Source organism: Amia ocellicauda, chromosome 2 (genome assembly GCF_036373705.1).
Source record: "Amia ocellicauda isolate fAmiCal2 chromosome 2, fAmiCal2.hap1, whole genome shotgun sequence".
NCBI classification, from domain to species: domain Eukaryota; kingdom Metazoa; phylum Chordata; class Actinopteri; order Amiiformes; family Amiidae; genus Amia; species Amia ocellicauda.
The window spans coordinates 45,965,028-46,109,206 of record NC_089851.1 but is presented as its reverse complement, the minus strand read 5'-3'; the positions used below and the strand labels follow the sequence as shown (position 1 = coordinate 46,109,206).

The 144,179-nt window shown below is 41.0% G+C and overlaps 1 protein-coding gene across 10 annotated transcripts; it reads left to right on the top strand.

Moving 5' to 3' along the window:
- The first annotated feature begins 25,032 nt into the window (after positions 1–25,032).
- Positions 25,033–142,039, top strand: nebl (nebulette). Of its 10 annotated transcripts, none has more exons than XM_066724537.1 (31): positions 95,011–95,319; positions 95,426–95,497; positions 101,679–101,783; positions 104,942–105,052; positions 105,784–105,894; positions 106,442–106,552; positions 106,958–107,068; positions 108,678–108,782; positions 111,082–111,192; positions 112,514–112,615; positions 113,408–113,512; positions 114,519–114,632; positions 119,152–119,256; positions 120,439–120,543; positions 120,840–120,947; positions 121,172–121,282; positions 122,432–122,542; positions 122,653–122,763; positions 125,896–126,006; positions 126,457–126,555; positions 127,328–127,432; positions 127,773–127,877; positions 129,357–129,449; positions 132,397–132,489; positions 133,163–133,255; positions 133,778–133,882; positions 134,573–134,744; positions 135,977–136,069; positions 136,594–136,728; positions 138,913–139,031; positions 139,945–142,039. In XM_066724537.1, exons 1-31 carry the CDS (start codon positions 95,254–95,256, stop codon positions 140,119–140,121), a joined length of 3,375 nt encoding a protein of 1,124 aa, XP_066580634.1. In that variant the 5' UTR covers positions 95,011–95,253; the 3' UTR covers positions 140,122–142,039. The 10 variants fall into 10 exon arrangements, with proteins under 10 accessions (XP_066580698.1, XP_066580665.1, XP_066580693.1 ...); XM_066724528.1 differs by having other exon boundaries at positions 139,942–142,039; XM_066724553.1 differs by lacking the exons at positions 135,977–136,069; positions 136,594–136,728 and having other exon boundaries at positions 95,010–95,319.
- Positions 142,040–144,179: the final 2,140 nt, after the last annotated feature.

Genomic DNA, 144,179 nt, shown 5'->3' with positions numbered 1-144,179 from the left:
GAGATTTGATGTCTCAACAGAGAAATACTTACTGGTACAGAGCAAGTCTCAGGTAGTAAACTTCAACAGTGGAGCCCTTGTGTTTTCAGGTTGAATGGTGTCTTCCAGAAACAATGGATAATGTAAAAAAAATAAAAACAAACATAAAAAAAACTGTTAGAATGACTTTGAAACCAGCATTTTCAATCCAAACATGAATTATTCAGTTTGTTCTCAGAGCAGACTAAATAAGTATTTAATAAACAGTTATTTGGAAATCAACCGTCACATCACATCACAGCTACATTCATATTTGTCTTCTATTTTTTTTTTCAATTCAATAAAGAATAAAGCAATCCCCTTTAATATATACCTGAATATGTTTGAGTAGTGCCCACTTGCTTCCCTACAGTCAGACTGAGCCCTCATACAGAGAACCTGAAACATTGCTATATAGAGGCTCTCTGGCCTCCAATTAAACCAATTACGATCAACCAATGAAACTTCACTGCAGGAGATGAAAGGATATTTATTTACCTTGATTAATACTCTGTCTGACGTACAGGCCATCAGAAAATCCTAAGTAAATAAATTAATATAACATGCTAGGGGTAGAACTATATTTATATCTGCATGGTTTTCTCCACCTGACTAATTTGTGTTTGAGGAGAGAACATGTCAATTTCCTCGGTGATATGAAGTTATTAACATCAAGGACTGAATCTGTTTTAAACATGTTCGTCAATGTCACGATTAAATGATGCACACTTATCTGGATATTAATTAAGGGAACTATCTTTTTTTTATGGTTTGCTTTCATCAGCCTGGGTGCATCAAATGTCAAATCAGTTGAGTCAGTAATAGTTTTCATTTGAAAGTTTATTACCTCTAACAAGTGTTTATCCTCCTTGTACAGAGTAAAATACGAAACTTGAAAGTCACAGACCCGTTTCTCGTTTCAAATTGTGCTAATGTTTTTAAAGACTGCATCCAAAATGCTGTTTACAATCCAGGGCTTGAAATGCCAGTGGTCACACCAGAGATAGAACAGCTCACTCGCATCTGTAGGCTGTACTGTTCTCACCCCCCCATCATAGATTTTCAAACATCTCATTGACTCCATTCCCTCATGAGTACTATTGACATTAATTTAGGCAGTGATAGTTGTGTGCACCTCCTAATGTTTGAGGTGGGCGAGAGTCAATGGTCCAAAAATATGGGAGCTGACAGCGTGTTTTCCTGTAGCACTAATGACACGCTCCTGCAGTCTGAATGTCATGCGCCTCTGGCAGTAATGGCACATATTAACGCATGTTGCTCTTCTTTTCACATCGCCTAATTAGACAGGGGAGGTACAGCCGGTAAGGACTGGTCTGCTAAGGAGACTGTGATGCTTCCCTTTCCCAGTACTCTCAACAGCCTACATTATGCCACTCAAAACTGACCTACCTTTTAATGTAATAAGTGGCTGAAAGCACTTTTTAAGTTGCTGCAAACACAACATCCTTGACATGCAGCTCCAGGACAGCCGGCCTGTCAATCTACTTTCACATCACTGTTCTTCCTTCGCTTCTGAACTTTCTGTTTTTCCTGTTTGTGTTATTTTTTTCCTAAACTGATGTATGAGAACTTATTATGGTAGACATTATGGGATACTTAGACCTCCCTGGAGGATTTCTCCTAAACCATCCACCTGAAAGTGTACCGCAGTGGCTCAAACTAATTGTAACCAGATGATGTTAGTTAGGCCCAATTTGGATAAAATAATAAAATGATTTCTGCAAAATGGTTCCGAAAACATTCTTGACAAATTAAGCTTAAGCAGCTAAGACAAGGTGGCCTTTTATAGATCACAGTGCTCTTGATATGACATGACCTACTGTAGTGTAGAAGACACCATGACATGGCTGAAACAGATATATTTGGCTACACAATACAACAGATACACTCTTAATAGATTCAATAGAGGAAAGTTCAGCAGCAGTCACATGGTAAACCATGGCAATACCGTTGCCACCACATTCGTTTTCCTAAGAACAGAACTGATGGTTTCCTTTAATTGTTGTTTCGCTTCAGATGTGCCCACAATGCTCTCTGACATCCCTGATGCCATGATGGAGATGCACAGTTCTAGTAAATGGGGTACAGGTGAAAAGCAATATACTGATCAAGAGAAAGAGAGAAAACCCAACAAAAAGGACAATGTCTTTTGAGTGTTTCCATAGACTTGTTTCACAATACATACAACCTGTCAGCACTGCACACTGAGGCCACTCAGTGTTCACCTCAGGTAAACTGTAGATTGTAAAAAGTATTGGGGGCACACAAACCACTGTCCTCATAGAATTACATCAGTTACTTTGTTCTTAACACTCCAAAGACAACAACCCATTATGAAAGTGTGCATGATTTCCACAAATAGACTACAGGTGATTCTACCTCAGGCCTAGTATGCTGACTGCTTTTTAGCATTATACCATCCAAAATGATTGATTTATAAACGACTACAAATTCAAATAATACCATGAGCAAAGACGAAAACGCTACACAGACACTGACACACACACACAGACACTGACACACATAGACACTGACACACATAGACACTCACAGACACACACTGACACACACACTGACAGACACAGACACTGACACACACACAGACACTGACAGACACAAACACTGACACACACAGACAGACACAGACACACACTGACACACACAGACACTGACTCACACAGCCACATACTGACACACACAGACACACACAGACACACACAGACACTGACTCACACAGCCACATACTGACACACACTGACACACACAGACACACACAGACACACACAGACACTGACTCACACAGCCACATACTGACACACACTGACAGACACAGACACACACTGACACACACAGACACTGACTCACACAGCCACATACTGACACACACAGACACACACAGACACACACAGACACTGACTCACACAGCCACATACTGACACACACTGACACACACAGACACACACAGACACTGACTCACACAGCCACATACTGACACACACTGACAGACACAGACACACACTGACACACACAGACACTGACTCACACAGCCACATACTGACACACACTGACAGACACAGACACACACTGACACACACAGACACTGACAGAGACACACTAACACACACAGACACTGACAAACACTTACACATAGACCATTGGCAAGTATTAAGTGGGTATATTGTGGGCCGAAAATGAGACTGCCCCCAAGTTATGACCTGCCCTTGTCCCCTATGACATGCCTTTGTTCTCTACAACAATTTTGTGACTGACAGACTACAGTGCCTCTCCGCCTGGGTGGCCTGTCAGGTGTTTTATCAGTCTGCTTGTGACAACATGAAGAGTCCTGTCCTCCTGCAGGGTTACTGTTATTATTATTATTATTATTATTATTATTATTATTATTATTATTATTATAATATTCACTTACTCCCACAGATTATGCATCAGACATCTGTACAGTGATTCTGCCTCATGAAACATAGGTTGCTTAAGCTCTTCTACCCCATATCATCCAATATGATTTATTTATATATTTGAACATTAAACAAATGCCATTTGCAAAGCAGAAGCAGACACACCTTCTCACAATGGTGCTCAGACAAATACCTTCGGTAGCTACATAACTGACAAACACTACTGCCACTAACCTACTCTAAGCTTCAATAATTACAATAATATTAAACAGCACATACTAATATATTAATGAATGTATTATAAGAAGTGCTGTCACATGAAGACAACGTTACTTCAGATACTTTAAATTCTACTTCAGTAAACTGAAATTGTAAACATAATGTATATCACCTTCAATTTTTTTAAAAACATTTTTTTTACATTTTTACATTAAGTACACGTTTGCCCCCTTCAGGCAAATTAAGCGCAAAGCAGTTCATGAATATGTAAATGAGCGTGACGTACAGCTCTCTCGCGGTTTGTGCAGGAAGTGCTTTACACGCGCGAGAACAGTACCCGAGACGTCGCCGAAGGCCATGGCTGTCACGTGACAACGGGTGCCAATGAAACTGCGGCTGCGCCTCGCACCTCGCGACGCTCGACGTCACGCAGGCTGTTGTACAGCTCGTGTCAGAGGTTTCTGCACGTCACGGATGGAGCTAGCAAGACGTGAGTATAAGGGTTTTATGAAGTTAGGATTACAACAGATGTGCAGTACTGAACACAACAATATAGAGAGTAACAGCTTTCCGCATTGAAATTAACCCCATTGCTAACCATTAAACGTCCATCAGCAACTTACTTTACCTTGAAACTGACAATAGACTGACCAGTTAATTTGCACTTTTATAATGTGGTAATTTAAGGATGTTTACAATGATCTCAGTAGGATTTGCACTTGAAATGTGGGGTTTACTTGAGGAAATGGGCGCGTTTTCACATTTTTCGTCATTTTGACATCATTTGCTCGCTTATTTGGGATTGAGCCTGTCCTTCTCTGGGGCCTGACTCTGCTGGGTTTCGGGCCTAACACAGGCATCATCACTTTACCGGTTAAAAACACTGCATGGAAACTCCCCCAATGTCATTGTTTCTTATTTTATCTTGAAGCACATGGTGTCAATCCTAAAGGTAGCACATACCTGCATTTTTAAAGTGCATATGTTGAGTAACTTATTCAGTGTATTTCTATTTGGTACAAAACCGGGAAAGAATGACTATACTACTCTATTTTGAAGGTGTTCATCTTTGTCTCAACCCATTGGTGGCGCTACAGGCTTTTAACGCTGCAATTTATGTCTCAAAACAACAACCAGGGTTGCCAGATTCTCCCTAGTGGTGAGCCAATTTCCCCCCATTTGCACAATACCCTTATTAGAGAGTATTTGCATATACAGTATTGCTATACTAATATGGGCCTTAAATGCCCATTAATTCATATTAACTTGATAAAATACTGAAAATTGTAACAAAAAAAGGGTATCTTACCGATTAATGCTTCTGTCCCAGGAAATGTAACAGTAGGCAATTCAGCAACTGTGGAGAGGATGTGGCTCCTGACTAGGTGCACTTGAGAAGATATGCATTCAAGCAAAAAAAAAAATGTTGTTAGATTACTGAGTAGGACCAATATTTCCTCACACATTACCCCAGTACTAGACTCTCTGCAATGGTTGCCGGTAAATTTGAGAATTGATTTTAAAATTGTACTAATCACATACAAAGCATTGCATGATCTGGCGCCTTCCTACACTGCTGAGATGCCAACTCCCTATAAGACTACAAGACCACTCGGATCCTCAGACCAGGAATTTTTAGCAGTTCCAAAGTCTAGGTTGAAATCTAAGGGATCGTGCTTTTGCTGTAAAGGCCCCAGACTTTGGAACAGCCTACCTTTTGACGTTAGATCCTCCAAGTCTGTCCTTGTTTTTAAATAACATCTCAAAACATAATTTTTTTACACTTGCATTTCCAAATGTATGTAACAGTTATTAACAACAGTTATTAACTTATTTTTTAAGATGTTTTATTTTTTGTATCTTCTGCATTTGTCTACCTTTTTTATTGATTGTGCAGCACTTTCTTTATACTTGATAAGTGCTATATAAATATATATAAGTGCTATATTACAACTTGTAAAAGTAGTAGGCCTCTCAACAAAAAACGAACTTCCTAGAGTACAGTCTTAATATTTAAACTGCCAAAACCTCTTATATGTTAGTGATATATATATAGAGATTTCTTCTTAAAGATACTGTGTAGATGTTTGCAATGTTTGCTTATTTCTTCCTCATGCTTTGTCAGTCTGGTTGCCTAAAACAACCCCCCCCAAACCCCCTAGACTGACTGGCTTAATGCCTTCTTCACTTCTCCCATTATTTCCTGGAGCTCGGGGCAGACGCTGACTGAGCCACTCAACCCGTCTGCACTTCAGCGGTTAAGGGAGATGGGCTTCTGTTTCCTGATGGGGCTTGTGGATCCCTCTGGCGGAAAAGTGCTATATAAGTGCAAGGAATTATTATTATTATTATTATTATTATTATTATTATTATTATTATTATTATTATTATTATTATTATTATAATAGTAGTAGTAGTAGTAGTGGTAGTATTTTGTTATTTTTTTCTTTTTCATCTTGCTGTAATTATCTTCATCTTTGTTATTACTTTTGAACTGCCCTTGAGGGACATATGTCATTCAGAGACACTGGAGAGCATGTACAGCCAACATTAAACACACGCACAAAGACATCCAGGCGTACGTGATTGTGGTTGCTGCCCTTGAGAGGTTTTTCTTGTGTTCAGTATGACATGATAAATGGGTTTACAGAGCAGGTTGCTTTGAGAGTTTGACTGCAGTTAAGCTTTGCTGAGGTGGCTGTACCCTCTGGTGGCTGAAAAGCAGTACTAGATGTAATGGATGATCTTCTCATCCGGCCAAAAACATTTTCTGTCCCAAACTGGCACCACTCCAGCACTTCACAGAACCCCCCCCCCCCCATGTACCCACCCCCTACTGGGTAAACAGTCCCACACTCATGCCAGATTTGCAGGACTGGGAGGCAGGCAGCATATTAAAAACACAAGTGTGCAACTGCTGCCCCACTTGGGAGGTCTTCGCATTCATTATGACAGATATAGAGCCCTTGTTGCAGGAGTCGGCGACCCCACCGCCGCTGGCGCTCTGGAAAAGAATGTGCCTACAAAAGCGAAACGGAAAGGCCTCTTCAGTTTCGGTGACTGGACACATGCGGAGGATGGTGAAGAAGAGGAAGAGAAAAAGCTCCATCAAAAGTACTCTCTGATCTATAAAGGATGGAGGTAGATATCATTGTTCATGTACAGTATGGCATGATTTGGTCCATGAGGGAGAGAGTTATACTTTAAAATATGCAATTTTCAAGGATCCACATTGAGTGCCCACGCAAACTATTCCTCCCTCCTTTTCTGTGATTCTTTTGGTTTTCTTTAGTCTTTATCTCACATCAGTTTATGATGAGTCCCAGGCTCGACCCACCTGCTAGAGCAGAGCTGTCAGTTTGTGTCTTGGATCACCTGTGCTCCACCACGCTCCATGCTCCATGATGCAGAAGCAGGTTGGTCCTTAAATAATTTATATACCTTTTATTTCAGACATGAATTAATATTTTGCTCATCATATTTTAAAATTACGAAATTAAGTCAGTTTTATTATTTTCATTAACAATATGTAATTTCTTACCGGGTGGACAAAGCTCTGTTAGACCCAACCTGTTCACAATGCAGCAGCCTTCATCCTACATAGGATGGCAAAGGGAAGAGGATGAGGTAAGTGCAGTGTTGGTTTTAGGGTTATATGTAATGCTAGGATAAGATCTAAATGTCCCTTCTAAAAACTAAAAGCAGCAATGCAATTCCTTTTTTGGGGCTGCCATCATTTGTAATACAAGAAAGCTATCGTAGGCGGGTAAAAAATAAAATCTATTATTAATACCTACAACTATAGTTACAACTGTAACTACAACGATAATAAAAATAATAATAATAATGTTGCCCAGATGTCTGGGAAACAGCATCTTTGCCATATTTAGTTTAAATGTGAAGGCACTTCTCTTGTGCGAACATGTTCTATTCTGTAGCACAGTTAAGAAAGCCTACATAAGAAAGAAGGGTCTATCGAAATGAGGCCTGGCCAACCCCCGTCCTCTTGGGCCACAGTCCCTGCAGGCCTCTCCACCACATGAAAGGGGCACAATTGCTCCACTTACACAAATAATTAGTTAAATTGGGTAATTAGCAACTCAGCTGAAATTCCAATCAGAAGACCTATTGCCCTGCTGCTGACCGCGGCTGGCTGACCCCACTCTGACTGTTTGCTATGTGGGGGAGGCTCTCTGGTGGGGGGTTGTAATGGGGAATGGAGCAGAGATATTGTAAAGCAGAGATAAGCTTGTCCCGTTACTTTTGGTAATGTGGTGCTAATGTGCACGGAATGAGGCAGTTTGAGTGCTGTGCTACAGTGGGCATCCAAGGTAAGTCTGTGAGGCCTTGAAGTGTAGGAGTACATTTATACAGAATTAAAGAATTCACGTTGCAGTTTCTGCTGAAATGTTACTGTACAGAAAGGCTCGCTAAAGCAGACAAGTTGTGTGCTTTGTTAAGGGAGAACTCATAATGGCACACAGAGTACTGAGAGAAGGGGGGGCACTTGTGGGAGGAAACTGTAACTCCATTGGGTCCCACTCAAGGTCTTTTCACTTCACATTCTTCAGAAACAAAGCTTGGCCTTTCACTGGCTTCAATGTACATTTGGCTTCCTATCCCTGCTCTGAAGATGTTTCTTCCAGTGCATCGTTTCCAGTCTCTATCTTCACACAAGATTGAAAATATGTTGCTATTTTAATTGATTGAGACCGGGATCATATTTCTGGAGGATTCAATCAGCAAAGTTGTCTTCGGTCCTTCATGGTCAAAACAGCACAGTTCAGCTGTTTTAGGAATGGAACTTGTCAAAACAGCACTTTTAACTCTTGTAATTATTTGGTTTTCAAGAGATTTTGAACCTATAGATTTGTATTTGAGTAAAACTGACTCATTCAAATGCATTATGTCAGTCTGACACAGTATTACAGATCATCAGCAGTCTTTACAGAAAAAAACTCTGCTTAGAACTTGGGTTGAGCCCTGAAGCCCAGACTACACTGATTCCAATCTGCTCTATGCCATAGCTGACTGCGAGATGGGAGAGTACAATGCTCTGGGCACTGCCAGGGTTGGGTGGGGTTGAGTGAGCTAGCGTTTCCTCAGCTGGACAAACAACAGCGATCCCTGTTATTCTATATCTGGGACCTGAGAGTCTGCAGGGCTCCCAGTGAGAGCAGAGCAGTGTTTGAAGGCTCTGAACGATATTCAAGTCAGGGGTCAGTTCTTCATAAAGCCCAAACCGACCAAGACTGATAAAGGTACGTATCCTGTACCCTCTGTGATAAACACAAAACGTTTTTGGAGTCTTTCAGGACTTCAGTGGGTGACAGAAAACCAACATCAAAGTGGAGGCTTTGAAGGGCTTGTCTTTGTACTTCTGTTTTAGTTTTTTTTCTTTCAGTGGAACCCACAAAATTACAAGTAAACAGACTGATGGGATAAGCTGGGGAGGAGCCCTGGCCCAGGTCTTCCCCAGGTCACTTGTACTAACATGACCTTTGTCTTCATGCGGTGTGATCATCCATCACAGACAGACATTCGTTCATTATGACCATGGTTCCTAGTTTTCTGTGATAAAAACATCATAATTCTCTGATAAAAAAAATGAAAATCCGTGTTATTTTGCAATTAAAATATAACTTTAAAATGAAGTATTCCTAACTAGTATATACACTAACACTAATATATTGAGTGAAAACAAACATTTACCACTGTAATCAAGGTCAGAGCCCCTAGAGAACATGTCTAATTTAAAAGAAAGAAAATAGAAAATGGCTAAATCATTTTAATATTTCAGCAAATCAGCAAGTAGTATCCACTATTGTCCGTTACAAAAGTGACATGTTTTATGTACATACAGAAATCGAAGTGAAAATGGCATTTGGAGTTTATCCTTACTCTAGCTGTCATCGTTATCATTTTGGTTGTTATTGAAGTAGGGTTGCAGCTCTCCAGCCACATTTTCATTTAGACAGACATTCAGCACAGAAAGGGACTCCCAAGTTTATTAGTTTATTAAAGTATATTTGGGCACTGATCACAAGAGGACAGTGTTGCATACTGGGCAGAAATTACACTAAGTGGTAAACTAAACATTCAAAATACATTTATCAGTTTAGTTCATAGATTTATTTTAAAAACACACAAAAAACGAATTTTGTCAAACTGAAAACCTGGTGTTTTTCTTCAGAAAACAGATTTCTAGGAACCTTGATTATAACGGTCAAGGCTGATGACAAGTAAGCATTAAAAGAAAATCCATGATGTGACATCTAGTGAGAATCTAATTCCTCAATGTTGTTACCAGTCAAACATGAAGTGGGTCATTCTGTGCTCAAGACTGTGCTTGAAAAAGCCCCCATTCCCTCTCCCATCCCCACCACCTTCTCTTTTAATGACACCTGATGCCACCAGGTACCAGAACACAAAGACAACTCTGACAGCTCATCAATTAGGCTCCAATGACAGCCAGGCCATGACTGGGACAGCTGGCGTTTCCTTGCAGTCTCCCCTCATCTTTGTTCAGACAGTTCCTGACAAGCCAGAGGTTATGCAAACACAGGTTGATGTAGAGACTGCACTGAAAGGATGCTTCCTTACAAGCACTGAAACGCTTTCTTTCTTTCTCTTTTCTTCTTTGACTTTTCCACTGTATTGATTACAGCTTAGGACTGGTTCATCGTTATTAGAAAAAGGTTGAAGAGAGGTACGATAGTTGCAATTGCAGTTATGTACGAATGTATTGACCAATCGGGAAGATGTTCCTTCAAACAAAGTCAACAACTTCTTTAAATCCTTCACCTTCATACCAGGGCATGCCATTATTCAATATATTACAGTCCAGTATTTCCTGCATATCTGGCTTGAGTGTGGAAACTGACACACATGCCTGTCACACTACGTGTTATTTGTTGTATGCTGTTTGAAGTTTAGTTGGAGTTCTGCTGATCTGTGTTTGTGTCATTCCTTAGTAAGATCAGTTTCAGATTATGCCTACTTTAATTTTTTTATTTTATTTCTTGGCAGATGCCCTTAGCCAGGGCTTGGTCTGGCAGTATAAGATTTAATTTATTTGTTCAGTTTGGTCACTGTAACGTACATCTACACTCACCTAAAGGATTATTAGGAACACCTGTTCAATTTCTCATTAATGCAATTATCTAATCAACCAATCACATGGCAGTTGCTTCAATGTGTTTAGGGGTGTGGTCCTGGTCAAGACAATCTCCTGAACTCCAAACTGAATGTCTGAATGGGAAAGAAAGGTGATTTAAGCAATTTTGAGCGTGGCATGGTTGTTGGTGCCAGACGGGCCGGTCTGAGTATTTCACAATCTACTCAGTTACTGGGATTCTTACACACAACCATTTCTAGGGTTTACAAAGAATGGTGTGAAAAGGGAAAAACATCCAGTATGCGGCAGTCCTGTGGGCGAAAATGCCTTGTTGATGCTAGAGGTCAGAGAAGAATTGGCCGACTGATTCAAGCTCATAGAAGAGCAACTTTGACTGAAATAACCACTCATTACAACCGAGGTATGCAGCAAAGCATTTGTGAAGCCACAACACGTACAACCTTGAGGCGGATGGGCTACAACAGCAGAAGACCCCACCGGGTACCACTCATCTCCACTACAAATAGGAAAAAGAGGCTACAATTTGCACAAGCTCACCAAAATTGGACAGTTGAAGACTGGAAAAATGTTGCCTGGTCTGATGAGTCTCGATTTCTGTTGAGACATTCAGATGGTAGAGTCAGAATTTGGCGTAAACAGAATGAGAACATGGATCCATCATGCCTTGTTACCACTGTGCAGGCTGGTGGTGGTGGTGTAATGGTGTGGGGGATGTTTTCTTGGCACACTTTAGGCCCCTTAGTGCCAATTGGGCATTGTTTAAATGCCACGGTATCCCTGAGCATTGTTTCTGACCATGTCCATCCCTTTATGACCACCATGTACCCATCCCCTGATGGCTACTTCCAGCAGGATAATGCACCATGTCACAAAGGTCGAATCATTTCAAATTGGTTTCTTGAACATGACAATGAGTTCACTGTACTAAACTGGCCCCCACAGTCACCAGATCTCAACCCAATAGAGCATCTTTGGGATGTGGTGGAACGGGAGCTTTGTGCCCTGGATGTGCATCCCACAAATCTCCATCAACTGCAAGATGCTATCCTATCAATATGGGCCAACATTTCTAAAGAATGCTTTCAGCACCTTGTTGAATCAATACCACGTAGAATTAAGGCAGTTCTGAAGGCGAAAGGGGGTCAAACACAGTATTAGTATGGTGTTCCTAATAATCCTTTAGGTGAGTGTATAATATATAAATATATATTTATATTCATCATGTTAGTTACAAATGTGCATATTCAATACAACAATAAATGGAAATCACTTATTTTATTATTTAAATGAGTTTGGCAGATGTTTCCACTTTGGAACTTGGTGTGATGTAACTGTGATGCTGTTAGAATTGGTTCTTTGTTTGTAGTCTTTCCCTGTGGTCATGTTATTTCAGAGAGAGGATTTTTGGTATTGATTTCCTTGCTGTAATCATGAGTCTACATGCAGGACTGAGTTTCAAATGAGGAGGGAATAAATGTTTAAATTAAGAATAGGACAATGGGACTTCAAAAAGGTTAAGAACTGGAAGTCGAAAGCCAATGCATTGTAGGTTTTATCAGCAGATTTCACAGCCACGGGGAACTCCATGTGTGTTTCTGAAGACCTTCTCATGAAAAGTTTATTTCTAGAGACCATCATGGACTGATCATGGACTCAGACTCACTGTGAGGCACATGACTGTGTTCCCTATTTTAATTGTTTGTTTTTGTGTCATCCTCACTCACCCATTCCCCTGCTTGCCACCAGAGGTCGTCATCTCCCGAGTTTTAAACCATTCTCTTCATTCCGTTTGCATCTATCACTCCAGTTATATTCCACAGAACCATGTGCACATGCTAGCTTCTATCTTCAACACTATTGGCCTCGCACCTCACATCCCTGTCTTCTGCTTCACCCAGGTCTCTATTTAAACCCCTGCATCTCCACAAATCAATGCTCAGTTTTGTTCTTCCTCGTGTAGTCAATTCTAAGTATTCCAGATATCTTTTGTTGCTCCTTGTTCTAGACTCTTGTTTGTTTCCTCGACCACCGCCTCTCGGATTTTCCCTAAGGACTTGTTTGCTCAATCGCCTGACTCATCACCTGCCCTTTGACTACTCTCTTGCCTGTCTCTTCGGATCCTGTTTGCCTGCCCTAGACCCTCACCTGTCTCGACACTTCTCCTTCTCTCTGCGCCTGGGTTCTCCAGTCTGGTGTACCGGTCACCTGTGACAGTTTTAGACTTTATATATATATATGATTAATGTTTTATATATATCAATATATTTGAGCAATTGTCATATATTAATGGGACTGAGGAGAAGTGGGGCCACCTATTGTAAGACTGATTGGACTGTTTATTTTTATTTTATTCTGTGGTATACATTGGTTATACTTTTATATATTGTATTATATTGTATATTTTTCTTGGATACACAGAGTTAATGGAGTGATTTCTTATTTCTAATTGTTTTTATTATTTGTGTTATATTTTGATGTGTTTTATAATCTTTGGTTTTCATTTTTCATCTTGGTCCAAACTGTGAAAAGGGGAGGACCCCCTCCACCTCTTTGTAGAATTGCATTGTTTAAAGTAATTTGTGGTAAACTGATTTTAACCTTAATTTACATAGTGTCAAAAACTGATATGTAAAATATAATTAAAACTAATTTGAATTGCAGACGCCCTTAACTCAGCAGTTATCAATGATGTGCTTGAGGTTCACAATTATCAGCTCCAATTCACATCTATGCCTATCCATAGTTATCAGTGCTGCCACAGTAACAAATATGATAACATTCAATTAATAAACAAATTCACACTTCTGCAAACCTGGTAGTTAAAACAAATGTTCAATGTGTTAATTTTCAAAGGCATCCCAAATAAAATCAAGTGTCCAAAGAAATAAAAGAGCAATATCTTTGCAGGAAACAAGTTGACAGTCTTCTGATTCCTGCACTTTTACAGCATTAGTGATGGACAGATTTATTTTACTGAATCTATTGGTTGTGGTTATGATTCAGTTCATTCCATAGATTTGTTTGAACAGGAAACCACAGTGTAAAATCCTGAAGTGTGTACATAAGCACACAATTACATTACACACAACGTTACAGTTTCAAAACAATATATGGTATTCCATCTGTATCATATCAAAGTGTATCCATATTAATTTCAGTCAAATATACTACCATTGTTGCTACAGATAGTAGTAGGAGTAGTATTGGGTGTAAGATTAGTATTATTAACTGTTGTGTAGGGTGGAGATGGAATATTCAGAACATATTTTATTTAGATTGTTTCATTCATTCAACTTTTTGAGAGGGGACAGGTTTCGTTAGGGAAACATCACACAATATTTTAAAGAGGGGGTGGTGAAATTGAGCATTAAATCATTTGCGGTCAAACTAGCGAGTCATTCATTTTGAGCCAAGCAACAAATACACAATGCATGATTGTAAATGTGTTTATTTTGATATATAAAGAGATATACAGACACGAAACCGATAGAGAGCTATTAAAAGTTGTGCGTCTCTGCTTGCTAAGGAGCTATGAACCAGTAACGTGCAATTAAAATTGATGAATTAAGCGGGTTTAAATCCAGGCCCACAGCAGGGGCTCCAAAAGATAAATGGATCAGTAGAGATAATAGCAGGGAGGTTAGTGTCCGTGCTACTATGTAAGACTACATTGTGCCATATAATACCAAGTTTTTATCATGGTACACTACACTTTACCATATTTCTTACCATGGTAAACTATGCATTACCACGTTTACTATACTACACCATACTACCCACTGTATTTTTACCATAGTACACCATACTAGAATTGACTCTTGTTGGGGACAAAAGTGTCACACTTTCATATTTGTCCCATGGTCCCATATGATATTCCTTTTTGCCTTCTACCACGCTTGGTCTTTTCCTAATAAAGGGGTTATGTACAAACAGCTTAATTACTCTTGGGACTATTTCCATTGTATATTTAATAATAATTGTAATTATTACATATACTGATAGAAACTCACATACTATCAGGAACATGAGCACACCTGTTATTATACTACAAGTGATGCACATTAATCCTAACCTAAACAATATTATAACTACTTAAATTACAAACTGATCACTGATATTAACCTCCATACTGCCATGACAATGATACATATCCACACATATATCATGCAAGAAGTACTTGACTCCTGACACTCGACTCTAACTACCATAGATAAGAAACATAAGAAACATAAGAAAGTTTACAAACGAGAGGAGGCCATTTGCCCCACCGTGCTTGTTTGGTGTCCATTAACAACTAAGTGATCCAAGGATCCTATCTAGTCTGATTTTAAATGTTCCCAAATTTTCAGCATCTACCACATCGCTGGGGAGTTTGTTCCAGATTGTGACAACTCTCTGTGTGAAGCCAGATGTGCTTCTCATTACACACATGGGATAATTAAAACCAATTCAAAGCAATTTAACCTCATTACAGTGCACACCAATGGCTGAACGGGGTATAGTGAGAAATGTTTGTAAATAAAAATTTGTACAGCAGAGGGAGCCACAGTTGCAGGAAAAGGTAACTTTTCAAAGTAATGCTGAATATGGGATTTTATCTTAGTTTAGGATTCAAAAGCAGTGTCGAGGTTACCTTCATGAACTTTACAACTCTCTAGTAAATTATGTAAATAATTTAGTTTAATAATGAATAATTATGTTTTTGTAATTTCACTTTTGTTCTTTTGCATTCCCCAGTGCCGATGTGCAACGTAGAACAAATGTGTATATATACAGGTTAGGCAATTTATTTCTGACACAGAAATAAACCTGTAAAAGTATGTATAGTGAATAGTGAAACACACCTGTTATAGTGTGATACGTGATATTGTGCATCATGTATCCATTGGACCGTTGGAAGTGTGCAAAGTTTGTGTTGAAAATTAGACCCGTTATTGTGTGTTGTGTACAGTGTATTGCATTGATGTAGACCGGTTATAGTGTGACACATGCTTGTTCTTTACTTTAATCCTCTAAAATTATGCTTATCTTTGTTCAGTTTTGTTCTAATATATATATATATAAAAAAAGTGTCATATATAAATGGCCCTCCCAGATACAAATATCTTGATGTGTACAAGTAACTATGACAGTAGTGAACAGTGTGTAGAGGTCAGATTAGGTGTTGGGGAAACCCAGGGAAGATAAATCTTTAGTAGCTTTTCATCTCTTTTTCGCTGTAAACTACAATAATTGAACTTATTTCTTTAATATGCATTGTTCTAACATTAACACAACAGTGTCCACTGCAGGTGTAGTTTTAAACACATTTTAGTATACCTCTGTACAAGTGGGTAATATAGCACTGAACTGTGTCCTGTTTTGCTTATGACTGCTTTTACTCTTGTCTGTATGAGATAAACTAAAGAAAACAATATACAGTGTACTAGTTTACAGCATTGTTTCAAAGTTCATAACAAAGTTTATTACCACTTCATACAGGGCAAGCTCACTATTAAACAGAACATTTTATCCTCTAGTAACTATAGTTGTAATAAAGTATTAATTGTCCAATGTGGAAACTCAATCTCATGGAGTGTAATTAGTTTAATTCATGGTTATGAGGAGTTTGACTCAAAAGGACATTCATCTTGTTGTTACTGATTACCAGTGCAGAGACCACAGTCTTCTTTCAATGGTGGAGCTAAGGATACAGAAAAGACTCTAGTAGTCTGACTTCCCCGCATTCCTGGTTGTGTGGCGTTCTCCCAAGGGGCGCACGAGTTCACCTACTGCAGCAGCTGGCTGGTGTGCCAGCCCACTGATACACGACTCCCTCTGAGTAAAGTGGAGCTCTGATACACTGGGAAGGGATACTCAGGCCTGAGGGGAAAAGGTAGAGTCTTGTACCAGGAGCTGAGCGAGGTGCAGCATTGTCATGTACAGATGTGCATGGTGCCCTCAGTCATTATTTAGCAGCATCAGAGAGCCTGCCTCTGACAACCTGCTGAATGGGTCAAAGATTGTGTTACTGAGTACAAGGCAGTTGTGAACCGTGGTGTCAACTTCCCAGAGCCACTGAGGTACAATGGGGTATAACCAGGGAATGCTCGGTGGGATGAGGGTAAGAGGGAGATATGCAATTAATCTAAAATGGTTTCAATGTGTCCTGGGATCGGGGAGCCAGGTGGCAGTCAAACACTTCGTTTATTAGGCGGGAAAATGGTGAATATGTTTGCCACGTAAAACCAGACTACATCAACAGCACCCACCACCACCACTGGGTAAGGGGATGGTTTGTACAGAATTCAGAAGAAGAAAAAATAAAAAGAGGACATAATTTTCCAAGACAGGAGGAGTGGAAGTAACAAATGGAGCCCACTACCAAATGAAATCGTCTCAGATTTATTATGTGCCGGCAGGCAAAGGCATCCATTCATGTGACACTAAAGTTTCATCAAGGACAGTGATGAAACGGATGCAGCGATTGACTCGTTCAGGCCTGCGTAGTTTGGAAACACACAGAGAATGGCGATGGAATAAATCTCTCGCCTGTTGTTGCTGATCCATTAATCGGAAAGATGTAACTGCACAGGAATGGCAGCACATGGTAGCCTTCGGTGTCCAACAGCGGTGAACAAAATTACACGCATCATCCTTTCTTAACAGCAAAGATACATAGATGGGCTTTATGGACACTGTACCTCACAGCTTGCCAGACACACTGGTACCAATGTATCCCCCTTGCATACCTTTGGCTGATTATGATTGAAGTCTCCAGAACCTGCACATGATTACCGTGGTGACCAAGGATTGATGTATAATTTGATGCTTACACGTTAGATTAATATTGTTGTCATCTTACTTCAAAGTCCATGTAGGTGAGGTGCAGACACATACACATAAACACACATAAGTACTATCTATATTTATTCTTGCTCTTGAAACAACATTTTAACTGTATCTGGACTATTTCTAACTACAACGCTTTTAACTCCGCTGTCCCGTCACTATGGCCACATTTCCTGCTATCAGTTCTCTTTACCATTATGAGGACAAAATAGTAAATTGTATTTCCTTGCTGTTACTGTGCGTCTTCCTAGGAATGTGAATGCTTTGTGACAACTGTCAGTCATCTTGGGTTAGGAATTCTGATCATAAATATATATGATTAGTATTCGATGGGAGCCCATACTGCACAATGCTGGAGTTGTAAGCCCCTTCATTTGTTACCAGACTGAAAAGGGTTTTAATTTTTGGGATAACTTTTTTTAGCTTTTTCACCTGGAAATGATGGAGAAAAGGAGGACGTGGTTATCTGGGGGTGGTCAAGAGCCTTTGCCACATTCTAGGGCAGTTCTAGAACAATCCTTTCCGTTGTGCATTTTGTTTCTTTAAGTGTGTGTTGCACTCAGCTCTCCCGAATCCTCTCAGGATGCCATTCACCACGTAACTGTGAGTCTGGCTCCCCATGTGTGAATGTAGCTATTTGAAAGTACAGTGTTCAGTCTCGGCTTGAAAATAGGCAATTTCAATTTCAAATCTCCCCACTTTAAAAGGAGCCATAAATAGACATTTGAGAGACCTATACAATGATGGAAAGTTGCAGCTCAAAAACAATTAGGAAAATGTCCCAAAATGACTAAGTGGCATTCAACTTTGCAGACTGGTTTAGAAATATTGTTTGAGAATAATGCTTCAGACTCAGCAAGCACAGGAAACCTTTAGAGAAGAAAAACTGGAAGGCTTTGTATCTCAGCATTACATGAACTCAAATGTTTTAAATCCGTAAAGCAGAACTAAAGGGTTTTATAGAGACGTGCTGGTCTTGTCAGTCACCTGAATTAACCCCACAGAAAAGCAGCATTGCAGGGGATTGTGAAGAGAGATGCTTTCAGCACAACACTGGCAGGCACCGTTAACAAGCCACCAGGAAATCTGCATGTGATGGAACTGAATAAACAGAATTATTTTTGTTAAATTTTCACCCTCCCAAATAAAAATACAGTACTGTGCAAAAGTTTTAGGCAGGTGTGAAAAAATGCTGTAAAGTAAGAATGCTTTCAAAAATTGACATGTTAATAGGTCATATTTATCAATTAACTAAATGCAAAGTGAGTGAACAGAAGAAAAATCTACATCAAATCAATATTTGGTGTGACCACCCTTTGCCTTCAAAACAGCATCAATTCTTCTAGGTACACTTGCACACAGTTTTTGAAGTAACTCGGCAGGTAGGTTGGCCCAAACATCTTGGAGAACTAACCACAGTTCTTCTGTGGATTTAGGCAGCCTCAGTTGCTTCCCTCGATTCATGTAATCCCAGACAGACTCGATGTTGAGATCAGGGCTCTGTGTGCGCCATACCATAATTTCCAGAACTCCTTGTTCTTCATGATAGTTCTGAAGATAGTTCTTAATGACTTTCACCGTTTGTTTGGGGTCATTGTCGTGCTGCAGAATAAATTTGGGGCCAATCAGATGCCTCCCTGATGGTATTGCATGATGGATAAGGATCTGCCTGTACTTCTCAGCATTGAGGAGAGCATTCATTCTGACCAAACCCCCAACTCCATTTGCAGAAATGCAGCCCCAAACTTGCAAGGAACCTCCACCATGCTTCACTGTTGCTTGCAGACACTCATTCGTGTACCACTCTCCAGCCCTTCAGCGAACAAACTGCCTTCTGCTACAGCCAGATATGTAAAATTTTGACTCATCAGTCCAGAGCACCTGCTACCATTTTTCTGCTCCCCAGTTCCTGTGTTTCATGCATAGTTGAGTCACTTGGCCTTGTTGCCACGTCGGAGATATGGCTTTTTGGCCACAAGTCTTCCATGAAGGCCACTTCTGACCAGACTTCTCCGAACAGTAGATGGGTGTACCAGGGTCCCACTGTTTTCTGCCAATTCTGAGCTGATGGCACTGCTGGACATCTTCCGATTGCGAAGGGAGGTAAGCATGATGTGTCTTTCATCTGCTGCAGTAAGTTTCCTTGGCTGACTACTGCATCCATGGTCCTCAACGTTGCCCGTTTCTTTGTGCTTCTTCAAAAGAGCTTGGCCAGCACATCTGGAAACCCCTGTCTGCCTTGAAATGTCTGCCTAGGAGAGACCTTGCTGATGCAGTATAACCACCTTGTGTCTTGTTGCTGTGCTCAGTCTTGCCATGGTGTATGACTTTTGACAGTAAACTGTCTTCAGCAACCTCACCTTGTTAGCTGAGTTTGACTGTTCCTCAGCCAGTTTTATTCCTCCTACACAGCTGTTTCTGTTTCAGTTAATGATTGTGTTTCAACCTACATATTGAATTGATGATCATTAGCACCTGTTTAATATAATTGTTTAATCATACACCTGACTATATGCCTACAAAATCCCTGACTTTGTACACTTACCTGGAAGAATTGATGCTGTTTTGGATGATGGATTTGATGTAGATTTTTCTTCTGTTCACTCACTTTGCATTGAGTTAATTGATAAATATAATCTATTAACATGTCTATTTTTGAAGACATTATTACTTTACTTTTACCTGCCTAAAACTTTTGCACAGTACTGTACATTCAACAGGCTATCTTTGGGTAAAATTGCATTTCAGACTTTTCTTATTAAAATGTGTTCAGATTTCGGTTGAAAAAAGCATTTATGGCACATTTTAGGAAGTGTGTGACTCTGCACCTTACAAAATACTTTGGAGTGGGTCTGCCATCTTTTGGTCTTCACAATATCAGGCTGTAGCATGTCAGTGTGGTTAAGGTCAGATGGGTTAATCAATTTGACTGCCTGTTGCTCTTTCTCCTTTCTCCTTTCCTTCACTCCACATTCAGTTTCCAGAGGAGCATGAAGAAATGGGACAATATTGTATTTTAACTGCATCTCCTAATCGTGCACCAACAAACCATCCCCCTCCTTCACATTCTGTGTCATGTGGGGAGATGAAAGACTTCAACATTATTTTGTGTGTCCATAACATCTATTCTTATCCTCATCCTTTGCCCTTTCGACCATGTGTTCTGTGTGGTTTAATGCCCACCCACTGCTTTTTATACTTCTTCTTGAGAATACGAAACCTTGTCTCCCATCATAAAGTCTTTTTGATTAATTATTTGTATGGTTACCTTTGACTTGGACAGACCTGAACTCAAATTGTATTCAGCAGTAAATTGAATGCTACTAAGGAGAGATGTAGACCAGCACATTCAGAGAGTCTTCCTTTAGCTGTTTTTGTCTTACTGCTAAGATGGTAAATTTCTAAATGATTATTAATTTCTTAGTTTTTGTCAAGCAACCAGTTCTGTATCTGGTCCACACTCCATTAAGTGCAACATTGTCTTGTAATTTTCATCAACGCATACCCTTGCCTTGTGAAGGGTAACTATGGACACCTGATAATTACATTTTCTCTCCTTCTTGGGAGCCATGGTAACTGCCCCAACAGACCCAAACTGAAAAACAGTTTCATAGCAGGTAACATGCCAGTACAGCACTCCCACTCTTGTTTTTGTTCTTGTAAAATATGTGTTTATTCTTCCTGTCTTTGTGGGTTACAGTCAGATTAACAGCTGACCCTCATATTTTGAACACCACTGTATATAAGATGGCAGTCAAAATTGTGGCCACACCTTCATTACATACTTGAACCTAATGCAATACAGCATGCCAAACTTCTGTGTCAGTCAGCTTGTGATTACACCCCCCCGCCCCAGAAATAACCGAAAACGGGACAGAATACCATAACATACAAGTTGTCCAAGTTCTTTGTGTGTAACAATTTTAAAAAGTCAGTTAAATTCAGAATTTCTAGACATATCTCAGTATTGTTGGCTAATGAGCTACCAAAACCTGCCGATAAAGTGTTCCACTAATGCACAGTATCTCCACCCCATTACTCTCAGTGGTGTGTGGGCACCACTCTCAGCAGCCTGCGGCACACAGGACAACACATGTGCAAAACGACATGTTGTGGTAGTTGTCTGCCCTGTCTCCTCCAGCCTCTAAGGACAGTGGATGCAAATGCAGCAACACAGCCTGAAATGCAGGGTGTTGTCTTTTTTATTTTTCAGGAAATATTAAACACCTATAACCTAAACATCTGAGTCATCAACTTTCAATTCCAAGAAACAGCTTGGAGTTCCGCAGTATCTGTGACTGCGCCTCATCCCCTCCACATAGTGATACAGGGTGATGAGGAGGAAATGTATATTCTACTAATGGGGAGGAATCTGGCAGCCTGCCCCATTTTATCCAGTAACTTTCCACTGAGAAAAATAGTTCCCAAAGTAATCTGAATAATATATCTGTATCATTTGTATGACTATTGTATCATTATTCTTTCTTATAGTTGATCTGGACATTGCCAGAAAAAGTCAGAACGTTACTGAACAGTCCCTATATCATTGAAGCTAACAGGAAGTTTGGAGGCAGAGTGACAGAGTGCGTGTATTGATTTATTTCAATTTGTTTAATTCTATTGAATGCACAGTTTGGGCATTTCACCATTCACCCCTTGATCTGGAAGCTGATTGGCTGTTGGCACACACCTGTTTTCTAATCTACTACTGTACCTGAGGTAACTAGGCAAGTCAGCAGGTAATAGATTGTAGCAGCAAGCATGTACTGGATGGAGGTTAGTCTCTGTGTAAGGACACCATGACTGCCAAGGCTTATTGAAATATGTACAGCTACTATAGTATCAGTTTTGTGTGTCTGAGCAATTGTCTGAGCAAAAGCCTCATAAAATAGGCCAACTGTACAAACGTCTCTCTCAGCACCTGTAGTTCAGGACTGCACCGGGAACAATTGAGTAAAATATCTATTCGAAGTTATGAATAAAACATATGCCAAGCGATACAAAGTACTTCATTCAGCCTGCAACCTTCCTGTATTTTAATAATTGAGGTTTTAAAAGGGCTATTAAAAATAACAACCGTTTGTAAGAGTTTTTTTTCACATTAATATTTCACTTCATACTTTCAAATTCCGCTGTGTGAACTGCTAGTTTTGGTAGCGGTAGTGATATAAGAGCCAATGAAAGCACTCTGCATTGATGGGAAATGTTTACCCAGAAATGTAAGACACTGAAGTAACTGACTGTGACAATCAGTCCTTAACTTTGAGATGGATATAACTGATAATCTAGGGACAGGAATTTGATAGGAAGGTAAAGTAGACCTGGATTTCATTACAGTAAACAAATTGAAATGCATGTCACCATACTGGCACCATGAAAAGAAAGCAGGCCAAAACAATACTAAACAAATAACTAGTTAATACAATAATGTGAAGGAGTAAGTGATTTGTTGCTTTGATTGTTATCCCATAGATTATCTATTGGTTGCTGTCTGATTCAGTCAGGCTTCTCCACAGATCTCTTTAGCAGAACAATGCGAGGGTATTGAGTTTACCCCATGGCTTACTTATTAGATCTACAATCAAAGACAACAATGGAAGAGAAGGCAGAGACCAATCGGAGTAGCAAAAGGTCATGAGTGAGTCACGAAGCTGCTGGCTGACAAACAGCATGGACGTGCATCATGGGTAATTGTGTTTGTACGGAGCAGTTGCTATTCAGCTACTTCACAGAAATGAATATTTTGGAATGACGCATGGCAGCAATAAAACATTAATGCCATTTGCGGGCAGATCAGAGATTTGTTTTGGTGACAAGAAATCACCTATGTAACAGATATGGATAGATAATTATGAGAACCAGTTTTATTATGAATCACTAGACTCTCACAAAAAGTAATCTATGATCGGATTTGATAAGTGTTCAGGTTTATGCTCTAATCTGACTGCAGGTAAAGATGTGGCTGAGTAGAATGTATTTAAAAACCATAAGGCTATATTCAAACATTGAAGGCAGGGGCAGACTGGGATCAAAAAACGGCCCTGGATTTTTACCCAGGGGGGCAACAGCTGGTGAAGTCTGGGTCCCAATAAAGTGCGGTCCGGGAGGGGGGGTTGGCCTTGTGTGGTACGGGTGTCTACACGGGGTGACCGTCCCTTCTGGCATTTGCCAGAATTGCCCAATGGCCAGACCGATTGAAGGACTGCCGACACATTACAAGTGTTTATAATCCCTGGGATAAACAAAAGAAACCAGGGTTTTAAAATCAATGTTCACTTATTCAACTAACTAGCGTCGAAAACTTTTGTGTCATGCTGAATCAACCACATTGCTGGGGAGTTTGTTCCAGATTGTGTCGACGCTCTGTGTGAAGAAGTGTCTCCTGTTTTCCATCTTGAATGCCTTGAAGCCCAATTTCCATTTGTGTCCCCGTGTGCGTGTGTCCCTGCTAATCTGGAAAAGCTCCTCTGGTTTGATGTGGTTGATGCCCTTCATGATTTTGAAGACTTTAATCAAGTCCCCACGTAGTCTCCTCTGTTCCAGGGTGAAAAGGTTCAGTTCCTCAGTCTCTCAGTAGGACATTCCCTTCAGACCTGGAATAAGTCTGGATGCTCTCCTCTGAACTGCCTCTAGAGCAGCGATATCTTTCTTGAAGTGTGGAGCCCAGAACTGTCCACAGTATCCAGATGAGCTCTACCTAGTGCATTGTACAGTCTGAACATCACTGCCCTTGTTCTCAATTCTACACTTTTGACAATATACCCTAACATTGTGTTTGCCTTTTTTATTGCTTCCCCACATTGTTTGGATGGAGAAAGTGAGGAGTCCACATAAACTCCTAGGTCTTTCTCATGCATTACTTCATCTAGTTCTACTCCTCCCATAGTGTAATTATAGTGGACATTTTTGTTACCTGAATGTATGTCTTGCCATAGTTTCCTGGAATAAGTGTAATGCCAGAATAAGGGCAAAACAGGGTACAAATCACACAGGCTACTTTATATTTATATCCTTTTTAAATGTTATCACAAAAATTGGCAGGATAATATTTATGGATTATTTTAAAGGATAGCTCTTTTTTGTATTAATATTCTTTTACTTTCCTAGGAGTAGGAAAAAACATCATTTTAACTATTGCTGTTTCAAGCGGATCCAAGGAGGGTACTGCGCCTGGATGTAGTTGGAATGCAAACTCCCTGGCACTCCAAAAACCGATACCCATCCCGAGTAGTGCAGTAACAACCCATATGCATACCGTCAAACCACTTGTCAAAGAATAAGGCTGTAATCGCGCACCACACACCCCCATCCGTCCGGACAGCGCGGCCTGCTCCGTGCGCGCCCCCGGGCCTGCGGGTCGCGCGCGCCCGGGCCAGGTGATGGCGGGGGCGCGGCGCGGGGGCGCGGATGGGACGCAGCGCGCAGTGGATGCGGATCGCCGGTCGCACACACGCACGCAGCTCCTCGGGCTTGTTCAAGGCATCCCTGCGTCTATGCCTGCACTGACGGGCAGCACTGCAACTGCGGGACCCACCGGGAAAACTGCGGGGCTGTACCCTGGGACGTGCGTGATCCTCGTGCAGCTGGTCAGCCAAACCGCCCAGCATGAACCCCCCGTGCGCGCGCTGCGGGAAGATCGTGTACCCCACCGAGAAAGTCAACTGCCTGGACAAGGTAACCCGGAGCGGGACTTTGTATTGCATTGTTATTATTATTGTGCGTGCGGTTTTGTTTGCTGCACTGTTGTAGAAATGTCACAACTTCTTTAGGCAGAGGTGACGGTCGTGCATGCATGCGTGTAGTGTAGGACTGAGCGGGTCTGACACTTCTTGCACACTCGCAGTTTCACCTGTTCGTAGCATATTGCACCGCAAACAGCTCTGTCATGTGCGTGCTTATATTGTAAACACTGCCTGCACTGAGATAACAAAAAAAAAAACGCTTTCTATCTTAAACATGGCCTTTCCCTTGTTACAAATGTACCTCTATGCAGCGCCTTGCGAAAGAAACAACGCAAAACAAACCTATTACCTTACACAGTGCGCGGTGTCAAATTTGACTGAGTTTGCTGTGACCGTGATGGTGGTGCATTGTACGACTGTGCTCGGCAGTCCTCATTTGCTTACGATTGTGATGTTTCCCTGCTTGCAAAACGGCGTCTTTCACACCTGGCCGCCTGACAGCAAAGACGTCAAGCAGGTTCTCTGACTTTGCGTGCCCGGGTGATGCGCCTAACAACAGCAGTCACGTAGCCAGGTTGTGCTCTGCGCTCCAGTGCGCGTTGGCATGCACCTCCACAGCCCCTCATTAAGTCTTATGTAATAAAGGGGTTTGCATTATTAATGTTTTAAAGGAGCTGTGGCATGCACTTCGATATTAGACAGAAAGCCAGGGCAAGAAACGGTCCCTGCGTCTCAGCATTGACAAGCAAGCAAAAGAAGGTGCCAGACAAGTAAATATTTAACCAGATAGGAAAAGCACCTGAATATTAAAGACTGGATCTGGAGATTGAATATTTTGAGGCTCGGTTTCAGGGATGGGCATCTCCAGTCCCCAGGGTGTCCTCTGGGATGCAGTCCACCCCAGATCTTAATTACTTAATTGAACAAGTTGCTAATTGAAAGATACATAGAGAAGTTGTAGGATCTGCCTCTGTTCCCCATTTTACAGTGCTCTGGGCGATACCAGACTTTTTTTTTTAACCATCTGCTTTCCTGTTCTTTTGCAAGTGCAGCCGCATCCTGGCTCCTCGGCTCGGCTCCCGGCTTACCGCTCAGGCAGTTGCACAGAGAGATCAAACCCACACAATCAATTAACAAGTTTTCATTTAGTGGAGAAACCCTCCCACAGAATCCTACCAGGCTGCACTTCTGTGGGCTCCTATTTCCCGAATGGAAGCCCTGATTGAAACATCTGATGGGGGACGCAGCCTCCCTCAGCCCACACAGAGCTCAAACTGCCAGTTAAACAGGAGTCTTGCAGAGCCTTTGCCCCAGCCTGCAGTATTCAGATGCTCTGGTACAACAAGACGCTTTCAGACCCACAATTACACAGTAATGTCTAGCTAAGTGGCTCTTAAGTCCGATCCCAGCAACTCATTGTGTAGTAACGGGGGCCTTGACCAACGTGAGGCTTTTGTGAGCTGGTGGTGCAGTTGCCCAGCAAGTCTGCCTGGCTCTGCTCAGGTAAAAACAACACAAAACCAAGTGCATACAGTTTTGCAAGAGGAGGCAAAGGCCTGTGGACCTGTGAGTCTAGAATTGGGGATGCAGGGGGCATCCAATATAAGAACCTGGTTTGTCACAGAAGAACAACTCAATACAATCAGTCAATATCAAGTACTGTGAGTTGCAGCGAGGCAGGGCCTTAGTTACGTACTGGGAAGAGTATGATTTCTGCAATTGATTGAAGGGAATTTCAGTGCACCACAAGGACAAGGATGTCTTACTTAATGTAGCAATTCTTAGTCCCCAGAGGTGCATTAGATGCTGATTCACTGCCGATAGACACAGACATGCAGCCATGTCAGCAGCAGGGTTTCTCTTTAAAAGACAAGGGACAGAAATGCTGGTCACTGTGCACATACCTCTGGGCCTCTGGGGACATTCAAGCTGGATGTGAGGGGATCTGTGTCTGTTAGGAAGACAGGAGAGTTGCAAACACAGTCAAGCTGTTTGCATCAAATTAATGAGGAAACAATTCCCAGGAGGCAGAACAAGTTTTCATTGTTTTGTTTAAGGTAATAGAGACTACTGTGTATCTTTTTTGTGCTCCATTCATTTTTCTTTTTCTGAACAACAGTATATTTAAAGTATTGTTCTGTTTTGGGTTTACATTATTGTGTTTTGTGTTCAGTTATTATAATAATTTTGTAATGCATGCCGTTTTTTCATAATCTATGCAGGAAGGGGGTAGTTTTTTCCTCATTGGTTTAATGATGTCTTGTAAAAATGGAAAACGGCAACATCAAAATACTGTTCATATTTGAATGTTTATTTTTTTCATATCAATCTGGAACTGTGTTCACTTTTCATGGTGGAGTTGTCATGGCAATGCTCATAAAATCAATAAAACAATAAATGAATAAAGCTCCAATTCTGTTTCTGAGGATTCCTTCTGCAGGAGGCAAATTCTGCAAATAATAGATGTACTGTGATCTGGAATGCATGTAAGGTCTTTGCAAAGTATTAAAATGTACAGTCACTTGCAGGTCAATTGAGCTGACACAGTTGCTCAAGTGAAAAACACATGGACTTAGCTTCCACAAATCCATCCCTGTTCTCGCATCACAGTCCTCCAGTGCAACAATTTAACAGCGGCAAAACACTCAATTACTGACGCTCAGGAGAACAAAGGTTATAAAATATCAAGCATAAACAATGCCAAATGTGTCTAATGCTGGTTTAGCGGGCAGAGAATGGCCTTGTGTTAAGTTTTCTCAGATCCCTTGCCGAACGTATTCCGTGATTCAGTTTTGCTGGAGAGTTTTCAGGCTCCGGATGCTGGATCTGGCTGGTGCTCAGTCGTGTCGTTCAACAGTGTTCATGCTTGGCTGAGTGCCGAAGTGTCACTGCTATACAGGAAAACACAAATACAATGATACAATGATGCACTCAGCCGGGGTGAAGGAGAGACCAGAACAAGGAAGAAGCCAGTGAGAATAAATGTGATTAGGTAATGGTATGCACTGAGCATAACTGGGGTGGGGTGGGGTCATACAATACAGATACTTTTCTTGACAAAATAAAATAAAAATACTTTGTTTTTAATGGGAACAGTTCTTTCTGAAGATTGACTGATAATTATTGAAAATGCTGTGATTGTTCAGCAATGTCATGTGTTTTATCCAATCAGGGAAGCTGTTTGATTGAGGAAAGTAGCTCATTCTGTTCCCTTCGTCTCTTCCTACAGTACTGGCACAAAGGATGTTTTCACTGTGAGGTGTGCAAAATGACCCTAAACATGAAGAATTACAAAGGATATGAGAAGAAGCCCTATTGCAATGCGTAAGTATTTAATTTTTCCCCCCTAAAAAATTAATGTCTGGCTCTTGAGCTGCTGAGATATCGAGGCCGTGCTGTTGAAGTGTCTTTGTCATGTGCGCAGAAACTGCTAAACAGAAAGTTGTTCCTCCCCGCCTTGTTGTTCCTGATTAACTTATTAGTAGTGATACTGGAGGTTACGCTGTGAGTATTGTGGGATTAGAAAAGGTGTGTTGTGGAGAGAGGTCTGAAGGTCAGGGCATCTGTGTTGAAATCTACCATCTTATTTGGTGCTGTCAGGAAGTACTGCCAAGGTCATGCACAGAATAGGACTCTGGACAAACCTATCAGAACTGCTTACAGACTCTGTCTCTGTTTAATGATAACTAATCCCTCTCAACGGCCTAGAGGGAGTGGACTTCAACCAGGGCGCTGTGGGCCCCTGGGGCTTCTCCACAGCAGTCCAGGTAGTTCCCTGAAACTTTTCCCTTTTCACAGGATCAGTGACTTTGACAGAGTAATAATCTCAAACAGTGACCATTTTTCTTTTGAATTATAATGGTTATATATTTAACTTTACTATCATGTTCAGACTGACAATTTATACAAGGGGAGCCCCCAGCCAGGAAAGCTTGGAGATCCCTGTCCTATGGCAGCTCTTGTGAATGACTTTACTACTTTACTTTCTGCATTTGCCTGCTATGTAAGCTTGGAGAGGGATTGTGCTCAGAGGGGCGGGGGTGGGGGGCTGTGATTACGCAGCTTTACTGACTGAATGACCTGAAGCCAATTATAAAGGTTCGAGTCCTGCACAAGCCTGAGCAGCTCATAGGCCACAGATTATCCCAGTCTCTGTGACCTGGAGCTAACTGGGAACTGCAAGACTGTACCGGGGGCAGACAGGGGCAGGTTAGCCCTCTTGCAGATGCTGCTTATGGGTTGAATGGAGCCAGTGGAGTGAAGTAGATTGTTCAAAGGATATGGAAACAGTGTCTGCTCTGCCCTTGAGCCTTAAACCCCGGCCCCGGTGGTTCTGCGGGGCCAATGCCGATCTTAAATGATATTAAAAAATATTAAAAGGATTTGTCTGATGTGGCCCCTTCCGTGCATTTGTGTTTCTTCCTCAACAATGATTGAATGTGTTTTGTTTTAACTCTCATATATTAAATGCACCCGATTGCTTATGGAAAGTATCCCAATCTTAATGCACCCAGAAATGTATTGTTAAATGTGTCTCTGTATAACTGAGGACAGTATTTTACACCAAATTGCATTCCTGTTACATTTGGCTAAATCTGCATCGTTCTTCTGTTCTACACCCAAATTCTGGACTGGAGCCAAGTGGCACAGGTGCTGATAGTGTGAAGCAACAGCATCGCATGAGGTTTTATGAAACATTAAAACGTGCTTCCTGAGTGGAATATTTATGTTCAAAATGTCTTTCTGTGGAGCTCTGGTATTTGGCATTTGCTCAAGTCTTTATGAGCAATGCATAAGAACCTTGCAAATAATGTACCTCTGAGAAGAACGTGTATCTGGGTTTAGATAATGCTGCTTTTTGGTAGTTTTCCAGTTTTCCTTGTGATATTATTGGGCATTCTGTGCAATTACTGTTCATCTCCGTGAGCAGCAGTTACTCTTCAGGATCTGAAAACTGCATAATTATACCACAATTGTCCCTGTATATAAAAGGAATCTGTAACAAGTGGAATCAGAGTCACTATATTCACATGCACATGATGGGCAGAAATTAAGAAACGGCGCTTGTGCTCAGTCGTACAGTAAAATGGGTTCCTATGTGTATCCGAAGCCAGGCACATTACTAGTATTCATGGAATTCCTAAGACATGCTTTTTAGAAAACCCAGTTGGCTCCTGCAATGCAGATGAGTAAAGGCCAATTTTTTTTTTTGAGAGGCAGCTTTTTCAGGTCATCGAAGTCATTAACAGTTGCAATCACAGTTCAGTTGACATGCTAATGTTCTAGAGACTACAGAGAGCACTCTGTTACAGGCCAATATTTATGTAATCTGTTGCAGTAATCCAAATAAGTGACAACATTTAGTTTGCTAGGTTAGTTCGGGAATTGTTTGCATTTTGCATCTCCTGCATGGAAGAAATAAAAACATGAATTCAACTAACTGCTGCGTCTAACAGGGATCCCATTTAATTTAATCTTATACCATGCTCCTTTACAGAGTATTCTCACACTAAAGTATTTCATTCACTACATGAGCAGCACAAACTATAATTCTAACTATCAATTATGAATATCCAATAAGAGACAAACTAATTGCATTTTTTCCCCCTCAATATCCTTATATAGAGCTTTCGTTCAGGTGATCTCAAGAGAGATTTTACAGTATAACAATGAAAAGTTTTTGAAAAATGTGCTGACCATGAAGGCATGAATGCAGAAGTTGCACTGTTACAAAGAACTCTCTATCCGGCTTGATTAATTATTACATATGATAAAGTCAAGGTCATTCCTCTAGTCTTGCAAGAAACCTAAGGTTCATACATTTGGGCCTCTTCTCTGAGATTTACATCTTTGGCATTTAACAAGCACTAATGTAAAGCCTCGACTCTCCATTAGCAAGTCATTATTACACCCTGCGCCTCACGCGTCTCTGTTGTTAATTTAGAGGAATCTTAACAACCCGTGAGGGACCAAAACAATTCCCTTTTAGGATCTGATGCCTGATACTGAAACAAGGTAATGCATTTTCTGTAGCCTTCTATTATTAGTGATTTCCTGTACAATTACACTATTAACAGCCTTGTGTACCATACCCTATAGTTCCATTAAAGCACTCAGGGTAGGATGTGAAATTCATTAGGACAGCTTTGTCAGTTTACATGGAGAAATATAAAGAGACGATCTTGGTCACTGTGTAGCTTTGGTCGGCGACTACTCCACTGTTATATATGAAGGCTCCTTTTCTATAATGGGTGTGTGCTTCCAAACATGATGCTTTAGTCTTGTACTCTAGCTTTATTAAAGCATCAGAGCATTGCTGAAAGAGTCAACCAGTGGCTCGCATAGCATTTGTGGAGTGTGGTCATCTCTTTAACTCTGCTACCTCATTTTACAGTGAAAGTTTGAAAAGCAAACTGGCCATCAGTTCTATTTGTGAGATCTGAGGAAATGTGGGGGGGTCTGTGTTTTGTTATTCTTTTGTTTTTTTGGAATTGAAAGCGATCTGCTGTGTTCCCCTTTGTCAGTTCTCTGTTAAGTGAATTTTTGTCAGGTTCCCTCCACTTGTTTTCAATGGATATTTTGTGAATATTGCATGCAGGACTGTCTTCTGTTTTACATTGCGATCTCTCATGTTTTCTAAGATAACCCATTGGGCAGTTCACTCAGAGAGGAGAGTGCTGGAGTGGGTCTAGTGTCCTCAGCCCTGAACAACAATCATGTTTTTTTATCATCCTGGACGGCATTTAAAAGCTGTGAGAGTGTTCATAGTTTCTGAAAACCACAGCCACAGACTTTAGATTTCACAGGCCCAAAATAAGACAAATCTTGTACAAAAAGATTGGTTGTACTGTATTTGTTTGGTGCTATTAATATTGTCTTCTCCACGGATTTAATATCGTATGTATGTATGTATGTATGTGTATTTAGATATGTAATACACTTAGGTATGTGTTTTCAAAGAATTCCTGAATTAAAGTAAAAGTAAAGCAAACATAGAAACCAGACGTCATTCAGTGCCACAGCAGTGTGATATGTCTTTTAAATGCCTTTCAAATAAGGCTTGCTCCTCCAATCCTTTTGAAAACATGGAATGGAGCCTAACCACTCAAAACAAGTGACCATGATATTCAATCTTTGGTGAAGTACGTACAGAGAATTTCTTCAGTTGTTTTTTGTTTCCTTTTTTTTGTCTTCAGTATCCTGGGTGGAAAGCACTGCACTGCTTTCATATTCCTCACAACTGCCGATTGTAAATTAAACATAAAGAGGCAAACCCCAGGACATTTCTCCAGTAATGAAGACATGAGCTCTTCTTCAAGCATACTCCCCACATTGCTGTGCGGCGCACTCAGGCCCGCAGTTTATTTCACTACCAGCGAGGGAAAGAAAATAAGACAGCCCTGTATTACAGGTTAATCTGTTTTCATTAGGCGCTTCTGTTTGTAAAATTTAGTGCAAAAGTCTATTCTATTTGTACTTGAAGATACCTAAGGACTACAGCATAGTTAATTATATATAAGGCTAACCAGAAACGCTTACATACAAAATAAATATCCTTGTCAAGACGCCTCTTTACACAGCACTCTGATTAAGCATTAATGCAGATTTGCAATACATGCCACTTAATTCAGCATGGCGTTAAATACAAATCTGTGGATCCCAGTGAAGAGACGGCTCTTCTGTTGTGTTCAGCCACTTGGGATCTCAGTGCCACTTAGTTTCCGACACGCGCTGCCCTTTGTGTTGAAGATGTAAGCACAATTTAAGCAAAGACGCCAGGCAAGTTTATTGGCACATTTCGAGCACAGGCAGCTCCCGGAAGCACAGCTGCAGTATCCCAGACACAGTTGGCAATATGTTGGCCTAGTAGACACCCAGCAGACATGCCAGAATCAAACCAGCATCACTCCACAATTAACCCGGTGATGTTCTGGATTAAGGGGCTCAACCTGAGCTCTGAGCAGGGGCTTGTTAGGCAGTTGAGCTGCTCAGGGTCCCCCATTAAATGGAGTGAATTATTTTCCAGATATAGGTTATCATTATAGTGGGTAATGTGGGCAAACAAATGGTAAACATGAGTCATTTGGGAACAGTAACATTCTTAAGTGAATAATTAAGAAATAAAAATAAAAAATAGACCAAACTATGATTATTAAAAACATTTAAACTGAACAGAAAATACGTGTGTGTGTGTGTATTTATTATTTTTCTATAATTAAGCATTCAGTGTTTTTTGTTAGGGTGCCAAATGGCCTCCAGTGCTCAGTCTAATTAAATTCCAGCTAATTTGACAAAACTACATTGAATTGAATAAACACTTGTGTCCCTGCCTTTGTTTCCCTTTTGCTAAGTCTGTACTTTCAGATTTTCAGAGGTGCAAATTGCACTGTGGAGAGTCCTCCTTCAGTTGTGTGAATGGGTTATTTCCCGAGCGTGTATCTCCAGCCTGCCCTTCGGCTGATTCTGTGTACAGGGAGCTGTGTCACTTGCAAACCCATATAACCTTCTATTAAATGCTACTAAGGCCGGACAATCCTTCATCGTGCTGCTCAGTGATATTCGATGGAACTGCGATTCAAGTGATTTGCTGCGTTACAGACAAGCAAATGAATCGGAAAATGGGCTCGGAAAATGGGTTTCCTGACTCGACAAGTCAGTTAGACCTCTGATGCAGTCGTGCAGATCTTTTTTTAAAAGCACTGGGCACTAGCACAGAGGCGGCAGCAGTGCTGAGCAGACCCAGTTGTGGTCAGTTTGCACATGGGCAATACATGATCAGATCCATCTTCATCCTCCAGAACCGCTTCATTCAGTGCAGGGTGACCATGAGCTGGAGCCTATACCAGCGGGCAGGGGGCACAAGGCAGGGGACACCCTGGGGACGCCAGGCTATGTGTGTGGTGTACATATGCGTACACCACACACACATCAATACCCACCCACAACCACACGACTGCGGGCAGTATAGAATAGCCAATCAGCCTCAGCAGCCTGTCTGTGGGCTGTGGGTGGAAAACGGAGCAGCTGGCAAAAACCTACACACCCACGGGGAGATTGCCACCAGTTGTGTCTGTGCATGACATAAATGTTCTTTTTTTTTTTTTTGGACATTCAGAAATGTATAGATGGTGTTTTCTGATGTAAAAGACCTACTTATCAGCACTTACTGTCATTCACTTACAGCCGGTTTAACAGACCTTGATTATCACCAGTCTTGGACTACTCTACCTAAAATAACACTGGGTAGTCCAAGACTAATGCTAATCTAGGTCTGTGAAACCAGCCCTTAAAGATTTTTGCTTTTGTTGCAGAAGCCCAACACATGCACTGTTGAAAGCAGTACTTAATATTTTTTTGTTAGTGGCTGTGCTTCCCTGGCAAACAGCTTTTAGAAAGCTATTTTTTCCGCAGAAGAGTTGGTGTGCATGGGTAGAGAATTGCAGAGCAAATACAACAGGACATGAGTCCAGGTGGAAAGTGGAAATAACAGATGGCGCGTCTTACTCCTCCGCTCGGTTCCTTAACCTTGAAGTGGTTTTGGTGTCCAGCGAACTGATGAGAAGCCCTGGTGGGGTGGGGGGGCAGATCTGACTATGTGAATCAAGGAGACATGCACTACTCTTAAACTGTTTATGTTCTCAAAAAGGCTGATTAAAGAGGGGAGGGTTTTAGAGCTAACATTTAGACATTTGAAGAATGCAAGAGAGCAGATTGCCCTTTTCTGCCAACGCAAGCAAAAGAGCGAGTGGGGTACTCATTATGAAAGCCTTCGCTAACGCAGCCAGGCGACTGCTTATGTTTATGTCTAAGGAGTGGTGATTACCAAGCACTTGATTCTTATATGTATATGTAGTCAATGTCCTATCAGGCTGCATTTTAATATTCTTGCCTCTTCACTATGGGTCATGTAGGGACTCCCCTGATAAATGCTGACATGTTGTTTTAGTAATTTAAGAAGGCATCAGTATTTAAGAGGAAAACATGAAAAGATTACCCTCAAGAAAACAGCTGGGTTATGTATTTGAAAACCCTGAAACATCCAAGAAGAAGAATGTAGACCTAGTACATGTTTTAACATTAAGTCGTTATTCTTAGGCCACTTTATGAATAAGTGGACAGGGCTAGTGCTGAAGCAATGCAGGTCACACATGCGATTCATTGAAATTTGAGCTTTTCTTTTCTCATTTACACTGTAGCAGGTATGTTTTTAAAATGTTTTGCTCTTTTTTATGTAGGTCTACAGTCTACAGTCTGTGAGGCAGCCCATCTATATCTGTATTAGTACTGAACAATTAATCAGAAATCAGAATAGACTTATAAATAACCCAAATATCAATGTGTTGTGTCAGTGCCTACAGCTTGTCTTTAATAAGTACGTGAATACTTTGTGTTGTTATTTTTGGTGTGAAAGGATGGGCAGAAAAATAGTTTGATGTGCATGGAGTTCTCTTCAGTGATGGGATTTGAAAGTTCATGTAGAGTTAAGCAGAGACTTCATTCACATCTTGTGCCAATTTGTATTATCGATTTTCTCCTGATCAGGCAAGTCTGAGCTCTCATCATATAGCCTAATGTTGGAACGTGTGACAGCACTTGTGTTAATTTACTAAAATCCTATTGGCAATCAAATCAAGGTGTTAAAGCCATAATCTGTTTGGCATTCCTGTTCTGTGTCAGGTATGAGAGAGAGAAGTCCATACTTTGAGTGCAGCAATTTAAAAATTCTTAAGGAATCTGATAGAATAAATCAGATAAAATCACGTGATATTATCTGCTGTTCTTAAAATGTACTCTCCTTCTTAAACCCAGTATGTGAGCAGTCTAGAATTTTAAGACGATGGAGAGTTTTATAAGAATATCGAGGTTTTATATAATGAGTCTTTGCACTCGAGCAGAAAAATCTTGTATGTTTTCTCTGGCTATTTTGAGCATTTTTTATGAAATGATGCATAAACAGGTAAGGCTGCTTAAGTAATGAGGAAGGACTTAGATAGTAGAAGACAGGATTGTGTCAACATTTATGCCGTATTTATAACTGCAGTCAATCAAAAAGTCTTTACATTTGTTTAGGTTGATTCTCTTTCTACTGTGCCAGATGTTTCTTCTAGGGGCATTTTTAGTTATGCAATGCGATAGGCTTAATAGTTCAAATGTTAAAATATGTTCTCTGAATGAAAAGAAAATGCAAGGGAATACAAATGTATTTTTTCCCCTTTGGCTTCTGTGCTAAAATGAACTTTGAACCATTCACTATCACCACCACCCTGCATAATTTGCATACTATTAAGGTCTTGTAGAAACCTGTAGCAGCAATGAACTGGAAGATGGTGTGAGATAAAACACTGATATTGTGTTGACTTCTCCTGAATGAATACTTAAACCTTAATACACAGTAAATGACTCAAATGTTAGAAAACATACATGTAACAGGTTTGTGTGCCTTAATACCATATAGCCTTATTCTTTTAATGATTCATAGATTGCCACCAAAATACATTTTTAGATTCTTAAAGTCTTTTATAGAGTAAAAATATATTTTAATGATTATTGCAACAATCTTGTCAACAGCTTGCCACATTTCTGGTCTTTGATACATTTGAAAATGCAAATGTACAGAAATACAAAGGAAAAAGAAAATGAGTTCTGTTAACCTTATTTCAAATGGATGTAGATTTTCTTCTCTGTTATATTTGTGGCTGCTTAAGAGATGCAGGCAAGCATGTGATGAGTGGCTGTAAATGTTGTGCTTTTATCACAGTCATAATGAAAAAGTTGGCTATAGTAAAGTCCCTGTCAATGTCACATTACTGAGATGAGATGAAGCCATACTGACTTACTGTGAAGCACTGGCTGTATCAGTTACCACTACAGATGTGCATTAGTGTGAAAGAGAGGCTACTATAGCAGAGACACAGACTTTAAAAGCCTAATAGGGATTAACAGATTATGGAGAGGTTGCATGTATGTTAATCTTTTAAACATCTGATGTAGGCTACATTTTCTAATCTAATACAATAGTAGAGTGTTGCTTTCAGATTGATATAGTCAGAGAGCAGTTTTTGCATAAATAGTGTTAATAAAGGTCAAAATGATGTTCTTACACCAGTATTATACAATTCAGTATGGTTTTTTTTACAAAATGCTTTGCAGTGAAGGATCATATGCATGGACAAAAATATGCACCTAATGACATACTTCAAGTAGACCACAGAAACAAACTGTCCATTTTCCACTTCATTGTTATATAAATGATGAGAAACAGCCAGGGAGTATATTTGCAAGCCAAGAGGATTCCATGAACTCCCAAGTCCTACCAATAAGGTGAATCGTGCAATGGCAGAGATCACAGGTGGGAGTAGCTGGAACATCAGGTCATCACCGAAGAGAACGATGATGCATTCACAAGCAGATGGTCATACTACAGGCCTCAACATCTTGTGTTCTCTGTTGCCAAGGGTTTGAATTGTTTTGGAAAGCCAAGAGCAAAGTCTATAAGAGAGGTGGAAAAGATTAGTTACTATCAGGTATGCCTCCTTTAGTCGTGCAGAGAAGAGAAACCCTGACATGTCAGCTGGAAACCTAAAAACAGTGATGTATTGAGAAATATGTCCTTATCAAATGATAGCCAGAGGTCATGGGCTTATTAGAAACAGCTTCCCATTTCCAGCAAGGAGGGATTAGGAGTGCTGTAGCAGAAGCCAAGTCGGATGCACCTGAGCAAGTATTTTGGATTGTGTGAATAGCTTTTGACTGTGCATCTATGTCAGGTTGTGAAATGTAGTTTTGTTGGAATGTGCTTTACTGAGCGAATGCCATTTAATTGGTGCAGTGCTGATTTTATATATAAATTGCATGTAACGTTGACATTTTTGCATAGGCCTTAAGCCATAGTCCAAGTGAATGCCTTTGGTCTCACTGTAGAGGAGTCAGTTTTGCTCTGAAGGGAAGAAGCAAATAATTGTAGATGTTCAGGTTTATTGGCAAGGATTAATTTGGCTGCTTCATCCTTCTTAATTGAATTGACAGGAATTCATTTTAAGGTGCAAAAGGCTTTTTTTTTCTTGGGAAGATTAGTATACAACACACGCGAGCTGAACCATCTGTAGATAATAAAATTTGAACCCAGTAAATGTGTGTCGATTTTTGCATTTTTACTTTATCTTTTCACCAGGGTGCTTTCCAACATGGGCTCACATTTTCTGCTTTATCAATGCACTTTGCACAAGACCCTGCCATTTATAACCAACAAAAGCATATTAAACAGCTAGGCAATGGTAGCGTTATACACTCACCTAAAGGTTTATTAGGAACACCAGTTCAATTTTTCATTAATCCAATTATCTATTCAACCAATCACATGGCAGTTGCTTCAATGCATTTAGGGGTGTGGTCCTGGTCAAGACAATCTTCTGAACTCCAAACTGAATGTCTGAATGGGAAAAAAAGGTGATTTAAGCAATTTTTAGCGTGGCATGGTTGTTGGTGCTAGACGGGCCGGTCTGAGTATTTCACAATCTGCTCAGTTACTGGGATTTTCACACACAACCATTTCTAGGGTTTACAAAGAATGGTGTGAAAAGGGAAAAACATCCAGTATGCGGCAGTCCTGTGGGCGAAAATGCCTTGTTGATGCTAGAGGTCAGAGGAGAATGGGCCGACTGATTCAAGCTGATAGAAGAGCAACTTTGACTGAAATAACCACTCGTTACAACCGAGGTATGCAGCAAAGCATTTGTGAAGCCACAACACGTACAACCTTGAGGCGGATGGGCTACAACAGCAGAAGACCCCACCGGGTACCACTCATCTCCACTACAAATAGGAAAAAGAGGCTACAATTTGCACAAGCTCACCAAAATTGGACAGTTGAAGACTGGAAAAATGTTGCCTGGTCTGATGAGTCTCGATTTCTGTTGAGACATTCAGATGGTAGAGTCAGAATTTGGCGTGAACAGAATGAGAACATGGATCCATCATGCCTTGTTACCACTGTGCAGGCTGGTGGTGGTGGTGTAATGGTGTGGGGGATGTTTTCTTGGCACACTTTAGGCCCCTTAGTGCCAATTGGGCATTGTTTAAATGCCACGGCCTACCTGAGCATTGTTTCTGACCATGTCCATCCCTTTATGACCACCATGTACCCATCCTCTGATGGCTACTTCCAGCAGGATAATGCACCATGTCACAAAGGTCGAATCATTTCAAATTGGTTTCTTGAACATGACAGTGAGTTCACTGTACTAAACTGGCCCCCACAGTCACCAGATCTCAACCCAATAGAGCATCTTTGGGATGTAGTGGAACGGGAGCTTGGTGCCCTGGATGTGCATCCCACAAATCTCCATCAACTGCAAGATGCTATCCTATCAATATGGGCCAACATTTCTAAAGAATGCTTTCAGCACCTTGTTGAATCAATGCCACGTAGAATTAAGGCAGTTCTGAAGGCGAAAGGGGGTCAAACACAGTATTAGTATGGTGTTCCTAATAATCCTTTAGGTGAGTGTATAGGCCTACATCCTTGTCTGAAGGCCAGTGGTACTGTTTGAAAGAAGTAACTAGCAAAGCTACTTAACTATGGGGATAGCTAAAGTTACATGATCATATCATATTTCACACAGTACTCTTTTACTGACAGTGTTGATTTCACAGAACCCAATCATCTGAGAGGCTCCGCATAAAAGAAAATGCAGTCTACAGGCAATCATGTCTTTCTCCAACAGTATAGCGCATTCACTGTGACACAGTGCTCTTAGTGAAGTCTGATCGCTAAAGGAACTGGAGCTTGTACCATTGCGATTTTCCATCACATCGTTTCCCACGCCACGATGCTTGATGTTTTAGAACCTATGCAGCCTTTACAAAATTCACTTTGTTCCTTCAGTGCAGAACATTTCTGCATGTGGTGCTCACTGTGCAGTCCTTTGCATCCCTGCGTGAGTGGCTTTCAGCCATCTGAGAGTGCAGTCCGGTGGTTTAAGTTGGGAAGTTAAGTGCTATACAGTAGAAGTAGGTAAATCACAGAGATCTGCACATGAACAACACGCAGACCATGATAGTGGAAAGAGAGAGTGCTGGAGGTGCACAGACACAGGGAAACTGAATTGTGCAGTCTGGACTAAGTCTGATTTCCTGAATGCGAGGCTGACGCCAGCAGGAAGCAGAACATGGCTGATCTGGGATGTCACTGTGGATGACAGTTGTCTGATGACAACTGGAAATAAACTACAGTTCTCTGGGTCTGTAGTGGAAAATGGCCTTTGGGCAAAGTGGGATGTAGGCAAGAAAAGCAATGATCTATACAGTGGTTGCAGCTCTGGGAGACAGCTACGTTCTGATGCCCATGAAAACAAATGAGAATAAGCAGCAGTATATGTACTCGGAGTATGTCTTCCCATCCTTCATTTCATTTTTGTGACCTAGAGATGGACAACAAGTTGTAGTTTTAACCTATCAGAAGTAATTACACCTAGTTTAAATCCAGTTGTGCAACTAGAATTACCATATGCATAATAATTAACATATGCTTGAGATTATTTATCACAGTGATAGGTGTGTGTGATTTGATGAAAACTGCTTATGTGGCACTGGTCAAAAGGATGTCAGCCTTTACTGCTGGTCAGCATACTCCAGGCCGAACATGTTATCATCAAAGCCTCTGTATAAGCCCCAAAATAAGCCCCGAAACACACAACCTTTAGACTCCCCAGTGAAGTGGTTGAAGCTGAAAATTTGGGAACATTTAAAAATAGGCTGGATAGGATCCTTGGATCACTCAGTTATTAATGGACACCAAACGAGCATGATGGGTCGAATGGCTTCCTCTCGTTTGTAAACTTTCTTATGTTGGTGCTGAATGAAATAACCCACAGACAATAGCAGCATCTCCAAGAAACTAATAGTGATATAAAGAAAGTAGTAAATACAAACTGATGATTGCTTTATAAACAGAATGAAATTAACAACAGAACAGTAACAATATAAAGAATATAAAGAATATAATACAAGTTAAATCTCCCACTACAGCTTGTTCTACAATTCATTGAAAATATATTTTGAGTCAGGTCTTCCCAAGCACTGTTTCACACAGTGATATGTAGCCCAGAATTCAAAACCCATAAACATTGATTTTGTGCCCCCTCCCAGTGACACATTTCTGCTAATGACCTGAATGAGTATTGAAGTATATAACTCTACCGATCCTCTGTTTGTACAGCATAGAGTCACGGTCTATTGTTACAGAGATGACTCCATTGCACACATTAGATATGCTCTGAAGGCCCCGAATCACAATCTGCTCCCAGCCTCTTGGCGTTTGAGCGTAAACGGGATATCCTCAGAAGAATAAGACGTGCACCTGCGCTTCTGCACATGACTGACCCAGAAGCACTCCACGCACTTACAGTGAGGGAAAAAAGTATTTGATCCCCTGCTGATTTTGTATGTTTGCCCACTGACAAATAAATGATCAGTCTATAATTGTAATGGTAGGTGTATTTTAACAGTGAGAGACAGAATAACAACAAAAACAATCCAGAAAAACGCATTTCAAAAAAGTTATACATTGATTTGCATGTTAATGAGGGAAATAAGTATTTGATCCCCTATCAATCAGCAAGATTTCTGGCTCCCAGGTGTCTTTTATACAGGTAACGAGCTGAGATTAGGAGCACTCTCTTAAAGGGAGTGCTCCTAATCTCAGCTCGTTACCTGTATAAAAGACACCTGTTCACAGAAGCAATCAATCAATCAGATTCCAAACTCTCCACCATGGCCAAGACCAAAGAGCTGTCCAAGGATGTCAGGGACAAGATTGTAGACCTACACAAGGCTGGAATGGGCTACAAGACCATCACCAAGCAACTTGGTGAGAAGGTGACAACAGTTGGTGCGATTATTCGCAAATGGAAGAAACACAAAATAACTGTCAGTCTCCCTCGGTCTGGGGCTCCATGCAAGATCTCACCTCGTGGAGTTTCAATTATCATGAGAACGGTGAGGAATCAGCCCAGAACTACACGGGAGGATCTCGTTAATGATCTCAAGGCAGCTGGGACCATAGTCACCAAGAAAACAATTGGTAACACACTACGCCGTGAAGGACTGAAATCCTGCAGCGCCCGCAAGGTCCCCCTGCTCAAGAAAGCACATGTACAGGCCCGTCTGAAGTTTGCCAATGAACATCTGAATGATTCAGAGGAGAACTGGGTGAAAGTGTTGTGGTCAGATGAGACCAAAATCAAGCTCTTTGGCATCAACTCAACTCGCCGTGTTTGGAGGAGGAGGAATGACCCCAAGAACACCATCCCCACCACCAAACATGGAGGTGGAAACATTATGCTTTGGGGGTGTTTTTCTGCTAAGGGGACTGGACAACTGCACCACATCAAAGGGACGATGGACAGGGCCATGTACCGTCAAATCTTGGGTGAGAACCTCCTTCCCTCAGCCAGGGCATTGAAAATGGGTCGTGGATGGGTATTCCAGCATGACAATGACCCAAAACACACAGCCAAGCCAACAAAGGAGTGGCTCAAGAAGAAGCACATTAAGGTCCTGGAGTGGCCTAGCCAGTCTCCAGACCTTAATCCCATAGAAAATCTGTGGAGGGAGCTGAAGGTTCGAGTTGCCAAACGTCAGCTTGGAGAGGATCTGCAAAGAGGAGTGGGACAAAATCCCTCCTGAGATGTGTGCAAACCTGGTGGCCAACTACAAGAAACGTCTGACCTCTGTGATTGCCAACAAGGGTTTTGCCACCAAGTACTAAGTCGAAGGGGTCAAATACTTATTTCCCTCATTAACATGCAAATCAATTTATAACTTTTTTGAAATGCGTTTTTGTGGATTTGTTTGTTGTTATATGCACTATGCAATATGCACAACAAGAAAGAAAATCCTGAGCATGACCCAGATGAGTCGGAAAACCGGGAAAGTAACCGAGGGGACAGTCAGTGCCTCGTGTGTCAGTGCAGTGCTTGTTTTGCAGGACAGGAGGACATTTGCTGTAACTCATGATCAGTGACAGGGTTGCTGTTGGGTCTATAGGAATCTTACAGAACCAATATCCTTGATTATTTCAATGTAATAATCATAATTATTACCACTATTATTATTAAAATCCAAATATTTTACCCTAATTTCGGGGAGACTCGCATATTTTCAAATTACTAAGGCATTGCTTTTCAACTGATTTTTTTTTTTTTAGTTTTGTATGATTTACAGCAAAAAATTTTCTTATTTATATTCCTGATATCCCAAGCAAGTGTCGCAAGCTGGTGTTCCCTCCTGAATTGCCTTTCTAAATGCACTCGAAAAATGTATGTAAAAATTAGCTTTGATTGTGTAATTTCTGCATAAAATAAATACTAAATCCAACAAACAAAGACAGGAATGCAAATGTTTATAGACAATCGAGGGTACGTGTTTCAGCTTCATACTGCTTCAATGCGTATTCTCTTTGGAAGAATGCCCAAATCTCCGCAAGCGCTTTGCCTTCTTAAAATCCCGTTGAGAGAGTGGTGTTCAGTCTTCCCATGCCTGCTAGGTGATGAGGGGGAGGGTGTTAGAATGGATTCTAGTGGCTGCCTAGATTGTCTTGGACAGTAACTCCTACACAGTTAACATCCCATGTACCAGATGACTTTAACGCACTGTGTGTGAGGGGGGAAAAAACAACAATCTACAAAATAGTATATAAAAATATGACAATGAATGTGGTGGGTGGATGTAAGCAACTAAGACTCATTTTATAATTTTAACAAGTAAAACAAGTTTTTTCTCATACACTTAGACTGATCTTCCTAGCTGTGGTGTTTTTATGTGACACACACATAGTATGAGCACTGAAAAATATATTTACCTGATTCGATTCGATCATCAGTGAAACCAGCTGTGCATGAAACACATCTTTGTAATTGCAAAAACAAACAAATTTGTGTTTGTAATATATTTGCTTTGTTTTTGACTGTGTTGTTTGTAGTATATTGCCCAATCAACAGATACAGAAAAACTGGTGACTACACAAACTCGTTGAGGCCAAAACAAGCAAACAAACAAAGAAACCGAATGAGAAGACAGACTGACTTTTTGAAAGTTTAAGGTTAATCCACTCTGAAAGAACTGTTGACTTGCTGCTGATTTGTGATTCCACATCACATCTCTCCATGTGAGAGGAAATGGCAGAGAGATGTGTTTGAGACACTGGTGTGATCGGGAGAGATGCTGCTTGAAGAACAGACCTTTCCCCAGGAGACTACACTGCCACCTGTCTAGAATGGGCCTTAAACTCCAACGAATGATCAAACAGCTGAGAAGGCTGTGATAGGCACATGAAACAATGTTTGAACTTTTCACCTCACTGAGGAAGAAGTGAAAAGATGCAAGAGAGTGCCAGGATTGTGTAAAGCGCCAACAGTCAACCACAAGGAGGTCATCACAGAAGCTTTGGATTTATTGTAGTGTTGTGCAAACTGGAGATTTAATTAAGGCAATGCCATACAATACCCAGTGTAAGGTGATTATACAGTACTTTGCAAAAGTTTTAGGCAGGTGTGAAAAAATGCTGTAAAGTAAGAATGCTTTCAAAAATAGACATGTTAATAGACTATATTTATCAATTAACAAAATGCAAAGTGAGTGAACAGAAGGAAAATCTACATCAAATCCATGTTTGGTGTGACCACCCTTTGCCTTCAAAACAGCATCAGTTCTTCTAAAACTTTTGCACAGTACTGTATATGATTAGAAGAACTTTAAACCAGCAGGCCAAGAGTTTGGTGCTGGAGGCTTGCAGTGTCTTGGGGTTTTCAATCCCCCTGATCTCTGTGTCACTGCTCTCTCAGCCATGAGAGTGTCAGTTATGTCAAGAGAGCTGGAGAATCTGCTGGACTGAGGCCTCCAGCAGGAAGAAATCTAAATCAAACATCAAAAGAAAGAAAAGAACAACTATATCTTGTAGTGAGGGTTTGCTCAAATTATAATTCTCGTCACAGGTAGCCCGAATGAGAGATACTGGTACAGTCGATGACTATTCTGTAGCAGTCTCTGCGACCGCAGCACTGACATAAAAACACTAGTGGGCAAATTTAAACAAGCACGCCGCCCAACCTTGAACCACAGCATTGCCAATGTACCACTTTCACATATTTTTTCCCCCCTCCGGTGCTAGTTCGGAGCCGGTGCCTAATTTGGAACCATTTTTTGCTTTTCCACCGCAAAAGAACGGAGCCACTTTTTCTGGCACCAAAAACTTGCTGGTCTGGAACCTAAGAACCAGTGACGTCAGGAGCCGGGGGGCGGGTGAAGTCGTCTCCACCAAAAGTGATTGGCTGGAGTTCAGCCGCCATGTTTAAAATGCCAGCAGAGACGCGAGCAGTCAGGAGAGTTTTGATTAAAAATGAGCGAAATCAGCAGCAAACAGCGGTCTGTCAGAGACACTACAGTAACAATATGTCTCACAAGGTCAATAACTAGTTAGTTGTTGTCAAATGGCAGCAATGAGAGACGACTGAGCGCAGCTTCCGTGAAAGGAAAGACGTGTTACAGCGATATTATTATGAAGAGGGTTAATGCGACGATATAGATTGGACAGAAATGTTGTTTGTTAATGAACTGGTCAGTAACTGGTCCGTTGTGACGCCGAATCCAGCGCCCCTACGAGTCATGTGTCCCGGGTTTGTTTGTGCATGATTAATAATGTATGAATAAATTCATTTTCTCAGCACAGGACGAATTACACAAAACATACATATTGTACAGTAAGAGATCAAATACACCGTAAGATCTGTTACTGTCATGCGCTTTGCGAGCGATCACACGCCAGCAGGGACAATGTAACAGTGATTTGCGACCATCATCCCAGACTTCATCAATAAGCACAATTTCCCATCAAACCATTAACATCACCTGAGATCGTCGGACAGGTTATTGATCTGCCCGCGACTGCGCCGCAAATACCCCCAAAACAGCCGCATCCATAATCAATAGGCTAGCCTATAGTCATTGTGTTTAAACAAGAATAAAAGTAAAAATACGCCACAAAATGAATGAAAATGTATCCACTCATATAAAGTATATTCATAATGAACTGTGTGCGCGGTGACGAATGCATGTATTTTATTCAATACAGTAAAAGTGTTTGAAATAGCGAATCGGTGTAAATCCCTTAATGCATCAATAAAAATCAATACAAATAAAAGGCTGAGTTATCTTAGCATATTCGTATATCTGTATTTGCGTTTCTGCTTGTCTACATGTGATCTAGCGTTTTTTGTTTTGCGCTTTTTACAATGAGTTTGATTGTGATGTTAAATAGGGTTTAAAGTCGCAGTCCTCGGTGCTGATTATTATTGCTGTGTTTCTCTTCTACTCCGTGCTTGGGAACGCCCACACCCAGTGACGTCAGCGTTCGGTTCAAAAGCGGTGGAAAAGCGCGCCGGTTCCCAAAAAGATCAGCTGGTTCCCAGGCCGAGCACCGGCTCCGGCTCCGGCTCCGGCTCCAGCACCGGCTCTTTGTCGGTGGAAAAGCGCTATAACATTTGCTTTATGAAAACAACCGCAAAACTGTAAAGGCTACGTTTTGAATGAAGTGGTACGAGCCCCTCGTTAGCCCAGATTCCCACATATTGACAAGCGAAGTAAGAATGAGCTGCCTGTTCCACAGTTGTTAAATCGCAATGTGGCTGCTGCCCAAACGTTTTGTTTTTGTTCAGCGAGGTACGCCCTTGCGTTTAAGTAAGGCACAGCTGTTTATTTTGGCGGTGACAGACAGTGCTGTGCTGTAATTGAGCGAAGCGTCTTTTTTTTCCTTTTTCTTTATTTTTCTTCCCCGGAAAAGCGTTTGTCAGGAAGTGCTCTCTGGTCCCAAGAGTTTTTCTTTATGTAGTTTAGGAAACCGAGCGAAGACTCGGTACCTGTTACAAAAGCGTTGTTTGGGAGCTGCACACATTCAAGTCTCCTGACAAGGTGCAGGGCGTTCCGGTGGGGTTTTAAAACCATTCACATCAAATACACAAAAAAGGCTTCTGAGAAATTAATGGAGAACATATTAACCGTTCGAATTCTATATGAGTGACCGTGGTCATGTATTGGCCCGTGTAACACGCTGCTAGCCCACACACATTAATATAAACAGGCGCAGGAGTTGTACATTTTAAGTGTGTATAAAAATAATGTACAAATCTTGCACCTCTTTATGCATATTTCACAAGTGTTTTATTATCGATGCTTCTTCTGTGAGAAGCAGGTGTTCGCTTTGGTAACACTGACAATTCATATCCATAGCAGCCAAAACAATCCTAACAAAGGACTATAGCCAAAGGCTAACCCACAACAGAATTGCAGAGGTCTCCAGGTGTAAACGGGTAACAGTGACTTTAAACACAGACTTTGTATGTCTCGTGTAGCTTTAATATTTCAGTAAAATGAAGCACAGTATTCACAAAGTTAATTTTTCCACACTAGACCTCCTCGTGATTTTTACTTAATAGTTTCATATCAACAAAGTGGAAACATTTCAGCTGTAGAGAGGGCTTTTCTTTTGGTAAAGTAATACATGAGTTTCCAGCCCAAACTGAACAATGTGACCGATTGAGAGGGGTGGTTTGGTGCTTGCTAATAGGGTTACAGTTTTTGAAAGAATTTTTATGGTGTACTGTTGAAGCTTTAAAATCATTTTCATGAGAATTTGCCTTTTTTCTCTGTATACTATACATTTTGTAATCTATAATTGATAATCAACAGTGCACAGTATTGCTACCATGGGAGAGATGTATACAGTGATTCAAGTATCCACGGACACATGCATTGTCAGACTGTCGGCTTATTTCCACACTGTGCCAACAGCAGCAGTGCCGTTGAAAGGAGTACAAATTGAACAGTGCTCTGCAAGACCAACTGTTGTTTTTTTATTTTTTTGTTTGTATTTTTAAATTACATTGTATTTTAAGGAAACCAGGACTGAGTCAGAAATAGTGAAGCCAAAAAAATAACCAGCAGATAAACTATTGGGTAGGAATTGGGAAAAGCGTGTGTGCAAGTGAAAAGCTTTACTCTGCAGTAATGAAGCTCGATGGCTCCGATTGTTGTGTTTGCAGCTTTAGTACAGAGAGGAAGTCCAGACCCTCCACAACATTCAGGAGAACAAGTGCGGAAATGACTTTTAACCTTCAGATTATTACAGCTTTCATGCAGGAAAAGGAACAAGTCTAAAAACAGAAAAGGACAAGGAGTGCCTGTTTGTGAATGGCATTGAAATTAAACAATACCACAAATACAATGTATCTGTTTGTGGATATGAGAGAAAGTTAGGTCATTTGTGCAGTAATAAGCCATCCTCCTTGGTTTATAATTAGAAAAGAGCCCCCTTTTATATAGAGACCTAATATGTCAGAAACAAATAGGTTTAAGTGGCACATAAGTAAGAGTGCTTACGATAGTTCACTGTCACCTCGACCTGACCTGGTCAGTGTCCAATAAACCTTTTTTAGGTAGGGGCCTTTATGCCTACTTTTAGACTGAGTAGGTTGTAATTTACAACCAAAATACTACAAAGCGTATCATAAATGTCAATAATGTTTAATGTGTATGAGGAATCAATCATTAAATAATATAATAGTCACACTTTAATGCCCTTGCACCATAGAGATGTTAATTTAAGAGAAGAAGACAGTAACACCATTCATTGTAAAAATCATAAAACATTCTCTAATGGACGTGGAGTCTTAATCAGAAAACTATGTAACACAGAGCTAAGCCACCACTGTCAAATAGGTTTCTTGTTCTAGCTGAGCCCTTAATTACTTAATTGGAATTGGAATTTGACAACAATTGGTTAATTTGTCATTTCTAATTACTGCCAGTTGTTAAACGATTGTAGCTGTTTCTGGTAAGGATTGAATTCAGTTATTTATACCTCCAATGCAACAAAAACCAGAAGAGACAAGGGGGACCCCAGGGCCAGGGTTGGGAGCCATTGTTGTAAGATGCCAATGTGTCATGCATTTTAATTCACTGTAGTCATCACTGTGCAGGGTAATGGGTCCCTGAGTAACTGGTTGACTGAGCCTTGGGTTGACCCCAATTTGGATGTCAGGCCTGCCCTGGATTTGACACAATAATCCCACCCTCTCCTGCTTTCTGCTCCTGCCATGTAAAAAGCATACACTTCACAATGCAAAATTCTGAAAGATTGGTTAATGGATACAGGAGAGAGACATGTATTAAGATACTAAGGTGCTGCATTGACCTAGCACAGATGCAGCCACTTTTGCAAAACAAACATTCTCAATTATTATTATTATTGAAGTTGAAGGAAATTTTAACATAGCTAGATGACTGATTTATTCATATTTAATAATTTGTGGATGCTGGCAAGTCATATTGACAGGTTTATATGCATCCTATAAATGGAGAGTTTCCAGTGGCAGAACACAATTGCACGCTGGGTGCTCCCAGGGCATGATGGGTAGAAGTGGACTTGGCAATCATTCATCTCACACTGGTGACTCTGTGGTTTCTTGGCGCCTTCGGAGGCAGACTGTTCTCAGTTGCAGCTGAATCAAACCTTCCAGTTGGTGAATAGCTCAGCTGCTGAAAACCTGGGCTTACAGTGAAAAATAAACATGGTTTTGACAAAGTGTGTTTGGAGTTATCACTGAGTAATTGAAGACGGGCAGGTAGGCTAAGGAAGAAGTAGGAAAGCTCATCTACCAGTTAATCAGCTCGTCACCTGTTCGTTTTGGGTTTCAACCGATAGCAGGGTTAAAGATTGAGGGGGAGGATGCAGACTCAGATCAACTGTACCCCCTCAGCCCTCCCCGTGGCCCTCTTATTGCCAGCAGCATCTCCCTCACCCTCCCAGTGCCCAGCCACACAGTTGGCTAGGATTACATTTATTCAGAGAGAGGGGAAGCCGGGGTGGCAGGCGGGGGTGTCTGGCAGTGATTTATTTGTTTATTTATCTTCACTGAGGGGCTGCAAGGTGTGCTTTGTGTTTTGCTCTGCTTCTTTGATAGAGCTGCATTGTTCTGGCTCAGCGAGCCCCCCAGTGTACGACACAGTCTCTGTGTAAGATGCAAGTCAGGGCTAGTTCCTCCATTGCCATTACATTTGGCAGCTAACATGTATCTGGCAGGAATAGTTGCTTATGCAGGAACACATAAACAACCAATGAGATCTAAAATCTGACATGAAAATAACGAATTTAATCTGTATCAATATTCAGAAGTTTTAGTTTAAGCAGCTATACTTAGGTCTATAACAGAACTGAATAGTTTTTTCTTAACTTCAATCGGTGTGTTTACCCCAGCTGCACTTTATTTCTGCAATATTATTGGGAGTTTGTGTAGTTGGGCTTCTTGATCACATTGTGGCCTTTAATGGATAAGAATAACAAAGCGTCCAACATGTTAAGGGGTAGTTCTCCTTCAGTGGCTTCCAGACGACTATATGAGAAGTCCGTGTGATGTATGTCCACAGTTAATCCACAGTTGCATGCCCTGGTAGCTTTATCCTTGTCACTGCTCTTGGTACCCTCCTTGCAGCTAGCCAATCACAGGTAGGTACTGTTACATTGCCTTGACGATGAGATGGAACTTCCAGCATCACGTGCGTTGACAAATAATGTGACGGCTAAGTGACGACAGTAGCACCTGTGTATATATTCAATACTCTTTCGAATGCTGCAGATAGTTATTAATTTATTCATAATTTCTATTTAACTGCAAGGCTCTCAAAGCAATGAGAGGTGGAGAGAGTGGTTCCCATGGGAAGGGTGCGTGCTGCTTGTTGAGAGTGATGGCCCACAAACTCCTAGCTTAGCAGGCAACTAGAAATAACTTGCCTAGAGCTGGGTTTGGATGTTGGATAATGATTCAGAATTGTTCCAATCTGAGTTCCTGCAAACGATGAACCAGACGCACACTGCATATCACTGTAATACTGATACGTACAGACGTTGGCGTTAAGATTGGTCAGCTCTTTAAGGGGTGTGGGATTGGACTCATGTCATAGAGGATGTCAGTACAAATCCAGGCTAAGCCTCTCAGTAACTTCTGACGGGAGTTACTGGCGGGGTGTTCCAGTGAAGTAGGTTGTCCGTGGTATTGCACCATCAGCAGTTACTTACACAATTATACTGTAAGAAGGTAGTGCTGATGTGAGTTCTTGGAGAATAATATTACAAAGAAAAAAGGTGCAAAGCAAAAGAATTAAAAGAGCAGAACAACAGCAGACCCCATCATCCAGTGATTCAGTTGGCTTGCAGAGTGATGCATCATCTGTGCAGGCATACAAGACACTGCAAGTTAAAGGGATAGGAGAAGATTGTGAGGGTTCAATAGCTAGAGCTGGGAGTAAGAACTAGTTATGCCCCAAGACCTGTGAGCTCAGCTTTATACTTTTCTGTTCTAATCATATGAAAACTGTAATTCAGCTAGCAAATGAGTATTTATTTTCTTTATACTCTATCAATCAGGGATGGATCTGTTCTCCTCTTGACTCGAAAGCCCTCTCTTTGCATTCCAGAGAGCTCTGGGATGATGTGAAATCTCTCTTTCTCTCTCACAGGCTGGGGTTATAATTGTAGTTGGAGCAATGCCATGTTTTTTTTAATTGTACTATTGATGTAAATAGTTTTTGCCCCCAAAACAACACATAGCTTAATTGACAGTGGTACGGAAATTACCAGAGTGATGCAATTGATTGTTTTGATTAAATGGACCAGAGCTAAAAGATGACGTGAGATGGGGTGGCAGTCGCTCTAGACTGTGAATCAGACAGTACAGTATATCGATTGATCAGTGCATTGCATCACCCTTACAGATGGATATTTATGGAAGATTAAGATGTATTTATAACCCCCCAAAACGGCCGTTCTGCTGCAAACATTTTTCTTGTCAACGCGTTACTGAATTTGAAGATGTTCTATTACTCCCAAGATGGTCTTACACCGTTAGGCATGTTTTATTCAATTTCGTTTGCCGCTGTTGTAACGCCCACAAATCTGTCACGCATTCCCCACCTTGTCTACATTATGACCCCTGGGAGATTTCTGAAATGGCTACTTGTGTCTATCGTGCCCTTGTGACACTGTCTGATATATTTTGGATGTTAACTGTCTGATGCTCAGTGTTTGAAAGGGCCAGTGCAATGTCTGCTGTGTGTAGCTGGTTGTAGTGATATGGATCGGTATGATTTGTGAGTATGTAATGCAGGATCCCTATCATTCATAGATAACCAAGGGTTTTGGTTTCAAAGTAAGTCCTTGTATTACAAGATTAGGAACCTAGAAGTATTTATAAATACCCAAATACAGGCATTTTAACAGGTTTTAAAGAAGCTCAGTATCCTTGTTTTGTTTGTTGGTACTTTAGTCTACTATTCCAAATGTAACTTTACAAAATCTTAACAATGGACTACTGGGAATTGGTGCTTTCTCCTTATTTTCCAATTAATTCAGAGATAGTACAATTGCAGTCAACTAAGCAGTGGGGAAATCATTTGAAAGCATCTATTTAGAACATAAACTAGTTGTTGTTGTTGTTGTTTTTTCAAACGTATGTCCACTTGAATAAAAAGTTTAAAAAACAATTTAGTAGTATTGTTGTACTGGGTTACAAAATTCTGCAGATTAAATCCCATTGACACAAATACAGCAGGACTGATTCTAATCAGAAGCAATCCATCATTATTATTATTATTATTATTATTATTATTATTATTATTATTATTATTATTATTATGTATTTCTTAGCAAATGCCCTTAGTCAGGTTGACTTACAGTTTACACAAGAAGCATTTTAAAGCATTAAAAAACTGCAGTGATACAATCAGTACAAAATACAACAAGCACACATCCTAGTACAATGAGCTGACAAGTGCAGACATAATAGTGTCCCTGGTATGTGCTGAAGTGTGGGGGGGAATAGGAGAAGTCTCAGTAAGACATTAGAAGCAATAATATTACAGAAGTAGACAGGAGCATAAGGAAGCAAATCACGTAAAGGTGACCCACACCAAACATCTACAGAAGACCAATACATTTGGACTTTGTGACTATTCCTTTTTTCCTATTCTCCTGAAAAGATACAGGAGCACCAGGGTGTTATATTAAGAACACTCCTCCTAAACATCTTCACCATTTACAAAACACTGAATATTTTTTAAGTATGTGTTCAATGTGGCTTGTTTTAGTTTCCGACGTTGAATTATTGAGCCCAACCCGGGAGTTTCTGCTGACATGGACAGTTTAATAATCAAACCAGTGGCTGTTTTGTGTGTCCTTCATTGCTGGTTGTGTTTTCCCAATCCAGAGGATGTGAATGAAGGTTTAAAGGGAGCAGTACTGAGGTCTCCCCATGTTTTCAGATCATGAAAGCAGGGCCCCATTGAGCTGGTATCTCAGAGGTTATTTCCTGACATAATGCAGCACTTGTTCTGCTGCTGCCCACAGTTACTCTGATTTCCATAGACAAGCCTTTGATTCAGCATCCTGCATTGGGTCCGGTGTACAAAGCAGAATCAACAACAGCTGCTTTGTTAGCAGTCCGCTGCTGTATCTGGTTACTGATTAAGACAGTGAGTTTATCATGCCAGCATTTATCTTACAGCTATTCTCTTACAACAATCCTTGTCTTTAGAAGAGGGAAAACAGGCAAAACCATGCGACCTAATGTTCTATTTATGAATAATGTTTTAAGTCTGGATGACATGGCCATCTCTAAGGTGGTTGTTACTTTTTTTTAATACTATTACTGTTTTGAAGTTGGTTTTGTATATGCTGTAGTGTTTGCACTATTAAACTTCCTGGCAGCCTTGCCTTGTGTGGCCGGTGATCCTTATCCTTTCAGTGTTTCAAATCAATTAGCAGTTTAATTATACAGCAAAGCACTGCAAACTTCCACTTGCCTGTCTCTTGTGTATTTCCTTTGCTTGGTTTCTGTTTACAGTGCTTACGCGTTTCAATTAAAAATATCTCTGTTGTTTAAAGTGATCGGACTGAAGTAAAAACATCCATCTCCTTTCAAATTCCTGTTATTCGAGTGGCTCATCTGTCATACATAAAACACATGCAGTTTGGCAAACTCTAAGATCATATTGACTTCAACCCTGTTTCAACAGGCTGTTGAAAACAACTGCTTTAAAATGTTTAAGGGAGTAGTCCAGGTGGTACAACCCTTTAAAGTGGAGCATCGATGGTGTCGGTGATTCCTTTACCAATCCAATCCTGACACCCAACCCAGTCTTTCATGATACAAACTGAAGCAAGGCTCTAATTTTAATTGGATGTCAGTGGCTGGAGTAGGCAGTGTCCTGTATCATGATGAGGAAATAATTGAAGAACACCTAATTAGTAGGACTGCAATAACTAGTCGATAATTACAATTTTTGGCAAGGAACTTCATTGTCGATTTACTTAGACGCTCAGCATGGTAAAAGCCAAGACGAATATACAGTGCACAACAAACAGATCAACTGTTTTACATGCTACTGATCTGATGGGATCAAAAAATAAACTGAAAGTGCATTTTTTAATTCACATAATAGGTGAGTTTAACATATTAATGATGCCAGAAATGGGCGGCACAGTGGTGCAGTGGTTAGCGCTGCTGCCGCATGGCTCCAGGGTCCCGGGTTCGAGGGGGGCCTGTTCTGTGTGGAATTTGCATATTCTCCCCGTGTCGGCGTGGGTTTTAACTGGGTTTTACTCCGCTTTCCTCCCACCATCCAAAGACATGTGGGTAAGGTTGATTGCTCTCTCTAAATTGCCCTGTGTGTGTGTGTTGCCCAGTGATGTTCTGGTGTCCCGTCCTGGGTGTATTCCTGCCTTGCACCCTATGCCTGCTGGGATCAGCTCCGGCTTCCCCGCGACCCTCGCCAGGATAAGTGGTTTCGAAAACGGATGGATGATGGCAAAATTAAAACATTAAATTATTTTATTATTTTTACACTGTCACATATATTTAAAGTAAACCTCTGGTTCTGACTTCTCTTCTTCCGATCACAGCAGATTGTCAGGAAATGTGAAACAGCTGTGTTAATGTCTTTTCAATTTAAGGAGCAATTTACCCATCTTGTCTTAACATTTGCCAGATTAAAAACTAATGGTTTTCAAAATGGGTCAATAATAGGCTACTGAAACATTCAGTGTAGCTTAATGTTACTAGGATTCAATAAATATAAAACCGAAAACTGAACCAATAACGAAGTTTAAAAATAAATAAAACTGAAACCGAACCTAACTGAAATTTCCAAAGCAGCACACCCCTAGTTAGCAACACACGTGGAGTTTTAGTCAAGCAGCACCTGCTATCTAAGCATTCCCTATGTTACTGATGGATCATGCCATGAGTGTCAAAGTTGGCATTATTGGACTGCTGTTAAATATTCATAATTTAAAAACACCTGTTGCTATATGCACTTTAAAAAAACTTTATTTTTTGCACATGAGGAAAACCCCCAAACTTCAGTTTTTTTTAATAAAACACTTGCATTTAATGATGAAATTTATGTTTTTTTTTTATCCAATTAATCGATTCATCAAAGCAGAAATCGACAGATTAGGGTTAATTGATTATCAAAATAGTTTATTGTTCCAGCCCTACTAATTAGCCAACAGGGCCCTCTGTCCTTGTGCCTGGTTCTATAGTCTCATACATTAATTGCATATAAATTATTACTATTGTCTTCTTGCAAAGAGGCAGCCTTGCATGACAATGCTCTTTAACAGTGTGGCAGAACAGCTTGAAATTCTCTGATCGCTGCTACCTTATATTTTTTAAGTCACCCTGGACAAGGGTGTCTGCTAATAAATAAATAAATAAATAAATAAATAATAATACCGTCAACAGAACAGCCCTGATGTAAGCATTGTAGAGCTGGCATAAAGCACCAAGCACACAACATCTGTGGGCCACAGTAAAAAAACTAATTTTCCTCAGTACTGAACAGACAGAACTACAAAAACACTTGATTGAGGTCTTCACAGTCATGAATAAGCGTTGAAGTTGATCCAGGGAACTTCTTCAACATCAACAATGATGTTAGTACTTAGGGACACTAAAATCAAAAAAATCACTGCATTTATGAAACAACACAGGAAGACATTTATTCACAACTTAAAACCCACAGACAGGGGGCTCTGAAACCAACTCCCCAGCCATCACTTGAAACGACTCTTTGGGAGCCAATGGGACACGTTTGGGTGAGATTTCTGCATCACACCAAATGCACAAAGTGGCCTCCTGCTACCAGTGCCCCTTACCTTCTCATTGGCTTGTGTAGGCCTATCTGATTGGTTAATGTGTACTGGGTTCTTTATTATGAATGCAAACCAAACAGATATTTTTCCATATAAAATGCATTAAACATTTATGATATGCCTGAGGCAGGAGAAGTAAAAAAAAACAAAACAGGCAGTGTATTAGCCTTTTACAGAAAGATTAGCTCATGTTTAATCAGGGGAAGTATATTAATACATGCAGGCTTATACTACCTATGGTTCAATTGTCCCTAAGCCTTAAATGATATAATGTAACAGTCCTGCATCTCTCATTAATATTCAGTCTGGTGGTTAAACACATTCCACACAGGCACCTATGTTTTTAGCCCACCTGCAGATCTGTCCCTAAATGGCCAGAAGTAGTGCAGTTTTCCACTCCAGTTAGGTGTGTGATATTACTTTCTGTTCACAATTGTCCACTGAGCGCTGAATGATATTGATAGCATCCCTTTGAACATTTTTCTCAGTGCATCTTTCCCGTGACATGTTTAAAGGCAGATTTGTGTTATCTGTCTTCCTATCTATGTATTTATTTATGGGATTTTAATAAGCTGCTTCGAGGACGACTGATTTCAATTTGTTTGTCGTGCCTTAAAGGTCCTTCTGTGGCCGCATTAAAATACATTAAATCTTGTGTTTCATCATTGTTCTCTTTTGCTTCGTTTTTCACATCTTGATGAATAATTTATCATGATTTAGACATAAACCCTCCAAAAGAGCTATTAATAAATCATAAATAACAGATATAGTACATATTCAATTCAGTACATAAATAAAGCCCAGTCACTTACTGTCTCTTTTGATTTAGATTGAATACTTCTTACAATTCCTAAACAGCCTTTTATTAAATTCTACAGTTACCCTCCGCAATTGTAGTCTGTTTTTGAACTCTTTATTCTCACCCCTTTTTATCAATAACTCTGGCTACATACCTGTAAGTAGACTTCCTGCAGAAAACTACCATGCCCAGAATGCATCACTCTGTCAGCATGTTTACATGGGATGCATTCATGTTACGCAGACTTTCGTCATGCTGCACATAATCTCTGCAGCATATGACCATTTAGCCAATGAATGCTCAGACTTTCTGCGGATTGTGGTCGCGTTCTGTGCTGCTCAACCAATGGGGTTGGTGGAATTCTGCACAGAACTGCAGAAATCTGCGCAACAAGAACGCAACTAAAGTCTGCTTATTGCAACCCGTGTATACAGTGTGCGAAGCTTAACAAAGTTACAGTTTGAAAAGATTACAATGTAATGACTGGTATTATGCTGAAAACAGAGTGCACTTTTAATATTTGGAAAAAATAAGTTTCCTTTCCAAGTAGCAATAATTGTTTTAGTTTTCTCATCTTTTCCTGAGTAATTGAAATATTTTCGCATTAAATTTTATTTATTTATTATTTATTTATTTATTTATTTATTTTATTTATATTTAATTTATAATACTTTATTTATGTTGTGTATTTGCACAATTCTGTTTTAAAAAAGTGAAAACAATGCCTCACCCTTTCAGATTTTAAAAATGTAAAAGCAAGCAATCTTTTGTCATTTATTATTATTATTATTATTATTATTATTATTATTATTATTTGAGGGGCTCATAAAATGTAATTGAGATTTGTTTAGGATATTGTGATATCATGGTTATCGGCCAGATGGTGGGAAATATTGTGTCATTAATTTAAGTTAATATCACCCACCCCTAATTCAAACATGATGACAAACGTACAGGTGGAAATACTGAGGATTTCTCAGTATTTTTTTTCACCCAGTTTAAATTCATAAGCTTTTCTAACTGTCTTCAACTTCTTAGAGGTTGGAGAGAAAACCAAAACAACAAATTATTCTAAATGGTCAAAATACAATTCTTTGAGGGTGTGTCAGTACCTGTCCATACCCTACCTCAGTACATGACATTGGTACCCAGAACAGTTCCATGGCTTTTAGGAAACTGCTGTGACAGCACTGCCTTGCCTCAGTGGCATTTTGGCATCAAGAAGGTGCTTTAAAGCAGCTGCTGCTGGTAGTCTGAGAGAATAACTACGAGGGGGCAATCTGTTTTAAAACAATAACTTGCCCATCAGTACGCTCTTCTTGATCAGTCTTGTAAAATTAGATGTTGTGGACTCTGCCAGGTGGGATGAATTCATGGGAAATACAGTAGTTGTGTAACAATGCAGTACAATAGTTTTTTTTTATTACTTTTAAATTTGTATTATTGCAAGGAACTGTACACACACAAAACACAATCTATGGTATAAAATGAAGCTTTGAGAGAACTTGATTGCCCTTTATTCTTAGACAGTGAAGTCACTGGCTGATTTTGTCTGTATGCAGTTGAGATGTCCCCCGTTTTCAGTGCCTCCTCAGTTTTCCTTCAACAACAACAACCCTTTTTTTAAAATGTCTTTCAACACTGTTCAGGAAGTTTTCTTTCACAGAATATACTGAACTTCAGTAGATACCATTTTTTACAGATGTGCTGTTTAATGCATTTAGGCAGTGAGCCCAACCCTGCTCCTTGAGAGAGACAGTTCTGCCGGTGTAAAGTTTTTGTTAATGGTTTGGATACTTAAGAAAATGAAACCGAAGACACTGCCATTTTCCTTGTCTAGACCAAACGGCCAAATGGGTCTTAGGCGCCGCTGATTTCCTGCTCTTCTTCCAGTGCCTCCACATTGCCCTCCATGGTGTGAGGAAGTAGGAGCCATTGCCAATTCCTCTATCCTTTTTTGATTTGAGGCCCTCTGTTGGTGCCCTCTGAATTTGGGGATGACAGGTGAGATCTTCCATTCCCTCAGTTGGCTTTTGATCATCAGATACACATTGCTTATTAGTTGCACTTGTAGTTTTGTGAGCAGAAGCCAGGTCTTCAATTGCTGCTGATGGTGGTTTGTCACTGAGCACAGGGTCCTTGACTTGTTCTCATGGGGTTTGTTGACAAGAGGCAGATTCTTCAATGATTCCTGTGAGTGGTCACCACTGGCCCAATATTGACTTAGGCTGATGATTGGTTGCCAGAAATTGAATCTTCAATCAGTGCCGGTGTGGTTTTGCGGTCATGACAGGCTGGGTCGGCCTCAACTGGTGCTCTCAAGGTTTGGTCACTAGAACCATTTTCTTGGAGAGCAGGCTCAGCCTTCTGGGGCAGAACAGGATAGCTTTCCTCACAGTGGGCAGGGTCTTCAAATGACAGTAGCAGCTTGGAAAGTGGGGAGCTTCACGTCACTATAGGCTCCCATTGATCATGCTTGTTTGAGCAGTCCAGGAGGCTGGGAGGCTGCATGAATTTATGCTATGGAAATGAAGAAGGCAGGGTACAGCAGCCAGCCTGGGCAGGCCTGCCATGAGGTGGGGTGAAGCGAGGAACAGAGGGGGCGTAGGCATATTTCATGAACATCTCCTTGGGGTCATGAAAGGTAAAGGTAAACTAAGATACAGTTAAAATTAAAGACTTTTAAAGTGGAAGGATTACACATACAATAAGGAGTGGTAGTAGGGAGGATGGCTGGGGGCAGCAGGTCGGTGTGAGTTACACAGTGCAGTTAAGGTTGAGGGTTGTTTTGTCCAAAGGGGGTTGAGGTCTGTATGCCCAATATTAGTGTGTCTGTATGAGAAATACTTTGCTGGCTTTAAAGGGTTCCAAATTAACGGCCAGATCTTTTTTTTTTGTGAATGTGGATTATTTCTGCTATTCGTCTCTTCTAATCGGATTAATATACCATTTTAACCTTTAATCCTGATAAGCACTTTGTGGGAAATACCCTCACAATGAACCAGCATTGAAAAGTATTAAAACCTTCACCCTTAACATTTCTTTCTGTCATACGCAGCAAAATAAAACCTGCAGTCAGTGTGCTAATTAAAAGACCCCCCTCCTAATCTCAATAAGAAAAGCAGGTTTAAAGATTATAAAGGTTAAGAGCACAGGTGAGAAGTTGCACACTGCAGTCTTTTCACCATGGATTGGCATGGGTGTGCATTGTTGGAACCATTCTTGTGACGACTGGAAAACACTACAAGATTAACATACTCAAAATTGAGCAGTCTGGCTTGGTCACGGCTTCTTCGTGTGAAGGTCACTGACCCCTCGATATAATTTGGTTGTGAAATACTGAATTTTATAGATTAATAGATTATAGATTTCTGTAGATGCACTTTGAGGCAGATAATTGTGTGTGTGTAGGCCATCACCATAGAAACTCTAGGCCAATGGGAGGTGAGTTTTTGCATGATGTACGAGTACAATAATATTCTGGTTTGACAACGGCGTCAGTGCAACAGGAGTGAGAATGTAATTAACTGGCAGGGAAAGTTTCAAACCAGCATTTTAATGTGTTTTTTTCCCCCCACCTGTGTAGTTACTGATTGTTCAGTTTTAACCCGTTAATAAGAAAAACAAAAATGCTCTCCAGAGTTTGGAATAATGTTTGACATGCTCTTATGTCTGTGTGGGTTCTCTCACTGACCTTCTGCTGGTGATTTGTAAAGTGATTTTGCACACATGTTCTTCCGTTCCCTCCTGCGTCTGTAATTACGGCAATTAAGAGAACAAGGTGACAGAGGATCGTTTCAAAGTTGTGATTGCTGCAGTAATAGAGCAGAATATATTAAGATTTAATTAATGACAAACCGGGTCATATTTTCTTCAGCACATTATTAAGTTGAGTGAGAGGGTAAACATACACCAGAAAAGATCTGAGTTTGGGAATACAGGTAAGAAAGGCTGAAATGCTAGTTTAGAGTGCATTCATATGCAATTGAAAGTCAGTGGAAGGTTTATTTTGAAGTGACACCTTTGCTTAAAATATTAATTCATCATTTCCCCCTCATTAAGTTTTAAATCCCTTTGTTGATGTGTTATTATAATGTGAAGCACAATTGACTGCAGCACACATATCAGTTACTTATAGGGAGATTCTATCTTCAAGAGGCTGAGAGATAGAGAAAAAACTAAGATCATGCCTAACACATAAGCAAATTACTCTCTTGGCTGTGAAATCTGTCCGTTCCCTGGCCAGGTGGAATAACAGATACGAGACTTCTGAGAAAGCTGTCTGCGTGGTTTTCAAAGCAAGGAAGAAAGTTCTCGCACAATTAAACTTTAATCATATCTACAGCAACAGTTGTGACTGACGCCATGAGATGAGCCTATTTTAACTCTTTAGTAGGCATGGAAACCTTTTAGCAACTGTGAAAGAAAGTCAAATTAGCAAAGACCCTAGATATTCTAATGACTGAAGTAATATAGTCAGGACAAGCTCATCAGATTTCACTTCTCAGTGTAGCACAAGGTTAGCAAGTGGAAACAATTACAATTCTCGAGTGTTCATTACAACCAGACTACCATAACCAAACCCTAGACTGAAATATTATAGTTGCGTATGTAGCTAGTCATCACCGCAAGCCAACCCGTCAGTCTAAATGCTCTAAGAGACACTTGCGTTGAAGACTATAAGATTATAACACGCCCAAAGTTACAAAAAATGTATGCAGGTTGTTATAAGTGCCAAAGAAGACATAACGATGTAATGGTATGTGCATGAATGCCTTATGCATGATCTTAGTTTTTGTTTAAAATATGAACCCATGGTGTAGCACAATGTGTACACTATGGGTACATTGTTGCATTATATTCTACAGGCAGGGAACAAGCAGATAATGTTATGTGCTTGGTTTTATGCAGGAGGGTCCATTCTTGCATCTTTGATTGTAAGACTATAAGTGCTGAACTTCTGCACGGGTTGCAATGGATCCGCTTAGTCCATTACAGCAAATGAAAGCTGGAGCTCTAGGTTTCCAGTCTGCAATGGATTAACCTTTACCTGCAGCTTGTTTCCTACCAGATTTGAATTTCTGTGTTGGCAAGGGAGATGCCCAGTGAGTAATTCACATTCGCTCTTCCTGGCTGCTGTCTGCTGTTCAGTTTTGATGCGTCATTGTTGTTTGTATTCAAAAATAAAAGCAGGATTTTGTCCTGCTTTTCACACTTATTTCTTTTTATTTCTTTAATAGTCTGCCTGTGTTGTTGCAGAGATAAAATGAAACACTGCACACACACGTCATGCTTTAAATTTTTTGAGCCAGTCCTTTGAATTTTTCAGATAATCTGCGGGTTACCTAGGTGATGTAGGGTGGTTTTGTAGATGGGGGACCCACAAATAGACTGACATGTTGTTCAGCACACTGCTATAAATTCAACAAATTTAACAAGAAAAAAGGAAATGGCAATTAAATCAGGCCAATGAGAGTGTGAAAAGGTAATCCCTGAGCTTTTTATTATCCACTGTACCATACTGAATTGCTCCTTCAAAATACAAGTTACACATTAATGTGCACAGCAGCAGGATATTTGGTTCTTTATGTGTCTATGCAAAGCACAAATCGGCAATCATTAGCTTTGTTTTCCTGCATGCAAATCTCATACTGTATTGCATTCGTACCTTGTAGTTTACACATTAACTGCAAACAGCTCTGATGTTTTCCTTTTTTTTGTCCTACTGGTTGAATGATACGCTTGTCGGGGGAATTACTGGTGGAAAAATGTCTGTGAGGGAATGATTACATTTCACATGAAGGAACGCTAGGGAGTTGTGTACCAGTAAGGAGGGAAATTTTCAGGGCCTCTGCGGATGGAACATGAGCCTTTTTGACACATTGAAATGAAACTTTAATAATCGCAGAGGAACACATCGTAACAGCTGAATTACACTGTGTCTCTTTTGGGTAACAGGTAAAGTTGTTTGAAACAAAACCGCAAACACTCCTCTCTGTCGGAAGAATCTCACTGCAGTTTGCAACAGTGAATGCACAACTACACACCATGAAGCTGGTTATATCTTCGTCTTCAGTTGTTTCAGAATGTGCCATCACTTGAAGGAATCCTAGCTATGCACTCCCTCCCACGGCCTGCCAGCACTGACAGAAGCTGCCAATATAATATGGTTCAGCATCAGTTGCCTACATTATCTTAACCTCATTTAGCGGCAATAATAGACCGATATGCGGGTGGGGATTTTATGAGTGAGGCTCCAGTAAAATGCGCCATACTGGACCTGTAAGGATTTCAGCTCTAACTTGTTCATGAAGCCAATTTAAGAACAGCTTCAGAGTGATGAAAGTGATTTACTTCTAAGTATGACCATGACACCATGACCTTAAACTAGAATTCCCTTCAGCTCCTATACAAAAAATACATAAATCATATAAACATAAATATGTATTTTATATGTATTTTAACTAATATATATGAATGCTATGGGGAATACATTTACAATATATAAGTGTTTTTAAACTATATACATTATACACTCACCTAAAGGATTATTAGGAACACCTGTTCAATTTCTCATTAATGCAATTATCTAACCAACCAATCACATGGCAGTTGCTTCAATGCATTTAGGGGTGTGGTCCTGGTCAAGACAATCTCCTGAACTCCAAACTGAATGTCTGAATGGGAAAGAAAGGTGATTTAAGCAATTTTGAGCGTGGCATGGTTGTTGGTGCCAGACGGGCCGGTCTGAGTATTTCACAATCTGCTCAGTTACTGGGATTTTCACGCACAACCATTTCTAGGGTTTACAAAGAATGGTGTGAAAAGGGAAAAACATCCAGTATGCGGCAGTCCTGTGGGTGAAAATGCCTTGTTGATGCTAGAGGTCAGAGGAGAATGGGCCGACTGATTCAAGCTGATACAAGAGCAACTTTGACTGAAATAACCACTCGTTACAACCGAGGTATGCAGCAAAGCATTTGTGAAGCCACAACACGTACAACCTTGAGGGGGATGGGCTACAATAGCAGAAGACCTCACCGGGTACCACTCATCTCCACTACAAATAGGAAAAAGAGGCTACAATTTGCACAAGCTCACCAAAACTGGACAGTTGAAGACTGGAAAAATGTTGCCTGGTCTGATGAGTCTCGATTTCTGTTGAGACATTCAGATGGTAGAGTCAGAATTTGGCGTAAACAGAATGAGAACATGGATCCATCATGCCTTGTTACCACTGTGCAGGCTGCTGGTGGTGGTGTAATAGTGTGGGGGATGTTTTCTTGGCACACTTTAGGCCCCTTAGTGCCAATTGGGCATCATTTAAATGCCACGGCCTACCTGAGCATTGTTTCTGACCATGTCCATCCCTTTATGACCACCATGTACCCATCCTCTGATGGCTACTTCCAGCAGGATAATGCACCATGTCACAAAGGTCGAATCATTTCAAATTGGTTTCTTGAACATGACAATGAGTTCACTGTACTAAACTGGCCCCCACAGTCACCAGATCTCAACCCAATAGAGCATCTTTGGGATGTGGTGGAACGGGAGCTTCGTGCCCTGGATGTGCATCCCACAAATCTCCATCAACTGCAAGATGCTATCCTATCAATATGGGCCAACATTTCTAAAGAATGCTTTCAGCACCTTGTTGAATCAATGCCACGTAGAATTAAGGCAGTTCTGAAGGCGAAAGGGGGTCAAACACAGTATTAGTATGGTGTTCCTAATAATCCTTTAGGTGAGTGTATATGCATGTGTTTTGTCTCTTAACTTTTTTGGAATACTGCTGTGTCTGGTAGGTTTATTTTCAACCATTTCAGCAGTTTTATTTAATCTTTAAGCTTATCTTTAATGACCCATGCTCCTTTCATTGTGCTTCACAGCATTTCATTCTTAATACCTTTGAAGGATTTTAACAGACAAATATTGATAATCTCTATATGTTTAGTAATAGGACTGGACAATGGAGAACTGAAATATCCACAGGCACCCTGACAGACTCCACGCTTGGGGGAGATGAATCTCTTGAAAAGGGGGTTAAACAAACACAGAACATGTTAATAAGGTCTTCATTACTTGTATACAGTTCTCCCATGGTATCATACTTTACAATGGTTGCTATAACAATTTACAACAGTTGTATAGCTTGGTCTGAGAATTATTTAATATTTTTTTAACATAATTTAAGGAATGTTTTACTCAGACTCAGACCATTGCTGCCCTATCTGACACCGTTCCCTATCCCAGCTCCACACCAAACAGATATCCGAATGCATGAGTCAGAAATCCATCAGAATGTTTGTAGTAAATGTATGTTTGCTGGAAATCCCCCAGTGGTGTTACTGAGAAAGAGGTAAAAAAAATATTGAGCATGGAAACAGAAAGTATAGAGGAGAAACGCATTGCTGGGAGGAGTGGCTTTTGTGCACTGAGCAGGGAGTGCCACATGGTGCTGTTTTGGGTTTGGGAGTCTCTACCTTTGCTGCACAACACTGGGCTGTATCCCACAGAGAGGACCATTGTTCGCTCAGCTTAAGTTGCTGGGCCAGAGCACAGTTTTGGGAGTTGCTAGTGGAGACACATTGTCTCAACAATTTAACTCCAGGCCTTCAGAGAAAAATGGCCCTGCTGTGTTCAATAGATTGGTCCCTGCCCACTTCACTCCAACCCCAGCTTGGCACTGCTGTCCCACATGAAGGATTGTAGTTCCCCTTCCTTACAAAAACACCAGCACACTGAGCAACCTTTCCATGCACAACCATGGGTCCGGACTAGTAATTGCATACGATGCAGGACTGAATTAGAAAGGGTCCTTTTACAATCTGCAGCATTCTCATGCTATTTTATGCTGTGGAATCGAGCTGGAATTCTTCCTGGTGCATCTCATAAAACACCATTTCTTCTAGGTTTCACAGATCTGAATCAGGAGAAAAGGGCTCCATCTATATATTAACTGGTCTTCCTTTGAGTCTATGTGCATTTTGAACTCCAGAGTTAAATTAATCAATTTCTGAAGCAGCACTTCAATAAGTCTTTACTGATTTGCTGAAAGTTCAGAATAATAATAATAATAAAAAAAAAAGTCACCAAAAATAGTGTAAAACAAGTCCAGCCTATTCATGTGGTTTCCTTATTTTGTCTCCTGAAATTGTATTCATGCCTGTGTTGGCTGTCAGCGAAATGCAAGGAAACAGGCCTAGCGCTGCTCAAAGCCAAGAGGACGACCTCAATCCATTTACAGCCTGTGCTCAGTGATGCTCAGACACAGAAATGCACTGGAGCTGGTCCTTGCTATGCGCTCACAAACAATCAGGGTGCACTGATATCTCCCTTCTCGCCAAGGAGTAGAAAATAAGACATTAGAGCGCTCGATAAAGCAGTAAGACACTTTTCAAGGCCTAATTGTTTCAAACTGGCAAGAACAGTGATGGCTTTGTGCATTTTCGTCATGTTTGTTAACATTGCTGTCTAAAACCTGCCAGCCCTTTCAAACTATACTCTTATGACTGCGATAAGGCAGAGCTGGGAATGGAATAGGCTAAGAGGTATTAAAAATATGATAGTATGTATGTACATTTGTATGATTTATTTAGGGAATGATTTATGGATTGATACATTGATTTGTCTAAGCATCCATTAGACCCGTGGATCTCAAAGTGTGGTCCCCAGACCCCCAGTAGTCCAGGCCTGTCCTCGAGGGGGTCTGTGAGCAGATGCAAAGGCAGGTTGATAGGGAAATAATGACAATACCTTTTGTTTCTAACCTGAATTGAGATTTAATTTTAAATTTAAGTTATGCAAAATACCCTGGAACTTCGTATGTTCTGGTAAGAATAATAATTCTGTAGGATATTTTTAGGGATAAGCTAATGTGTTTGGTCACCAGGGGTGGAGGGCCTGGGTGGTCAACTTTGTCAACTTTTTTTCAACCCGAAAGCTATGTCAGTGCATGCCGTGGAGGCTGTTTGCTGTGCTGAGATCTGATGAGGTGAGCAGCCTGTTCTCATCATAAACTGTTCGTCTGCCCCTGTATTATAAACCTTTTATACAGGGATTTTAAAGATATGCCCCTATTAACCTCCTCTGAAAGATGGGTGCTTAAATGTACGCTAGGGAAAGAACAGAAGTAGACCTGTTACAGAAGTGAAGTATACCTCTTATAGTGTGTGTAGTGAAGCAAACCTATTGTTGTGGATTTTCTCCTCCAAGAATGACTGGCTGACTGTGAAGCTTCCTGCTGCATCTATGGCACAGAGTGTGAAGTCTAGCACAGCCTTCTCACCATGACCTTCACTGAGGAGCAATTGTCACTCCACCTGGAAAATGTCCTCTCTGAGCTGCTGAAAATCTTTCCCAGGCTGCCAGGGAGCATTTAAGAAACTTGAATTCTAGTAAATCAGTGGAGATCTCTATCTATCTGTATTAGTTTTACTTTCTCCTTCACAATGTATGTAGTTCTATTGAATTATACGGTACTATAATAATAATAATAAAGAAAAACAGGTTGCATTTGCAAATATTCTGTTTCCTAGTTTCTATAAACATTCTGCAGAGAAAAAAAGTCTGGTCTTTACTCTGTGCAGGTCATGGTGAAAAGGCGTCCTGGGAAGAGAAACTTTAACTGAAACGTTCATCCTTTAAGGTCTTTGTGCCAGTAGAGGAGGACCAGGAATCCACAGGCAGCTAATTATTTTTTGTATTAGGTTCAATACTGCAGTTCAGTTTTGGAGATTATCAAACACAGCCATGGATTATCTCGCTTTTCAAAGGTGGCAAATAAAAAAAATCCCATCCATAAAGGCAGATACATACCCATCATAAAACACAGAGGAGGACTGTGCTTTACCTGTGTCATACAGAGCTAAGGCATTTCAAACAGTGCTGCCAGTTGGAGGGTTTGACACCCTTATCCCTGCAACCTCACAGCAGCCCAGAGCACTGTGCTACCCTGTGATGCTCCCAGTGCAACACAGACATCCTGGCTGGTGCTTCAAATGATAGACAGTGTGGAGTAATTGTATTTAACAACATAGGAAGTTGGCTATGCTGTACAGAAATAAACACGCCAGCGGACATCAAAGAGACTCCCTTCTGTGTAGCAGCATTGGGAATAAACAGAGCATCGTGGGTATTGGCACAGATGTGGCTTCCCTTAAGTGATAGGTCTCAGTAAGGAGCACAGCTGTGAATGACACCCACCCTCCCATGACACAAATTAGCGCTGTTTTGGAAGACTGATGTATAAGTGAAGCCTAGTTGTGTCACCATGAACACAGCGGCCTTTGCATGCATTTAATTTCCATTTTATATTGATATCTCAGTGGCATTTTACTAAATATACATTGCCATAATTCAGATTTCCTTACCGCAGAGGCTGCAGACTTCATTTGCAACCTCAGTGTACTGCTGTGGCTAACCATAAAACGCAAATCTATCCCATATTTCTTTGGAGCTGGGTGTAAAACTCTTTTAAGAAAAGGGAAATAGAAAAGGGGAAGAGCATACCTCAGTTTGTATGATTGAAAATAGCTCTAAGGACATGGCAGTGTGAATGGATGCTGTCAGAGTCAGGGCCCACTGGGTCTTGGTGTCATTTTGGGAGTGGAGTCAAAGAACTCCACAGTAAAGCTCCCATCTGTTACCCAATTGCTTCGATTTTACTCCCCATCTTATGTAAATAAGCATGATTGACTTTAGACTATATATGATTAAAAGAGATGGATTTAGTTGAGCTCAAGCTGAACCCACGGTGCTTTCATGATCATTTCATCATAGTGGAAAGTGTTGTGTTCTGCCTTGTGCCACATGTACACCTGGAAGGCCTTCCTCGCATACACATTTTCCATTAAAACAAAGGTGCAGTTACTTTGGATACAGTGGAGACTTGACCACAAAAACCTGGGGTGTTTGTGCTGTGAGGAATATCTATTTTGAGTATTGTATTGATGATGATGATTTTGTATTGAAAACCAGATGTACAGTCTTCTCAGCAGTTACTTGAAAGCTATCGTGCTCAATATGCATTGTGTTATTTTATGAAGTTTCTAATTTGTGATGGGCTCCTTCTCTTGTAAACCTTTGTTACTTCCTTCCACACCAGTGACTGCTTATCTGACTACCTTGCCACTCTCAGAGCTGTCACTCTGCAGCTGTGGATATCACACACTTGTCATGACGTACATCAAACTGGACAGGTCCTGTGACAGGGGAGCGTTTCGCTTGACTTCACATTGAGATTGGATAAGTTCTACAGCCCGTATCATAGTCTTCTGGTGCAAATAGGAAAAATAAACTAAACTAAATAAGACTGGCATCCTCTGATCCACTTGGTGTTATTTCTTCTTGTTGTGTTGCCACTAACGAGCCAAATATCTTTGCTGAAACTTTTGTTTTTGTTGGTTGGTTGTTTGAATTATTTAGATTTCTTTGAAAACCTTCTCCACAGTCTTAACATCAGTGATTTAACAGCCATTGAGATTTCTCATTTAATTTGAGTGACACTGTGCTGTAGCCTGTATAAAAACTGATTGATGCCCTTCACTCTTTGTTTGTCGTCTTTTTGGGTTAAATGAAAAAGCACAAATGACCTTCGAAGATGAAGGCTGAGCCATTTTGCATTGATGGAAATCAGGCAGATAAACAAAACAAATTGAAAAGTTAATTTCTAATAGCCATTTGCCTGTGTTATGTCATTTTATGCATCTGTATTCCGCACCACAACTGGACTTGGTGCCTGATGCATAACTCCTAGTCCAGACTGTATAAACCTATATTTTCTTTGCCACATGATATAACTGAAATATAATTGTGTATCTTTACCTCTAAATTAAAAAATTGTCTTACACCTGTGGACTTATCGTGGTTATGTGTATTTAAATTTCTCCCACTTGACACTGACCTTCAGCAAACTGCTCATATTTAAGTCTTATTACATAATATACTAGATCAATGCTGCATTAATTATTGCCTTATGTAACTAATCATCCTCCCAAATACAAAGAAGGCTCTGAATTATAATGGTTTATTTTGGTGCCATAGGTTCCAGTTTTCATGAAACACAATATTTAATATGTCTCCTGTTTCCCTTTTTTAGACATTACCCAAAGCAGTCTTTTACCATTGTGGCGGACACACCAGAGAACCTGCGTCTTAAGCAGCAGAGTGAACTGCAGAGTCAGGTAAGACTACTTTAAATGCTATTATTAGCTTTGATGTTTGTGTTCATTGTTGTTACTGTTATGATTTTGGTTTGCATTGATGACACCCATAGGGGAAGGGCAAATTAAGAGCTGATAGAGTGATCTTGCAAAGAACCAGTAGTACAGAACTCAGGTAACACTTAAGAGAGCTTAGTCCATTAATCCTACAACAAGCAAATGCTGCTTTGCCTCATTAACACTAATGCACAATACATTGTATGGTTATACTTTTATGCTTTTCCGGGGGGCAAAAACTACTACTAATGTTTAACTGCTTGGCACCTGAATGACACCCACGCGTCTGGGCTTCTTGGCTTGTCATTGGCACAGATCTGGTAAAGCAGTGCTCTGTAAGTGGTCCACGGGTGCCTTCTTTTCCAAACCTTTTGACTGTGCTCAGTGCGTTCGACGCAGTTTCAAGACCCTGTGACTGGAGCCATGACTGGTTTCCACCCTGGTTAAAAACTCCCACCTTCCGTATACAGTGAGGGAAAAAAGTATTTGATCCCCTGCTGATTTTGTACGTTTGCCCACTGACAAAGAAATGATCAGTCTATAATTTTAATGGTAGGTGTATTTTAACAGTGAGAGACAGAATAACAACAAAAAAATCCAGAAAAACGCATTTCAAAAAAGTTATAAATTGATTTGCATGTTAATGAGGGAAATAAGTATTTGATCCCCTATCAATCAACAAGATTTCTGGCTCCCAGGTGTCTTTTATACAGGTAACGAGCTGAGATTAGGAGCACTCTCTTAAAGGGAGTGCTTCTAATCTCAGCTCGTTACCTGTATAAAAGACACCTGTCCACAGAAGCAATCAATCAATCAGATTCCAAACTCTCCACCATGGCCAAGACCAAAGAGCTGTCCATGGATGTCAGGGACAAGATTGTAGACCCAAGGCTGGAATGGGCTACAAGACCATCGCCAAGCAGCTTGGTGAGAAGGTGACAACAGCTGGTGCGATTATTCGCAAATGGAAGAAACACAAAATAACTGTCAGTCTCCCTCAGTCTGGGGCTCCATGCAAGATCTCACCTCGTGGAGTTTCAATGATCATGAGAACGGTGAGGAATCAGCCCAGAACTACACGGAAGGATCTTGTTAATGATCTCAAGGCAGCTGGGACCGTAGTCACCAAGAAAACAATTGGTAACACACTACGCCGTGAAGGACTGAAATCCTGCAGCGCCCGCAAGGTCCCCCTGCTCAAGAAAGCACATGTACAGGCCCGTCTGAAGTTTGCCAATGAACATCTGAATGATTCAGAGGAGAACTGGGTGAAAGTGTTGTGGTCAGATGAGACCAAAATCAAGCTCTTTGGCATCAACTCAACTCGCCGTGTTTGGAGGAGGAGGAATGACCCCAACAACACCATCCCCACCGCCAAACATGGAGGTGGAAACATTATGCTTTGGGGGTGTTTTTCTGCTAAGGGGACTGGACAACTACACCGCATCAAAGGGACGATGGACAGGGCCATGTACCATCAAATCTTGGGTGAGAACCTCTTTCCCTCAGCCAGGGCATTGAAAATGGGTTGTGGATGGGTATTCCAGCATGACAATGACCCAAAACACACAGCCAAGGCAACAAAGGAGTGGCTCAAGAAGAAGCACATTAAGGTCCTGGAGTGGCCTAGCCAGTCTCCAGACCTTAATCCCATAGAAAATATGTGGAGGGAGCTGAAGGTTCGAGTTGCCAAATGTCAGCCTCGAAACCTTAATTGACTTGGAGAGGATCTGCAAAGAGGTGTGGGACAAAATCCCTCCTGAGATGTGTGCAAACCTGGTGGCCAACTACAAGAAATGTCTGACCTCTGTGATTGCCAGCAAGGGTTTTGCCACCAAGTACTAAGTCGAAGGGGTCAAATACTTATTTCCCTCATTAACATGCAAATCAATTTATAACTTTTTTGAAATGCGTGTTTGTGGATTTGTTTGTTGTTATTCTGTCTCTCACTGTTAAAATACACCTACCATTAAAATTATAGACTGATCATTTCTTTGTCAGTGGGCAAACGTACAAAATCAGCAGGGGATCAAATACTTCCCTCACTGTAAGCTTCCCCACAGTGTCATTCACATTTTGGAGTTTGGGGGGTCGTTAACGGATTCCCTGTCTGTGCTCTTTGACAGTTGACCGTTTATCAGTGCATTTGTCTCTTAGCAATGCTGCCCCAGCGTATCCCTGTTCAAACCCGGCTCACGGCTGTCAGTACAGGGATCAGGTCTCTGTTGCAGTACTCCCACAGTTCCTGACAATACCCTGAAATCAATAACAAGCCTTCAAAATCTGGCAGCACCAACTGCTCAGGAGCTTCCTCCCTTTTTCTTCAGACTGTGCAGCTTAGAATAGGAGCTGCCTGTTGATTCAAGCTGCCCGAGGAAACTGCTTGACCGCTGTGTTTATAAAACCCATCGAAGTTCTTGTTTTATAAACGTTGGGTTGAATGTCTGTGCCTCTGTGTCTAGGAGGATGTTGTGAAAGGTGCTATAAACAGGTCCCTCTTTGATTAATTAAAACGGAAGCGCACATTATTCCTGTCACACCAACACAGGCCCGCTCTGCTGATCCAGCAGGACAAGATATTCTGACTCCCCAGTAGCCTTTAATTGCATTAATTCAATTTCATTTGATAAAAAATTAAAAAACACAAAAAAACTGCAGAGGTGGTTTAATGATAACAATTATTTCAAAAGACTTTCTGCGTTCAAAGGGGTGGCTTTGATCTCTCACTTGAAATAGGAAATTTGAATAGGTTTTTTTTGTCTTCTGTTTGAAAAACAGATTTATTATATTTATATATATTTTAAAGATTTTATCCACCCCCCCACATACACACAAATTTTTCTTGCCACCCTTATTGTTTTTGGCTCAAGCTTAATTTGTTAATTGTTGCTCAAAACATCTTACCATCAGAGCACACCATTGTGCTGAATGCTAATCCCACCTGCAGCTGATAAGCCAATATTGACCATCTGTTACAGCTGATGAATGCTATCTGGACACATGCAGGGCAGAAGCAGACTTGATGCAGAATAAGCTGAGTAATAGTCAAAATTGGGTCTCTTCTACAGGACTAGACTATAATTAGCTTTAAGGATTACATTTATTGGCTTGTCGCATTCTGGAGCTCTACTTGTAATGAGTTCAAAAAATAATAATTAAAAAGCATAGATAGGTTTATAATGATCATATAGTCTAATGTCATTTACCAGATAGGCACTACAGCCTGAAGTTGGGAATCGTAACAGGGACCAGCATGAGGCACCCTTAAATGCATATCCAATTCAGTGCAAAAACCAGTGCTTTGCTAGCTCTTCCCACACAAGCATTGTATGTTGACTCGCTTCCTGCCCTTGTGTGGGGGGGCTTCAGTGCTCTTGTGGTTCCTGGAGGGGATACTTCTCCTTACTATAATAGTTATTTTCTGCCTGGTCCTAAGAGGAGAGAGAGAGAATTATTTGCACAAGGCAATATTTTATTTAATTGGGCCTATTACACGTAATGAAATTCTGATTCAACTTTTCATAAAGAAAGTGAAATAGCAGTATAATCCTGAGCCAGTTCAGTGTGTGTAATTTAATTGAGAGATATGGAACAAGTGCAGTGATGCCTCCCTCCTGCTCCTGCACTCCACACATCCATCAGAAAAGACGCACTTCCTTTATGGTGTAATCCCGTCCCTTTTGTGTTGTTACACAATGGTCTCTTTTTTTTTTTTTATATTCAGACCCATCAAACCTATATTAATTTTGTTAAAACTGCTTAATCTTAAAAGCTGACAGACCTCCAAATAGCTCGGCCGCATTAATACATCACAAGACAGGATCCAGAGGCAGCTGTTATCGTGCGGCTCTGTGTGTAATGCCTGTCTCACAGCTCTCCCGCACTCCTGCTCTTAGACTCCACTGCGCTGTGTCTGGGGGAGGTGTGATAAAGTGATGCGCAGCTCTCGGAGCGGTGGGGCGAGAATCCCCGTGGGTTGGGATTCTAAGTGCTGTTGGAGCACAGTGCAGCAAAGCCAGATTCCCCATCACCACATCTGGTTGTTTGTGTGTTTATTTGTGTATAGTCAGAATTTCATCCATCCAGTTATCAGTGGTACAGATACAACACTTAAGTAGGCCTGACTTAGGAAACCCTTAACTTCATGACGACACATCAGAGTTACATAACGTCTAGAGCAGTGGTCTCCAACCCTGGTCCTGGACAGTCCCTACCCAGCTTACATTACACGTGTACTAAATAGTGGTATATTTATTTCTGTGTTAATTTGTCTTGTATCCAAGGCAGCTGCATCTACAGGAGTTTTTACAGTCCCGATAACTGCTAATGTTGGTGATGTGTAAGAGAGGCTGGTATTCCACTGGTTAATGGGCACAGCATGAATGAATGGCAAACCGTTTCCAATTAGGGAGCTTATAAAACACAACTAAAGATCACATAATAAGGTTCAATTATGACATTTCAGATTTAATACATCCAGAACAACAATGGGGCATTTGGTTTAATTCTGTGGGCACATGCACTTAGCAGATCCCATTTACATTATGCTTACTTTTTATTGTGGTGCCACCTTATTGAATGAATCTGCAAACTAGAAACAACTCTGAGCTCACCCTACTTTGCCAGTGTCCGACTGCCAGCTCTGCGAATGAAAGAAGCTGCAGATGACATTTTAAATAATAACTGCTAACGGTCTGAGAAAGGTGCCCATTTTCATTGTTTATTTAGAATTTGTCTAAATGATTTAAAATAATAAAGCAAAACAAATCGTGTTATAGGAGACATCCACACCGGACTGCATTAATCATGAGCAAAATGACAGAAATGAGCAACAGACTGTAAGATGGGTTTAGAAAGGCAGACAGCTGTCAACTCAGCGGCCTTCAGCCTTCCAGCTGATTCTGGGGTCTGATAAGCAGGACCAGCCCGGTGTGTTGGTGGGGATTCTTCCCTTATGGAGAATCCAGGAACTGTGAGGAACCACAATCCTTGCAAAGAGGCCAGCTCCCGATCACACCCTATAATTGGACTTTTTTAGAGTTATTGTCAGCTGTTAATGGTTTATGTTGGCAGATCACCCAGGGAAGCTAGAGGCCAGGGGGGACTCCAGGACCAGGGCTGAGAAGCACTCATCTACACCACCTTGGGTTTAGAACTTAAACCATACATACAGTAAAGCCTTCTCTTGGGATATGAACTTCAAAGTGTGTGATTAACGATTGTATTGATAACTATATTTTTTTGGTAGATATTTGCATAGTTTTTGTAGGTCTGGATTTACTTACTTGGGTATAATATATACTAACATTATACATACTAGATATTTTATTATAAGACTCCTTAATCCAAAGTAAAAAAAAAAACAAAATCAGCACCAGACTACCATTACTATATCTTCTTAAAAACCAAAAAACATTAATCCAGTTAGATTTACATGGCAGTTGTCACCTTGTCACCCACCCCTTTTAACTTTTCCCATTAGGAGATGCATTTAGTGCTGCTTGCCTGCTTGTTAATTAGTAATTTCCCTCCTGAAGAGCAGCATAGCTATGAATCAAGCAAAACAATGCTAATATAATAGCTGTCACTCGGAGTGACTTGGTCCACCAGACAGGGATAATGATCATTCAGATCCTGAATGGCCCGATCAGTGACTGTGGCCTTGGGGGTCTTTAGGCCTCGGTCAGGAAGGCTAGGCTCTTTTTTCCATTCCACTCCTCCTGTACTCACACTGGGATCACTTCAGAGCCTGGTTTTGTAGCCTGATTGAACTCACGGCCGAGGGGTCTGTTCTGGGAATGGACACGGATGGCAGTGGTTGTCTTCTGGCCGTGAGGGATGAAGCGTGTCCCAGCTGCCCTCCGGCCTCTTATCTGTGAGTGCACACGAGACCGAAGTGGGAAGGACAGACTACAAACAGATGCATTATGCTCAGCAAGCTGGTTTCTCAGTAGCTACTGTGTCACCAGTGAGTGTTAAATGTCAGCTTACTTGCTGTTACTACTGTATATATAGACATCATTCTTTATTAGGGTCCACTTTGCCCACTTTAACTTTTATATCCAGAACTACTTCTGCCCCACTGCCAAATGAACCAGGCTATCAGGGGTGGAACAAAATATCCGGTTGTGAATTCAATACTCATGGGGCTTAAAGAGAAATCGTTGCGGTGTGATTTTTGGGGGAGAAAATCTAATAAAAAAGAAAAGTTTTAAACATCTGCAGATTGAATTGTGGTTCAGCAAGGAGTCAGTCACAATATTGCTGACATCAGTTTAAGCAACTTTTCACTAATTTGTATTAAAGAAGTATTGACACATGCTGTGAGGGGATTGGAAGTGAAAGTCAATCAGCATGTTATTAATACATTTTTAATTAATCTGAGTTTGTATTCCAGTTAATAAAAGGTGATGGATATACATCACTAACAGTGCTAGTCTAATGAACACTACAACTTAGTCCTGACTTTTAAAATCTGTATTCATTCAGACTGATAAGGCTTTTACATCTTAAAATCAGTACAGAAAAACATAAAAAATGTAATCGTGAAAACAGCCCATTCATCCCAGCAGCCATCCAATGTTCACATTACTTGGATAGTCATTGCAGGCATGAATAATTATGTGTTACAAAGCATTTGGTTAGAGCATTAATGTACTTTTCTGTCTAGTTGGGTGAATGCATCTTAAAGGCTTATTTCCAACGTTTTTACAAAACTTACAAAAGCTTCTGTTTGCGGACATGAATGAGGATAGGTTCCTTCAGACTGTCCTGCTCGTCAGTCAGGCTAGGTGATTCATCTGGTTTCAGTTCCCTGGAATTGGTCTAGTTTCCGTGGCTCTTGGAGTTTGTACAGTCTAATGTGGCACACTGGTCCTCTGTATGGTAGTATGTAAAGCTTGACCAATGGAGCACATAAATCAATGGACACAATCTGTGGAGTGACTTATTGGGTCTTGGTAAATATACAGAAGGCCAGAGCATATTGTTTAGGTTTTAATTTTAACACTACAAATCATGACAAAGTTATTCCAAGTGATCACCTTTATCCTATGGTGAAACATTTCTATCCTGATGGGAGTGGTCTCTTCCAGGATGACAATACCCCCATCCACAGGGCACAAGGGCTCACTGAATGGTTTGATGAGTATGAAAATGATGTGAATCATATGCTATGGCCTTCGCAGTCACCAGATCTCAACCCAGTTGAACACCTAGGGGAGATTTTGGACCAACTTGTTAGACAGCGCTCTCCACCACCATCATCAAAACACCAAATGAGGGAATATCTTTTGGAAGAATGGTGTTCATCCCTCCAGTAGAGTCCAGAGACTTGCAGAATCTGTGCCAAGAGCATTGAAGCTGTTCTGGCGGCTCGTGGTGGCCAACACCTTACTGAGACACTTTGTTGGTTTCTCCTTTAATTTGTCACCCGTCTGTAGTTGAAACATTCTTTTAGTGTGCAGTGCTTTGATATTTTGCCAGGACAGATGACTAAGAAATTTTTTAAAAATGTGATGAAATGGCTGGTAATTAGAGTAAATAATGTGAAGGGCAAAGAACATAGGAAAGAAAATAAATAAATAAATTAACCTTTTCTTTGGTAATATCGTGGTGGCTGCAGTTTGCTTCCTTAGAATGTTTATTTATATTAATACATAGATGATCTGCCCAGTGAAACCAGAAAACACTATACATACTGAAACTAAGATCAGGTGCTGGTAACTGGTAAAAATAAAAGAAGAGGGCCAACTTCCTGGTGGAAGTGGGAGTGCTTCTGAGGTGCCGGGTGCTGTTTTGGAGAGACCAGCTAATGTCCTATGTGACATGGTAGGCACCTTGTAAGAGACATCATAAGAGGTACCTTGAAAGCAGAGTTTAGTATCTGTTTGGCACTGCAGTTCACACAGAGAGAAAGCTGCCTCTGAACCACACTGAGAGGGTCTCCACTGCTGGGATAAAGTGTGCCTGCATTTTACAGGCATTTCCCTTTTACACTGGGAGTAATGCAGCCTCTGTGCAAGGCCATTTTCTGTGCAAACATGCCTTGATACAGCTTTTAAGAAGGTCACATCTTTGATGCCCATATTACAGGATGCTTCAGAGTGGAGAGTGAGATCATACCCAGCCCTTCTCAATCAGATATTTTCTTTTTACTGGGGAAAGAAGAAACCTTTTTTTCCTCTCTCTCCAGATTTAAATGTTATTAAAGAGGACAGGGGAAATGTGCTGTACTCGCTTCAGTGACAATATTCATTTATTTTGAAAATGGAATGAAGTTAGAAGCTAATTGCTTGGTCATGTTAAAAGGACATAGATAAGGAAGAGTAATGTAGACAAAATCAGAATTCACAAAATTCACTCCAGCCACTGCCATTTGAGGAAGTGGAAAGATTACATGCTAGACAGTTCAGCACTTTATGAATGCTGTTTGCTTTTGTAAAAAGAAATAACGAGTAAGCATCTCTTTTGCTATTAGGAGTTGATAGATAACGAGAGCTTTAATCTCGGGATGCAAAAAGTACCAAGAAATGGAGCATAATAGCCTGGTTCAATTTTCTAACAAAGGCTTTCATGTAACTGTCATAATCATTATGTGATTTCTGTGTGTGACTGGTGAGCTGAGCTGGTTACAGGAGGGAATGTCAAACTGGAATGGCATAAATGGGGGGAAAACAAGTATAATGAGGACTGGAGCTTCCAGCCTGTAGTTTATATGTTGTTTGGTACATACAATATAAGAGAGCAAGATTTCATGTAAGCTTTTCTAAACAAAGCATTGCCCGCCTCTTGGTAGAAAGACAGTGGACGGGAATGGGAGTTTAGGAAATGCAGTCAAAGTGTTCGACAGGTCTAAAAAGCACGACAGCCAGGTTCTGAGCTGTAATTTTATAGCAAAGGGCTTATGGATATATCCGAAGAGAGAGCTGGAGAGTTGAGTTCCAGTAGATTAATGTGTGCTACAGGTTAGATTTAAATTGGGCCATAGTCATAACTACTGGCAGTTATGTATTGTAGCTCAGCACTGAATGTGATTTTAGCTGTTCAGTGAGAGTTGAGAGTAACACTCTGAAGCTTAATTTACTGGCTGCATGTGTATAATTAATAATAATTATCTAAATCTGTTTTGGATGAAACCTGTATGCCATTCTTCTGGCAGTAAGGGTAAATCTCCTACAAAAGTCTGTCCACATTGTTTACCATCCATTCCTATTCATATGACGAGGAGTACCCAGATATAGAGGTAAAACTCTTATCTCTTACCCCTACAATTAAGATGATTAATCATAATTTAGCTATGTCAAAGAATAGTGGGCTGATGAACTGTGGAACAAACCTCAAAAATCAACACAGAAATGCTACATAATTAAAATGTTTCAATATTTTATGTATTTTTGTATTATTCTGTACATCTGTTAAAGAAAATGTCCATCATGATGTTAATTAGTTTTACACTTTTCCCCCTTTATATTTAGTATGCCGGAAAATACTGTGTAGATATCCAATGCAGTAATTTATAAGGAAATTGTCCATGACAATGATCTGTCTAAGCATAATGGTTTTAACCCCTGTCAGGTTATGTAAGGCGTGAATAGCAGCCACTTAAAGAATTGCATCTGTCTTTAATTTCCGATGGAGAATGGTTCTAGTAATGAAGTCTATATTATTTGACCTACCTGTGAACCATAAATGACAAACTTGCCCCTGATGAAATTTTTCTTTGTTAGTAGTAGAAAGTGCTCTCTGACAATAACACAAGCTGTGATTGAGTACCGGGCTACAATTTGCAATTCATGGGTAGGTCTACCTCCTCTCCACTCTCTGTCCTCCGTCCACTCTCCGTCCTCCAGAGCCGCTCCTTCTCATCCCTGGCCCCTAAATGGTGGAACCCACCGAAGTCAAAACAGCAGAGTCCTTGATCTCCTTCCGGCGCTTACTCAAGACGCATCTTTTCCAACAGTACTTATAATATTAGTCCTTTATCCCTGCTAGACAACACTTCTCAGTTTTATTATGCTTCTTGTGTTTTCGATTTTGTTTTCCTCCTTGCTCCCTTTCCCGTAGCCCTTGACTGTGACCCTACATCTTGACAGGACTTGGCTTTTACCGTTCAGGATGTAGGACCTCACCTACTGTACTTGCTTGTTTAAATTGTAAATTGGAATTTTTAAAATGTATTTTGAATTGCTATGTTTAGTTTAATTGAATTTGTAATGATTGATGCCTTTTACTTAACTGTATTTTTGCACTTTGTTTTACACTTATGTTGTAAGTCACCCTGGATTAGGGCATCTGCCAAGAAATAAAAAAATAAAAATAGTAATAATAATAATAATAATAGGTCAAAGTTTCAATCCGGGCTCGGCCTGTGTCTTTTTAGTTTGGATTTGTGACCCATGTTTCCTGTACTTCAACCACTTTCAAAAATAAGCTTGAAGGTTCAAGGAGAACAGCTAAACATGTGAGCATTCGATCTTCGGAAGCCATTCAAATACTCCAGTCTGGAACCTCTGGCACCCGGGGCCACTAGTAATATCCATGCATTTGATTGGCAAGATTCTTCCTTGATGGTTTCGCTCAGAGAGCCCTACAGCACATTTTATTTCCTAGCTCTTCTTGGCATTTCCCAGAGCAGGACTTTGGCCAGTTAATTTCAATAAGCCACACAGACATGTAATCAATTCCAACGGAAAAATCTCTTGAGCATGCACTTCCTGGCTTATTAGTGATTGTGGGGGGCAGGAGGGGAGAGCACATTATTGTATGGCAGATCAAGATTTATTACAGCTGGCTTCTTTCTTTACTTTTAATTGTATTTTTACTATAGGTCAAAGAAAGTATTTATATATAAGTACCAGTTGTGTTAAGCATGTCCTTACACACATCTAGTGGGGGGGGGGGGGTGTTGTTGACCTGGTTGTTTAGGGAACACTAGGGTTGGCTCCATGACACACGCACAGACTCACACTCGTAGGCACACACACACACACGCACACACACACACACACACACACTCCCACACACTCACTCACTCACTCACTCACTCACTCACTCATTATGTTATGTTATGCTCAGCAAGTTTCTTATATAGAACTTTAAGGAGGTTGTTTGATCATTTTTTTGCATCCCTCCGAGTTATTTATAAATAAATATAAACCCATAACTCAATCCCCCGTTGTTTTCTTTATGTAAAAAAAATGACAGTTACACAGTTCAATGTATAATGTCTACCCAAAGTCTGAGTCTGAGTACAGCCTGACCCAAGCATGTGCAGTTAACACTTCTGCTGGGATTTAATGCATCCATTAGTGTGACACCGAGGTCGGAGCCCCTGTCTTTGTTCAAAGGGGACGCTGTATCGTGACAGATCCAGTATTGGAGCCAGAGCTGTTGTCTGGTACCGCCGGTCTTTAGAGGTGGCAGTAATAATCCTTGACTTTGAACTAGCTTTGCTTTTGCTTTTTTCCCCAGCATAAAAGGGATTTTTGATGCTCAGAGTATGAGCTGAACAATGGGACTTACAGGACGTAAGATTTAGGTTAATACACCCGCACAATGTGGGGAGATCAAAAGTGATTTTCCGAATGTTTTTCTCAGCTTGTTCCCCCGTGCATTTGCTCCTTGTTCTCCTAAGAGCAGTGTGAGAAGACGCCTCCTGTCTCACAGCCCATCCTGTTTGTTTCTCAGGTGAAATACAAAAAGGACTTTGAAGAGAGCAAAGGCAGAGGTTTCAGCATCGTCTCAGACACGCCAGAACTGCAGAGACTGCGCAGGACACAGGAACAAATCAGTAATGTATGGCAAAACCCCCTTTCCTGCCTAGCTTCCTTCTTTCTGTCATTGTGACACAGAGGCAGCTTTCCCATGAAACAGGATCACTAAAATGACTTGATACTGGGAATATAATTATCGAGGCTTATGCGGCGTATGGGAATTGTGTGAATGTGTGTTAAGGGTGCATTTTGTGACACGCGTCTCCTGCAAAAAACACAGATCCTGTGATGTGTAACTCGTGGTTTGTTTAATTTTTCTGTTTTCTTGTCATTTTATTCTCCTCTCCATTTTCGGTCTCTGTTTTGTTCAGTTGTTTCTTGCAGCCGGTCCTGTGGAGAATTGTGTTCCGGGGTAAAAAATTCCAATCTGTTATTGCAAATTACTTTTCTGTTTCAGCTCGTTCATTTGTCATTCAACTAAGTAGCTTAAAGTTTAACCACAATGACCGGGACATCCACTTCCATCAGTCTGCTGTGGTAAAACGAGATTCCGTAGATGAGATGCCACATGTTTTAAATGGTCACACGTTAAAAGGCGAAGATGTTTGAATAGACTGAGGTGTGACCCCTTTGCCAACTATAAATTAATAACACAGTTCTTGTGTACTGTGGTGGCTTTGCATTACTCTCTATATATACTATCATCCTCTGCCAAACAGAATCCAGCGTGAAGCAGAGGAAGTGGAATCTGCGAACAACATGTGGGAAGGGCTCCAAGTGTGTAGCACGAGAATGTGGCTTCTCGTTATGCTTACAAAACCCTATAAAAGTGTGCGTCTGTGGGGGCCCTCATCCTCAGCGGCTGAACGACTGCGGTGCTGCTTCCAGCCAACACACAAAACCAAATACACACAAACAGACAAACATAACACACAAAAAGTCACACAAACAAAACAAATACACAATCAAACATCTACAAGGCAGCACAAATGGAGTTTTAATCTGAACTTTGGGAGGAGGACGACAACCCCAATGTGCCTGATTTACCAGCATAAAAATCTGGCAACACATGGACTTTCCCAGCATTCACCGCTTTGGCTCCCTCCTCTGCCCCACACACCGCCCCTGCAGCAGCTCCAGGTCTCATTACATCTAGTGGGGGGGCTCCGATGGCCTCGTCCTCATGGCCAGGTCAGCATTCCCTCAGAGTTTATTTTGGCATAGACTCGCTTGACTATTTATTATTGGGATTGTCTGAACTCTAGTAGCTGACTAAGGCCCTTACCAGGCAGACAGGACAAGAGTGAGTCGAGCTGTTATTAATCCTCAGCACGGGAGGCAATGCAGTTTTATGAGGATCATCACAGCGCTGTGCCTGATGGTGACTCATTCTCAAATGCAACTGCCTTCTTATCAAATGATTATAATTGCAGTCAGATATATTCCTATGGCAGCAGCACCCTTTTTAACATGTGTCCTCAGAACCCAGTACAGCTCATCAACAGTGTTGTTTGATGCTCAGTATTAACAATCCTCTTCCTGCGTTGGTGGTCTTTCAACATATTATTTCTTTTCAGATTTGTTTTATCTTAGTCCTTGGGTAACAGGAATAAAACAAAATGTTCTAATCAGGCCGTATGACCTTGATGAGTTCTAGTCGGGGAAACTTCATTGCTGTTTTGTTTTATTTTTAATGAAAGGTCCTATGACCTATGAAAGGTCTAATTTAAATGTCCTGTTTCACCGGGTGATCAGGCCTTTATAGCCCTGAGAGCTGCTGTTGAATTACACCTTCAGCAGATCTCTGCTATCTTGAGAATCTGCTCATAATGTGCTAACAGTCTTTTTTGGAACTGGAATGAAGACAATTACATGCTTTAATTTCTCCAAAGTGTGATGAAAAGGCCTTTTCAAACTCTCAAAAACTCTCTTGAAACATTGCCGCGGGTTCTTCTGCAGTTTTTATGATACTTTTATGTGAATTAAGTGTAAAAGGCTGCGGTTCATCTTGTTTGCATTTCCCTACATGCTTTTATATATTTTATAGTGCGTTTCATATAATGTTATTCTCTCCGCGTCAATTTTAATTTCTGATTCTTACGAGCTGCTCCAAAAAAACTGAAACAAACGGAACTTCTCCAAGGTTATTTCAAGGAAAGTAAATCAGTTGTGCCCCTTGTATCACATGTTCATCGACACAGCACAGACAACATAACACTGTAGCTGTGTCTGAGTCTGTGGAGGAGAAGTGACTCTCCCTGGCAGGTAGTACTGTGAGCAGAAGCATCTGTTCTTGTATTTGACCTATGTTTCTCCTGAAACTGAAAACACAAGCTATGAAATGAAATATAAAACATTAAATCATCATTTTTACTGTACAAATGCAACACATAGGATATTAATGACATAAAGCTGATTTTAAAACACACACACACATATTTATATATATATATATATATATATGAATGTGAGCAGGAAGTAAGAACAACAGGAATTTGCAGAGGATATTAACTGCTATTTAAATCAAAATTGGTGTGAAAATATTTCACTGAAATTGGCACAAGTCACAGTTTTATTTGACCTGTGACTTATTTGCACCAAGTTTCATAGGATATATACCAGATTTTGATTTATTATTCTAAATCTTGAAAGCTTTCCCCTTTTATGCATTATTTGATTGACAGTTTTATCATACATTTTATTCAAGTCACACTTCTCTCCTTTACCGTCAGTAATTTTTTCCTGACAACATATTATTAATAGTCACATGCATTGCATCTAGTCTCTAAAGGTGTCTTGGAGATACAGCCATTTAACAGTTCAGGGTGGACTAATACCAGCAGCTCACTCCCTAAAAGCAGTTATTTTGATTTCCCTTTCCTTGTGAACACCGTTTCCAATATTTACTGTGAGCATCAACAAGTTGAATCAACTATCTTTTTAATTATTGACGGTGCTCAGGGACTTTTAGATCACCCTGTGTAATGTCTTTACATAGGTCAGTGCAATAAGGACCTGGAACAATATGACAATGAAACATTGACCTAGCAGGTAATAGAAAAGCTGAACTCAGGGGTGACTTTGTTTGTTGTTGGGTGCTTCTTCCTTCTACTCATAAATGAGACCGATGTCAAGAAGTACAGGCTTGCAGGTTGCTATCAGCAAAAAGGCAAAGTTTTTATGTAGCACCGACACAAGATCTTAATAAAAGCATCCAGAGTCACTATCAGTGCTGATTTTATGCAAGTCGGTTCCCTGATGACTCCTGAGCGCATCATTTTTGGGATGGGTTCTGGTGGATTGTCACACATACAGGTAAGAGCTTTCACAGTTTATTTAAAAATTCCAAAACGATCTCACCTAATGTACTATCAATATCTAAACCCCGTCTGTTCCTAGTTTGTCAGCAGGTGGAGGTTACGAAGCCACAGGTGACACAGAGGCCCTCTTGCACCAGAAGTGTCTGACAGCTGGACAAGGTGAGAGCTCCTGTCTGAGAAGCTTTTCTGTGCTGTAAAACTGCGTAAGCACACAGTCTGAGGAGTAGGACTGGAGGTACAAGTAGAGCCAAATGCTTCTTAAAATGAAAATTCACTCAGGGGTCATATATATCACTGTTCTAATTTTCAGGTAAGGGCTTTTTAAAATGTGCAGAGTGGTCAGTGTTGTCCAATATTGTCTGTGTCGTGGTTTGATGAAAATTTGATTTTGGAGACTGCTTATCGAAGCAGATTCTTTCCCACAGTAATTTGGTGATCTTAGTAGGTTGGAGGTTCTTGTGTACCTTTTCACATTATGACTTATAAAATGCTTGGGGGGGTAAACACATCTGAAACCTAAAAAAACCTGTTAGATCACTGTCATACACCTTGATCTAAGAGGAATAAAAAGTTTCCGAGTCAAAATTATGAATGCGTTAATCTTTATTGCAGTAAACATGTTTTTAACTTGCCTTTTTATTTCTAAAGTAAAGTGCTTTGGGGATGCTTCTGCATTAAGATCATATACACTCACCTAAAGGATTATTAGGAACACCATACTAATACTGTGTTTGACCCCCTTTCGCCTTCAGAACTGCCTTAATTCTACGTGGCATTGATTCAACAAGGTGCTGAAAGCATTCTTTAGAAATGTTGGCCCATATTGATAGGATAGCATCTTGCAGTTGATGGAGATTTGTGGGATGCACATCCAGGGCACGAAGCTCCCGTTCCACTACATCCCAAAGATGCTCTATTGGGTTGAGATCTGGTGACTGTGGGGGCCAGTTTAGTACAGTGAACTCATTGTCATGTTCAAGAAACCAATTTGAAATGATTCGACCTTTGTGACATGGTGCATTATCCTGCTGGAAGTAGCCATCAGAGGATGGGTACATGGTGGTCATAAAGGGATGGACATGGTCAGAAACAATGCTCAGGTAGGCCGTGACATTTAAACGATGCCCAATTGGCACTAAGGGGCCTAAAGTGTGCCAAGAAAACATCCCCCACACCATTACACCACCACCACCAGCCTGCACAGTGGTAACAAGGCATGATGGATCCATGTTCTCATTCTGTTTACGCCAAATTCTGATTCTACCATCTGAATGTCTCATCAGAAATCGAGACTCATCAGACCAGGCAACATTTTTCCAGTCTTCAACTGTCCAATTTTGGTGAAATTGTGCAAATTGTAGCCTCTTTTTCCTATTTGTAGTGGAGATGAGTGGTACCCGGTGGGGTCTTCTGCTGTTGTAGCCCATCCGCCTCAAGGTTGTACGTGTTGTCGCTTCACAAATGCTTTGCTGCATACCTCGGTTGTAACGAGTGGTTATTTCAGTCAAAGTTGCTCTTCTATCAGCTTGAATCAGTCGGCCCATTCTCCTCTGACCTCTAGCATCAACAAGGCATTTTCGCCCACAGGACTGCCGCATACTGGATGTTTTTCCCTTTTCACACCATTCTTTGTAAACCCTAGAAATGGTTGTGCGTGAAAATCCCAGTAACTGAGCAGATTGTGAAATACTCAGACCGGCCCGTCTGGCACCAACAACCATGCCACGCTCAAAATTGCTTAAATCACCTTTCTTTCCCATTCAGACATTCAGTTTGGAGTTCAGGAGATTGTCTTGACCAGGACCACACCCCTAAATGCATTGAAGCAACTGCCATGTGATTGGTTGGTTAGATAATTGCATTAATGAGAAATTGAACAGGTGTTCCTAATAATCCTTTAGGTGAGTGTATATCAAATCTATTTGATCGATTGAGACTGATTGAATCTGTACTTAAGGTGAACAGTCATTTAAATTCACACAGGACATGCAGTGCACAGCAAAATAGGTTTTACACGGCTGCCTGTTTTCTTCAAGACAAAACAAACAAATAAACGACCCTTCTACCATCAAGATGACTGAGTAGACTTGACCCCACGGCTGCCTCCGCTGTACAGCCTTTACTGCTACTCAGCAATTAGTTCACCTTGTAGAACACGGCGTCCCTGGCAGATATTCCTAAAGACCATCGGAGCGTGGTCCCGAGAGTCATCAGCATGACCTGCTGTGTGGCAGCCAGCCTCGCAGAGCTGATCCACAACCATGACTGAAGCAGCTCGAGGAGGCCAACTTCTCTGCAAATCACACACTAGGTCCTCAGCGCTCGATGGTAGGTTTCTGTCCCACAGTAGGAAGAAGCAAGCACTGAAATCAATATTCCTCTGCAGTTAAGTTTCCTTTCTTTGTTCAGATATACCGTGTATATAATGTTGTAAAGTTCTTACATCCCAGCGTTACTCAACAAACATTTTTAAGCCTAGAAACCATTTTGCAATGACAGTCCAGCACTATCCTCTTCTGGGGAAACAAAAAATCCTCTTAAGGTTAAAAGAGTTTATGCATTGAGTGGGAGCACTTTTTTTACTCCGCAGCATCATTAGCTAGTTGCAGAAATGCCAAAGCAAGGGAATTAAACCACATCTAAGTAAATCGCGGCAATTGACATGAAGCCAAGCCGAATGACTATATATCTCCCTCATTGTCACTTTGATGGAGTAAAGTCTAAAATAACAAACAATAAAAAAAATGTATGTGTGGTATTGGCGCCAAAGATATGTAACATACTCTTACTGTGTCTGTGCTCTGGTGACGACACTATTGCTGTAGACACGAGTTTTTGAGATCAGTTGATTTTCATGTTAATTGTCAGCAGTCTGGTGTTCATTCCCGTTGATTCAGTTGGCTGAGCAGAGCAGGCAGATGGTGCCTTCATGTAGCCAGAATCTGATGCCCTACTAATACCAAAGCTGTGTGTGGGTGCTGGTTTATTCATGTATATAGATACTGCTATAATAGTATGATTTTATAATATATAGATATTTATTATTATTTTATTGACATTGTAAGGTATATGTTGTAATAGTGCCATTACCAATCTGTCAGTTTTCCCTCTCTGGATGAATCCTTATTCAGTCTTGTATGTTCCTACCCTCTGGTTGGGTTCTGTCATTGTAATATTTTGTGTGTTTCTACTTTCATGTATTGCGTGAGACAGAACGAGTAGAGCTCAGATTCCCAACAGCCAGAGCAATAGCTCCACGGCTGCTCAGTCAGCGCTTGTTAGTTGTGTTTTCTTGATTGAACGTGCTCCCTGCTAACAATTAAACTTGCGTCGAGCAGCGTCAAACAAGAGCGAAGAATATGTTACATTAATTAGTAAAACAACAGATGAGTTATTAACGTGACTTTAATGCAAGTGCAACAGTGACATCAATAAGCTTCTCCCTAGATTCATTGGCTGCATTCACCCTGCTGATAAGGAGACTTAATTTTCACTCTTGGTGTCACTCACACAGCACATGAACCCGGCACACTGACAGGGCCTGGTATAATTTTCCCATCGCTTCTGCACCCCATAGCCACATGACAGCTTTATTATGCTTTACAATCGCACCGCCGCAGGCTGCCTCTCCCAGCGCACGGTGAGAGCGGCTCTCTGACCGCCGCGCCGTTTTATAAGGCGCTATTTCACTCTCGTGTCACCTGTAGTAAACGGGCTGGTTTATTCACGGCTTTGACATTGCAGATCCTACAGGTTGTTGCCGCTACCATGCTACTGTTGTTAAATTAGCACTTTTCTTTTAATGTGCAGATTCATATTCCTCTCATTCCATTGGTGTATGTAATGGTGTCTTCCTCACAGCACATGTTAAATCATGAAAAACCCTCTGTCATTGATTTGCACCAGCCACCTTAATTTGCACCATTCAAAGTGACATACACTGTTATTTAATCACAGCACCGCCCCATTGTAGCAATAATGAGGGTGTGACTCCATATTCCCACCATTGGGGCCTACCTCTCCAGCATGGATCCATATATCCTTTTAATATACAGTGAGGGAAAAAAGTATTTGATCCCCTGCTGATTTTGTATGTTTGCCCACTGACAAAGAAATGATCAGTCTATAATTTTAATCATAGGTGTATTTTAACAGTGAGAGACAGAATAACAACAACAAAATCCAGAAAAACGCATTTGCATGTTAATGAGGGAAATATGTATTTGATCCCCTATCAATCAGCAAGATTTCTGACTCCCAGGTGTCTTTTATACAGGTAACGAGCTGAGATTAGGAGCACTCTCTTAAAGGGAGTGCTCCTAATCTCAGCTTGCTACCTGTATAAAAGACACCTGTCCACATAAGCAATCAATCAATCAGATTCCAAACTCTCCACCATGGCCAAGACCAAAAAGCTGTCAGAGGTTGATTCATGATTCATGATTCAGAGGAGAACTGGGTGAAAGTGTTGTGGTCAGATGAGACCAATCAAGCTCTTTGGCATCAACTCAACTCGCCATGTTTGGAGGAGGAGGAATGACCCCAAGAACACCATCCCCACCGTCAAACATGGAGGTGGAAACATTATGCTTTGGGGGTGTTTTTCTGCTAAGGGGACAGGACAACTGCACTGCATCAAAGGGACGATAGATGGGGCCATGTACCGTCAAATCTTGGGTGAGAATCTCCTTCCCTCAGCCAGGGCATTGAAAAAGGGTCGTGGATGGTATTCCAGCATGACAATGACCCAAAACACACAGCCAAGGCAACAAAGGAGTGGCTCAAGAAGAAGCACATTAAGGTCCTGGATTGGCCTAGCCAGTCTCCAGACCTTAATCCCATAGCAAATCTGTGGAGGGAGCTGAAGGTTCGAGTTGCCAAACGTCAGCCTCGAAACCTTAATGACTTGGAGAGGATCTGCAAAGAGGAGTGGGACAAAATCCCTCCTGAGATGTGTGCAAACCTGGTGGCCAACTACAAGAAACGTCTGACCTCTGTGATTGCCAACAAGGGTTTTGCCATCAAGTACTAAGTCGAAGGGGTCAAATACTTATTTTCCTCATTAACATGCAAATCAATTTATAACTTTTTTGAAATGCGTTTTTGTGGATTTGTTTGTTGTTATTCTGTCTCTCACTGTTAAAATACACCTACCATTAAAATTATAGACTGATCATTTCTTTGTCATTGGGCAAACGTACAAAATCATCAGGGTGTCAAATACTTCTTTCCCTCACTGTATAGTAGAAATGTGTCATCCTTATATTTCTCATATTTGTTTGACCCTTTTTATATTTTTAAATTACATGGGATATATTTTAAATATATTGTAGTCTGTAATCCACTTTTTTTTTTAATGCTGAAAATATATTCTAGGAATAAACTTAAATACATTTGAACTTTTTTAAATATACTGAAAAGGGGCCTGTTTTTTATCCTTTATACTTAATCCTTTCATAGAAGTTCTTTTAATATCCCATGTTATGTTTTTTTTTGGGCAGGGGTAATTACAGTAATTATCTTTTTTTAGCAATGCAGTTACAATGAGTGGCTGATTCTGTATTCTGCCTGTATTGATCATAATTCCAGGAAATGTGCGGTTTCAGGAAGCAAACAAAAGGCAGAAGTTCACAGTATATCCCATTAGGGATGATCTTTTCTGGTAACTCATCTGGCTTTTGAACATTTTGTTATGCTGCAAAAGGAGAAGAATCTGGAGACTCAGTTTGAAACAGTTGTTCTCAGAGATCAAATGTGAATGTTCTGCAATCTTGACAGTCTCATCTCAGAAAGCACAATTATTTTCCAATACTGGAGTTCGGACTGCAAGAAAGGAAGAAAGAAGGATAGAAAAAAGTCTTACTTCAGTTGATGGTGATCGCATCACTATTGGCATGATCAAATTTCCACAATGCCCTTCTCCAGCCAGAGAACAATCAGAGCCAGAACTCTGAGGTGTGGTGTGCTTTAAGCCTGATCACACTTTCTCTCATAATTACCAGATTGCCAGTTGCCATCAGCCTCACATCTCCACAACGATGAAGGATGTGAACATAAGGCGAGGCTGTGCTCAGCTAGAGTGATGTGACCAGCTCAGGTGGAGGTGCTGTTTCTGTGGTTGCTCTAGACGAGTGCAGTATTGTGTTTTGTTTTATGCCAGTTGCCAGTTCTGCAAAGAGACAGATGTAATTTCCATAAGTTCGCACACACTGTGGATTTGAGGCTTATCCTTGATAAAAGTTCACAGGTTTATTCCTAGTGAAGTCGTTATCACTTGTGCTCTTGATTGATCACACTTGCCTGTGAGATTCACTCAGGAGTATGGAGATAAGGGCCTACTGCACTGTGAAGCAATCAAAGGGTGAGGACGGAATATGCTTGAATGTCAAAGTAATAAAATACATATATATATGTGTGTGTATGTATATGTAGACATGCAGTGACCTTTGCTAGACGTAATGTATGTGTAATGAAAGCATGGCAATATTTTTGATGCTTGGCTGAGTTTTATTTGCTGTCGTTACTAGACACAGACGATGATGGCTGTGCATTTCTCACAGAGGATTTTCATGATTGATGTGTGGGGGGAACTCAATCCTGATCGCAAGGTCAAGTGAATCAACACACTGGCACACAGAAGGGCCTGGCTTTGTCTGGCCTCAACGTGTCAGTCGGTCTTACTGTTTTAGAATGCTTGGAAAGAAAGTTGCTTGGTTTTGCAGGAGGCAAGCTATGCTCTACTGAAGCCCTGCAAACAGGAAGTCAGTGTCTGATGAGTCCCCCCCCTCCGCCTGTCTCTTCTCCCCAGCACGAGTCCTGCCTCTCTAGTGCCTGCTTGGCCTCACACAGCTACTAATCAGACTCCTGAGGAGATTAGTCAAATCCACCAAATGTTGCCTTCCCCTGTTCAGTGGGGGTGCGAGGGCCAGTATAGAGCTCACTGCTGGGGTGTGTGTAGGACCAGACGTATCAGGTGTACCTGGAGGCCAGTTTATTGCACCTTCTGTCTGTTTCTCTCTGTCTCTCTGTCTCTCTCTCTGTCTCTATCTCTCTGTCTCTCTCTCCCTGTATCTCTCTCTCTGCCTCTGTGCACTGATTCTGAAACCAGAGAGACCCAGGTTATTGAGAGCTGCATCTCTGTTATTTTCTTATATACACAGCTCTTCATTGCACCTAACAAAAATATGTAAGAGCCTGGGTCAGCAACATTGGTGACCATGGCAATATGTTTTATGTGGCTACTAAAATTCCTCATTTTGAAATAACACATTTTAGGAACTGCTTAAGTTCTAGCCAAGCATATTCGAGTATTATTACAAGCCTCCAGACTTGAATTCTCAAAAAAAACAAAAACAATTCTACTAATAGACAAATAGCCTATGTTTAACAAAACAGCAACAACCGACTAATAAATACTGTTTCAATATTCATTGTATTTTATAGAGCCTTCATATGTCTACTTTATCATAAAATTTGCGAAACAACGCAGGGAGGGGTACACCTTGCTCAGAGTGTATTTGTTGTACTAAAAAGAGAACTGAGGGTGTATATCATATGATCTTGAATTGATGTTTGGAAAGTAATGTTTGTATATAGCTTTAGTCCAAGGTATTCATAACCTCCATATGAAACCATTTACATATGAACTTAACTCCGTTCAATCAGCTGGTGTTCTTCACAGATTTTGGTAAAATGAGCACAGATATCATTAAGCAAGTGTAGTTAATGTACAAGATGTGTTTTATGAAATGAATCAGCGGATCACAGTGTATCAAATGAAGGGTGTGAATACTTTCAGCTGCTACTGTGTATAAGTAGATAAATGCATTGGTGTTTGGCATAAATTCCCAAGCACATCCTATTCCATGTAGATTGTGACAGGCTGCACAAAGCAGCACAGTTTGCTGTAACAGATGTTTCTGGAAGGAGCTGCTGGACTGACATCTGTTTCATGGTCACTAAACTGATAAGAATTAGTTGCCCCTTGAATGTAACAACATCACAGGAGACTCCATTTTCCCAAAGCACAGATGACTGTGGTAGAGATGTCACAGCCATGTCCTTGTGTGTCTAAAGAGCTCAGAGAGGTATGAGCAGCTGTTACTTGAGTCATGTCAAGATAGCAGTGGTCACGTTCTGTGGCATAGGCCTGAGATTACAGTGCTCTGTGGAGGAGCTCAGTCCTGGGCAGGGGCTGAGATTCATTGTCCAGTGACCAGCTTGTCAAAAGGGCAAAGACTCAAAGGTCTAAAGGATACCATCCCCACCCCCAAACCATTATAAATACGTCTCGCGACATTTGTTTTGAAGAACCATTTTGAGCCTGCTGGTTTTAATACCTACTACTGGTCAGACCACCTAAACTGTTCTAGACCATGCCTTCAGTTCCTGGAACTGTACATTTCCCAATGCCTGTAGCAGCTTATCATTCACCAGAAATCCTCACTACAGTCCAGGCCAATTATACGCACCAGCTAATTCACAGCAATTTCCTGTTGACACTGGCAGAATGGGAAATAAACATGATAAGACTGCCCCCCTGCCACCCCTGACAAGCACTATATGCTGTGGTGCAATGGTTATACATTTCTCTTCCCCATCTCACAACAGAAAATTGGGATTCACACTTCTCAGTCCTCTCCTATATTCACAAAAGTTGTTTCACAGCTTCTTGTTTGACATGCTAGTAATGGTTGAGATTTTAACCCCAGAGAATATGTTCAGGGATCCAGCTCGGGAATGACTGTATTTCATACGAGTGTATTTCACAGCGGCGGGGCTTGCGGGATTTGTTTTCTCTAGCCTGCACTGACACGGCTGAACTTCAGAGTTTTAGCTGCAGGGGTATTGTATGATACTGTAGTGCAGAATATAAAAGCATGCTCTCACATTTTGCTCAGGGAAACCACGGAACATGTTTCAGATACATCAATAATGGCATTGCTGTTCACTGCAGTACTGATAGTGTTTCTTGATTAAGACAAAATGTCCAAAGATTCCAACCTGTCTATTGTGTGAGCGCCCAAATCAGGGATATTATATTCTGTGTCCCAACATCCCTTTCTGATAGGATAGCTGTGTGTTTCGGTGACACCTCCGCAAATTAATTGCTGAATAAAATCGTAGACCACACTGATATGAATTTCAGCCACTTCACAAGATGTAAAAAATAAATATCTTTTCCTCCTCGGTTCCTGGTCTTTAAAGATATATATATATATATATATATATATATATATATATATATATATATATATATATATATATATATTTTTTTTTTTTGTGTTGTGTAATTTACATGCATGGTACCACAATGTTAATGGGTGGAGGCAGTGCAACAGCTTTAAGAGTGACATTGTCTGCTGTGTGAAATTCTTTCTTGTGTGCGACATGGCTGCTAGGACTCCCTGCGCTGCCTCTCAGCTCATGTGGATGGAATTTTTGAGATAAAAACCATCAAGTAGGGTCTAAATTAGGAATGCAGTTTGATAAAAGGTCCTTGGGTAGAGGAGCCAGACTGGGCAGTGCTGCTCAGAACGGCAGAGCAGTCACGGCAGGAGGACTCCCTTTTCACCCGGGTTTGAGCTCAGATTCAGTTGTGCGACTTCAAAATCACGATGCCGTGTGAGGGCGAGGAGCCGCCACGGGAGGAGGAGGCCGCGGAAGACTGGGACAGGGGAGAGGTAGATGACATCAGTGTGTGGAGGGGGGGAGACCCTGCCTTTCTGTTGACCTTCACTGAATTAGACATTGAAAGGCTTTTTTTTAATTATTATTTTTCTTCCCCAGGCATTGAATAAGCCCATTGTTGAAGACCGGAACCTGGAGTTTGCCAGGAAGTGCAGCGAGTTGATAAGCGACGTGAGTATATTTCTGTTTGTTTGCAGTGACTAGACTCCGTTGAGCTTTTTTTATTTGAATTTTATAGGTGTTTTAATGTTAAATTTTTATTCCTGGGATCTTACAAGCGACCTTTATTTAATAAAACCCCTAACAGTTTTAGTGACAGGGATTGTGATTAAACACCTGGATTGCAGCCATTAGTCTGTGTGGTGGTAAAAAACCTATTACAATTCCCGTGTGGAACAGCCCATGAAACAAATAGCAACGGCAGGCCTCTTATCAGTTGAGTGGAGAGAATGATATGAAGTGTGTGACCACAGACATGAAACAGGACTGAATCAGTGCATAGAAAATCACCGGATATTCCGATTTCAGCTCCACTCTTTGGGTTCATTTACTAGTGCGATAGACCTAATGGCTCAAATATATATTCTACAAATATAGAAATAAACTCTCCAAGTCAGTGTGTAGGTCCACATATGTACTGTATATTAAATTAGACCAATATAAACTGGTGTATTTTGGTTGAAATGTTGAAATGTTTTTCCTGCAGTTACCAATTAGTTCAGTTATTTTGTGTTGAAGTGAAAGTATAACCATCTCTTTCAACTGTGGCAACTCGCCACATAACATATGAAGGTTTAGATCTTAACATTGTCAAATATTAAAATACATATCTGTCCTAGCCTTACTGCAGTTCCCTCAGAACAGGTCATACACAGAGATGAGTACTGGCTGAATTGTACTCATTTCAGTTCAGTTGCAAAGTGGAAATGCAAGAGGAGGGTTTATTCACACCGTCTTTTGGTGAGTCTGGTTGCAGGCCAGAGATGTTCAGGTCTAAATTGCTCTAGATGGTTTTGGAGTTGAATTTCAGAGATGTTTCGATGATGTCAGGCTAGAGCCAACTGTTAAAAAAACAGCCCTGGTTGGTGAGGGCTGCAGTAGGTAGAATGAAGAATGTTCTGTCAGTCCAAAATCTGCCCTCATCATGAAATTGTAATTTAAAGTTTAGTTTTGTTCTGGGCCTGACTGAGCTGTATAGACCTAGCTAGACAGTCTGTGATTTGCAGTACAATTGTGACAAGACCAAGAGACGTGTCAGCTGCCAGAGGTTCCTGTCACCACAGTGCGTGTCTGGCATCTTCAGGACACCACCATGACTGGCAAATTGCACTGTTGCTCATCTGCTGACAATACACCCATTGCAGTACCTCGCAATTTGCATAATTACAATTAATCTATTTGCGAATTAAAATAAAGCAGACATGTCTCAAAGCAAACCCTAATTGCACAGCCATTTGGTAAGTGGGGCTGCGGCTCATAGCAATTTGGGATTTTTCATAAAAAAACACCAGACAGCCCAAAATCTTTCAAAGCTTTGCACTGGGAAATAAAACAAACACCCAGACAAGCTGGCACATCACTGAGGTTCCTCTGGCCCACTCATGGCATATCCTCATACTCAGCCAACAGATGTTCATTTTAAAGAATAATATTTTATTGTACTGTGAGCATTATGGGTGAAATCACGTAAAACAGGATTTTATTTCCATATTTTATTTCCACTGTCATTGCTTTGTACCCATTGCAAATCATGACTTCACTGCTGTCAGAGGGTGTGACAGAGTGGCAGCAGCTCCAATAAAAAGATATCGGGATAGTTTTGATTCTGCCGTATTGTGAATCTGGGTTTGAGTTTCAACAAAACAAGCTGCGAATGAACGCATTTTTAACTTTTAAAAGGTGAGCTGTATGTCTTTCATATGACCTGGGATGGGTTTGCCTTTTATCCTCTGTATAAAAAGAAAGGAAAAAAAGCAAGTTCATATGACTTGGTTAAGGGAAAGGTGAAGGTAGTAAGAATTTTCTTCTAAATAATAACCTGAAATGTAAGAAAATAGTGCCTGCAGTTAGAATACATGTTTTTATTATCCTCCTTAGATCTATCATATTTTAAAGGACCTTGTATTGTGAATAGAAGCAAACCCTGCCAGCAGAAACCTAGTTTTCAGAGGCAGATGTGATAACGTTCTAAAATTGAAAATTTTGTGAAACAGGCCTTTTAAAAAAAAAAAAAAAAAAAAAAAAAAATCTTAAAATGATTATCTTATCAAATTGACAGATATTACTTCTTAAACAATTGCCGGAAGTTACTAACGTCCATGTACGTTTTTTTCTTTTTCCTACACTCTTACAGAGGTAGGGACAAAAACAATGTATATATTTTACCTTGCATGCACATACGGTCTGAGTAATTTACATTTTAATGGAAGATGAAGTCTTTTTAGAGATACTCAGCTCAGCTGAATTGAGCAACTTGAACAAATGAAAGGAGCCCAGCAGAAATTTGCCCACAGCACTTTGATTGATACTGATTGTTATAATCCCAGCTAGAGCAGCTTCAGCAATCAAAAAGTTCAGTGAAAAATTTGAACAGCACTTTTGCAGCACCCCTGTGTATTTCCCACTTGTACCAGTACTGATTACATCCCGATTAATGCAGGCATTAATTGGGGGCATTCATTACTCCACAAGCCATTCTTAGCCAGTAGCTTGATTTAAATAGTGTTCAGTACTGTCTTGATTACTATTTAGGGATACTTAGTTACATGCCAAGGACCACTGCACATGATAACGTGTTTGAGATAATTCTGACACTTCTTATTAAATGAATTCCCTGAAGCCGTAGCTGACCCCTCACAGAGCAGAACTGATAACCACATTGCCTCCGGGCATTCTCAGCCCTCTCCAGTAGTTTGCTGCTGCTGTTGTACCTCCAGCCCTTACCGACACATAGACGTTTTGACAATTAGCTGCTCATGAGAATTGGGGGTTTATCTGAGGTAGATTTCAGCACAAAGCCCTATTTGCCTACTGTGTTTTGGAACATCTTTGGCCATTTTCATTAGAAAAGCAAAATTTGGGAACTGGAAACCGGTACTGCAGTGTTTAATTATGGGCAGGACATGGAAGACAGAAACCTTTGACTTAGCGGCTGTAATATGCTCTGATACAGTCAGATGTACATTGTTCAGATACAGAAGGGTTAGGGAAAGGGAAGCCACTCGGAACAACTCTGCATAAAATAGTTGTATTCTCACTGTACATACATATATATGTGTATATATATAATATATAATATAATATATAAAACATCATATATTATTTATCATATATACAGTACAGTGCAAAAGTTTTAGGCAGGTGTGAAAAAATGCTGTAAGAATGTTTTCAAAAATACACATGTTAATAGATTATATTTATCAATTAACTAAATGCAAAGTGAGAAGTAAAATCCAAATCAAATCCATATTTGGTGTGACCACCCTTTGCCTTCAAAACAGCATCAGTTCTTCTAGGTACACTTGCACAAAGTCAGGGATTTTGTAGGCATATAGTCAGGTGTATGATTAAACAATTATACCAAACAGGTGCTAATGATCATCAATTCAATATGTAAGTTGAAACACAATCATTAACTGAAACAGAAACAGCTGTGTAGGAGGAATACAACTGGGTGAGGAACAGCCAAACTCAGCTAACAAGGTGAGGTTGCTGAAGACAGTTTACTGTCCAAAGTCATACACCATGGCAAGACTGAGCACAGCAACAAGACACAAGGTGGTTATACTGCATCAGCAAGGTCTCTCCCAGGCAGACATTTCAAGGCAGACAGGGGTTTCCAGATGTGCTGTCCAAGCTATTTTGAAGAAGCACAAAGAAACGGGCAACATTGAGGACCGTAGACGCAGTGGTCGGCCAAGGAAACTTACTGCAGCAGACACATCATGCTTACTTCCCTTCGCAATTGGAAGATGTCCAGCAGTGCCATCAGCTCAGAATTGGCAGAAAACAGTGGGACCCTGGTACTCCCATCTACTGTCCGGAGAAGTCTGGTCAGAAGTGGCCTTCATGGAAGACTTGTGGCCAAAAAGCATGCACTATGCACGAAAACACAGGAACTGGGGTGCAGAAAAATGGCAGCAGGTGCTCTGGACTGATGAGTCAAAATTTGAAATATTTGTCTGTAGCTGAAGGCAGTTTGTTCGCCGAAGGGCTGGAGAGCGGTACATGAATGAGTGTCTGCAGGCAACAGTGAAGCATGGTGGAGGTTCCTTGCAAGTTTGGGGCTGCATTTCTGCAAATGGAGTTGGGGGTTTGGTCAGAATTAATTGTCTCCTCAATGCTGAGAAGTACAGACAGATACTTATCCATCATGCAATACCATCAGGGAGACATCTGATTGGCCCCAAATTTATTCTGCAGCATGACCACGACCCCAAACATACAGCAACAGTCATTAAGAACTATCTTCAGTGTAAAGAAGAACAAGGAGTCCTGGAAGTGATGGTATGGCCCCCACAGAGCCCTGATCTCAACATTGAGTATGTCTGGGATTACATGAAGAGAGAGAAGCAACTGAGGCTGTCTAAATCCACAGAACTGTAGTTAGTTCTCCAAGATTTTTGGGCCAACCTACCTGCTGAGTTCCTTCAAAAACTGTGTGCAAGTGTACCTAGAAGAATTGATGCTGTTTTGAAGGCAAAGGATGGTCACACCAAATATGGATTTGATTTTGATTTTTCTTCTGTTCTCTCACTTTGCATTTAGTTAATTGATAAATATAATCTATTAACATGTCTATTTTTGAAAACATTCTTACTTCACAGCATTTTATTGCACCTGCCTATAACTTTTGCACAGTACTGTATATATTAGCCTGTCTGTACTAATGGGGGATTCCACATTGTGAAAAAAACATAGTACAATCAGTTACAGATGTAGAAAAAAGGTCATCAACTGAAGCATTAGAACCATTTCTAATATCCAAGATGGAATCAAATCAATGTGAATTATTGCCTTAATGCAAATCAAACTTTGAAAGGAGACTTAAAAAGAAAGGTCAACAGACATATCCCTGATTGCCATAACCAACAGTCTGAACACTTCTGATGCTTATGTAAATATGTTGAAATTATCAGGCCTTTTTGTGGTCATACAGTAAACCACTGTTAGCTAGCCAAAGGGTATTAGCTTGATAACTGTATCTAACCATCTTCGGCGAAACATTTTATTGAAGTATGTCTTTTTATTTTTTTATTTTATTTTATCTCCAGATGATCATGATCACTTTCCTCCCATATATTGTATGTTCAGAAGGCTATAAAAAACACTTAGATATATCTGAAACAGTAAACTGGGAACCACTGACCTATTGTTAGTGGACTATGGGAACAGGAATGCCCAGCAAAACCCCTTTTTTGTGCTACAATGCCATACTTTCAGAGAGATAACCTACATAGCCGCAACAAAACAGGTTAGGAGACATGTTTGCAAGGAAAAGACAGGAGGCTGGGTGGATGGCACAGACTGTGCAATGTGATGAATGTGTATTATGACAATAAATGAAACATACCTGGCTAGTAAGCAGACTTCTTTTTGTCACTCAGGCAGTCTGTCTCCTGGATTTCGACTGACATTGCCCCATCTTAAAGCCAGAGGAGCAGCTTTCTCTTCTGGTGTGTGTGTCTGTCATTGCTATCATTGTTGTCATTGTATTGCTAGTTGGTTTCCACCTTGTGATAATTCCAGACTGTTCCCTTTAAACCCAAGGACTTAATGGCTGTCACAGTGTACACAGAAACGGGCCACTTAGCTATTAGTGATGTATACAGTACATAATGCCTGCACAGGCTTCCAATCAGGATGCTTGAATTTTGCTTAAGTGTGTTGTGCAGGGAAACTGTGACACGGCCCTGTTCGATGTCCTAAGATGACTTTAGGATCAGCAGTATTTCAATGGTGCGAAGTGCAGTCTTGCAGCCCTCTTTGTTGGAGGTTTGGGAATGGTCAGGGTGTCACAGCCTGTCCTCCACATGAACCAAATCACCAAACCAAACCAAAATCATCACTATTCAAAACTCAACATGGGGTTCAGAGACTCTTATCATTGCTTCCCTGTAAAGCTTAATCAGTTGTTTGAGCAAATTGCTCAAATTGTGGCCGAGAACAGTACGCACCATGAAAACTGATGCACTGGAAGATAAAGCGTGAGAACCTGGGTGCCAGTTAAAACAGGATTGGGTGGTAGAGTGATTAATGTGCAGAGTTTGAAAGGCAATACCCCAGTGTGATGGTGGTGGTGTAGTTGTTGTAGTTGTTTGTTTATTTAAAATTTGCTCTTTATTTGCTGCAGGTCAAATATAAAGAGGACTATAAGAAGTCCAAGGGCAGCTGGACCTTTGTGCCGGATGCTCTGCAGTTTCAACACGTGAAGAATCTGGGCGCTTTCATTTCTGAGGTAAAGGTGTCCTGAGTTTGTCTGGCATCTATCCCACATACAGTGAGGGAAAAAAGTATTTGATCCCCTGCTGATTTTGTACGTTTGCCCACTGACAAAGATATGATCATAATTTTAATGGTAGGTGTATTTTAACAGTGAGAGACAGAATAACAACAACAAAATCCAGAAAAACGCATTTAAAAAAAGTTATAAATTGATTTGCATGTTAATGAGGGAAATAAGTATTTGATCCCCTATCAATCAGCAAGATTTCTGGCTCCCATGTGTCTTTTATACAGGTAATGAGCTGAGATTAGGAGCACTCTATTAAAGGGAGTGCTCCTAATCTCAGCTCGTTACCTGTATAAAAGAAACCTGTCCACAGAAGCAATCAATCAATCAGATTCCAAACTCTCCACCATGGCCAAGACCAAAGAGCTGTCCAAGGATGTCAGGGACAAGATTGTAGACCTACACAAGGCTGGAATGGGCTACAAGACCATCGTCAAGCAGCTTGGTGAGAAGGTGACGACAGTTGGTGTGATTATTCGCAAATGGAAGAAACACAAAATAACTGTCAGTCTCCCTCGGTCTGGGGCTCCATGCAAGATCTCACCCCGTGGAGTTTCAGTGATCATGAGAATGGTGAGGAATCAGCCCAGAACTACACGGGAGGATCTTATTAATGATCTCAAGGCAGCTGGGACCAGTCACCAAGAAAACAATTGGTAACACACTACACCGTGAAGGACTGAAATCCTGCATCCCCGCAAGGTCCCCCTGCTCAAGAAAGCACATGTACAGGCCCGTCTGAAGTTTGCCAATGAACATCTGAATGATTCAGAGGAGAACTGGGTGAAAGTGTTGTGGTCAGATGAGACCAAAATCGAGCTCTTTGACATCAATCAACTCGCCGTGTTTGGAGGAGGAGGAATGCTGCCTATGACCCCAAGAACACCATCCCCACCATCAATCATGGAGGTGGAAACATTATGCTTTGGGGGTGCTTTTCTGCTAAGGGGACAGGACAACTGCACCACATCAAAGGGACGATGGACGGGGCCATGTACCGTCAAATCTTGGGTGAGAACCTTCTTCCCTCAGCCAGGGCATTGAAAATGGGTCGTAGATGGGTATTCCATCATGACAATGACCCAAAACACACAGCCAAGGCAATAAAGGAGTTGCTCAAGAAGAAGCACATTAAGGTCCTGGAGTGGCCTAGCCAGTCTCCAGACCTTAATCCCATAGAAAATCTGTGGAAGGAGCTGAAGGTTCGAGTTGCCAAATGTCAGCCTCAAAACCTTAATGACTTGGAGAGGATCTGCAAAGAGGAGTGGGACAAAATCCCTCCTGAGATGTGTGCAAACCTGGTGGTCAACTACAAGAAACGTCTGACCTCTGTGATTGCCAACAAGGGTTTTGCCATCAAGTACTAAGTCGAAGGGGTCAAATACTTATTTCCCTCATTAACATGCAAATCAATGTATAACTTTTTTGAAATGCGTTTTTCTGGATTTTGTTGTTGTTATTCTGTCTCACTGTTAAAATATACCTACCATTAAAATTATAGACTGATCATTTCTTTGTCAGTGGGCAAACATACAAAATCAGCAGGGGATCAAATAATTTTTTCCATCACTATATCAGTCGTCATTCGGAGTGGTCTGCACATTCTGAGAGTGCATCCCAAACTTCCAGGGTATTTTTGTTTGATTCTCTGCTTTTTCTTGCTGTTATTCGAATGGGTAAGGAGGTGAACTGACCTTTATTCTTCTAATTCACCTAGGCTGTGTATGAATGAATGAACTCAGTCATACTACAATCCAGAAACTTTCAAAACCTTACCCAGGCAAGCGCAAGTGTATAAATGCAAGGATTCTGTTTTGGCTGTGTTTAAACACAGTGCAGCATCTGGCAGCCAGGATTGCAATGGGCAGAACTGCATCTGTAGCTATAGATTTTATCACGAACGCTGGCATGCCTTGTGTGTGAGTAAAAGCAGGGCTGTGGTGCTTCATCCACAGATAGATCTGATGACAAAGGGGCAGCAGACAGAAATAATCAGAATCTAGGAGAGGGGAAGAAACGGACAGAAGCATGCTGAAGCCCAGCATCAGACAGCCTATCAGTCACAATATTTAGACTGTGGAGTCTGCCTTAAATGGGGAAGTATGCAGCTCACACAGGTTTAGACACAATGAAGTGCTTTTTATCCTCTTGTTAAATATTTGTTGCCATTCCATCATAAATGGCTAATGTGAACTTTTACATTAAAGATTTATTTCTTTTGAGATGTGTAGTCATGGCCTCATACCCATCTGCCTTTGCATGGTCGTTTTATAATGTGCATGAGTATTAAGTGGTGTTTTCTGTTTGATTAAAGGAAGATTTTTAATCTGTATAGTTTCAAATGTTAATAACCCTCTCTAATGCTAATAATAAATCCCAGTTCACCTGTTTTCCCACTGCAAACCAATTTCTGTGATCCTGGTCATGATTAAGCAATTATCTTTTCAGCATCACTTTGCAATTCAGATGTTCTGAGAGCCTGTTCCCTTTCTTTTGCAAGGCAAACAACATTTCACAATATATATTATTACTGTCCTGTTAACTCTTTCATCCAAAACACAATGGACAGCATTGTAGATGTATCACTCAAAAAGGAACATTTTCTAAAGAGCTGAACAGCTCCCAGACATATTTCACCCTCATATCTCTGATCTGAAGGGAGCTGGAGATCTGCAGTAAGCTGTCAATCCAGGCCATGTATTTAGTTCCAGTTCACCTGTTAAGAGTTCTCCCTCATGTTATCTGTCTCGCTGGGGAGAGCACTACACGTCTTTCCACTCGGCACAATCGAAAACAAGATTAACTTAAATGCACTGTGTGAACAGACACTGTAGGCCAGGATCAGTAGCCTGGAGACGGATTCATTTAGTTTTTCACAATGGGACAAACTACAATAACTGGAGGATACAGAAGTGAGCTGCTAATTGGAAATCCATGTTACAGTTACCTCTGGTACAACAGTGTATTTTGAAATATGTGACAGACTTTATTTTGGTCCTGTTTTAATTTATATAAGGTAATAAATACCGAGTGTACTCTAGACATGAATGTACTGTATTATTATTATCATCATCATCATTATTATTGATATTATTATTTTGCAGGCTAAGTACAAAGAAGCCAGTAAGAAGGAGAATGCCAACTGCCTTTATTCTCAGATGTCAGAAACCAATGAAATCCAGCATGCCAAGGAGCTGTCCCAGATTCAAAGCAAGGTACTTCTGTCCCTCACTGCACTCTCACTCTCCCCTCTTCACTGAAGTACTGAAATAAGCACGATTTAGGGCCCAGTTTAATCCCAGGGGTTTGTACCTCACAAGATCAGCAAGTCGTCCAAAAGAGCAAGATGAGATTAGGGAAATCGGGTGATAAAATACTGTTACAGCAGCAAGATTTAGCAGGTGGGAGGCCAGAAAAAAACACAGAATAATAACAAAAGACTTTATCGAAGTTTAAATAAAATAAGTGTCTTTTAAAGCTCTCGGCAACAGAGCTCTGGAAATCCCAGGCTGTTTAAAATGTGTGAACCCAAATGTAAGAACCAGGACTGTTACATGTGTAAATTGATATGTAAACCGATCATGTGTAACTGATCACACTGTCCAGGTGCGCTCTGTCTCCTCAAACACTCTCTTTAGCTGTGTAGAAGCTCTAGAATGTTTTTTATTTTATTTTTTAAGAACAAGCAGTCTGTTTCCACAACAATTGTTTCCACATGAGGTAAAGTAAAGACGGTAAAGTCCTCAGAGTGACACTGCTGGGCCCAAAGTAAAGCATGTTTTCATTGTATCCCACAGTGAAGAACAAGCATGGGAAATTGGGTCACACTATTACAGGTCTACACACTACATCTATACACCCTAATATATACTAGGTATATATATATACTGTGATAGCAACACAAACGCTTTATAAATATGAAATGCTTTATTTTTCTTTACTGCAGAAAAAGTACAAGGAGAGCGGTCAGAGGGAGACCTCAAATTGCCTATATTCTCAGCTTCCACACACCACAGAGATCCAGTTTGCCCAAGAGCTGTCTGACATCCAGAGCGAGGTACCGCATTGTGTTCTGTTCTTTTTCTTTGTCTCTTCTCTCTATTTGACCCTCACCTTGCTTTGTAGAACCAGTCTAGAACACTGTAGTATATTAGAGGGAGTCTGGAAACACTGCTAGAATAGAGGGAGTCTAGACCACTGCTAGAGTACAGGGAGTCTCCAAAAAACAGCCTGATTAAAGAATGCCTTTAATTGGAGCTGTCGATCAGCATTCCATGAAAGGTGTGTATTGTGCTGGATTCAGTCAGGTGTCCATAGTAGTGCCAAAGAGGCGTGGGAACTGAAAGCACCTATAAAGATGTGTCAGAATGCAAACAATGTAAAAGAAATGATTGGCATGTTACTTAAGCAGTAGTAGAAACAGAAGATGATGTATAACACTGTACCTAAACCCGATACTTGCTTTCAATTAAATCACGAAGGATTTAAATTTCAGAAATGCTAAATTATGTTGGTCACCATGTCAATCATGCTGCAGGTTTTTCTCTTTTTTAATTTTAATTCCAGCAAAATAAATAGTTTGTATTCCTTATTTTACTTTTCAGAAGAAGTACAGAAAAGATGGGCAGAATGAATTCTCCAACTGCCTATATTCAAAGATGTCTAACACGACTGAAACCCAGTTTGCAAAAGAAATGTCAGATAACCTGAGTGAGGTATGCGTGCACGTGTAAATACCTGAATGTGAGGACTGTATTAACGCAATAAGTGTAGTTCAGCTTGTCAGTATTGCAGCATTAACAAGCAATATGCAAAAAAGACCTTGTGATTGAAACTGGTTTGGCAGGAAGGTATTTATTCAGAGCTTTTATTTTGGCCTCGGCAAATTAGCTTGTTATATGAAGGAAATTAAGGAAGCTGCCGCTGTAGTATATTTAGTGGAGATGCACTGTATGGTTTGAGAGCTTTAATCATGGTTGTGATGGGAACCGCAAAGACCTTGTGGTGTAGTGTTAACTACTTTTAGTGATGGAAAACACCTTGTCACCTGGAATGCATGTGTGTGGATTGAAATCACTGCTGTTATTTGTATCAATGCTATACCTTTGCTTGCTTTACAGACGAAGTACAAGCAAGCTGGGAAAAAGGACTTTGCCTCTTGCCTTTACGCCCAGATGTCTGAAACCACGGAAACGCAGCATGCCAAAGGCCAGTCTCAGATCCTGAGTGAGGTACAGCCCCGATAGCAACATCAGCGGCCCCTCTCCCTGGCGCTGGAGACTCCAGTGTCTTTGGGTCTCTTTCCCCGGAGCTCTCCGCTGCCCAATTCAACAAGTTATTGTTTTAATGGGACCATTTCGCTGCTCCTCCCAGTCAGTGCTTTAGAGACCGCTAGGATGCCACCCTCGCTGCAGCCGTCAGGGTCTGGCACGTGGCACTCCTAGTCTGCAGTGTAACATGCTGTTGCATGTTGTATTTCCTCCATTACGACCCACACTTTGCATTTGAAGCCTTGCATTTTAGTTCACATCAGTGATTGTAGCAAAATAACTTATTCAAAAGGCTTCTCCCACCTTAAGTGCATTTCGGGCATCCTGCTATAAAGCACTACAGTGTCAAGTACAACAGTTCCTGGTATACAGAGTATCCCTGCTTGGCTTCCAGGCACATTTTTCTTTGGTTGATGAAGCATAATTATGCACACTTGCTATGTTTCTTTTTTTGTGTGTTCATTTAACACAAATAATCCCACAGTTGGTCAGCAGCATGGGATTTCAATTAATTTGTTAAAAGATCAAGCCAGTTTTAACCAGTGATGTTTTGTATGCAGAGAATATCTCAATGTGAACAATATGGACCTGCACTGCTCTTCTCCAGCAGATAGAGAAGATGACAGAAGCTGTGTTCACACTGAAAATGCACATTATAATCTAGTTTTTAACATGAAAGTTAAGAAGCTGGCCTAGAAATGTGGCACTCCAGGGAACATTGTATTCAACAGTTGATTTAATGTATCACTGGTGTAGTTCCCCAAGTCACATTCTGTCATTCAAAGATCTGCTGAAAAAGTCACTTAGCAACCAAATAACAATCTAAGCAGGAGGCACCTCTGAAAAAAAAATACTGTAGAAAAACTTCAAATGAACTGTGGTCCATTAAAACAAATTGTCGCAATGCTTATTTTTGTTGTTTGTGTTGAATGAACATAATTTTCATTTAGTTACCACACCTTCATAGTACATAACTATAGTAAGATATCTACATTCTGTTTTATCCATAATGTTGTTGCTGCAGCTGGAGTAGCAATGGCTGCATTATACACTATTGTATGTAAAGAAGAAGCTATGGTAAATAAAAAATGTGGTTTTATCATAGAAACGGCAGGAAACAGCAGTGAGTGCTATTTGTGTCAACTTCCTTTAAGTATGGAAGGCACTGTAGTAAAACTAGTATAGCTGTACTTTGTAACTGCATTACAAACTCTTTTAAGAACGTTCCGTGGATATTTCGCCAATGTATTTACTCAACCTTCAATTATGACAGTGCCGCTATGGTAATATACAGTGTTTTTGCAGTAGAAATTGGAATGGTAAACTTATTTTATCATACTAAGATAATGCATTATTGTTTCACCTGAGAATCCTTAATAAACTGGGATTCTGTCCTCCTGGGCTATGTAAGCATATGGTACCACATTGATAGAGAGAACACATACTTGTCTCAATGTAAGCCTGTCGTTGTTGTTGGTTTTGTCAATATGCTCCTCTTCAAATGTGTGCATGTAAAGCTTTCAGTTTGAACTGGGCTGAATTCCTTGTTTGTGTTTGTTTGTATCCACAGAAAACATACAAAGCTGGAAAGATGGGAGCACCTTGCTTGTACACACGGATGCCTCAAACCATTGACACAGTTTTTGCCAAGGAGGTGTCACAGAATCAGAGTGGGGTGAGACGAGTTCAGCTAAGGGTCCACAAGAGTCGTCATCGGCTCAGACAGAGTTTGCGTCGAGTTTGCCATGTTTTTCACTTCACATTTCACTCACCTGACATCTTAAATGTCATATTGATGAGTAATATTAAGATAAAATAACAGATCTAGGGGCGGCCACGGTGGCGCAGTGGTTAGCACTGCTGCCTCACAGCTCCTGGGACCCAGGTTTGACTCAGCCTTGGAGTTTTCCTGCTGTCCACATGGCTGCGTGGGTTTTTGTCATGTGATTAAATACAGTTTGCTGCCACTCAAACAGTAATGTGTGATGTAATCGTATACTCTTGATTTGATGACACTCACAAAATGTATCCACTGTTTCACTGATCACCCTTCTCATTAACAAAGCATTGGACTTCCTCTTTGGGAAGCAGGGCCCATTCTCAAGCTTCTGCATGCCCTGAATGGGCAGGCTCTGCTGTCTGCACCAAATGTGATAATCATTTGTGATCTCTGCGTACCAGTAATTTATTTGTCTCCTCTAAATGGCATCACTGAGTTCTTTGACTAGATTAAAAATAAACAGTTCAACGATTTTGCTCTGAATTTGGCAGACTTCGTCTTCCTAATTAACCACAGAAAAGGCATAAGAACTGTGTGTTGTAATTGTTTTATTCATGTTGCAGGAACCGTGTATGTAATCTTTTTATATAATACTTAATTTCTTTAATCATCAGTTGCATAAATCGTATATATATATTTGTTGTGGAATCATTCTTTTTTATGGCCTCTAAGAGAGAAAACAAAATCTGTAGAGATTTTCAAAAACTAACCACGGTGAGGTAACATTTTTGGGAAGCAAAATACCTTTGTAAGCCACTCTGACTCATCTGTAGAGTACTGAGAACAGGGCTTTTATGTTATCTCTGTCACTTGGAAAAGTCTTTCTAGAAACAGATTCCCATCACAGTGGTCCATTTGCGCAATAGAAATCATGGAGAAAAAATGCCAAAACAGACTGACAGGATGACGGCAAAAGTTTCTCTATAATCCAAGCTACCATCCAGAGAAAACGTTTATGTGAAACACACACATGCTTTTGATTTCTCTTGTCCACACTAACGTTTTCCCTTACTAGAGTTTAGCCTTTGTATCTTCCTTATAGCCTAGGTATTATGCTTATTGTTGTGTATTGTATTTTGCCATTATTGTATTTAGTGGATTATGTAGTGCTCTATGAGAAGTGATTCTTGTGAAGACTGGATGTTGCCCTGGGTAAAGGCGACTGCCAATAAATAAACAATAATAACAGTAATGAGACAACAGTGAGGGTGTGCTGAGTAGTAGCCCTTTGAATAACACTACCTCCTGAACTACTTATGTTGTATGTTGTCATTACAACTGTAGTGTGTTCTGTTGTATTGGTTCTAGCAGCTAAGGATACGGTATATTGATGCAGCTCTCTCATCCATGTTGACAAAATCAATTCCAAATCAAGTTTGTTTTTGTTTTTTCTGGTAGGATTGCACATGACTGGGTCATGACTTTGAGTTTCATGGCATGAACTATTGAATAGGCCAGACGCATCCATTTTACATGACCTTCCTCTTTTCTGTTGCCTGGGTGAACTTTGCTGCCTATATTGCACCTCAGAGCTATTTACACCAATTAATGGAGCAGCCTGCTCTTTACATGTCTTCGTCATTGTGCACAGCTGAGCTGGACTGCCACGCCCACTCGCAGACCCCACACATACTGGGCTAGCTCTCAAAGATGTGATGCAAGGAGAGCACTTGATCCTAAATGCTTTGTTCCTTTGAGATTGGTTACAATTGATACAGAAATGTCTTCGGTTTCTTTTGTTCCAATGACTTGTTCAATACATTTTCACAGAATGAGAAAATGTTCCCTGTTCGATAGTTAGTGCCTCACTGAAGCACACACCCCTTAAACCATACATCTTCCCCACCATAATCACGTTGATTTCTCTGTGGCGCTGCTCTCAGTAAAAACTCCTTTTCACTTCACTATGAGAGTTCATAATTATTTCATTTCAGCCTAACGCTCACATTAGCTACTTTGCTATGTTATAAATGTTTAAGGTAAGTGTGTTTTGATGTTTTGTAGATGGCAAAACCTTGTGGAAGTTAAAAAGTTAATCTTTTTACATCATAAATGTCTAACAAATATCCTGCAAACGCCAACCCCCCGTAACGTAAGTTTTAATTTAAAAATTTGCCGGTAATGAATTACATGATGGTGCTTATCCAAACAGTGCGCAGAGACACTCACCTGGTCTCCTTCATCCCTTTACTAGAAACGGTACAAAGAGAAGTACAACGCAGAGAAGGGAAAGTCGGATTACTCGAACATGAAGGCACCGCCAGAGGTGGCACACGCCATGGAGGTCAATAAACATCAGAGTAACGTAAGTGGTCTGCGCGTCACGAACACCGCCACTGTAATCTTGTGTTTTGGTCCTCCCCGACTTTCCAATACACAAACTGTAACAGGACTGGTATTCTTTGTCATGCCTTGGAAGAGTAGTCTGTGGTTTACGACATAGCAGGGATTAGAGAACTAAGATCCAGAAAATGTCAGTTACAGTCTCTAGGGTCAGCATCAATACCATAAAGTTTATTTTCAAGTTATAGTAAACACACACATACAAAATCTCAGTTCTGTTTATACTTGGTGTTTCTCCAGTTTCTTCTTGTTGACACCCAAATTTGCATTTCCTCATTCGCAGCCTTCTGTGCAATCCAAAAACAACAAATATTGTACCAATAACACAGCCAAAGTTAAATAAAAATAAAACTTTTAAGATACTTGACCCTTTGGGCATTTTGATTTTCCTTTAATCCCCCCACCGTCGTCTTTATAGCACCCTTGCAATACACCCTCAAACTGTAACAATCCTTTACAGATGCTCACACACACTGGTCTTGCCTCAATTCATTATCAACTGACTTGTGCAAGCATGTGCAACAAGAACCACACAACACGCTTGCAGAGTCAAATCGTGATCACTTTGTACCGTGTTGCTGTGACAAGCTGAAAAATCAGAAACAAAAAGTGTGACGATCTGACTCTTGTGAAATGTATTTGCAAATTTTACAGTACAGTATCCTATAATTGACTCTCATATTCTCCCCTAGGCAGATTGCTTATTTCAGGAAATGCCACTATCTATAGGCATCACAAAGGTAAACTAGGCCACACTACGACATTGCATGCGTCTAATTAAAGTTGCCACAATCTGATTACAGCTGGGAGAGCCGTAGTAAACCGCGCCACTGCTGCTGCTGTGGTTAAATTGACAAAACTCTTGAAGACTAAAATGCTGCCATATTGAGAACATACAAAATAGGAAACGTCTTAATTCTGTATTTTTTCAAAAGTGGGTTGGGACTGGACCCTTATTGGCCAAGATTACATGATAATTTTATGAAAGTGGTTCTACCCCATAATAAATATTGGTAAATTATTTAAAGCTTAGACAAAATTAGAATTTAAAAATAGTTGGGGATTCTTAAAGCAACTCCCTTTACCACACCAATAATAAAGACATTCGTCTAGAGAGATGAGAGTTTTCGTTTTTCTGATTTTTATAATTGTTATGCTATTTCACCCTATTTCCTTCAAAACTGATTTCTAAAGTGGATTCAGGATATATAGATTGATCACAACACATTTTTCAAAAAGTATACGCTTATAGTAACCCTGCACTTACTTTTCCTCATCAAAAGGTGAAATACAGGGAGGGAAAGCAAGACATTCACAAGTTCACGGAGGTGGCTGACAGACTAGACATCCTGTGTGCAACCGAGACAGCAAAGCTTGTCAGTGATGTAAGTATCTTTTAATTATTTACCACCCCGCCTTCAAGTCAGAGCTTTTGAAATTGCAGCTCAGGGGCTCAGGCTTTATCATTAACAAACACTGAGCCTCATTAATAAATTCCATTAAACCCACAGTGCGCTCGCATCACATCCTTTTCCGAAAAAGAAAACAACCCCACCAAGTGATGCATTATTTGCCATGTGGTGCTTTTTGAAGAGTCCCTACAGGTGGTTTACAAAGTCCCATTTTTATTCCTTGTTTTGTTAGGAGTTTTTTTCCTTTGCTTTTTCAAAGTAAGTGTGCTAAAAAAACCTATCTGGGCTGAGAGAGTTGTTTGAATATGACCCCCTGTGTTATATAAGCTGGTAAACCTACTGTGTTTCGTGCGTTGCACTTTTTCTGTTAATCTTGCTAATGGTTTTATTCAAATAGATGGCAAAGAGTACAGAGACCTTTTCTAGGTACAGTTTGTTGCAAGTGTAGCCAGCCTGCAATTTAAAATGACTCTAGTCAGTGGTTCATGCAGTTACTCTTTCTTAAGTCTACTTTTAAAGCACAGTAGGTTCTGCAGTCTTTTGTTTGTTTTTAGAAAATATTTGATTGAATGTATATTCAGAACTTGATGGATATTTTTTTGCTTTATTATGCTTTCCTATGCAGTTGCTCTTTGTTTTAAGCTATTTCCTGTATCGTACTTTAATGCGGCACAGCCATCTGAAACAATTATTGAACTGTAAGTAAATAATCAAACTGCTCTGGCGGTTCTCTTTGTGAAATTGTTCCTTTGCTTTTGATTTCAGGTTGCTTATAAAAGCAAAAACAAATCAGATGTATACAATGAACAGTCGGTGCTGGGGAGAGCAGACATTGTGCATGCCAAAGAAGCGTCCAAACTCGCCAGCCAGGTAAGATGTGTGTGCATCTCAAAAGCACGGCATGCAGCGTCTTACCGGAGGGACAACAGATGAGACACAAAGGGCCGCCGTTCATAATATTTTTAATAGCATGTTGGCCTTGGCCTAAATGGGATCCTTCAAAAAGATAGTAAGAAAAACACAGCACCTTTCCAGATGCAGTTTGTATTTGTTTGTATGCACCAAGAGGAACTGGTCTCTCCAGTCCCTTTCTGCTTTTCTGTTCTTTGATGTCTGAGCTGCAGTGTGGGGCAGTAACACAAGATTTGTTTTTTGAATGCTGTTCTCCTTCAATCCTGCTAAAAACAGACCATAAATCATTTCAGCAAAACCTGCCTGTAAAGGCCTGCAATCCAGTATCAATATGGAGGCAATGTGGTCCGATTACATTCAGATCTAAATGGGATGCAGTTCTGTGTTGTGATCGTCTAATATGAAGCAGCTTAATCCTTGGGTATCCCAGCCTGGATGCTTTACCCCAGAAGCTCAAAGACAATTGCGTCCTATTGCTGGGGAGCAGTCAGCTATTGACACATGGACTATTCTTGATCCAGCGATGTCTGGGCTGCAGGGCTCTGAGTTAATGCTCCCCTTGCTGGTTTAGACACTCGGGAGACACCTGCAACTCCGGAGATTTGAAACTTAAAAGGATGTGGACAACAGAACGCACAGTGACAGGCCACCTTACTGACAGGGTTGCAGGGATGTGTGGATGATGTATGACACTCTACTTTTCTGAACCCTTGATGTTTGCTCTGTAAGGGCTGTATGCAGTAGGAGAGAGGAGCAGAGTCCAAAGAAAATGAACCGTCGGGTATGATTTATCACTCACCTTTGTTAAGGACAAGGTTCAGTCTCTCACTCTCTCGTGTCTCTCAGGTCGGCCTCGGGTCCCCCGCTGCATGCAGAATTAATGTCCATGCTGCAGCCTCACTTCCCTGTGTATCCTGATGCACTGCTTGGCTTTGTCTGTAACATCGATTTCTCCTGGCAACAGGTGAGATACAAAGAGAAGTTTGAGAGGGACCTGAAGGAGAAGAGACACCAGTATAACCCTGGGGATAGCGCCACCTTCCAGCAGGCACAAGTAGCTTCGATCTTGGCCAGTCAGGTGAGTCCCTCTCAGTCCTAGTCTCAGTCGCAGAGCAGCGCTGGCTCAGTGCCGGTACATCAGGGGAGGGACGCAAGTCGAGCCTGGAATACCTTGTGTGTGGTGACAGACAGAAACCTTGACTGAGTGAGGCACACAGCAGTACAGATATTACAGTGGGTGTGGTAAAAAATGATTATGACTGGAGTATTCCTCTGCTTCTACAGGAAACAGCCCACACATTCTTTGTCCTGGATAGCTAAATGGGCTTCTGGTTTTCATTGCACTCTTATTCAAATAATTATTGGACTCAGTGGGTCAAGATGGCCATGATACCTGGCCACTGATTGAAGCACCAAATGTATATGGTGTCAGGCTGTTATTAACACTGTATTATGGCCATTAACTACATCACTAATTCTGAGCCACCCACCAGTCTAAAAGCACAATATCGGTTCTCAATGGGGGCTTTTTATTGGGTAAAAACAAAAAGCATGCAAATAAAAGTTTCAAAAGGTCAAGGCTCCCATTTCCCTTTCATTGATAAAGTGCCAGTTTGTGGATTGACATGTATTAATATAAACACTGCTCAGAGGTCTGCACAAGCACCGGTAACATTTCTGGAAGCTTAATTATTTGTCTCCCACCACGTATGACATGCCTCCAAAGCATTTTGAAGTGCGTTTATTTAATTCATGTAGCTAAGCAGCAGTTTCTATGGAAACCCTTCAGTGGAAAATTGCAGGTTGTATCAAGTATAGAACATGTGAGGATCTGCCATTTCATTTAGTGGAATTACAGTCGCTGGCTGCAATAACTTCAGTTACCATTCATGCTTACAATGATGTACAGGACAGCCATCATTTATTACGTGTGATGAATGTGGTGATTTCCCTGCATTTCTACATATAACAGACTTCAGGGCAGTAGTGTAACTTTCCTGGGGGCAACATTAATTGCAAGTCTGATGACGACAATACAATTATTAGGGGAAAGAATTATAACAGTATTTTTTTTTTTGGCATTATTTCCCATTGCACACAGATCAAAAATAAACTTGTTCGACTGGGGTTGTCCTTTACTGCTTTTGAGTTCCAGCATTTTCTCAATTTCAGTTGTAGTTGAATTGAAATGCAGCTTATATCCATTTCTCTTTCAGTGTTGTTTGCCTTTGTGAATTGGGATAGGTTTTTCTGTGTGCTGCTAAAATATTTGCCTCCATGTCCTTGATCTGTGTAAGGAGAGGAAAAAGCTCCTGATAAGAGATGCAGTGGGCTCTTCAGACAGCATTGCACCAAAGTGCCAGGCTTTGTAATGACCGGTTCTGATCAGAGTTCTTTGGAAAAACTGATTTCATAGGGTACAATTCCTCATTCAATGTTAACCAGCTTCCCTGGATAGTTAATATTCCTCCTCTGTTGTGTCTGACCACTGTGTGCCTTTCTGGTATATTATGTCAGTTTTTCATGCATGATGATGGAGTGATAATCTTCTAGGCATCTCCAGACAGGAGATGTGTCAATGTTTGTGTTTTCCACTCGCACCCTCTGCTTCTGTTGGACACACATCAGGCGAATGGGCTTTCCGTTCAAGTCTTGGAGTCTTCTTCCTCTAATAAGAAAATTACTTTTTGGCTTTAAAAGTCAAAAAGGTATCTGCAGCCACACATCGAGACACTAGAATCCATTAAAGCTCTAATAATTCTTAAAACTCAAAAATGTTATGCCTACATATGAAAAGCTAATTGAATAATATTTTATTCTCAGGAGTTATTTTCTAGTACTTGATACTTAAAACATGATAGGGAACAGGTTTTTAATTTGATATTCCTGGGTTGGTCTAAGTTTTGATCTGGTCTAGGCCTGTGTACGCCTTCACAACCAATCAAGATGTGATCCACACCTAGTGATTGAGCTCTTAGACCTTGTTCAAAGACACTAAGTCCTCATGTTGGCCCATAGGAGTATGTTTGGAGTGAGGTACAGGTGCAGAGAGCATACCAGAACAAGTTGTTAATGATGTACCTGTGTGTTAAAGTTATCAGGGTACAAAATGCCTTGTTAGTGAAAACCTCTTCTCACCCAGTATTCTCCCAAAATGTGAAAAAACCCCAGGCAGGGAATTTCACTGACTTATTTTACACTTGGATACAACACGCCCATCGCATTACGAAGGAGCAGTGTTTTCTCTCCACACTGTAAAAGACTCAGGACTAGTAATTGTCTCTTAGTGCACTATGACATTCTTGGAGCCCTGCAGCTTGTGGAATATACTCCCCATAGACGCAGAGAGAGGCGTTCTCTGTGAGTTCACAAAAATAGCACGCATTGTTGTCTTGACAGTTAGGGCGAGAGGGTGGGCTATTTCCTGGAGCTGCCAAATCCCCTGACCTTAAGGCACGAGTAATGCAAACTTTTCTTGTTTAATTTGTGTTACATTATTTTTGCTCCAGACTTTGATAGATGTCTGTTATTAATGTCTATTATTTAACACAGAAAGGCCAGCCTGCCGAAGCTTGCGAATGTATGAACAAGACATTTGTTACTTGAAAACTGTTTTTATATTTTGCATATGATGCCTTACCACAAATATATATATACATATATATATATAAATATCATCATCATCATCATCATCATTGGTTGATGCACTGGTAGATGGAGACATCGCCAAGACATTTCTACTTGTTTTGACCCACAGTGGTCCAGGTCACGGCAATACAGCTCATGACCTCATCTTCCCATCTTCTGTGTGTTCTTCTTGGTATATACTACCTGTTTGATTTACTGAGATTCGGTTATGCAGAAGTTCAATAGCGGGGAGGGCTGCCAGATTGCGTCGACTTGAGGACGGTTGCAAAGCTTTCAGGTTTTTGGTGGAGAAGTTCTGTTCAGTCTTCCTGGATTTCGTCCCCTTGGTTTCTTCTCCCAGGTTGTTCCACTCCAAATTGCTAGTTTTAACTTTCTGTTTTTATACATTTTAGACAAAGACATTATAATCTCTTTCCTTCCAAACTTCTGATTGGTCAGGTTTGTGGTAATAAAATTGAAATTCGAATCGAAGCAGTCTTTGCCGTTCCTCTCCCTTGATTCCTACAGAATGTTTATTGTGGTGTGATGGCTTTGAGGTATGTGAAAATGGTTGAAATGTTACCTAGTGTTTCTAACTCTCTATATAAGTTTTAGTTCTATCAATTACATTTTCAGGTCCCTCAAAGCAGGACCTTAAAGCTGATACCAAACAAGCCAGGTGTTCTTTCTTGGTGACGTTACATTTGAGTCTTCTTGGAATTGCGGGGGGGCTGGTCTGATGCCCATGTCATTTCAGGATCAATAGGGATGTGTGAATAATTATCTTACCAAATGTTAATGTTGCATCGCATGTGAAATATAAATGGTCCGATGGTTGTTTTAGATAATGTATTTCTTTTAAGACTAAACATGGCTTGAGAATGTTTTGGTTCTGAGATAGAATTACTTCAGTGTCATTAACCTTTTATTGTTTGTTATCAAACTGAGGGAGAAGCTGGGTAACACTTCTGTTAGCAGCTTGTAGTTTGTATTTGGGTGTGTTGCCCTGGTCTATTGAATATATAAAGTACCTTGAATGTCTGTATTTCACAAAATAAATCTTCAATTGCAATGTGGTGCTAGTCTCTGTGGAGATGGGCATGGCAACCCATGTGTCATTTGGAGGGGCTCCAGCATGGACGTGTTATCTGTCGTACTTTGGTGAGCACAGGCCTGGCGTAAAACACAGAACTTCAAAGCTGTCTCCTTAAGTCCTTTAACACAATCCTAAATTTCTCAGTTAGGTATATGGTATATGCATTTCTGTATATATTTTCCAGAATAAGGTCATATGATTTACAAGTTCTTAGAGTCTAAAATGTACTAAAGGGCAAAATCCTCTTGCTATTTTTGTGTAATCCAGTCTATTCACTCTCTTACAACAAGGACAGAGAAAACAGTGATCTAATGGTGCTCAGGGTTTAATCTGTTTAAACAGGAGGTGCACCCACTTGAGTTACAACCAGTGGCGTGACTTTATTCCAGGGAGGGTAAGGTTTAGAGAAGTTCCCAAAATTGACTGACTAGCAACTGTAGCAGGGCAACAGGGAGTGGGAAGGGGGGGTGAAGTGGTGAGCATGCGATTATCAGATGTGCAACAGGGAAAAAACAGTGAGACAGACTGTCAGGCATGTTCTCCCCAAGCGATACCACTGGTAAGATATGTGCGCACCAGAGAACGTTGGTGAGTTTCTCAGACCTCTGCCATTTTTCCTGTTACTGCTTGATATAGTAAATTAATAGGCTATGCATTTTCATATGTATCGTACTGGCATTCAACAGAAAAACACATAGAAAAGTGTACTGTACTAAACACAGCTACAGTTCACCTTGCACAGGGCTTGTACAGTCATTAGAAAACTGGGCCAAGCACTGCAGCCTCTCTCTTTCCACTTTATGGGATGTTTTCCATTCTGTCAAGGTGATATCAGTCAACATGCAAACTCCTTGCTCTTCCCTCTCTCCTTCAGGTGAAATATAAAAGCGATCTGCAGCAGATGCATGAGCCCTCCTCAGACTTGCCAAATCTTCTTCATCTGGAGCACACGCTGCATGCCAGCAAGCTGCAGAGCACGGTAAGCCATCTGCCCCCCCGCCCCCTCAATCAAGCGCACAACATCGCCTGCACTGCCTCCAACCAACTAAAACAGCCGCAAACAAACAGTACCACAGCTTCTGCAAAGCTCCGCTGGGTCATTCACAAGTGTGTTCTGTATGTGAAGATCAGATGGTTGTTCTTACCTTTGTGTGGCAATGCCCCTAATTTGCAATAGATTGCCAGGGAGAAGTTTGCATCGTGAGTCTGAGTGAAAGTCTGGGGGTGAGAGTCAGGGTGCCCGGGGGAAGAGGGCACTGAACCACATGGCTGTATTCCCCCAGTAACCCCACCCCTGTTTGCAGCAATCAGCCACGTCTGTCCCTAGAGTTAACTCCATGTTTACTGTTTTTGAAACGTTTTACTGTTATGGGTGGAGAGCAGCAGTGGAGTGGCCCTGAAAATTTAAACCTTAACAGCTCAAACCACTGAAGCCAGAATAACATGAATTTATTGCATGGAAAAGGAGAGGTGTCCAAGATGTCTTATTCTGCACTTGGGAGTTTTCATGTCCCTGTTCCATTATTTCTTTATTTTTTTCGTTTTTGCTGGGAGGGTTTACCTGTAGCCTTTTTTCCACTAAATTGATTGATTCTATAATATTTCTTGTATGTTAGAAACAAATGTACTATTGACCATCCTCTGCTGTGGGTTAAGTGTACATTTTTAATAAAAGCATTTATGTGGGGAAAGAAATCACATTACTGTGAAATGTGAAGAAGGAACAATTCTTTAGAATGGTACTCATGGCATTCTACTGAAGAAAGGCAAAGTGGTAACTCTTAACTGGGGTCCTCAGGGATCTCCACCGAGACTCAGGCTACCCACATACAGAAAATATATATGAACTGCAGGTTTTTTTTTCGGAGGCTTTCAACTGAGAACGTTTTCTGCAGTTGAACAATAAGCAGTGGGAAATAAAGCATGAAAGACAATTCTGACATTTATTCAGCTCCCCCTGTAAATCCCCCTGGACTTTTTTTTTTCATTAAAACCTTCATCTGAACTTTGAAAAGGGTCATTTGTGACAAAGGGGCATTGTCCGCTGGTAATTGCTCACAAACATTATTATATTTGACCTGGTCTAATAATTTCAGTATTGTGTAGCTTAGCGTACTTTCGTGTCTAGTTACAGTGTCCTTGGCTTTCTGCTTTCTTCCAGATCGAATACAAGAAGTTGTATGAGAAATCCAAGGGTCATTACCATATGGCTCTGGATACAGCCGAGCAGATCCATCACCGAGAGAGCGCCGTGCTGCAGAGCCAGGTACCTCATGAGTCCTCAGTGCCTGGAGCAGGGGGGGCACCTCAGCCTCAGACCCTGTGCCACCCAGAGATGTGTTCCTCTCCTTGGGAGTGTTTAGTTTTTCTCTTCTCTGCCTGATGGTGACAGTAACTGTATTGTAACGGTCCTTGTGTGTGTTAAATCCATACAAGAGCTCCGTGACAATTTGTAGAGGCTCCTATGCCAAATAAAAATGGAATTGAAGTGAAGTGAATTGAATCCTGTTTCTCTCTGAAGGCTGTTGATTTATGTTGCCGTCAATTGGGGTTGTTTCCCAGGTCAAATACAAAGAAGACTATGAGAAATCGAAAGGGAAATCGCTGCTGGAGTTCTTGGACACCCAGACTTATCAAGTTTCAAAGGACGCACAAAGAAATCAGAGTGAGGTAATGAGAAATACTCGTATCCCCCTTTATTAAGCATGTTCAAATTGTTTGTGGTGTTGTTGTAATAGCATACAGAACCCCACAGGGCAATGGATGTGCTGTTTTATGATGGATAATATAAAAAAATAACAACTATACAGGGATTGAAATGAAATGATCCAAATGAAATCATGTTTAACTAACAAGGTGCTGATTAATTGATTGATTGAATTATTCATTGTCAGAAAGCATACAGGAAGGAGTATGATGACACTATGAAAGGCAGGGCTGCCGTAGATCTGGATCTGGCCCCAGCGTTTCTGCACGCGCAACACGCCAGCAGCCTGCTGAGCCAGGTGAGGACGTCTCATTACTGTTTCATAAGACTTAAGCAGCACGTCGAGGAATCGATCTCTGTCATTGCTCTCTAGCCTGAGCCCTGCTGAGCTCCTAATCCAGTCAGTCTTGTAGGTCTTCCTAAATGGCCATTTCTACTCTTCCAAAGCCTGGCAGCGCACAGCAATTGTTGCTCTGGTTGGTTGTGCTGCTCCCAAGAAACTTTACAAAAGTATATAAAATATTCAACACAAACGGCAGTATGAGAGAACAGCCCCTTATTGTGCAGCTCTGACTTGCAATCAATGCAGTATCAGGGGGAGGTCAAGCACATTTGTCAGCCAACAGTCCATCAGTGTGGCTGTACAGCACTCAGAGGAGTTGACTGTGTAATACTTATTGAATCCCTTATTCAATTTTACCTCAGTAAAATATACCATAGGATTTCTGTACTTTTAACATGGTTTTACTGGGGTTTCCTATGGGTTCAACGTGCTTTCATTGTGCTTCACTACAGTGGAGGATGAGCTAAGCATGTCATACAGCAGTAACCTAGAAATACTGTACTTCTAAGCCTGCCCTCTGGAGTTCAGCAGCATGGGGACCATGATGGAGTGGTAGACTTGTTGGTACTCCTCCACACATGAGCAAGGGCTCCTCCCTCGTGCTAGTGTGGCTGCGGGGGTGGCCCTGGCCAGGCTGCAGGGCTTCCGTTTGGGGATTCATGTCAAGAATGAGGGCAGTGTTCTTTGTATAGCCCTCCTCCAGCCATCTCTCCTCCACCTGGGATGATATGCCTGCCCCACTGTACCTCTGCATTGACCATGGAGTCACAATGGCCACAGGAAGCAGAGTACCTGGACATTATTTAGTTCAGGAACAGAAAGTGCAACTGAGTGTTATGTCTACTTTTAATTTAAATTATGTTTAAAACAAACAAAAACTAACATATGGTGGTTATTTCTGAATCAAACATATTGACCCCCTCACTGAAGAAAATGTCCCACTAAGATTTTAGGAGGGGGCCACACTGACCCCCAATCTGTACATGCTGAAGCAAACACTGAGTGTATAGTTGCAAAGAAAATTATTTAGGGAATCCATCCCAACATATATATATATATATATATATTTATTTTTATTTTCTTCCTCTGTCTTCCCTAATTCAGAAAGAGTACAGAAAGGATCTGGAAACAGAAGTGAAGGGAAAAGGCCTGACCGAGCTGGAGGAGACGCCAGACTTCCTCAGAGTGAAGAACGCAGGGCAGATTCTCAGCGAGGTCCGCTTAGCTTCCCACAATGCACCACTGCTCACAACATGTAACAGGATGATAGCTTTGGCTGCGTGGCTTTAGCAAGGAGAACTGACGGGGCAATGCTTGTGTTCCAGAAAGCGTACAGGAAGGACCTGGAGACGGAGATAAAAGGAAAAGGCATGGAAGTCAGCACAGAGCTTCCTGACATCCAGAGAGCCAAGAGAGCCTCACAGATGGCCAGTCAGGTCAGTCTTAACAGTCACAGCCCCAGCATGTATCACATGTACCGAATGGGTCTGATTAGCTCATTAACTAGATTAATAGAGTACATCTCTACAGGCTGCAGGGTATGTTTCAGATAGAGGGTACTTCCACTGTGACACTCACGGATGGGTTAATATGATTTTTTTGTGACTGCCTTATTCTTTACTGGAATACTCTTTCCCATCGTACTGTATCCATAACTTCAGGGTAAATGTTCCTCATAGCTTTGCCTTATTATACACATTCTTTGTGTGATTAACTATATGTTTAATACAGGAGAAAAAACTCACAGTGATGGGCATTCTGATTATTTTAAGGAGTCAGATAGCTGTATATATATATCTAATAAGGGAGAGTTAATCACGGCTTTTGGTCATTTTCATTGTAACTTAATGCAGCTCAGTCAGTGAATCCTCATGGCATAGTGATCAGGTCATTAAGTGGTAGTATTTAATTTGTTCAGACGAAACATATGATTAACTCTCCCTTATTAGATATATACAGACAACATTCAGCTATCTGACTCCTTAAAATAATTACTCTTCTCAAATGAGAGAGGTATATAAATAAATATTTGTTTTAACAAAGCTATGGTTTCCAGTAAACGCACAGAAATGCAAACAATGTGGTGTTGATATTAAAATGTGCATGTTCTTGGACTTCTGCATCAAATTTATACTGTATATTGTAGCTAAATGCAGTGGTGGAAAAATACAGTAACATCCTTTGTTTCACAGTTGTAGAGTGACTGTCATTAGAAAACTCTGTTAGTCCCCAACTTGCAAACGTCCAGCTTGGCATTGAAAGCAAACAAAAATGAAATCTCATCTAAAGTTCAAGTTCACAAAAAAACTTACTGTACTGGAGTACTGTACTTGAAAACACATGTTGACTAGCCAGGTTTATTTACATACAGTGAGGGAAAAAAGTATTTGATCCCCTGCTGATTTTGTACGTTTGCCCACTGACAAAGAAACGATCAGTCTATAATTTTAAAGGTAGGTGTATTTTAACAGTGAGAGACAGAATAACAACAAAAAAATCCAGAAAAACACATTTCAAAAAAGTTATGAATTGATTTGCATGTTAATGAGGGAAATAAGTATTTGACAGAGGTCAGATGTTTCTTGTAGTTGGCCACCAGGTTTGCACACATCTCAGGAGGGATTTTGTCCCACTCCTCTTTGCAGATCCTCTCCAAGTCATTAAGGTTTCGAGGCTGACGTTTGGCAACTCGAACCTTCAGCTCCCTCCACAGATTTTCTGTGGGATTAAGGTCTGAAGACTGGCTAGGCCACTCCAGGACCTTAATGTGCTTCTTCTTGAGCCACTCCTTTATTGCCTTGGCTGTGTGTTTTGGGGCATTGTCATGCTGGAATACCCATCCACGACCCATTTTCAATGCCCTGGCTGAGGAAAGGAGGTTCTCACCCAAGATTTGACGGTACATGGCCCCGTCCATCGTCCCTTTGTGCGGTGCAGTTGTCCTGTCCCCTTAGCAGAAAAACACCCCCAAAGCATAATGTTTCCACCTCTATGTTTGACGGTGGAGATGGTGCATTCCTCCTCCTCCAAACACGGCGAGTTGAGTTGATGCCAAAGAGCTCAATTTTGGTCTCATCTGACCACAACACTTTCACCCAGTTCTCCTCTGAATCATTCAGATGTTCATTGGCAAACTTCAGACGGGCCTGTACATGTGCTTTCTTGAGCAGGGGGACCTTGCAGGCGCTGCAGGAATTCAGTCCTTCACGGCGTAGTGTGTTACCAATTGTTTTCTTGGTGACTATGGTCCCAGCTGCCTTGAGATCATTAACAAGATCCTCCCGTGTAGTTCTGGGCTGATTCCTCACCGTTCTCATGATCATTGAAACTCCACGAGGTGAGATCTTGCATGGAGCCCCAGACCGAGGGAGACTGACAGTTATTTTGTGTTTCTTCCATCTGCGAATAATCGCACCAACTGTTGTCACCTTCTCACCAAGCTGCTTGGCGATGGTCTTGTAGCCCATTCCAGCCTTGTGTAGGTCTACAATCTTGTCCCTGACATCCTTGGACAGCTCTTTGGTCTTGGCCATGGTGGAGAGTTTGGAATCTGATTGATTGATTGCTTCTGTGGACAGGTGTCTTTTATACAGGTAACGAGCTGAGATTAGGAGCACTCCCTTTAAGAGAGGGGGATCAAATACTTATTTCCCTCATTAACCTACAAATCAATTTATAACTTTTTTGAAATGCGTTTTTCTGGATTTGTTTGTTGTTATTCTGTCTCTCACTGTTAAAATACACCTACCATTAAAATTATAGACTGATAATTTCTTTGTCAGTGGGCAAACATACAAAATCAGCAGGGGATCAAATACTTTTTTCCCTCACTGTACTTATTATTCCTTAACAGACATTAAGAAAAATAGGCTGGAGAAGAGTTCTTGCAGGGTTTCCCGTAGCTATATTTTTTCGCCTGGCCAAAAATCGTAGATGTGTTGCCAAATGAATGAGTGAACGATGAAGAAAACTAATAGTCTTTGAAACGCAAGCGCACTTGCTCATGCTCCGCCCCCCAGCTCTTGTGAACTAAGACTAATGCGCCCCCCCAGTTGACAATTTGCCAACACCCATCCATCCATTCATCCATTTATCCATCCATCCATTTTCGAAACCACTTATCCTGGCGAGGGCACCAACACCCCCCTTCAACAAATCAGTATCAAACCGCCATGCCTTTGCTAATTTCTGGGGGAAAACCCGGTCTTGTCACATCACCCTTCTGAGATTTTACCACAGTCGACCTGCATGGTAATATTGTTTAGTTTTTCAGTGGTTTTCTCACGGTTATACCACACGTGTGTTTTGCTTTGCTGTGGTTTTCTATGGTTTGTTTCACAGTTTACTTTACCTATCCATGCGTTACTGTAATTTACCTTGTTTTGCTAAACTTTTCTGTAATTTGATCACAGTAAACACTGGAGTAAAACATGTGTAAGAACAGTGTGATGATTCTTTATCATACATTTTTCTCACAAGCTCCATTTGGAGATATATATGTTGGGAGTTGACATAATAATAGTGATAACACTAACAATAACAATGTTTTGTGTTTTTTTTTTTTATAGAAGGAATACAGGAAGGATCTGGAGACTGAAATCAAAGGCAAAGGAATGGACCTGAGTACCGAGGTCCTGGAGATGCAGAGAGCGAAGAGAGCGTCTGAGATCAGCAGCCAGGTCAGAGAGAGCACGTCCCACCGACGTCTGCGGCTCAACTCTCATTGTTCTGTATTTGTTTGTTTTTCTCTTCCTCTGATGGTCTTTACACATGGGGGCTTGTTGTATTGTTTTATTGCGTCTGTTGTTTTATCTGTAGAGTGATGGTCCTTTATTTGTCAAAAATTGAAAAATCACCTAATCAATCCCATTTGTCTATAAACCACACTTTGCCATATAAATGTTCAAACTTCAGTAGCTGAAGGGACCCTCAAAAGGCAAGAGGGGTCATATCACACTAAGGGGTGAAGGATTCAGAGTTCTGAAGAAGTGTACAATCGCCTGTCAACCTACCTGTTCAATTTGACAGATTTCCTTAAAGCCTTCAGCCATTTCAGACATTGACTAGGAGTTCAGCGGGAAACGAGTGGTAACTGTGGCAGGTGGATAAATCCATTGTGTGTCTTTCAGGCATCCTATAAGCAAGAGCTAGGGGAGAACACATACGGCACAGTGACGGACACCCCGGAGATGCTGCATGCTGCATACGTGAAGGATATGTACAGCCAGGTGATCACCGCAAGCATCAAACATATTATTTAGTTGCATAGGTTTTATGTTTTTTTTAAATGTATAGCTTCACATAACCTTGGGCAACAAGCATCCTGGAAAGTTTACATGGTTCTCATGCAACGTTTAGATTTTGAATGGTGTTATCTTGTAGATCAGGGGTTCTCAGCCTTGTTTTACTCATGCCCCTCCTTAACATTATTTATCCCCTTAAAAAAAACAACTGTTACCTTCACATTTTACAAATAGACATATCAGGCATAGGTAGGTGTCAGTATAAGTACTTTATTTGGTAACTGTTCAGCCAATCATGTGCCTTAGATCGCCAGGCTTCAAACTGTCATTAGCCAGTGCACCACCACAGAAGACACACTGAGGACACGGCTCTGTTGTTGTTCCAGCACAGGAAAGCCAAATTCCAAGTAAAGTCCTTAATATTTCCTACATAAAAAAAAAAAAATGACCATAAGGAAGCAGCTGTACAATCGCTCTCTCACGTTCCACCTAAAAATCCATCTTGTGTACTGAGCAGCAGGAAGATTTATAGAGGTTTAAACAGAAACATCTTGGTGTGCCTGTTGTTTGTGAAGGAGAGCATTATTTTTAAAAGGTGATCTCTGGGGGTCCAGGGCCCAATGGTGTGCCTCAGTCCCCCTCCAGGCTGCGAGCTAGTGGTGAGAGGCGTCAGGAGGGTTAAAGCAGTTGTGCTGTATAGTATATTTTAATCATACATTTTTTATCCATTACCATTTTCAATGTTCTTTTTAACTAGAAAAAATATAAAGACGAGGCGGAGAGACTGAAAGGCACCTATGCCACGGTTGCAGATACTCCTGAAATGCAAAGAGTGAAGACCAGCCAGAAGAACGTGAGCTCGGTATGTATGACGCTGGCCTGAGATCACAGCGGGGCACGCATTGCACAAGCGGCTTGGTAACTGTCAGGGATCAATACTCTGCAGTAAAAGGGTAGACGTGACATTGATTGGCATTACAAGGATAAATCAACTCTGGGAAGTAAAGCTGATTCCTTCTGTTCAAGAAGGCCTACATTACATTTAAAGTCAAGTAAAAACAATACATAAATAATGTTCCCTTTCATTCAAACCCAGTGCTTTTTCTTCAAATTTCATATGAAGAAAATTACAATTTCATAGCTTTTTTATTGTAAATCTATAATTCTGCCATGCATTAACTTACTGTTTCACTCAATTGCAGTTGCAGTACACTTCGGACTCGAAATTACTCCGTGGCACGGTGTCCTCAGTGGCAGAAACGCCAGAAATTCTCCTCGCCAAGGAAAACACTAGAAGGATCAGCAATGTAAATGATCATTTCTATACACCGTTAAGACCGTTCTTGTGTAGCCAATGCTTTTGTTTGTCAAACCTGAGATGGGTCTTAGACTCTGAGCACATTGTGCAGCTGACTTCAATCTTCCTGTCTGATGACTGGACTGTGCTGAACTGAACGCTGCTAAATATATGTAGGTCCATATTCACCTAATTAAAGTCTGGAGTCTTAGTGAGAAATAAGGAACCCACAGGCACATTTTCTTTATCAGCATAACTTTAACTTATAATAATTCAGGTCAGAGCAGTTTCAGTGTATCTTTGCTTAATGTCATGTAATTGCTGTGATGGTGAGTCACAAAGTAAGAGAGATGTGGAGTAGCTTATGAAAGGACTTGGTTCTTTGCTTGTTAGCCCTCTTACATTATTTCTGTAATCATTACCACAAAGGATGATTCAGCACTTCACTTACAAAACATGGGGTAGCTGTGGTAACTTCTCCATATAGCAAAGCTTGTGCTGAATAAAACAATCTTATGAATCTATTTGCATTTCTGCACTTCCATTGGACATGATAAAAAAAAAATTCACTCTATATGATATCTAGGCAGCTACATCCTGTCCCTGTCAATAGGACTCTATGACCTGATTGGGTGAACGTGCTATGTAGGGCGCTATAACAAATTAAAATATAGTTCTTGAATTGATTACCACATAGTGGCCGATCTACAATCATTGTGTTCTCAACACTTTGTTGCAGATTGCATTTATTGTTATAAAGTAGGATAAAGTGTGGTGAAGGTTTTTGAAGTATTCCTGACTGTTTTTATTTGATGTAGAAACTCTAATGTATAGCTGTTTTTGAGGTTATTTTGGCATTATAGTGTTATTTTTTATGTAATGTTTTGTGTGTGTGCACCCCTGTAAGACTCGCTGATTGCCAAGGCATCAGCTAATGGGGTCCTATAAAATAATCAAAAAAACGCAGTGGACCAGTGCTGATGTGTCGCTAACGCCGGCGTCATTCCTCTGATCGAGGTCTTTGGAGTGGCTTGATCAACAGCTTGAGGTTTTAGTCCACACACTGACTAAGCCATGTTGATCAGATTCAGCCCTCATGCAGCTCTGGGTTCTGCTAATATGGAACCGTCTGTGATTCACCAAAAATGTTCCCTAAGGCATCAGTCAGACCATAGGCAAATCGTATCGACCATAAGTGGCAAATTGTGCGTATATCTGGCAGTAATTACATATGACATCACAGTCAAGGCTTCTGCCTTTTCTGAGCCCTGATGTAGAACATTGCCAAGATGTTTCTGGCTACCCTTTAGCATTTGAAAGCCCTTGTTTCCTTGCCTCTGACATCTGCCAGCATGAGTCTTTAGAGGAGTGTGGATTAGGTACTGCTCCAAAGGAAGGGATTATAGTTATTATCTATCATGTTCATCTTTAGAAGAATAAAATAATATCATTCTCTCCCTCATGTTTCACACCCTCCTGTGTTATCTAGGTGTTCTACAAGGATGGAGTAGGTTCTGGGACGGCGGTGAAGGACACGCCGGAGATGGAAAGAGTGCGCCGAAACCAGCAGAACGTCAGCATGGTGAGTGACGGGGACCTCTGTGTGTCTCTTAGGAGGACGCGTCCAGTCGGGACAAGACTGGTCATTTATTTCCTAGGCTTTATTTCACATCTCTCGTCTGTCCTGCTTGGGCATGGTGTGTTTGTATCGGCACACACAGCGAGCAGCTTCACCCGTAAGTCACCATCCTGAGGCTGATGGCAGACATCAGAGATTGGCATGATATTGGTCCTGTTCCAAATGTACCAGCAGAGGAATCCCCCCTTCAGCACTCCCCCATCAAGCCAGCTTCTCAAAGGGGTCACATGACGTTCAGACTTACAGTGTTAAATAACTTGGCTTACAGGCTGAAACGATTTGGAATATGTTTTCAAGTTTCTTTCAGTTTAATTAATCATAACAGTGGAGCTGGTGGGCAAAATCTTTTGGTGTTCATAACTCAGATCTAGTTGATGAGTCAGGGGAACAGGAAAAATCTACAGGATTGTATATATATTTATTGACCAATTTACTCGGCAGTAGTAGCAGAGATGAGTGATAATCAAATGTTTAAAAACGTATAGAAAATTGCCTAAATAAGAAAAGACCTGACACAGATTGAAAGATATTGAAAATATTCTAAAAATAAAATAATACTCATATAATGTACAGGCTCCAAAATGATAGCAACATCTGGTTTCTTATTGCCCTCCAGAATTTGTATTGGGGGAAATGATCCAATCACAGTCAGGCCTTGACTGCCTGCAGACTTACAGTTAGGTCCATACAAATTTGGACAGTGACATGATTGTCATCATTTTGTCTCTGTATGTCACCACAATGGATTTGAAAGGAAACAATCAAGATATGCTTTAAGTGTAGACTTTCATCTTTAATTTGAGGGTAGTTACATCCAAACTAAGTGAATGATGTAGGAATTACACCCATTTTTATATGTGGTCCCCCCAGTTTTAGTGGCTCAAAAGTATTTGGACAAACTAACATAATCATGAATTAAGTTGTGAGTTTCAATACCTGGTTGCAAATCCAAGTCTGGAACCAAAATGATGACAATTGTGTAACTGTCCAAATATTTATGGACCTAACTGTATACTGAGGTAGAAATGGCAGTTAAACATACAGACACATTTCTTTTCAGATTGATCTTGTGTGTAAGGTGATGGCTTAAGCATAGCTGACTCATTGTAGTGGAGTCTGTAAGGCTGTCCAGACGGGCCCCTGATTCTGACCGGCAGTTTAAGAGTCGCAGGAATGTAGCGCTTGCCTGACCGAATTCATCCTTTTAATGAGGATGCTGCATTCCTCCAACACAACTGTGCGCCCTGCGTCTCAATACTCCATGTGAAAGAGCGCTGTTATTATGAAAGATGGTACAAAAAAGACATTCTGTACCACACAATGGGGTTAACTGACATATTCATACTGAAATTAAGGTTAGTTGTTCTTCCAGGCTAAAGAAAAAGTGCATGCATTGTAAAACATGAACACATAATCCTACCATTATGTACAGCCCGCTCTGTGCTAACGATGACAAGTGTATAATGTGTTGCAATTACGTGTGTATTTTCGTTCTTACAAATGCGTCACAGCGTGCAGCGTATCACTAATTTGTCATTTTCTAAAATAAGAAGCTTCATGCTTAATGAATCAAAACAGATTTAAATTATTTCAGGAAAAACTCCAGTGAACACAGACCTATTATCTTATTTATAGCAACATGAGCAAACACGGCTTTTCACACTGCACCTGCACCAGCAAGGCAGCAATTCCAGAACATCAGCGGAGATGTATTTCTGAAGCTCTGCGAAGCACCTCCTCTCTGAAACTCGCGGTGGAAATGAAGGACAGTGGCTCAAACTGGAGCAGGTGCTAAGCTTGCAGGCAACCTGAATGAGAGATACTGGCCAATCCTGTCTGCCTGACATTGTTTTCAGCACTTTTGTTTTTTGTAAGTTTGACTCCTGTAGAAAAGTTAAAGAATCGTGCTGTGATTCCCCTTCTCTGAAAGGACGTTTGAGAGATGAGAGGGGGAAAAGGCCTGAGTTCTTAATGACTTAATTGAAACAGTTATTGATTTAGTTGGTCTACATTAGCACTTGAGATCTTTAGACACTGTGGATTTAAATGTAGCTATAAAAATCTTTTGTCTAGTGATCCTCAAGGATTGGGAAATTATATAATTTCTGTGTAAGAAAGATGACTGTGCTGTAAAATCTTCACCTTGCGATGTTCATTGGGCGTTGTGAGATTCTCTGTGTGATCATTGGAAATTCTTGGTGTGTAAGTGTACACACCCCCACATACAAACCATCCCCTAGAGGCCTACTTTATGGGCACCAGAAATGCTGCTCAGGAATGTGTGTTGTAGATGTCGTCAAACAGAAATTTAGTGTACATATACAAGTGAAGTTACAAGCTACTTTTTATGTCTCGAAGGTTTCTGACATTTCCCATTTCTCACTGTTTTCGTCCGTTTGACACCTGCTCTGTACGCTGACAAGCTGAACTACAGCACAACACTCTGAAAGGGTGTGAGGGGCCACTGCAGGACTGGACGTGACTGATGTCTTGTAATTAGCAGTAGCCAGGCTGGGAGATTAATCACACACAAAATGCTGAGCTAACGTGTACTCAGGTGATTTAGTGAGTTTATTTGGTTATCAGCTGGTTACTTTCTATCGATGCGGTAAATTGCCTTCCCATTCTTGCCATTGTCATTAATAACAGTTTCAGGAGTCTTTATGCAATTGACCTAATTAATGTCGGGTGATTCACAATTCCACAATAGATCTTTCCGGAGCATGCATCCAGTCTTTTCATGGAACTAATTTTTCTTCCATGGGTCTAATTGTAGCTATTAAATAGTATGAATTTCAATGGGATAAGTGAACATGATTGCTTTTTTTTTCTTGGTTATTCCTTGTAAATGTTTAAAGCACAGATACTAAGACATCTATTTCTTCTGTAGGTAAAATATAAAGGCTGCATTGGCCACGCAACGGCCATCCCAGACCCTCCGGAGCTGAAGCGTGTCAAAGACAACCAGAAGATCCTCAGTAACGTGCGTTTTAATTGGCTATTCTGATATTTTCCTATTGTGGCCACAGACGGGTTGAGGTGCCCTGAGTGGTCATTCAGAGGGGCTGAATGAGGCGGCTCCAGTGCTTCTGATGATTGGCCAAAGCAACTCTGTGCCACTCCATCTGCAGCACAGCAAAAAGAGTAGTGCTCTTCCAGTTAATCCCAGGGTTTTCTATTGGATTCATGTTTGGATTCTGAGCAGGATTGGAAATGTGTTCAGTGCTGTTCTCCAGTAACCAGTACATGACTTTGTGACACGGTGTTGTGCCAGGATACTGGTGGCCCCTTACCTCGCCTTTGGCCAGTACCGGCAGCACAATGTTGCCCAAGAATAAGACACTAGACACTGGCAGTTGAAATGCTCTTCAGCAAAACCAGGCTCTTATAGAAACCCACCCCTGGTATGTGAATAAATATACTGGAATACCAGGCAAAAAGGCCAAGTCTATTTATAGAGTTAGAAAGCCTGTCAATCAAAGTGAGAATGACAGTGGGCCCAGCGCTGAGGTTGACCGTGAATTGGTTCAGTACCTCCTCGCACTGCTCCTAACTGTAAGTAGGTAATGTAAAGGAAAGGTTAGAAATGTGAAGGCCTGTAATCTTTGTCATGGAGTGATGGCTGTAATTGTGTCTGAATGCTGACATGTCAACAGGTGAACTATAAAGAGCAAGTGGGCAAGGCGACAGCTGTGGGAATGACTCCGGAGATGGAGAGAGCCAGGAGGAACCAGGATAATATCAGCCTGGCAAGTTTCCACCCCACTGATGGAGTGATTCACATCATTAGAAGACTTGAATTGTATTTTTTACTCTTACTTACTAATGAATGTGGAATAGGAGGCATGTGTCCAAAATAAATGAGTGGTAAGTAAATACAGGAGTTTGAAAGCTACATGACGAAGTCAAAGGTTTATTATTGACACCAAAACATAAAAAAATGTATTAGTTAAGATGACTATTTTGTAAATATATATTTTCTCTGTAATATATATTTTTACAATACAAATGTTTCCTTTTTTGATTTTTACTGATTTTTATATGATTTCAAGGAAGGGAGCACTAACTACACCAGAGCTCTCACACTCAGATGCTGGAGGGCTGCCCGTGTCTTCTGACTTTCACAACATCTGGATGTCTCCATTAGTGACTTAATTTATGACATCATTCATCTCCTTATCTGATCAATTAGACGTATCATATATATAATCTGTGTGTCAGAGCCGGGCCAGCGGGACTTGCGACGTTTGTAACGGTGCTGTGTGTCACAGGTGAAGTACCACAGCGACCTGCGGGAGATGAGGGGGAAGGCGTGTGCTGCGTTTGACACGCCAGAGCTGAGGCGTGTCAAAAAGACCCAGAGCGACGTGTCTATGGTAGCGTGAGGAGAGCAAGGGGCAGTAACATCACTTGCACCTCCACTTGAGTGGCCATGGCTGCACTTTTGCGTTTGTCTGGGAGGCTGGGGGTTAATAGTCGTGTTTCCTTCTAATGTGTCTGCTGAGTCAAGAAGGAGAGCAAAAGTTTTTTTTTTTTTTAATGCAGTTGATGGTGTATCTTCTGTTAATAAAATATTGACACACGTTTTTCCTGTGTGGAGTTTGTGACTAATCGTTCTACTTACAAAATGCACCCCTGTGAGTGTGAAGCGAGCTGCCTGGGTTTGTTGTGTGATTGTGTTTGTGTGTTAAACATAAGTCTCGATATGCCACACTTCTAAACATATTAATCTTCACTGCACTACAAAACATCTACTGTGTATATAAGTAGATTGATATGGATACACATATAAAGCAGTCACTTTAATTTCAAAATTGTAGATAGTGCAGCTCTAATGAAGAAATTACAGGAAATTAAAAATAACAACAATAATAATATTAGTAGGAATAATGTAACACTGGGCATCTGTATCGTTACTCCAGAGTTGTTTTTCACCTTCTTGTATTGCCAAACGATAGCAGTATATAACCTAGATGTGCAGTACCACCATGATTTAGGCTAGTGTTAGTGGAGTTTGTGAAGACCAAACCTCCTTCGACACTCAGTTCTGTGAATGTTTCCTCCAGGCCAAGTACCATGAGGACTTTGACAAGACAAGAGGCCGAGGTTTCACCCCCGGGATGGACGACCCACACATGGACAGACTGCGCAGGAACCACCAGGTGGCCAGCGAAATGGCTTACAAAGGTGTGCACCCACACGTGGTAGAGATGGACAGAAGACCAGGCATCATTGTGGGTGAGTTTCTGGAGAGATTATGCAAGAGCTTTTATATTTATTGATGTATTTATTTAAGTCGTCTCATCGGTCACATGCGAAAAGCAGAACCAGTGTTAAAAAACTAAATAAAGAAGCGTTGAGCTGTTGCTTTAGCCTTTGAGTAGATTTTAAACTTTTTCTGTTAAGGTCTGTGGTCCTGTCATTGGACCAGTTGTCTAAACAGCCAGTTTTGTGTCCAGGACTGTGAGCAGGTTATTTAATGAAGGAGTTGGCTGTACCAAAGACCAGACCAGGGTTGGCATCTGGTGATCTCTGATTCAACTTTGTGTGGGAAAGGTCAAAATATCTGCAACAAACAGCCTCTACACCATCCTGTAGCACATTTTCTAAAGCGCTCTCAGTGCGCTCAACAACCAGTCCATAAGCTCCGCAGTCATTTCGGTCATGCTGGATCCGACTGGTGCTCGTATTTGCTGTAGGGGGCCATAGTTTAAAAGGCTACAGGACGTGAGAGCAAGAGAAATAACCACAGTATCTAGTCTTTCTGAAGATCGTCTTTTTGAGAGACTATCAGAGGACCTCTGTGTCTTGTGGGAACATGCTACTGTCACATTTATGGATGGACTCATGTGGTTTTTCTGATGTTATCATGGGCAGCTGTGTTTTTAAGAACATTCAAATTAAAATATATAAATCATTCTCATCAAGCCGTTAATGTGACACAGAAATGAGACATGAACACAAACATCCAGTTGCTATAGTGATTGTGATATGATTCATGCTGACGGTATTGTTTTGTGTATTTGTTTTATGTGACAGCTTGCGTTTTGCCAACGTGAGTGCTTCATTTATGGCTAAGTTGTCAGCCAGTGTGTATGCCAGAGAATGGATCAGAATGATTCGAACAAATAACTGTTTATAATACAGCATTTTTAGATTTGCGAGCTTCATTTAAAAAAGCATTAATTTATTCAGAAATGTCCCTAGTAAATGATTAACGCATATTTCACAAAATTTAAATAAAAAAATAAAAAGACAGATTCATATTGTTGAGCAACCCCACACTTACCATACTGACATGTTTAAGGTTCCTGGACCATCCTGCTCAAGAGGGGTTGAATAAACGTTTACTCAGCATGATAAATGAATACAAAATAATACAGGAAAAATGACAGCAGGATGTGAGCTCTTTTTCACACTTTACCTGAAACCCTTTTGTTCTCATTCACCTCTGTCTCTCCCTGTGAAAGATCTCAAAGTGTGGCGCACTGACCCTGGCTCCATCTTTGACATTGACCCTCTTGAGGATAACATCCAGTCTAAAAGTCTGCGCAGACTCTCTGGTATTGCTCAGCATTGCTTCCTTTGTTTGTACTTTTCCTTTCTTAGTGGACTTTGATTGGTCACTGTCTTTCATTCTCATGCTTTTCTGCTTTCAGTATGCATTACAGCGAAAATAAATAAATAACGGTTTTCTTTGCTTCAAAAAAGGATGGAAGGAACAGAACTTCTTGACTGTACTTTCCCAAAGTTTAACCTTTGTAGTTGGCACTAATGATATGCTGTCAGGTTGAAATGGAAGCTTTTTCATTTTAAACAAAGCACAGTCAGTGAATGCTGCCTGAAATGTATGACATTAAAAATAAACTGTGCCTCACATAGTCTTTGTTTCCTGTTAGATTAATGTGAGGAATTGCAGAGCAGCAAGTTAGATTTTCAACTCTGCAGACCATTTTGGCAAGAATACGATTCTCTCAAGCGTTACCTATTTCTAGATTTATTTTTGGATGGTTATAATATCTGCTTTGCTTTTCATCTCTAATCTTTCTTCCTTTCCTCGTACGCCTTTCCTATGTTGCGGCTGTAGAGAAAGCAAACTGCGTTAGTAGTTCAAGGTCTCAGTCTGTAAGCACAGTGGGCGACACCAGGTCTGAGGTGTCGGATAAGCTCCCGAGTCTCTCCTGCTACAGCTCCAGCTCGGCCAGGACCTCCGTGGACAGAGGTACAGACACCAGCGTGGACTGCCTAACCTCGAGTGGTAGAGGAAAGCTGACATGGTACCCACAAATACACGATGCTGTGTTGTCAGGTTTGCAAGCTTTCCATCAGCCAGTTAGCAACCACAATGTAGCTGACCAGAACTGCTAGTTCCTGTAGCCAAGGCGCTGATGTCGGTATACAGTGGCTAATTGGAAATAAAGAAAGGATTGCACGCAACTGTACAAACAAAAAGGCACTCCAGCAGGCTAGTGTGCAGACTTTAACAGATCAAGTCCTTGTGATCTGGCACAATGAGAAACTGGTAACGAAGCATCTCTGGATTATGGGCCCATGTCAGCTACCCTAGTCTCTCAAAATGTACAAACTGACATCCACGTGAAGCAGCCTGGGGTTGGTCTCTCACACCTCTCACAGGTCTGTGGATCAACACTTGGGTAGCGTCTGTGTGACTGTACTCCCTTTCACTGTGTGGAAACCTGGCTCACAGGCTGAAGATAACAAGACATTACTGACTTTTCCCCCCCCCCTGGTCAAAAACAACAGAATGCATTATGTGCATTATATGAGGAATGGTATGGATGGCTAAGGGAAGATGCAGCAAAGAGCAAATTACTGCATCCAGGCAACAGAGGACTCAGGCTCGGGTTTTAACTTGACAGGACCATTAATTCCTGTTCCCTGTTGTACATAGTTAACTTCCTTGCTTTTTTGTTGTTGTTGTTGTATATTGTATGTACAAAAAATAAATGATCAAAGAAAGATTGTTTCCAATGATGGGGTATTCTCCATATTAACAAAGGTGATTATCTCCTCTTTCATACTGCATTACCAGCATTCACATCAGGAAGGCCCAGGGACTTTGAAATGTGTGCTGTGTGTTGTCAATCACCTTCAGTGTTCTTTCTTCTTCCTTGTTGGGAGCCAACCAGGTCCACGGCAAGATGGACGACATTCATTCTGTCCCCAGACATTCACAGCACTTCCTGTGCCTTAGGTTTCTTTAAACTATACAGCACAGGCCAAACGTGGGAGAAAAACAGAAATGCAATGTAGGATATATAGCGTGCACCTGTCTTCAAGGCATTTTACACAGTAAAAATACTCCTTAACATACAGCAGAGATTGAGAGAAGAAGAAGAAGAAGATTATATATTTTTTGTATGGTTGTCACACTGACTACACTACACTACACACAAGCTGTGTTGGACGTGTACTGGCTGTCCAGGGTGCAGAGTGTGCATCTTGACTGAGAAATTGACTTGGTTTAAATATCAACAATACTGCTCTTCCCTGGTCAGCCTTGCCGACTTTTTGTTTGTAATGTGTGTGTATGTAATTAGGTAAAGGAAACCTGAAAAGTTTAATCTTAATTGTGGTGGCTGATCATTTGGCATAAAGACAGGAAGGTGTGCTGAAAATACTGCATTCGTGTTTTATTTCCAGAACAGATCAAAGGATTGGCATCGCCACTAACACTCACTGTATTTCTTGTAACTGCATTCATGTTGATGTGGGTACCAAGTACACACATACAGATGTACAGGTATGAGGGGTGTTCATTAAGTGTCGAGCCTAACCTAGATGAGAAAATGAGTATCTCATATGGGCTTTGATAAAAACAGGGATGAACAGGGCAACAACTTGGTAATCATAGTCTTATCTTGTAATATCACAAGATTTACCATAATGTTTATTTCTCACTATGAGATGCATTTAATATACTTTTTCTGTTGGTTTTCAATTTTCTTGGGGAGATGTGTGAGGTTAGAATAGAGACCGCTCTCATTTTCCCCATCAGCCTTCTACAGACAGTGACCACAACTCATACCTTTAACCTTTCAATTTTTGCAAGGAAGAATCGGTGGATAATGACAAAAAATGAAAATGGTGGATAATAAAAAATAAAAAATGTCCAGTGCCACATGGTTTGTGAACCATGTGCAGAGAAGAGAAGGGAATCACTCAGTCAGTCCTTATTTAATATAGCGCTCTTCCCAGGCTGACGAGAGAGGTGGAGAACGGCAGAGAGGAGGAGGGTGGAGGCCTGGGGTTCGGCTGATCTGCCATCAGTATGTTCCTCTCCGTCAGGGGAGGGGCTGCCCGCTGCTGTCTTCTCTTACCCGTGTGTCTGCACACAGGACAGCAACCTTCCTGTTCTTCTTCTCTTTGTGTTGGTGCTGTTTAGCCCCAGTGCTGCCAGGAGCCTACCACCCCGGCGGGCACCCCCAGGGCTACGGATACATGCACCAGACCAGCATGTCCTCCATGAAGTCTGTGCAGTCCCCCCCACACTCTGCCAGCATGGTGAGTGCTGAGGCCACCACCGGCATGGCCCACAAGCAGCAGGGAGATTGCTCAACTTCACGGCGTGCTTTCATTACGGTCTTACGTCCCACAGAAACATGCAGGTTACACAATGGCAGCAATGTGATTATACTTCCTGGGCCAGCTTGTCCGAAGTGAGTGAGGGATTTAGTAGTAACTTGGGTCACCATATATATGTGAGGCAGGTGCTGTAACTTTCTTATACATCCACACATCATGGCTGAGATATGCCACTATACATTATTGTAATAATCAAAACTAAAAATGTCTAAAGATTAGAAATTGCACTAAAGCTGCTGGTTTGACTCTCCTATCAATCTTTCCCCCACTGTGGAAGATCAGTCGCATGATTGGTAACTGAGTATTAATTATTAGTTGCAAAGGATAAATGAGCTGCATGGAAAAGCAGACGTGTGTGTTGCCAGCCTGGGGTCTCAGGGATGGAGTTGCACGTTTTGCATGCACAAGCTATTTCTTAAAAACATGAACAATAATCCTTTTTTTTATTTTTATTCTAAGCTTAAATTGAAATTTCTCCTTAAATCGATTTCTATTTTTTTAATGGTTGAAAGACAAACAAAAACAAGAAGATAAATTATTTTCAATATACCTAATTGTGAAATATGATTGGTCCCTGTATTGCCCATTTCTTGATTGTGCCCTGACATCAACACTTGTGTTGTCTAGTATAATGTACTAATAAAAACAATACTAGTAACTATGTTTACTAGTAGTAGCAGTAGCTAATAATAACTAAATAATAATAAATAAATGTATAAATTACAAAAGAAGAACAATAAAAACAATGAAGGGGTTTTGTCAGACAGTCAGAGCTGGCGGCCGCAGGCTGCAGGTGTCTCCTGATGGCAGGTTTGTGTCTGTCTCCCAGCAGAGAGCATACAGAGCCATCTATGACTACGCTGCCCAGGACCATGATGAGGTGTCCTTCAGAGACGGCGACGTCATCATTAACGTGCAGCCCATCGACGAGGGCTGGATGTACGGCACTGTGCAGAGGACTGGTAAATCCGGGATGCTTCCGGCCAACTACATTGAGACGTTCAACTAAAGGTGTAGAGATCATACTGTGCTTTGCCTTTTTTTTTTTTTTTTTTTTTAACTAGACGACATTGCTAACATTTTAAGAGGCAGGATGAGTGTAAAGGATATTATGACTACTCAGTACTATACTGTATAAACTTTCTGTTCCCTGTCATCTCTTAACGCACTGCTTCATTTTACATCTCATTACGGGACGCAAAGGGTTTTGTAAACTCACCAAATGAACTGAAGTGGGTTTGAGTCGCAGCACAATTGGTTCAGATTAATTCTGCTTTCGTTGGTCTTTAACTTGTAACAGTATGGGGGAGGTAGATCTCAGTCTGCAGGAGCTGCACCGCTGCTGCAGGTTGCCACACAATGTGAAGACGGATGGATGAACTGAAGCACTGGGCCTGTCGGTCATTGACAACCCAGAGCACATCGTATATTAGGGTCTGAAAAAATAAGTACAAAAACAGACATCTGCAAAATTACCTAATAATAACAACTACCCTTCTGGCTGTCCAAAGCTTGGATGCTCAAACTTTTTAAAAACACTCTGGAAAATTCCTCAGTGCTATTGTCAGTGTCCTGCCCAGTCAATGCCCACATCTGAGAGATTGCCACTCCCAGTTCCCAGATGGGTAATTCCAATTTTATGTAAGTAAAGTAATGCCCGAGGGAGGATTGCGTGGCTCTGTGTTAATTGTCATCATGCCACAGTGTCAAATTAGAGCAAGCATTGAATAGTCCAGACAACAGCATCCTCCTTTAAAGCAGTGATCATGGAAGACTTTTCTGAATTTCTGCATGTATTTGTTTTAATTACACATTAAGTCTAATAAAGGAATGCAACCTGATATTGATAGTGAAGAGAAGCTCTTAATTTCCCCATTTCCAACACCAGATTGGCTTTGTTAATGTCCTGTCTGTAGTGAAGCCGTGGGAATGCGTCTCCCCACTGCAGTGAGGACCATCAGAGTCGACGCCCTGTCCCGGCAGCAGCTCTTTCACTCTGTGGGCTTTGACTTAGCACAATCTGGTATTTGCACCTCTTGGCTCATGTGGTGTGTGATGTGATGTGTCGGAGGTCATTGATTTAAAATTTAGGAAAACAATTATTGTAGATAAGTTTCAGTTCGAATATATTTGTCAGGTCGGAACCAGAAGACCAGGGGTTCCTGTGGTCATGTACCAGGTTTTACGGCCCTTTGCAGCCTGTGGCCCTGAGCAGCTCTCGTGGGCCCCTCGGGGCTCTTTCGTGTGAGATGTTAACTGACTCGGTGCACTTCAGCGGCAGCCCCCAGCTTCAAGCAGTTCGGTAATCAAAGCCGTTATGGAGAAGAACATCTTGTAACGTACTTGCAGGAAGGAAGTGACACGCCGTGTGTTCCGGTGGTGCCACACAAGAGTCCCCTGTGGTATGGAAACACAGAGGCTTCTGCTCAGTTCTCTGTGGTCACTGGCAGGCCCACGGTTAGCTAACCTCTACATAGCACTCTGGGCTGTGACTACTGTAAGTCACCCTGGGTAAGAGTATCAGCTATATTAATAAATTAATTACTTAATAATTAATTAAAAACATGACCTGGTACCCTGTAATGATATGCTGATTGATAACACCCCAAGGTTTCATTAATCAAACGGCGCGTTTAAGACTAGTTATTGTGTTACAATGTGTCAGTCATATAATCACCACCAGTGTGACGTAGACGACTTCACCGTTTACAAACCTTTTGTGTCTTTGACTGTTTTCTTTTACATGTAGTCAAAACTGATATAATAAGTCTGCTGTTCATGTTTTTAGAACATAACCACTGGTAATCATTTGTTTAAATAATGAAATTAAATAAAAAAGACTTGATTGTTTGTCAATATTTGATTTTTTTTGTTGTTATTAATTGCAGTGTGACACGTGGAGAAAATAAACAGCTTTGCCAACCCGGGCTTGTATTTGTTCAGATACATATTCTTATTTTACTGTAAAAAAAATTAAATGTATTTTTTTGTCAATGGAATACATTCGCTGTTCAGCTTTCAAATGCAAACCAATTCCATTAATTTCCTTTTCTTTTCTTCCATCTTGCACACGTGTGTTCAGAAGTGAAAGATGCTGTAGCTGCATTACATAGCTTGCCCTCCGTGTAGACCGAGGGTTCCTGCTGCAGTTGTAAGCTCAGCAAGAGACTGAAGCACAGCCATTTGTGAGGCAAGCGCAGAGCCGGCTGCACTGTTGAGAGTTGCTACTTGAAGGAGCCCAATGCTTCCATTAATTCTAAATCAATGGAATATTAATTTAAATGTCTAAAATGAGGTGATAAATTGAATCTGAAGAACTGGAAAGTAACGCAGTGGCCCTCAAGTCATCATACTCTGCCATCACTTGCTATTATGCAGATTTAATGTATTTATTTGGGGGGGGGGGAGTGAGGTTGCATGTGTAATCACAGAAGATAAAAGTCATTAGAGAGGTGTGAGGTATTGAGGGAGCAACAAAACAAAAATGTAAAGTGGTGCTAGAGAGCATACAGACACATACGTTCTCACTCACCCCCCCCCTCACTGTTCACACCATCACAGCAGAGATAGAGTTAAGAAATGGCACTGAATTAATCCTCAGGAATATCCCCCCCCAAGTCCTGAAGACACTCTCCAAACAGCATAACCAGGAGAGAAGAGAAAAGCACAGGATACTTCAGGGCCTGATGTTCCTTTTTAAAATAAACGCTCAGAGAATGTAACTATTTTTATACGGAAGATTCTGAATGACTGTTTTGTTGTGAATGACGTCAGCCATTGAAACGTGAATATGAAGAAATGGCATTTTATTGCCATACAAGAAATTGTGTTTCGTCTCGTGAGATCCTGTTGATTGCTTTTTCTGCCCATAATCAGAGAAGATTATGCACCTCCCCAGCCTGGTACACCGTGTATAGCATTCACACAGGTGCCAAATCTGGCTTTGTTTGTCTGTTTCCATCAATTTAACACAAGACTGACAGTATTTCGCAGTCCTGATGTGATCTGAGTTGGGGGCAAAAAATATAAACGCTCGCCAATAAAAGACAAACCTTACATGACCAGGATTACCAGAGAATTAAACCAGCACTGTACTTGTGTAGGCACAGAAATCCAGCTGCCATTCAGCCATGAGGGGGAAAAATGGCAACATTTAAAGAGACAAACTCCTTGTCTGATGTGGAGTTCAGTACTGAAACACAGGAAGAGGAGGACCTTGGTTAAAGGCCATGTTTGGATGTGTCCTGATACTGTCAGTGCACACTAAGGCAATGCACTTCAAGCCATTTTCCACAACCCCAGATTTTGCTCGCCTTGATTCAATAGGTGTGGAGCTTCTTTAAACATCTCCAAGACTGCTACTCCCCACTTAACTTATTTGGTGTGTTGTGCATATGTGCAGTGAGTTGGGGTTGACACGGTTCAGTCCGTACCAGTCCCAGTGTAGCATTGTGTAGCAGAAGAGCGAACGACCTGGGTGTGAAGCTCTGGCCTACATTCAGTTACATTTTGCAGTGAACATCCATTTTATTCTGCAGTTCTATGCGCGTTTCCAGTTGTTCTCGGACAGCGCAGAATGTGTCACCGAGTTTCACTAGTTCCTTCTTCCCGCATCAGGCCACACATGTGGCTCAGGCTGCATTTTGACTCCATGTTTCTCAGACTTAACATAGTGCTTGCCTTCTCTGTGTGAGTCTGTACAGTCAGCTCTTAGACACTGTGCTTTTCCTGTGGCAATTAATTCAGACTCAGTTGTATTGCAGTGTTTACATATTCCTTCAATTTCTAGTTGGTGATGAATAGCACTGTGGAACAACATCAATACAATGTGTGTGTGCGTGTGTGTTTAACAACACAATTTACAATGGTCTGGTAGCCGTGTTTAATCTGCAACAGTAGGAACTGGTGACCTGGTTGTTAAAACCATATTCTTCTTCGTTATGTGTGCAGCATATGCTTCAGTCTGGTTTCTCTTCTTCCCTGTTGCCTCTGGTACACAGCTGTGCCTGACAAGCAGGCCGCCTGTGTCTTGACATCATGGTTATACTGCATGCTGCCCATACACAA

What these genes read in the sequence shown, in the direction of transcription:
- nebl (XM_066724528.1), top strand. Translation starts at nt 95,254, where the DNA reads ATGCCGTGTGAGGGCGAGGAGCCGCCACGGGAGGAGGAGGCCGCGGAA. An exon ending in ACCAGAAGATCCTCAGTAAC is followed by an intron (nt 132,490 to 133,162) that starts GTGCGTTTTAAT and finishes ACATGTCAACAG; the next exon opens with GTGAACTATAAAGAGCAAGT. An exon ending in CCCAGAGCGACGTGTCTATG is followed by an intron (nt 133,883 to 134,572) that starts GTAGCGTGAGGA and finishes TGTTTCCTCCAG; the next exon opens with GCCAAGTACCATGAGGACTT.